Below are 144,179 nucleotides of genomic sequence, written 5' to 3'. Positions count from 1 at the left end.
ACAATGTGGAAATAAGATTCTAAGGCGAAATGGTGCGAAAATCAGAGAAGACGCCAAGAAATGCTGCAGCAGCAACAAATCAACGCCCATCATTACACGTTGCACGTATCATGCACAGTCAGTTGCAAAGTCAAAATAAGGCACAAGATGATGCAGGGACACAGGGTCAGGCAGGAACATGTAAGAGATTGTGCCAGTCTCCCGGTGCCCCTAACACAGCATAGTCACAATGCTCCCTAATGTATAAACTATGAAATATATTCTGTGAAAAAATATTCTTAAAAACTGTAATTAAATTAACGGGCAATATTGCTCAGCAGAGCACAGTGAACAGAAACAGACAGGCTCTGAATATGTGTGAAATACATGAAACAGGCACTTTGAATAATATTACATGTGGTTTTACGGGAACAGTTCAGTCTAAAAATGAAACTGGATGAAGTAGACAGACTGCTCAAAATAAAACATATTTTCAATATAGTTAGTTAGGCAAAAATGTAATCTATGAAGGCTGGAGTGGGCAGATGTCTAACGTAATAGCCAGGGCACTACTTTCTGCTTTCAGCTCTCTAACCTTTTAGTTAGTCAGTGAGTTAAGGGGGGGCACATGGGACATAACTGTCAGTTAGTTTGCATTTGAACCTGACCTGCGTGCTCACAAACTAACTGACAGTTATGTCCCATGTGCTCCCCCTAAAGTCACTGACTAGCTAAGAGGTTAGAGAGCTGAAAGCAGGAAGTAGTGTTCTGGCTATTACGTTAGACATCTGCCCACTCCAGCCTTTATAGATTACATTTTTGCCTAACTAACTATAATAGAAACATTTTTTTGTTTTGCGCAGTCTATTTGTTTTACCCAGTTTCATTTTCACACTGAACTTTAATTATACCTCAGCCCTTTCAATGCTGAAAGGAAAAGTCTGTCTGTTTAAGTGCATATCAGCCATTTGGCTGCTGGCAAAATATGTCTGTTTCAATGTGAATGAACCCTTTCATTGGTGAATTAAGGAAAATGGAATCATTAAAAGTGTTGTAAACCCAACCATAATGCTGTCTTAATGTGACCAATGAGAATGCTGATTCCCAGCACTGTGTCAGGCATCTCCCTGTTATCTTACGTATAGAGATAATTATGGCATTTTTCCCATCTGGGAAACTGTGCTTATTGCTCCCAACTCCAATTGCAGGAACAGAGAACAGGGAGCCGGATTTACTCACATCAGCTGGGATTCTCATTGGGGGATTTCTTGCATTTTAATGCAGCCGCTGGCCCTGGGGATTTGGGGGAAAGTTTTATTGTGCAATATTGCTTTAAGAATACAACCCTGATGTTGCTGGACTGCAGCTCCCAGCATGCCTCAACCTTCATAGGGGTGTTGGAGCCGTTTAAGGGCATGCTTGCACTCTAACCTGGGTGTAAAGTGAGGGAGAGGCTGGAGAGTCTAACCTTTATAGCCACACCCAATGTCATACAGAACCATATAGTACTCACCAGTCAGTGTATAAGGCTCCTCTCTCTGCGCCTCACTGTGCGTCTCTGCTTACACCTTCCCTTTGGTACCGTCAGAACAAAACTGAAAGCAACTTTCTGCACTTTAATCCTGTTTCTTTTTCCTGTTAATGTGGTAGTGCAAGAAATCTAGAGATTTAGTATCATACCGTGTATATATATATAGGTATTTTCAAAATAAGCCCCAGCTCTTACCCCTTTCACTGTGAGAGTCTCCCTCTGAGACCCTTGTATTTGTCTATACTTTGCTTTTCAGCATATCGGCAGTTCTATTCAGAATGAAAGTGAAAGCTGAAAACCAACCGCCATTTTTCTCTTTGAAACATAAGGGGTAGGTGGGGGTAGGTGCAGCCCACTGAGCATTAGTTAGGAAGTGTGAGAGAACTGAATAATTCTTGTTATATTCTCATTTTAATTGTGCCTATAGCTGTTTGTGACATTACAGATAATGGACAATATACAGATTCTGCGCCACAGATATCCTTGTCTAAAGCAAAAACAAAACTGAATGTGAAATTGCTGAGGGTGGCTTTTCTAAGCACTTTTGCCATTTACATGATTTTTTTTCATTTCAGAGTGCAATTTTCACTGTACAGTTACAGGGACCATTTATGAATATAAATTGCAAACATGCTTAGAAAAACAACCTGAGCAATTTTACATTCAGGTTTTTTTTAAGGTTTACTTATCCTTTATAAGATGTACAGCAGCCTCACAACGGTGTCTGAGCTGCACTGTTTCACAGCATCGACAGGAAGGCAAAAGTTTCCATGGGCTTGGGGAGGAAACCACATAAATACAAAGCAAGGTTAATTAAAAAAAAAAAGATGTATTGCTAAGAGGTACAACTGTCAGCCACTGCCCTTTTTTGGAGATGGTGGGGGGAGACTGTTGGGACTTATCAAGGTGGTTGGTACTTTGTCTGTCTGCCTCCCACCCTCCTATATGCCAATTCTTAGCACAGGGCACCATCCAGGCAGAATTAAAATATTGCTGGCATAACCACAAGCTTGGCGCGTTTCGTGGCAATCCGCCACTTTCTCAAATCTACCTCCCACTCTCCACTATTTGTGGGCAGACTGTGGGAGAGGGGGAGCCTGAAGGTAAAGGTCAGAAACCAGTGAAGACCTGACGTTGAAGAACTCGCTTCTCTTGTGAAGGAAGATGCCGTAGCCTGTGCAGTTCAGTTTGCATGAAGGAGTTATTATGGAAGTAATGGCTGAGAAGCTTCCTGCCAGCAGCCGCTAAACTGATCCACCTTGTTGATGATGTTGCATAATCATCTGCCAGTGCCAGATTTTAAATCTCTGAGCCCCTAGGCCAGGCTGCCCCTCACCGCCAACCACAACCCCACCAATAACTGCCACCATGACCTACCGACCAGCAAAGGAGCAGTGTCCCTTTTTTTAAGGACCCGCCCCAAACCAGACATGTACATTGCGCTGCAAGAAGAAAACATGGAGCTGGCTGAGGACTCTAACATGTAGTGTTGTTCCAGGTGCGGCTCCCTAGCAATACAGCAATCCGGCAGCATGCCACCCCTAAAAATTTGCAGCCCTAGGCCCAGGACATTGTGGCCTTTCCACAAATCCGGGCCTGGCCATTGCCTGGTATGTATCACTACATGTATTTTACATGTTATGGTATATGCTAGTGATCCCCAACCAGTGGCTCAGGGGCAACATGTTGCTAATCATCCCCTTTGAAGTAGGTGCCATTTTTACATTTCTGGCTTGGAGGCAAGTTTTGGAAGCACAGAGACAGTTGTACTCCAAGCAGAGCCTCCAACAGGCTAGCAGTCCACATGGGGCTACCAAATAGCCAATCACAGCCTTTATATGGCATCACCAAAGAACTTTTTTCATTTTTGTGTTGCTCCCCAACACTATTTACCTCTGAGTGTGGCTCACGGGTAAAAAACATATTTTCAATATAGTGAGTTAGGCAAAAATGTAATCTATAAAGGCTGGAGTGGGCAGATGTCTAACATAATGGCCAGGGCACTACTGTCAGTCAGTTTGCATTTGAACCTGACCTGCGTGCTCACAAACTAACTGACAGTTATGTCCCATGTGCCCCCCTTAAAGTCACTGACTAGCTAAGAGGTTAGAGAGCTGAAAGCAGGAAGTAGTGTTCTGGCTATTACGTTAGACATCTGCCCACTCCAGCCTTTATAGATTACATTTTTGCCTAACTAACTATAATAGAAACATTTTTTGTTTTGCGCAGTCTATTTGTTTTACCCAGTTTCATTTTCACACTGAACTTTAATTATACCTCAGCCCTTTCAATGCTGAAAGGAAAAGTCTGTCTGTTTAAGTGCATATCAGACATTTGACTGCTGGCAAAATATGTCTGTTTGAATGTGAATGAACCCTTTAAAGGGGACATATAGGATAAATGGGAAAACCCTAATATTGTAGGCAATTATGAATAATATCCGGTGCTGGTTTCCCTTTGGGCTAAACATTAATCCTCTCTGTAACAATGGCCCCTTTATTGGAGCTCCCTATAGATCCTATCACTTCTCTGTCCGAGTTTGAAATGGAGAGTGGGCGTGTCCTAACGGTCCCTGCCAGAAGCACAGTAGGAGGGGGAGAGCCAATCACAGCCCTGCACTCACACAAGCAAAGACAGGCTTCAGTTCCCTATCAGGTCAGCCTAGCTGCTTATTGGTTCCTATCCTACAGTGCAGTGTACGGAGTGCCGCCGGCTCCCCAGCTCATCCAGAGAATTCAGCCAGCAGGAAGTGGAACAGAGGGGCGGGGCTAGTGGGGTTTTTGTGGAATTTCAGTCCGAAACACAACTTTTTAAGCACAATCCTTCTATATCAAGAGGAGTATAATTCACTGGTACATTCATAATTTTTATAGGATATGTCTCCTTTAATTGGTGAATTAAGGAAAATGGAATCATTAAAGGTGTTGTAAACCCAACCATGATGCTGTCTTATTGTGACCAAAGAGAATGCTGATTCCCAGCACTGTGTCAGCCATCTCCCTGTTATCTTATATTATAGAGATAATGATGGCATTTTCCCGTCATTATATGGCACAGGAATCAGACATGGGGATAAAGGGACAGACTTGTTCAGTGCTGGGAAACTGTGCTTATTGCTCCCAACTCCAATTGCAGGAACAGAGAACAGGGAGCCGGATTTACTCACATCAGCTGGGATTCTCATTGGGGGATTTCTTGCATTTTAATGCAGCCGCTGGCCCTGGGGATTTGGGGGAAAGTTTTATTGTGCAATATTGCTTTAAGAATACAACCTTGATGTTGCTGGACTGCAGCTCCCAGCATGCCTCACCCTTCATAGGGGTGTTGGAGCCGTTTAAGGGCATGCCTGCACTCTATACTTTCTAACCTGGGTGTAAGGTGAGGGAGAGGCTGGAGAGTCTAACCTTTATAGCCACACCCGATGTCATACAGAACCATATAGTACTCACCAGTCAGTGTATAAGGCTCCTCTCTCTGCGCCTCACTGTGCGTCTCTGCTTATACCTTCCCTTTGGTACCGTCAGAACAAAACTGAAAGCAACTTTCTGCACTTTAATCCAGTTTCTTTTTCCTGTTAATCTGGTAGTGCAAGAAATCTAAAGATTTAGTATCATACCGTGTATATATATATATATATATATATATAGGTATTTTCAAAATAAGCCCCAGCTCTTACCCCTTTCACTGTGAGAATCTCCCTCTGAGACCCTTGTACTTGTCTATACTTTGCTTTTCAGCATATCGACAGTTCTATTCAGAATGAAAGTGAAAGCTGAAAACCAACCTCCATTTTTCTCTTTGAAACATAAGGGGTAGGTGGGGGTAGGTGCAGCCCACTGAGCATTAGTTAGGAAGTGTGAGAGAACTGAATAATTCTTGTTATATTCTCATTTTAATTGTGCCTATAGCTGTTTGTGACATTACAGATAATGGACAATATACAGATTCTGCGCCACATATATCCTTGTCTAAAGCAAAAACAAAACTGAATGTGAAATTGCTGAGGGTGGCTTTTCTAAGCACTTTTGCCATTTACATTATTTATTTTTTTCCATTTCAGAGTGCAATTTTCACTGTACAGTTACAGGGACCAGCAGGTGGCTCTGTTACAAAATGTATTATATTGGCAGTTAATAAAAAACGAATGGCTCTGAAACCGAAAAAAAAAAAATAATGAATATAAATTGCAAATGTGCTTAGAAAAACAACCTGAGCAATTTTACATTCAGGTTTTTTTTCAAGGTTTACTTATCCTTTCTAAGATGTACAGCAGCCGCACAACGGTGTCTGAGCTGCACTGTTTCACAGCATCGACAGGAAGGCAAAAGTGTCCATGGGCTTGGGGAGGCCTCGCTGTTACATAAAACTACATAAATACAAAGCAAGGTTAATTAAAAGAAAGATGTATTGCTAAGAGGTACAACTGTCGACCACTGCCCTTTTCTTGGAAATGGTGGGGGGAGACTGTTGGGACTTATCAAGGTGGTTGGTACTTTTGTCTGCCTGCCTCCTATATGTCAATTCTTAGCACAGCGCACCATCCAGGCAGAAAAATGGCCAGGCCGCCCCTCACTGCCCACCCACAACCACAACCCCACCAATAACTGCCACCATGACCTTCTGACCAGTAAAGGAGCAGTGTCCCTTTTTTTAGAACCCACCCCAAACCAGACATGTACATTGAAAACACACAGCCGCACTGAGGACTGAGGTAGTGTTGTTCCCAGTGCAGCTCCCTAGCAATACAGCAGTCCGGCAGCATGCCACCCCTAAAAATTTGCAGCCCTAGCCCCAGGACATTGTGGCCTTTCCACAAATCCGGGCCTGGCCATTGCCTGGTGTGTATCACATGTATCTTACATGTGTTAGCTTCTACATTTTACTACAAATCACACCCTAAATCACCCGGAATGAGACTTATTCCCTCAGGTGTGTGCCCTTGCTTAAATTGGAAGCTAGGTAGTTGTGTTACTGTACTACACTGATGAGCCCCAAGAAGGGCGAAACCGGTCTGTAGTTGGGAATCTGACCAGCTATTATGCTGGCTTTTGCATTGAAAACCCAGTGGGTCAGCATTAGTCTATAGGATAAACCCATGTAAATGGGACAAGCCCATGTAAATGGGACTTTTCTAAGAGCCTACAGGAATTTCTTCCCAGTATCCTGTTATGACTTATTTGTAACTCTCAAGAAATGGGCGCCAGTGGTTCTTAACGTTGAGCAATGTAGTAGCATCTCACAGGTCAGGCAGTACTCACGACAAATGGTCACAATGGGGCTCATTTATCAACACTGGGCAAATTTGCCCATGGGCAGTAACCCATAGCAACCAATCAGTGGTTGGCTTTTTTCAGCCAGCTGCATATAGAACAATGAATACAGCAATTTAATTGGTTGCCATTGGTAACTGCCCAAGGGCAAATTTGCCCAGTGTTGATAAATGACCCCCAATGACTCTCTCCCCTCAGGACACAATGGGTTACCCCCAGCTTTCAGGTTATGCACTTCCAGTGGAACCCAGGCGATCAATTATCTAGCCCTAGTCTGTACACTGGTAACCCTACTCTGGGCATGATTACACCCAGGATAATAATCCCTCTGCAAATCCTTGTAGGAGCTAGAAGCTGCGTATCTATCACACCTAGGGGCATATTTATCAAAATGTGAGTTTAGAGCTTAGTACATAAAAACTCACCCACGTTCTATTTATTCCTATGGGATTTTGAGAAGTGTATTTATCAAATGGTGAACTCTAACTTTCACCCATTGATAAATACACTTCTAAAAATCCCATAGGAATGAATAGAATGTGAGTTTTTATGTACTAAGCTCTAAACTCATATCTTGATAAATCTGCCCCCTAGTGTAATCTATTACAGGAGCTGCCTGACCTGTCTAGTTCAGGCAGAGAGCTTTCACCAAAACGGCTTCTAGCCTCATGGCTGCTTAGCATTTTATACTATGCCACAGTGCCACTTATGGCCAAACTGTGGAACTGCAAAGGTCATGCTATGACCCAGGAAATGGACTTACTTCCCATTACATTAAGGACCCTGTCCAAATAACTAGTGGACTGCCAGTGAGAGAGGGCACAATACACCAGTTCCCTACACATGTTATGGTACACACTGCTGGGCCAGCACTTTTACAGAAGTACTACAGAATGGTTCTAATAATTATCAGATGTCCTAGTTATCCTGATATTCCGTTATCTAGATTCTTGGAATTTCTGCTTCGGAATGTTTAGCTTAGTTAATCCATGGATGAAGTTGCACTGACAGACTTTTGCAGCTGTTGATTTTCACCTTCTGTAAGGGTAATGGCACACAGGGCAATCTGAGCATTTTACAGCTTTCAAATGGGTAAATTAGCAGCGTGTGGTTCATTAATGATGTATGTAAAGTAAAATCTATATTTTAGGCATATTAACAATGTATAGCTTTATAGGGTCCAGCTTATTAACAGCCCTATAGAGTGAACCCAGCAAGAGTTTAGGGGTTATTTACAACAAGGAAGACGTAAGCAAAACAACAATTGGCTCCTTTTCTGCCTTCCTCCATTGCTGAACTGCTGCAGGTCTCTATACTTTATTTAGGAATGCAGAGATCTGCAGCTACTCCCATTAACAGGGTTGGGCCCACTGAACATAAGTTAAACTTACTTTCAGGGCAGAGGGACCGGCGGTCAGCAGGGATCGGGTCTGGGCCAGTGTCCTGCCGGCCCAATCCGATCCTGCCCATGAATACAGCACTGCCTGCTCCAGCAGTTCTGTATTCACAAGGAGTTCCCCCCTTCCCACACCCCACTCATCCTCTAACTTATGCAGCATTCAGATGTACATCTTTGAGCCTGGCAGAGCAGGAAGAACAGGCATGGCTTGCGCAAAGCCAGACTTGAAGAAGACAAGCTGCCTGAATGAGCACTAACTGCTGGGCCAAATCAGACAAGTGCCAGGCAAAATGTGAGGTGCCCCCTTTCTCAATCACCCTTGACAATGGGGTAAAGAGGGGGGGCAAGACAGATTGATGTAGACTTGGGGTTGATTTGGAACAGGGAGGGGTTGATGAATGAGAGGTGTCATGTAAACTGGGAGTAGCCAGTCGGAACTAGGGTTGGGCAGGTAGCTCAGATACTTACCCCTAGTTCTGGTCAATTGGATCATAACAGAGGCCTATGTCCAAAAGATATCTGGCAAATAATGGACAATAAAGATATGCAAATGGTTCACTGGAGAATTTTCAGCTGTGACTTTTAATTAAAGTTAATTGGAATTACTATTACTATGGAACACTATGTTACTTTCCGGCATTTGTGTGATTCTGTTTGACACGAGTATGGCGCTCTTATTGTTTCACCCACAGCGGCCTGGGTCAATGGACGCACTGCACTTGCGCCTAAAGAACTCCTGATGCCAAGTGCCGCAAATAACCCCATCCTGCAATTGCATTGCATACACAGTACATGGGATTGACATGGGTGTCAGTATTTTTTAATTCCATTTTTTAATCAGCTTTACAAGTGTGTCAATGGGTATAACCTTGTGCATGAATATTGCTTGACCTAAAATGAAACCTTATTCAAGCTTGCAATGCATAGCTCTTAAAGGGGACCTGTCACCCAGACATAATAAGCTGTACAAATTACTTTTTTTTATTAACACATCCATACCCATTATAAAGGCATTTAAAAATCCCAGCTGTCAATCATATATTGCCTGCCCCGCCTCTATGCCTTAGGCAGACAATAACTTTCACTTTCCATTCAGCACTTCCTGGATGTCACTGCATTTCTCACTTTTCTCCTCCCTCCTCATCATCTAATTGTGTAGCCAGTGCTTTGGGTCCCCCATTCTGGCACATACACAATATTTAGACATGCTGAAAAGCTTCCCTTACTAACAAAATGGCGCCTTGCTGCTTGCTGGGACTGTGCAATTCCAAGACTGAAGGAAATAAGATTTAGATTATTTATATAGTGTAAGTGAAGTTTATTTTGTTCAACTACCATGATAGAAAATAATTTGGAATAATTTATTAGGGTGACCCCCCCTGTGATATGTGTCCCACTGTCATTATGGGATACCTGAGGGTAAGCCGCCACTCCCCTTTAAAAGAAAGATGCTGTTTTCCTGCCTAATCCCCACCCTCTTGTCAGTCCTTGGCAACCAGTCAGTTACACTTCTTATAATGTATAGCAACCAATCAGCAGGTAGCATTTTATTGTCACCTGTTTAATAATAAACATCTTATTGGTTGCTATGGGTTACTGCTCCTAAGCAAACTTTGTACCTTTTTTTTTACATTTGGGGGCTTATCTTTAATGTTCCTTCCCTTTAGTCTAAGTATTGTTTAGCCTTTAGATGGCATTTAGAGTTAGTCTAACTCAATTACATGCATGGTGGTTGGACTAGGCCTTAGTTGGGTGTGGAAAAAAGGGGGGTTCCTAAAACTCCATTGGCAGACCAAGTGGTGACCACCATGATGGAAGGTAGCAAAGCACAAGTGAAATGCCAACACCGAGGGGCTCTGTCCAGTCAAACTGGGGTATTTTCACAAACTGAGTTTGGGCCATATTTATTTTGTGTATGATCTTATGATTTTTATGGATTTTGCTTCCTTTTCACTGTTCCCTCTGGGTTTTTTTTTTACCTAAACATATGCACCTACTCTGAGTTGGTATAAACCTTTACAGCATAGAGTACTGTAGCAAGTTTTCTAGCATCCCATAATAATGTTCTTATAGTCTTTTATACTAAACATCTCACTCAGGAGAGAATACGTAAGCTCTATGTACAGTCAAGGCTTAGTGAGATGCGCCATACACATGGTGAATCTTCCTTCTTCAGGAATGTTCAGGAGAACATGGCAGGCCAATGAAGACATAGGTTTCAAGTCTTCTTTAAGTCCAAGTTTTTCAAGACTTCACTGCTATTATCCTAGTTTGGTTGAAAATGATTTGTTTTTCCACAAACCAAACCGAGGCTGAATAAAAGAACGAAGTAGCAATATTGTTAAATGTTTCAGACCAGTCCTGAGCCAGGAACCTGACACTTCAGAACCACCCCATTTTCAGCCACAAACCACAAAGTTCCGCTATCGTAAGTAGCATGGTTAATATACAGGGGGTAGTTCTGGACGTCCCATGTAGTTCCGGTCGGGTTATCACGAGAGATCCCATATCTGTAAAAGGGAAAATAATACATTATGTCGAGGTATAGATACAGAACCTGTTCTGCAGCATAAAGAAAACATTCTATGGTGGTGGTGAAACAGCACAGACATCAGCTGTTGTGATGTCACATTTGAAAACCACCAAGTTTTGGAACTGTAGACATTCCACCATTTTGCTTCTTATAAAACCAATTGTCAGCATGGAGTCAGTGAACATTTGGGCTAACAATTTGAAGATGAGCCAGCAAAATGGCTGCTTTCTTGTAAAACAACAGGTTAAAGACCTTTGTGGCTCCACCCTCATATATTTACCAGTTTAGACCGGATACTTAACCAAGCCTACAACCTGACTCACTCCCCAATATGAAATACAGAATTGATGCCATAATAAACATGCATAAGTGTAATCCCAAATCAGATAAAAGATTTTTTTAATAACCTATATTCAACTACCAGTTACCCAACCAATATCCACATTACTCGGCAGATACCCAACCTGTTGCAGGACTAAGGGCCCTATAAATCCCATAAAACAAGAAAGACTTATGACATGGTGCCACATTTCTGGAAGTGTAACAACTAGAGTTAAATTTGACAATGTAAATACAGCAGGGACAGTTTCCACTACTCATAACCCTTTTGCTATAGACAGGGATCAAGTACATGGTCAATGTCATGTCATAGTAGCCCAGATGCCTGTAATTGAGCCACTAGGGGCCTTCCTGAACTTACACTGCAGTACATTATGGTTAGTAGTGGAGCTTAAATTATGGATTCTTGGAGCCCCACATGCACATGAAAGATATATTTTATTATTAATAATGATGCTAGTTTTGATTGATAAAATCCATATCACAAAGGTCTACTGTGTATCATAGATATTTGTAATGTTCTCTCATATGGGGAGATTATTTTTTTATATGGTCTTGGTTTGGATCATATTCAATTCAAGTCTACAGAGATTGGGGGTGGGCTGCCTAAAGGTCCATTGGAGGGCATCTCCTTGGGAAAACTTTATCTAGACCTTTGGCTCAGGAGGCTCACCATGTCCCACCATGTTACTAGATAACTCTTACACATTTTTTTGTACTGAAATGAATGCTGGGATAGGATGTGAGCCATGGCAGTCAATATAAAGGTTGCTTCATTTGTACCCACCACACAGGTCGCTAAGGATGTTAGGGGGCAAGTGTCAAAAAAGAAACAAAATAATTCTGAGAAATGATCTGAATTTCATAATTGAGTTCATTTTATAATAATACATTCATTTTATCATTCTCGGGAGGGGGAAATTCAACAAACAAGCCAATAAATATCATGTGACAACCCTGAGTCCTTACCTTCTGTACAGGTAGCCCTCTGAGTCAACTGCAAAGACAGTTCCATCCGTCCCAACCTCAATCCTAGTCATGTTCCCATCGACCCGCACCCAGGAGCTGCCCTGGCAGGCCGTCTGATCGACATTCTCACGGTAGAACACATTGTTTATGGGGTCACTGCTCACTGCCCAGCAACCAAGGAGGCCACAACTATAGTAGATGAAGCTCCCCTCCATGGTTGAGAAGCTCACAGCCATACACCTGGATGTGGTGAAGCCATTGTTGAGGCAGACAGTCTTATTGTTGGTGTTTACCCCGACTAGAAATATTGCTCCTCCAGCGTCTGCTTGAATCAGAGTTCCCCCTGTTGAACATCAAAAGTGACAGAGTAGCAAAAACACAAATTCAAATCTATCTACAGATGGAGTAGGCTGTATCTCTCACCATTAATGCAACATGACAACAACATTTTCTTCCCCTTTGTAGATTCATAATATCCCAATAAGGTTTTCTCTATCTTTGTGCCAGTCTGCCTCAGGGTAATGCCACAGGTATAGCAGATCACTAGCGCAGGCTCAAATGATGGTCTAAACTTTTATTCTATGCAAGGCCACCTTCAGAAATCTTGGGGCCCCCCGTACAAGAAAATTATTTGGGCGCCCTAATGGTTAAAAACCAAAACACCAGTAACATTTTGTATTCTGAATTACTGGTGGGAACGTGTTGCCCCAGCCCTGTGTAAGTGACATGTGGGGTAGGAACAGAATAGCAAATGTGTATGTAGGGGAAAATGTTGGGTATGTGAGAGATAACTAGGTCCCCCCCCCCCCCAATTAGCAACATAAACACTTTTTTCCCATGGGGTTCATTTATTACTATCCCTGCAGAAAATGCCGGTGGACTTAGGACCCTTAATGCCAAACATACCTCCCCTTGCCTACACCTAATGAATACAGCACTGCCAAATGCAGAATTGATTGAATGTGGGTCTCTGGCTCTGAAACAGAATGCCGAGGCCTGTGGTAATTCTTCTCAGGGACCAAAGTGCAAAAATCATGGAGGAAAGAGGTTTTTTTTGCTCTTTGCACCCTGTCCCAAGTATGACAGTGAAACACATAGGTTACAGTGTGGGTAAGGTTGCTACCTGGCCAGTAGAAATGATGCCTGCTGCCAATGTTATTAATAGGTCAGAAAGATAAAAATATAGGAAAAAAGTATATTTTTCAGGAATGATGGAAAGCCTATGTGTAGGGGAAACAAAATTTGCATTAACGCTGTCCTTTAGGATGTTCTACAAGTGAATAAACAAAAGTGCTTTTCTGATGTATTTGCCCCACCCAGAGGCCACGTTGGGGCATTACAGCTCAATGTAACAAGATAACAGTTTCGAATTCCGGTAGAAATGATTACAATTAAGAAATTATATTCAGTGTCGGACTGGCCCAGCAGGATACCAGGAAAACTCCCGGTGGGCCCAGGTGTCAGTGGGCCCTCCTGCTCCTGACCATTTGGCCTATTTCATGGTCATTCCCTATTTATGAATGGAAACAAAGAGGAGAAATAGATGGAAGAATAGATGCTAGCATGTAATTAAAAATAATAGGAGAATAAAGAGGTTGGGTGAGGAAAGGAGGAAAAATATTTTGGAGAGTGGGCCTATGATATAAGATTTTCTGGTGGGCCCCTGGGGTTCCAGTCCGACACTGATTATATTGATTTGAAATATTACTTGCAATTGTGACACATTCAGTGAAAAGGGGGAATTCAGCCTGAGCCAGTAAGTGTCCAGTAAGCCAGTAAGTGGCCACCTACTATTCACCAGGACTCTGAAGTTAGCTCACAGTAATTAGTGTCATTGTTACAAATACAGACCCACCTTGAATTGATCTAATATACCGGTGGGAGTGAGCCAGGGGTGTAACGTTGGGGGCCTCCTCTGCGATATTGGGCCTGATTCACTAAAGTGCGATAAAAATTATCGCACGCTTTTTTGCGGTAAAAAAGACGCGATAATTTGTGCTCGATTCACCATAGTATTATCGAGTGCGAAAAATCGCCATTTTCATGGGGTATTTCTCGCGCTAGTTTTACCGCATGCGTTAATTTCCGCGCTGAAAAGAATACGATCGCATGATTCACTATAACTTTTGCACGCTAAATATCGCATTCGGCTATGCGAAAATTAACACCTACTACAGGCAGGCGAAAAATTATAGAAAAGTACAGTAAATGAGTTTTTTGCAATAAAATATGGACTTACAGTGTTATTTATTCAAGTCTGTGTTTCCCCCAGAGTGACGCAGCCGCCAGTTTGCAGCGAAATGTTCATTTTTAATGCAGTAATTTTCCGCAAGTATTGGCGTGTATGGCTAACATGGCGTGCGTTCATTTGCGCGACTATTTCTATTTGGCTACAAGTGATGAAATGTTTCGCCAGGCATGGATTCGCAGCGAATTTTTGGACGTGCGTTGAATTTTTTTTGCGGCGGATTTTTTCATGCGTTTCGCAAAACAATCCGCCAATGGCAAAATGCATGAAAAAATTCGCCACGCAAAAATTCACCGCACATCCAAAAATTTATACAAGCGTCAAAAAATAATAGTCACAGCAACAATTTTTTTGCCCGCACAACATTTTTGCCGTTTCGTGGATCTTTTGAAAGATTTGCTAATTTTTCAGTAAAGATAACCAGAACACATTTGCTCATCACTAGTGGCTACTATTTATAAGCATCTACTATTTATATGTGGCTAATATTTATAAGCATCTACTATTTATATGATACTATTTATATGCTACCATTTATATGCTACTATTTATATGTGGCTAATATTTATATACACCATTTATATGCGGCGACAATTTTTATACACTATTTCTATGCTACCATTCATATGCGGCACTATTCGAGTAATTTAGCGCATGTACCGGCAAATACCGCATTGAAATAGTATTCGCGAGTTAAATAACGCATGCAATATCGCGCGTAAAAAAGCGCAAGTATGCTTATAGTGAATCGTGCGAAAAATCGCCAAAATTAAGACGCGGTAAAAATGTTAGCGCACATTAAAAATAGCGCACGTTTTATCGCCCTTTAGTGAATCAGGCCCATTGTGTTTTATATTGTAAAGCCTCTGGCGTTTGGCACCGTGTCCCTTAAGCAATACCATCCCATACCTGTTATTGTTTTCCATTGGTTGCCCAGCAGTTTGTACACAACATTGTCTTTGCCCACTCCCCAAACGCCAGCAGGTCCAACGGTCACATGTGCCAGCTGCTGGCCGGGTACCAGGAGGAATTCATTTCCCGTCCAGTTAAACACATTTCCACTTTCTGAGACTCCAAACACCATCCCGCTGCCGGCATCCAACTGCATCAGGCTCGCAGGGAAAGAAGTACATGGGTGTCCTAGGCACGGACAGAAAGAGCGTCACACATAGGGACAAGGGCCCAAGCCATGATTCATCATTGAGAGTTCTACTGACCATTACAGATGCAAGAGAATTGACCAGTGAGAATGCTAATTTACAGCACTATCTCAGCCATCATGTTGTTATTGGGTCATTTTGGTTTTATTTTATTACACTTGAATCAAACATGGGGATAAAGGGCAGACTTGTTCAATGAGAGAGGGCAACAATAGATTGGTAAGTAATATAAGATACAAAATATAATTAGAGATAATCCAGGGTTCAGCCTGGTCCCAACAGGATTTAGATCCAATGGATCACCAGATCCAAATCTATACCCTCAGTCATGTGAGTTTATGCATTGGGCAGCTTATATATATATATATATATAAATAGGGGAACCCTGGAGCTACCATAACCTTCAGACCAGGCAGTAGCTCCACAGTCCCATTCGCGTTCAGAGTCAATAGGTGCAGCCCTTTTGTACCTAAAGACGCAGATATCACTCACATACAGAACACCGGAAATAATGCCCGACAGACTAAAAATATTGGACACAACTGAACCCGTTTTATAAATCGCAGGTGCAGTTGCATGCATTTTGGTGCCCCCAATGATGCTGGAATTCTGGGTAGAAAAAGTGGGGGAAAAAACATGGCGAAATTGCACTTTGCTCAGTGCAGTAAGTAAATGCGCCCTGGTGTAATACAGCAAGTGAGTGAGTTTAAAATAATGTTTAATAATTTTCATATCCTAAAGAATCCTATATCATTATAAGAACCCACAATAGCCATGGCTGTGGCAGCTGTACCTTAATCTGTAGTTATTTAGTGCCTATAACAGGGACATGGGATGTACTAGAGACTCATGGGCTGGGAGATGACCCCACAGAGTAGCAGGGACTTAATTAACTAGCAGTTAGGCTTCATTTGCACACAAAGGTTGGGCTGGAAGGACGAGTGTCTTTTTTCAAGCTGAATGACTATGTTACTATGTAATTACTGACAGCAGAACAACAACAACAGAGAGAGGAGCAGCGTTACCTGCAGAGACAATGGCACCCAGCAGGGACAGGCAGATGAAGCGCAGCATTTTCCCCCTTCAGGTTCAGACACACAATGATTTGGGATGTGACTCCCTCCCTATTTATAAGCTCCTCTGGCTCCTCCTACAGAGAGAGGGCAGACAGGTGACAGGTGTGGGACTCAGCACTGCTGCAATGGTATAGTTACACTATCCCGTGTCTTGTTCATAGGGTGCAGCCAGGACTTGGATAACTGTATATCATGCATCAGTGATAGCCTTCCTTCAGCTCCCCCGGATCTTACTGAACTACAAGTCAGCAGCTTTAGCTGTCTGGGGGATTACCTATTATATCTTATATGCCTATTACCTATTATACACTTCTTATATAAATACATAGAATATCAGCTACTGCACAGTTCAATGTAATGTATTCACACAAAATGATTCTTATGCACTCAAATCACTTCCGCTTCTTTGGAAGACCCTTAAGCTGGCCATAGATGGTAAGACCCGCTTACTTGGCAATGTCGCCACCTACCGGGGGTGATATTGGGCCAAACGATCGAATTAAAATGGCGGTATAGGCGCTGTTGGTTCGGGGACTGCATCAAGGAGCCAATGCAGTCCCGAATCTGACTGAAAAATCAAACCTGCCCAATAAGGATCTGTCAGATTTCAGGACAGATGTCGGTCAGGGAGGCCTGTCGTTCGTGCCCATACAGGCACAGATAAGCCAATATTGGCAGCTAGAATGGGCCCGTGTATGGCCACCTTAAGGAACACACATAGCACCAGTGACGTAACTTTGGGGCCCCCACTCCCTGACCTAATGCTTAAAAAAAAATCACACCTGCAACATGCAAAAATGTTTTGCCTGGGGGGGCACTTGCACAGTTTGGGAATCACTGCTCTGGGGTATTAGACTGTAGAGGTGATTTGCTTACCGAGATGTGGTGTGCAAAGTGCAACGTTTCACCTACAATGCAGTGTTTTTGCCAGAATTCCAAGGAGTTGCATTTGTGGTTTCGCTGTGGTCAGTGGATGTTATTATCCAAAAAAATGTGCTATAATAATACTCCATTGTTCCTGGAATTAATAGCACGGCTGCTTTATTGGAGGAAGGCAATCGCGCCCAAGTGGTGCCAACTGACCAATAAGCCGGGGCCCTGACTATGACAAACCAGTGCCCGCAACACAGCCCAGAATTCTCTGGGTATTAAGGGAAAAATGAAGCTCAGCTGAGGAACGACATCGGCTGCCAAAAGTAGGGCAACGCTTTGTGTCAGTTTTGTTCAGTAATTATATTTTATTACTTCCTTCTTCAGAATGTTTGAAATATTTCTCTGTAAATACTTTGCAAAACATATCTGTTTAATAACTGTTTGTGTGCTGTACTCTTAGTATGTCAGAGATGCAGGGATGGAACTAGGGGAAGGGAGAAGAGGCACCTACCTAGGGCGCAATGATGGAGGGGGGTGCTGGGCAGGTACTTATCCTGCCTACCCCTAGTCTGCGCCTCCTTGTCATTGCCTTGTCATTGCCTTGTCATTGCCTTGTCATTGCCTTGTCATTGCATGGGTGCAGGGGTTAGCTGGGTTGCCTAGGGCGTCCGGTTGACTTGGCCCATCCCTGCAGAGATGTACTTATTCTAGTCAGCATTCCCGAATGTCAGCACTATATGCATTTTTTTTTATATTTTTTGCATTACTAGTCTTTGTATTTTACCGATTTACAGTTTTGGGGTCACTGACCCTGCCAACAAAAAAGCAGAATGACTGAAGATTAAAGCTCCAGCTTTAATCTTATCCTTATTTTTTTATTACTTTTCATACTTTACAGATCTTTTTCCTCTTCACCGTCCATTCCTCAAATCTGAGGGTTACATACCAAAAACAAAGAACTCAAAAGCCCCCTATTTTTTTGACTGTAGGTATCAGTGACAATCATTTAAAAGCTGAAGAAAGGTATATAATTATAACTATAAAAATGAAGAACAATTAAAAGGTTGCAGAGAATAAGACATTTTAGAACATGTAAAGGTTAAAGGGGAACTATGCCTGTCACGCAAAGGACATCAAGGCTTTGAGGCTCGTTTATCAATGCTGGCCTAAGTTGCCCAAGGGCAGTAACCCATAGCAACCAATCAGTGATTGGCATTCTTTAGCCAGCTGCAGGAAGAACAATGAATGCAATCATGTGATTGGTTGCCATGGGTTACTGCGCATGGGAAAATTTGCCCGGTGTTGATAAATGAGCCCCACTGTCTTGCAATTAGCCACACCCACAGCTAGGCCGTTGAGCCATCTTATCTCTTTCTCTAGTCGGCCATGGTACATTTCATTGCTGTAACATAAAAAACCACATACATAAAAAAACCACAATGAATTGTGTAGCCATGTGTCCCACAGATCAACCCCGGTTCTTTTTGTCCTCGCTTGTCACGTAACTCACAGCTATAGCACATATAAGAAATCTAAGACTAAATTTTATAGGGAATTGTCCGGATGAACTGACTGTAACTCCAATAAACAGAATTCTGTGGTCCAAGGTCACGCAAGGATTATCCTGCATACCAAGATGTGGGGGTGTTTCTATTGTGTTTTTATAAGGAGCGATTCAATCTCTCTCTATCGAAATGGAAAAACCCAACATGACAGATTCCATTGTTGTGATCACATTTTTCTGTGCAATCCTCCCAGCAAGAACAATGATTTGTCATCCATCAGCGGCCACTGATATTGCCAGAAAGAATGTCACACAGCCAGAAGGTGCCAGTACTAGACACATAAGCAATGTTTATTAAGATGCACCAAACCTACTGGTAGGCTGGCCATCTGGACAGTATTTTACTGGCTTAGTTGGTTAATGTAAATCTCCTGTTGTTCCTTCCCAGCCCACCCCCAATTTCTGCTCGCAGGTCAGCCCTCTACTGTGACAATCTCTCTCTTCCCCCCGACTAACTAACCATATTTCTTTGGCAGAAGCCCACAGCCCCCTTCAGCATCACAACACTGCCTCTTGTGGATCTCCCATCATAACCCGCCCATTTTTTGTCAAGACCAATTCCCTAGCCAACCCGCAATGCCTTCTCCATCTCCTTACTGGTATTATTCCTAATAAAAGGTTGGAACCCTACTGCCTGGGCACTCACTGGTCAAGGGGCAAGCACCTCAACTGCCCAAATGTCCCACAGACTCACCAACATCAACACGGGAGTCAAATAGTTCTAGGTGTGGCCAACTGGCCCAATGAACTCCAGCTTCAACAGAATAAATACAACGTAATAAGTATAAAGGGAAGGACAAAAAGCAAATACTAAATGTAGCACTAGTGCTTCTGGGTTTATGTTCTTTTACAGGAAAACTATACTTGCAGAATGAATAATTAACCAACAGATAGTTTATATCATATTAAGTGGCCTATTAATCTTATCAAACTGGAATATATAAATCATAATATCATATTAAGTGGCCTATTAACCTTACCAAACTGGAATATATAAATGAGTAAATATTGCCCTTTTACATCTTTGTTCTTTGAGCCACCTTTTAGTGATGGTCTGTGTGCTCCCTGTAAAACAAAATAAATTGCTTTTATATCAAAAATAAAAGAAATGGCTATTATATAAGGGTGTGTTATATACCCGAGGTACATTCCTACCCCTAGTTCTAGCCCTGGTATTAATCCTTGATCTAGTATTTGGCTCATCTTAGCACATGCAGCAAGGGCATAATTTTTCAGGTATCCAATACCCATTCAATCTTATAAAACCCACTTACCAATAACACATACCCAATACTAGATAAAGCAATGCTCTAAATACCTCTTAATATGGTCAGGCCAATAACTAGTGTCGTCCCAGCACCACAAGTAGATTTGAGCTGTGGATTATATACTGTAGCTCAAGTACCCCAGTAGTAACCATTGTAACCTGGTTAATTGATGCTGATAGACTTAGAGAGTGTACAGTAAAATATTTTGATTATTAAAAAACCATCAAGCTAAGCCCTTGGGAAAGAAGAGAATGACTTTTACAAATATAGAAGACGCCTGGTGATTTGTAAAAAGAACAGCTACTCTATACCACTGTATACCTAACGATATCAGATACGGGACTGCATTGTGCTTATAATGTTTTGCCAGCAAGTCGCTCAGTAACACTCCCATAATATGAGCTTTGTTCCTGGGAGATACCACCCTAGGGATACAGTAGGTTCTGGATTTATATTCCGCAATAGCCAAGTGTTAGAAATGTTGCGTATGCCGCTTGTCAACCCCTACAGTATTCTTCTCCGTCAGGGGGAGTCAGATATCTCTTTAGTTAAGAAGGAAAGTTTCTTGGAAGGAAAGCCTTGGAGCAATCCTACAATGTCAAGGTCAGAAGATGTAGCTAAAGTATGGCTGAGAGTGGGGAATATTAGAGAAAAGAATAGCTTTGCAGGAAGCTAGTTAAAAAACTAGTCAACAATCATCCAGATAGCAGTATGGTCATATGAAAGAGGCAGGTCAGTATCAGAGGCTCTTTCACTTTTTAGTTCCCATGGAAGAGTTGCCTCTGCTACTCACTTTTAAGGAAGAGCCCATAGGGGTGGTAGCACTCCTTTTACTTGAAGTAACGGCTCTGCTCTCAGATGCTACTAACTACCAGGCTGAGAGGGGAACTCACCCTCCACTGGGCATCCCCCCTGCAGCCCATATACTGTACCCTAAGTCCATTTCTGTACTTCTAGGCCATCCAGCCATACAGGATATTCAGGGTATGTACAGCATGGTCAACCCATTCCCTCACTTGGCCAGTAGAGAGTTACATTTTGAATAAATAAAGTAATCATGGCTCAGAGCAGCTCTACAGTCTATATGAGAATATTGGAGCTGAGTTGAAAGCCTACTAACTAATAAAAAGCAGGCCAGGGTTCAAATCCCAGAATCAGAAAGAATGTATATTGCCCCAGTGTGATTATCTCCTCACACATGTCCTTCTTGTGTACATAGGGATTTTGGAGGGATTTTCTACAAGTCAGGTAAAAGCAGTAGATTCCAGTTTTTCAGGTTTCTGTGCTTCAGAATGCAATGACTTATCAATATGGACATTCCCTTCCTCATATACAGTTATTTTAACCTCATAGACTCTCTGTGTTTCATTTCTTTCATCGTTTTCTTTTTTTCTTCCATCTCTTTGCAGCAACGCAGAAATATTGTTGGGCAATAGTTTTTTTATTGTGATGTTAATTTAGTATCCATTGATCCATTAATGTTAATTCAGTATCCATTAATCCAGTGGTTCTCAAGCTTCCTAATGCCGCGACCCTTTAATACAGTTCCTCATATTGTGGTGACCCCCAACTATAACATTATCCCTAAGACCATCGGAAATATGTGTTTTCTGATGGTCTTAGGCGACCCCTGTGAAAGGGTCGTTCCACCCCCAAATGGGTCCCGACCCACAGGTTGAGAACTGCTGCATTAATTCATTCCCTTTATCAGTGTAGTTGCAGTCTCTGCACTCTCTCCAGCTCATTAATATCCTTCTTAAGGACTGGAGCCCAAAACTGCCCCCATACTCAAGGTGGACTTATATAGGGACCTATAAAGGGGCAAAATTATGTTCTCATCCCTTGAGTCAATGCCCTTTTTTATACAGACAGCACTTTATTTGCTTTAGTAGCCACAGAATGACACTGCCTGGAATTAGACAACTTGTTATCAACAAAAACCCCTAGATCCTTCTCCATTAAGGATCCCCCCAACACACTACCATTCAGTAGATAGTTTGCGTTTATATTATTTATACCAAAGGGCATAACTTTGCACTTCTCCACATTGAGCCTCATTTTCCAATTTGTTGCCCAGTTATTTGACCTCGTTTAAACTCTGCCTGAACTGACCTTTGTCTGTTATTCACCCATGTTTGAAATCTGCCTTACTGACCCCTGCTTAGTTTCTGCTACACCGGTTTTTCCTCCTGCCTTTCTACTTGCTACGATTTCGCCCCTTTGCTCTCCCAGAACTCTCATCCGGTTCCTCTGGCAATAAGACCTGGTGGCATCTAAGTAGCTGAGGGCTCCTCCTGAAGCCAAAGGCGGCTGCTATAGGCAGAACACTGAGCTGAGACCGGGATCTTAGTTACATAGTTACATAGTTACATAGTTACATAGGGTTGAAAAAAGACCATTGTCCATCAAGTTCAACCCATCCGAGTAAACCCAGCACACAACCTATACTAACCAATCTATACACTCACATACATAAACTATATATATACAACCAGTAATACTAACTGTAGATATTAGTATCACAATAGCCTTGGATATTCTGCTTGTTCAAAAACTCATCCAGGCCCCTCTTAAAGGCATTAACAGAGTCTGCCATTACCACATCACTAGGAAGGGCATTCCACAGCCTCACTGCCCTCACCGTGAAAAACCACCTACGCTGCTTCAAATGGAAGCTCTGTTCCTCTAATCTATAGGGGTGACCTCTGGTGCGCTGATTGTTTTTATGGGAAAAAAGAACATCCCCCAACTGCCTATAATCCCCTCTAATGTACTTGTACAGAGTAATCATGTCCCCTCGCAAGCGCCTCTTTTCCAGAGAAAACAACCCCAACCTCGACAGTCTAGCCTCATAGCTTAAATCTTCCATCCCCTTTACCAGTTTAGTTGCACGTCTCTGCACTTTCTCCAGCTCATTAATATCCTTCTTAAGGACTGGAGCCCAAAACTGCACTGCATACTCAAGGTGAGGCCTTACCAGGGACCTATAAAGCGGCAAAAATATGTTCTCATCCCTTGAGTCAATGCCCTTTTTTATACAAGACAGCACTTTATTTGCTTTAGTAGCCACAGAATGACACTGCCTGGAATTAGACAACTTGTGATCTACAAAAACCCCTAGATCCTTCTCCATTAAGGATGCCCCCAACACACTACCATTCAGTAGATAGTTTGCGTTTATATTATTCCTACCAAAGTGCATAACTTTGCACTTGTCAACATTGAACCTCATTTTCCAGTTTGCTGCCCAGTTTTCCAATTTTGTCAAATCGCTCTGCAAAGCGGCAGCATCCTGCATGGAACTTATAGTTTTGCACAATTTAGTGTCATCAGCAAAAATAGAAACAGTACTCTCTATGCCCCCCTCCAGGTCATTAATAAACAAGTTAAAAAGCAAAGGACCAAGGACTGACCCCTGCGGTACTCCACTAACCACACTGGCCCAATTAGAAAATGTTCCATTTACCACCACTCTTTGTACTCTATCCTTCAGCCAGTTTTCTATCCAATTACAAATATTATGTTCTAGGCCAATATTCCTTAATTTGATCATTAACCTTCTGTGCGGTACTGTATCAAACGCTTTATCTTGTATCTGTATCTTGACGTTAGTTCTGGGTTTAGGGTGCCAGTCGTGAACAGGAAAAATTCTAGTGGGCCTCAGCCCCGGTGGGCCTTCTGTGGGGCTTGCATTTTTTGACTTGCAGACTGTTACAAAAGACACACATAGTATATCCATCAGGTACAACCTTTTACTAACTTGAATCCAAACCAATTTGTGAATCAGAGAAATGAAAAACAAATCACCCCATTCTGTACATTCTGGCACAACAGCAGACAGAAGAATGTTTCCATAATTTCTGGTTTTGGTTTGGCCTTTGCAAGCAATCACCTGTAGAACAATAGCTAATAACCTCTGGCAACCAAGCAGCATCAATCATGGGAAGCTTGGCTGTCACCCTTGTGGAACAATGAATCCAAGCACTAATTACCTGCTTTGCTTTGGGGTGCTTGGTGGAGCAAAGCCCATAGTTACCATTAATAAACTATTGACTATTACTATTTTCAATGCAATTTACATCATGTAAATGTATGCAGTCTGATCAGTAGTAGCAACCATATTATGAAAGAAGAACATTTGTAGGCCTAGGTAGTTTGATCACAATATGTGATTTCTGTTTACACTTTGCCATTTTCTATGAAGAAATGCAACTTTTACTAGTGTTTTCCAATCAGCATCAGACTGTGTCTTTTTGGAAAACCCTATACTAGGGATTCACAATTATATACTGGCGGCAGTAGTCATCCCCAGGCCCGGGTGCAGAGCGTGCAGCTGGGCCCCCCATTTGGCCAGTGGACTGGGGTGTTCTAAATTGAATTATTGGCTGGCATGTTGGTCTGAGTTATGTTAATCTTTTCTTGTGAAGTTTTTAATAAAAAAACATAAAAACCCCACTCTGGATGCATTTTTTGCTCCGAATTCACTCCGGCGCAAGTATCCGGTGGGGCCCAAGGGGGTGCAGAGGGTGCGATCTGCCTGAGAATCTGCCAGAGATGCCACTGGGAAAAGGCGGCCTATCAAGACATCAGATTCTGCTCACTGCGCATTTTCAAGTCGCAAGAAAATCCCTTTCTCATGGCAAAAATGCTTGCTGTGCACCTAATTAGAACACTAAGGGGAAATTGTAAATAAAATGGGGGAATGGCCCATAGAAACAGGTGTGCAGGGTGAGTGCTAAAGATTTGGGTAACTCCAGTGAAATCTGGGAGCATTGACATCTCTAATCTGCTGTTGAACAAAATACACAGGGGAATTTGGAAATTATATAAGCAGTATATAACCACCTGGGAAGGGCCAAAGGCAGAGCAGGGATTACAATCAGACCCCTTATGCATGTAGGAATTCCCCAAAGTTGCTTCAGGGCTGTGCAGTAGACTATACTATACTGTACTTTACTTTAAAAAACACTAAGGTTGGGCACCAGTAGTAATCCCTCAAAACAATGTTCACTTACCCTTTACAAAGGCATCTTAATTAGATGGAAAGGGAAGCTTTTAAACTATAACCTAAATATAAACCTAAAAGAAATAAGGTTAAATCTCTAGCTCTTCCCTCAGGCTTGGACTGTAGTTCCACAAACCAGTATTTCCTAATCTCTCTCATAGGTTCCAGTGCAGGGGATTTGCTCCATTATGTTTGACGGCTGACAGTTATATGTAAAGTCTATCAGCTTTGCTGCATCAGTTTTTATGACAAATGTTACCTGCTTTACTGCTGTTTCCTGTTCCCTAAGCTTAGACTCCCAGCAGCCCAGAGCACACTGAGCATGTGCAGTGCCACTGACACACAAAAGATGACCAAACAGGGAATAATTCAGAAGGCATGGACCACTAGTGTTGTATGGCTGCTAAACCTCTAGCCTGGTATAGTCATTTCAGGATGTGAAATACAGAATGTCTAGCCAAATTCTCTTGTAGGCTTTTCTCTTGTAGGTATATAACCACCTGGGAAGGGCCAAAGGCAGAGCAGGGATTACAATCAAACCCCTTATGCATGTAGGAATTCCCCAAAGTTGCTTCAGGGCTGTGCAGTAGACTATACTATACTGTACTTTACTTTAAAAAACACTAAGGTTGGGCACCAGTAGTAATCCCTCAAAACAATGTTCACCCTTTAAAAAGGCATCTTAATTAGATGGAAAGGGAAGCTTTTAAACTATAACCTAAAATAAATAAGGTTAAATCTCTAGCTCTTCCCTTAGGCTCAGACTGTAAGTACACAAACCAGTATTTCTTAATCTCTCTCATATGTTCCAGTGCAGGGGATTTGCTCCATTATGTTTGACGGCTGACAGTTATATGTATATGCTTTGCTGCATCAGTTTTTATGAAAAATGGTACCTGCTTTACTGCTGTTTCCTGTTCCCTAAGCTTAGCCTCCCAGCAGCCCAGAGCACACTGAGCATGTGCAGTGCCACGGACACATAAAAGATTGCCTAACATGGTCAACAACTGGGAAGCTCCTGTGTATAATTCATAAGGCATAGACCCCATGTGTTGTATGGCTGCTAAACCTCTGGCCTGGAACAGTCATTTCAGGACCTGAAATACAGTATGTCTAGCCATATTCTCTTGTAGGCTTTGGCATTATCCACAGGGTGCAGCATGTTGCTAGCATTGGGGAGTGCTCTCTGGAAGTGTTTCTTGAAGGTTCCCATACATGTGCTGAGGCTGGAAGTCATCTTAGCAGCCCTTGATTAGGCCGGCAGCCTACGGGCCCTTGTATGGACCCAAAACATTTCCTGATTGGGTTTGCCCAGGTAACAGCTGATCTTACAGAAAACAGATAACACTAAGATAGACAGACAGTTATTTGAAACTGATGTTTTTGGAAGCACCAGCTGGTTTCTCCAAGTGGTTTTATATATTTATATATACTATAATTAAAGAGGATAACAACAGCATAATACTGAAACGAACGTAAAATATCTTAAATACCACCCATTTTATTTATTTAAACAGCAGCCTATTACATATAACTATATAGTTTAAGCGCACATAAAAAGATCTTTCCCTATGCAACCTTTTAAAGAAGGAGTGGTAATGGGTGTGGCAGTGGGCTGGATTTTAGCACTCTGTGGGCAGGGCTTAATTTTGTAGAACTTAGGGTTGCTCAAAACAGTCAATGGGGCAGCCTGAAGGGCAGTTAGTTTGAAAAAATGGATATAATATACTCATTTACTACCTTGGAAACTAAAGTAGAATTAACAAACGAGAGCCAAGCCCAAAAAGTTTGAAGATGTTTGTTAAACCCTGGAAAGTGTCATCATAAACCTGGGACCTATGGTACAACCCAGCTGGCACTTTAGTGTCAATGCAGTTAATTCTGTGTTTCCTGAAACATTAAGAAAGACATAGGTTCCAAGTCTTCTAAAATGACACTGCTATTACCCAAGTTTGGTTGCAAATATTTTGTTCCTTACACATAACAAACCCAGGCTGAATAAAATCATAAAACAGAGCACCAATATTAATTAGTATTTCAAACTAGTCCTGAGCCAGAAACTTGACACCTAAACACCACCCCATTTGGGGTGAGACACCACAAAGTGCCACTATCATAGGTAGCATGGCTTATATACAGGGGGTAGTTCAGGGGGTGCCATCTGGTTCCAGTTGGGTTATTACGAGAGATCCCGAGTCTGTAAAAGATAAAATAATTCATTATGTAGAGGGATAGATATATGTTATATACTGTAGATGAAAGAAAAACATAACTATAAATTCCAAAAAACAAGATTGTCTTGTGATGCATTGATGTTGCTACATTGCTATAAGTGGAACAACTAGAGTTGAATTTGATGGTGTTAAGACCACTTTTGCTATATCTGGGGGTAACGTTCAGGGTAGTAGCCCAGTTGACGGGAACTGAGCCACGTACTGATAGGAACTGATAGGGTTGGGTATTGAACTAGTTTGCCCCAATGCACATACAATACTTAAGGACAACCAACAGGCCATAAATGTTCATGAGCCTTTACCTTCTGTACAGGTTGCCCCCTGAGTCAACACCAAAGACAGAGCCATCTGTCCCAGCCTCGATCTTAGTCATAGTCATGTTCCCATTGACCTGTATCCAGGAATTGCCCTGGCAGTCCATCTCATCGACATTCTGGCGGTAGAACACATTGTTGTTGGAATCACTGCTCAATGCCCAGCAGCCAAGGAGGCCACAACTGTAGTAAATGAAGCTCCCGTCCATGGTAGAGAAGCTCACAGCTGTATACTTGGATGTGGTGAAGCCCCAGTTTAGGCAGACAGCATTATTTTTGGTGTTTACTCCAGATAGAAATGTATTTCCTCCAGCATCTGCTTGCTTCAGAGTTCCGCCTGTTAAATAAGGAAAGTGGAACGCATTAAATACTAGCAAAATGGGTCTTTTTCTGGTTTTGTTTATCTACAGATGGAATGGGCTTTTACTCTGTAAGAGGAGGTAAAGAGGGCCCTGCTCATCAGAGCTTCCAATCTAAAAGGAGATGGGGTATGAGACACATTTATGAAGGGCACTAAAGGGCAAGCAAAGAGCACCTCAGTCTGGTGTCTGTCTCTGCACCTCGTACCAGATGGTGTTGGAACCACCCAGATTGATCAGATCCTAGATGTGCGCCATAATTTTAATTTATAACCTCCTGCTTAGTGCCTATGAAATTAGATGAATCTTGGAGTTTTCCTACTGATAAATTAGGGTGAGATCTGATTTGCTAGATATTAGGGGCAGACTGGGCTGTGGGACACTGGAGAAAAAATGGTGAGCCCAAGCCTGACCCACCTCCCAGCAGGAACTTTGGGAGTTCCACCTGCACCCCAAATCTCAGACGCAAGGAGGAAGTGCATGGGTACATGGTACAAGCGGTGGAGGTTGGCAATGGTGGAGGAGTTGGCAACTTGAGTGGTGGTCTCTAGTGTTACAGCTCTGGTTGGCCCTGGACACCCCAGTCCAACACTCCAAGATATGGTTGGTACTGTATGAGCTAAAGGAGCCCGACAAAAGCGTGTTTGATCCAAGAAAAAAAACTCTACCAACCACAAAATTACCCACAACTGTTTCTCAGTGCAGTTTTGGCACCCTAAGCACCAGTGTCTCTTAGGCAATATATATATACCTCCATCCCATACCTGTTATTGTTTTCCATTGGTTCCCCAGCAGTTTGTACACAACATTGTCTTTGCCCACTCCCCAAATGCCAGCAGGTCCTACGGTCACATGTGCCAGCTGCTGTCCAGGTACCAGGAGGAAGTCATTTCCCGTCCAATTAAAAACATGTCCGCTTTCTGAGACACCAAGGACCATTCCATCACCAGCATCCAACTGCACAAGGCTCGCCAAGAAAGGCGTACATGAATGTCCTAGGCACAGACAGAAACAGAGTCACAGATAGGGGCAAGAGCTCAGTTCACGTTTCTAGAGCAGTGATGGCCAACCAGCATGTCGGCTGTGAGATGTTCTCATATGTTCCAATAGGAAGCTACTCCTGCTCGTATTAAATTAGGCACAATTATGCCTATAGACAGGGGAACTCTGGGGCTACCTCCTCCTTGAAAAGTGGTGGTAATTCTCCATACCAGCAGCTTTTGGCTAAAGAATATTGTGCAAATGTCCTTTTGAAAATTACAATTAGTTGTATACAATGTATAGTGCCCTCTGTACTTTTCTATAAAGGTTAGTAATTTAGCTTATTCTTCCCAGAGTTTTATTAAAAGTATTTGTATTTATTCTATTGTGCTTGGGAACAACTATACTGTTCCTCATCAGAGCAGGCAGTCACAACTTAGCCATAAAAGCCTGTGGCCAGACTGTCATTAGAGTACAGGTATAGGACCCATTATCCAGAATGCTCGGGACCAAGGGTATTCCGGATAAGGGGTCTTTCTGTAATTTGGATCTCCATACCTTAAGTCTACTAAAAAATCAATAAAATATTAATTAAACCCAATAGGATTGTTTTGCATAATAAGGATTATTTATATTTTAGTTGGGATCAATTACAAGGTACTGTTTTATTATTACAGAGAAAAGGGAATCATTTAACCATTAAATAAACCCAATAGGGCTGTTCTGCCCCCAATAAGGGGTAATTATATCTTAGTTGGGATCAAGTACAGGTACTGTTTTATTATTACAGAGAAAAGGGAATCATTTAACCATTAAATAAACCCAATAGGGCTGTTCTGCCCCAATAAGGGGTAATTATATCTTAGTTGGGATCAAGTACAGGTACTGTTTTATTATTACAGAGAAAAGGGAATCATTTAACCATTAAATAAACCCAATAGGGCTGTTCTGCCCCCAATAAGGGGTAATTATATCTTAGTTGGGATCAAGTACAGGTACTGTTTTATTATTACAGAGAAAAGGGAATCATTTAACCATTAAATAAACCCAATAGGGCTGTTCTGCCCCCAATAAGGGGTAATTATATCTTAGTTGGGATCAAGTACAGGTACTGTTTTATTATTACAGAGAAAAGGGAAATCAGTTTTAAAATTCTGAATTATTTGATTAAAATGGAGTCTATGGGAGATGGGTTTTTCAGTAATTCGGAGCTTTCTGCATAACGGGTTTCCGGATAAGGGATCCCATACCTGTACTAGAGTTACCAAGCAATTACATATGAATGCAACATGAGCAAAGTTTACAAAATGTATTCAAAGATAACACATATTGTAATATAGTAAGTGAGGCTGAAACAGTCCATTATGCTTAACAATGTTTTATAATTTCCATATTTTGATCAGTATCATGTCCCATTTATCTCTCATTCCCCTGAGAATTCATTATAAGAGCCCACAATAGCCATGGCTGTGGCAGTTGTACCTTAATCTGTAGTTATTTAGTGCCTATAACAGGGACATGGGATGTACTAGAGACTCATGGGCTGGGAGATGACCCCACAGAGTAGCAGGGAATGAATTAACTAGCAGTTAGGCTTCATTTGCACACAAAGGTTGGGCTGGAAGGACGAGTGTCTTTTTTCAAGCTGAATGACTATGTTACTATGTAATTACTGACAGCAGAACAACAACAACAGAGAGAGGAGCAGCATTACCTGCAGAGACAATGGCACCCAGCAGGGACAGGCAGATGAAGCGCAGCATTTTCCCCCTTCAGGTTCAGACACACAGTGATTTGGGATGTGACTCCCTCCCTATTTATAAGCTCCTCTGGCTCCTCCTACAGAGAGAGGGCAGACAGGTGACAGGTGTGGGACTCAGCACTGCTGCAATGGTATAGTTACACTATCCCGTGTCTTGTTCATAGGGTGCAACCAGGGCTTGGATAACTGTATATCATAAATCAGTGATAGCCTTCCTTCAGCTCCCCCCGATCCTACTGAACTACAAGTCAGCAGCTTTGGCTGTCTGGGGGATTACCTATTATATCTTATATACCTATTACCTATTATACACTTCTTATATAAATACATAGAATATCAGCTACTGCACAGTTCAATGTAATGTAATTCACACTAAACACTTTTCATGCCCCCCAAATTGTTTCCACTTCTTTGGGGGTTCCACAGTAAGACCCTTTGTAATACATATAGCACGGCTGTTAGAGGGGTCAGAATCCTAGGGGGGCAGCATATAAGAAAGTTGGGGTCATTTACTTACCACAGGCACAACGAGCAAAGTGCACTTCCAAATGCAAAGCGGTTTTTCAGTATTTTTTCCCCAGAATTCCAGTGGGTCACATGTGTGGTAGCATTGGGGTCAGTTGGTTGCATTGTGACATTGAATTTTCTGCCATTAGGTATATTATTATCCAAAATATGTGCTGAAATTATCAGATTCTTTCTAGAAATAATAGCAATGTGGCTGGATTGGAGGAGGGCCATTGCTCCCAAGTGGTGCCAACTGACCATGGAGCCACCATGCCCTGTCTACATGGGCACTATAACAAATACACCATAACAAATACAGCCCCGGGTACTCTGGTAACTTAAAGAATAAGGGTTGGCGTTATGTAGAGCAAGAAAAGGACTGGCATCAGCCAAAAATGCCCCATAAAATATTCATTATTACTTCCTTCTTAAGAAAGTCTGTAATATTTCTCAGGTTTTCAGTTTGCTCAAAAAACAAAAGTAGGTAAGAAAAGTGTAGGTGCCTAAAGGGCCTTAGGGTGGGGAAATACATGAGCAAATGAGAGGTTTCCCAGTCTTACAGTATTTCATTTGTGCATTTTCCAGTGAAATAGCTGCACGTAGCCATGGGTTTATATAGATATTTATTCTAGCAGATGATAGGGGTGCAATAGGGGTGCACAAATGGCAGACAGTTTTATTGGTAACCATAGAAGAATTTCTAGTCAGTTACAGAAGGACAGAATTGTTAAGCCAGAGGAAGAAATGGTAAATAACTGCATGTTTATAACTACAGCAAGAAGATGATAATTATAATAATACTATCCAAAACCTGGATTCATTTACCAGCAGAGTAGGGAGGTTATTAAGTGTTATTACAGTTTTGCTAATGAAGGTGAAATTGCCCTTTAAGCTGCGAGTCTCAGTTCCCCCAAGAGACCTGTTTAGCTTATAAGTGCAGGGAGGTGAGTATACTGGGCTCTGCCAAAAGCTACTTATCTAATTTAGTTTGAGAAACTTTGTATCTTTTTGGGGAAAGGGACTTTTCAATAAGAATCCGGGACTGAGGGCTGAGCTGTTGAAATTGGAACTGTCCTGTGAAAATCGGGGTACTTGGGAGGTATGGACTGTGGGCCCCAAAGCCCCCCTACTGGCCAGGATCTGTGGGCCGGAAGGGAATGTTATGTGAGAGGGGGGAGAGTTGGCAAAGGGGGTGAGGGTAATGGGCCCTTAAGTGGCAGCTGTTCTTCCTTGAATATACCCACTTAAAGTGGTAGTTCACCATTGAGTTAATTTTTGTTATAGAGTGGTCAGTTCTAAGCAGCTTTTCAGTTGGTCTTCATTATTTATTTGCTATTGTTTTTATAATTATTTGGCTTGTTTTTCTAACTCCCTGCAGCTTTCAAACGGGGGTCACTGGCAGTTTCAGTAAACATAGTTACCCCGTTAGCTGATAACTAGGTACTTAGAGTATGTACAATAAACTATTTTTTATAATGTTTAGAATACACAGGACCCTACCTGCCATGGCCCAACATGGCCGCCCGCTCCGGGAGCTCCCTCCTGTTACTGGGGGCATAGCGCTTATTGGGAGCATTTGAACAAAATGTTATTGTTTTCCCCCAACCAGAGTGCAGATTAGCCCACACTGGGGAAAACAATTTTCCACCCATAGGTGCCATTTAATGCTAGATAGACATCTAAGTGATAATTGACACCTAAATACTCATCATATACACATTTCTCTATCCTGACATGTTTGTCTGTGCTGCGAATGCAAACACACAGCCTGTCACTATACATTCCAGGCATCGTTCAATTGCTTTTATTGCTGTAGCTTCTATTTCAGCTCAATAGCTGTACTCTCTCACTCAGAATGGGCCTTCGCTAAGTGGGAGAGAAAGGTGAGGGTGTTGAAACTACAACTCTCTTATTGGTTCTGGGAACAATGTTCACTGGGATCCCTACAATACAGTCAATGTGGCCTGGGAGAGATACCTGCCTTTCCTATGTAGGAGCTCAGAACTGCTCTTTCTAGCCCAACCCTAACTGCCTTACACCCCTAAAGTGGTACTATACAGGGGCTCAGCCCTAACTGCCTTACACCCCTAGAGTGGTACTATACAGGGGCTCAGCCCTAACTGCCTTACACCCCTAGAGCGGTACTATACAGGGGCTCAGCCCTAACTGCCTTACACCCCTAGAGTGGTACTATACAGGGGCTCAGCCCTAACTGCCTTACACCCCTAGAGTGGTACTATACAGGGGCTCAGCCCTAACTGCCTTACACCCCTAGATCGGTACTATACAGGGGCTCAGCCCTAACTGCCTTACACCCCTAGAGTGGTACTATACAGGGGCTCAACCCTAACTGCCTTACACCCCTAGATCGGTACTATACAGGGGCTCAGCCCTAACTGCCTTACACCCCTAGAGTGGTACTATACAGGGGCTCAGCCCTAACTGCCTTACACCCCTAGAGTGGTACTATACAGGGGCTCAGCCCTAACTGCCTTACACCCCTAGAGTGGTACTATACAGGGGCTCAGCCCTAACTGCCTTACACCCCTAGAGTGGTACTATACAGGGGCTCAACCCTAACTGCCTTACACCCCTAGAGTGGTACTATACAGGGGCTCAGCCCTAACTGCCTTACACCCCTAGATCGGTACTATACAGGGGCTCAGCCCTAACTGCCTTACACCCCTAGAGTGGTACTATACAGGGGCTCAGCCCTAACTGCCTTACACCCCTAGAGTGGTACTATACAGGGGCTCAGCCCTAACTGCCTTACACCCCTAGAGTGGTACTATACAGGGGCTCAACCCTAACTGCCTTACACCCCTAGAGTGGTACTATACAGGGGCTCAGCCCTAACTGCCTTACACCCCTAGATCGGTACTATACAGGGGCTCAGCCCTAACTGCCTTACACCCCTAGAGTGGTACTATACAGGGGCTCAGCCCTAACTGCCTTACACCCCTAGAGTGGTACTATACAGGGGCTCAGCCCTAACTGCCTTACACCCCTAGAGTGGTACTATACAGGGGCTCAGCCCTAACTGCCTTACACCCCTAGAGTGGTACTATACAGGGGCTCAGCCCTAACTGCCTTACACCCCTAGAGTGGTACAATACAGGGGCTCAGCCCTAACTGCCTTACACCCCTAGAGTGGTACTATACAGGAGCTCAGCCCTAACTGCCTTACACCCCTAGAGTAGTACTATACAGGGGCTCAGCCCTAACTGCCTTACACCCCTAGAGCGGTACTATACAGGGGCTCAGCCCTAACTGCCTTACACCCCTAGAGTGGTACTATACAGGGGCTCAGCCCTAACTGCCTTACACCCCTAGAGCGGTACTATACAGGGGCTCAGCCCTAACTGCCTTACACCCCTAGAGTGGTACTATACAGGGGCTCAGCCCTAACTGCCTTACACCCCTAGAGTGGTACTATACAGGGGCTCAGCCCTAACTGCCTTACACCCCTAGATCGGTACTATACAGGGGCTCAGCCCTAACTGCCTTACACCCCTAGAGTGGTACTATACAGGGGCTCAGCCCTAACTGCCTTACACCCCTAGAGTGGTACTATACAGGGGCTCAGCCCTAACTGCCTTACACCCCTAGATCGGTACTATACAGGGGCTCAGCCCTAACTGCCTTACACCCCTAGAGTGGTACTATACAGGGGCTCAGCCCTAACTGCCTTACACCCCTAGAGTGGTACTATACAGGGGCTCAGCCCTAACTGCCTTACACCCCTAGAGTGGTACTATACAGGGGCTCAGCCCTAACTGCCTTACACCCCTAGAGTGGTACTATACAGGGGCTCAGCCCTAACTGCCTTACACCCCTAGAGTGGTACTATACAGGGGCTCAGCCCTAACTGCCTTACACCCCTAGAGTAGTACTATACAGGGGCTCAGCCCTAACTGCCTTACACCCCTAGAGTGGTACTATACAGGAGCTCAGCCCTAACTGCCTTACACCCCTAGAGTAGTACTATACAGGGGCTCAGCCCTAACTGCCTTACACCCCTAGAGCGGTACTATACAGGGGCTCAGCCCTAACTGCCTTACACCCCTAGAGTGGTACTATACAGGGGCTAAGCCCTAACTGCCTTACACCCCTAGAGCGGTACTATACAGGGGCTCAGCCCTAACTGCCTTACACCCCTAGAGTGGTACTATACAGGGGCTCAGCCCTAACTGCCTTACACCCCTAGAGTGGTACTATACAGGGGCTCAGCCCTAACTGCCTTACACCCCTAGATCGGTACTATACAGGGGCTCAGCCCTAACTGCCTTACACCCCTAGAGTAGTACTATACAGGGGCTCAGCCCTAACTGCCTTACACCCCTAGAGCGGTACTATACAGGGGCTCAGCCCTAACTGCCTTACACCCCTAGAGTGGTACTATACAGGGGCTCAGCCCTAACTGCCTTACACCCCTAGAATGGTACTATACAGGGGCTCAGCCCTAACTGCCTTACACCCCTAGAGTGGTACTATACAGGGGCTCAGCCCTAACTGCCTTACACCCCTAGAATGGTACTATACAGGGGCTCAGCCCTAACTGCCTTACACCCCTAGAATGGTACTATACAGGGGCTCAGCCCTAACTGCCTTACACCCCTAGAGTGGTACTATACAGGGGCTCAGCCCTAACTGCCTTACACCCCTAGAGTGGTACTATACAGGGGCTCAGCCCTAACTGCCTTACACCCCTAGATCGGTACTATACAGGGGCTCAGCCCTAACTGCCTTACACCCCTTGAGCGGTACTATACAGGGGCTCAGCCCTAACTGCCTTACACCCCTAGAGCGGTACTATACAGGGGCTCAGCCCTAACTGCCTTACACCCCTTGAGCGGTACTATACAGGGGCTCAGCCCTAACTGCCTTACACCCCTAGAGCGGTACTATACAGGGGCTCAGTCCTAACTGCCTTACACCCCTAGAGTGGTACTATACAGGGGCTCAGCCCTAACTGCCTTACACCCCTAGAGTGGTACTATACAGGGGCTCAGCCCTAACTGCCTTACACCCCTAGAGCGGTACTATACAGGGGCTCAGCCCTAACTGCCTTACACCCCTAGAGCGGTACTATACAGGGGCTCAGCCCTAACTGCCTTACACCCCTAGAGTGGTACTATACAGGGGCTCAGCCCTAACTGCCTTACACCCCTAGAGTGGTACTATACAGGGGCTCAGCCCTAACTGCCTTACACCCCTAGAGCGGTACTATACAGGGGCTCAGCCCTAACTGCCTTACACCCCTAGAGCGGTACTATACAGGGGCTCAGCCCTAACTGCCTTACACCCCTAGAGTGGTACTATACAGGGGCTCAGCCCTAACTGCCTTACACCCCTAGAGTAGTACTATACAGGGGCTCAGCCCTAACTGCCTTACACCCCTTGAGCGGTACTATACAGGGGCTCAGCCCTAACTGCCTTACACCCCTAGAGTGGTACTATACAGGGGCTCAGCCCTAACTGCCTTACACCCCTTGAGCGGTACTATACAGGGGCTCAGCCCTAACTGCCTTACACCCCTAGAGTGGTACTATACAGGGGCTCAGCCCTAACTGCCTTACACCCCTAGAGTGGTACTATACAGGGGCTCAGCCCTAACTGCCTTACACCCCTAGAGCGGTACTATACAGGGGCTCAGCCCTAACTGCCTTACACCCCTAGAGTGGTACAATACAGGGGCTCAGCCCTAACTGCCTTACACCCCTAGAGTGGTACTATACAGGGGCTCAGCCCTAACTGCCTTACACCCCTAGAGTAGTACTATACAGGGGCTCAGCCCTAACTGCCTTACACCCCTAGAGTAGTACTATACAGGGGCTCAGCCCTAACTGCCTTACACCCCTAGAGTGGTACTATACAGGGGCTCAGCCCTAACTGCCTTACACCCCTAGAGTAGTACTATACAGGGGCTCAGCCCTAACTGCCTTACACCCCTTGAGCGGTACTATACAGGGGCTCAGCCCTAACTGCCTTACACCCCTAGAGTGGTACTATACAGGGGCTCAGCCCTAACTGCCTTACACCCCTTGAGCGGTACTATACAGGGGCTCAGCCCTAACTGCCTTACACCCCTAGAGTGGTACTATACAGGGGCTCAGCCCTAACTGCCTTACACCCCTAGAGTGGTACTATACAGGGGCTCAGCCCTAACTGCCTTACACCCCTAGAGCGGTACTATACAGGGGCTCAGCCCTAACTGCCTTACACCCCTAGAGTGGTACAATACAGGGGCTCAGCCCTAACTGCCTTACACCCCTAGAGTGGTACTATACAGGGGCTCAGCCCTAACTGCCTTACACCCCTAGAGTAGTACTATACAGGGGCTCAGCCCTAACTGCCTTACACCCCTAGAGCGGTACTATACAGGGGCTCAGCCCTAACTGCCTTACACCCCTAGAGCGGTACTATACAGGGGCTCAGCCCTAACTGCCTTACACCCTAGAGTGGTACTATACAGGGGCTCAGCCCTAACTGCCTTACACCCCTAGAGTGGTACTATACAGGGGCTCAGCCCTAACTGCCTTACACCCCTAGATCGGTACTATACAGGGGCTCAGCCCTAACTGCCTTACACCCCTTGAGCGGTACTATACAGGGGCTCAGCCCTAACTGCCTTACACCCCTAGAGCGGTACTATACAGGGGCTCAGCCCTAACTGCCTTACACCCCTTGAGCGGTACTATACAGGGGCTCAGCCCTAACTGCCTTACACCCCTAGAGCGGTACTATACAGGGGCTCAGTCCTAACTGCCTTACACCCCTAGAGTGGTACTATACAGGGGCTCAGCCCTAACTGCCTTACACCCCTAGAGTGGTACTATACAGGGGCTCAGCCCTAACTGCCTTACACCCTAGAGTAGTACTATACAGGGGCTCAGCCCTAACTGCCTTACACCCCTAGAGTGGTACTATACAGGGGCTCAGCCCTAACTGCCTTACACCCCTAGAGTGGTACTATACAGGGGCTCAGCCCTAACTGCCTTACACCCCTAGATCGGTACTATACAGGGGCTCAGCCCTAACTGCCTTACACCCCTTGAGCGGTACTATACAGGGGCTCAGCCCTAACTGCCTTACACCCCTAGAGCGGTACTATACAGGGGCTCAGCCCTAACTGCCTTACACCCCTAGAGCGGTACTATACAGGGGCTCAGCCCTAACTGCCTTACACCCCTTGAGCGGTACTATACAGGGGCTCAGCCCTAACTGCCTTACACCCCTAGAGTGGTACTATACAGGGGCTCAGCCCTAACTGCCTTACACCCCTTGAGCGGTACTATACAGGGGCTCAGCCCTAACTGCCTTACACCCCTAGAGTGGTACTATACAGGGGCTCAGCCCTAACTGCCTTACACCCCTAGAGTAGTACTATACAGGGGTTCAGCCCTAACTGCCTTACACCCCTAGAGTGGTACTATACAGGGGCTCAGCCCTAACTGCCTTACACCCCTAGAGTGGTACAATACAGGGGCTCAGCCCTAACTGCCTTACACCCCTAGAGTGGTACTATACAGGAGCTCAGCCCTAACTGCCTTACACCCCTAGAGTAGTACTATACAGGGGCTCAGCCCTAACTGCCTTACACCCCTAGAGCGGTACTATACAGGGGCTCAGCCCTAACTGCCTTACACCCCTAGAGCGGTACTATACAGGGGCTCAGCCCTAACTGCCTTACACCCCTAGAGTGGTACTATACAGGGGCTCAGCCCTAACTGCCTTACACCCCTAGATCGGTACTATACAGGGGCTCAGCCCTAACTGCCTTACACCCCTAGAGCGGTACTATACAGGGGCTCAGCCCTAACTGCCTTACACCCCTAGAGCGGTACTATACAGGGGCTCAGCCCTAACTGCCTTACACCCCTAGAATGGTACTATACAGGGGCTCAGCCCTAACTGCCTTACACCCCTAGAGTGGTACTATACAGGGGCTCAGCCCTAACTGCCTTACACCCCTAGAGTGGTACTATACAGGGGCTCAGCCCTAACTGCCTTACACCCCTAGAGTGGTACTATACAGGGGCTCAGCCCTAACTGCCTTACACCCCTAGAATGGTACTATACAGGGGCTCAGCCCTAACTGCCTTACACCCCTAGAGTGGTACTATACAGGGGCTCAGCCCTAACTGCCTTACACCCCTAGAGTGGTACTATACAGGGGCTCAGCCCTAACTGCCTTACACCCCTAGAGTGGTACTATACAGGGGCTCAGCCCTAACTGCCTTACACCCCTAGAGCGGTACTATACAGGGGCTCAGCCCTAACTGCCTTACACCCCTAGAGCGGTACTATACAGGGGCTCAGCCCTAACTGCCTTACACCCCTAGAGCGGTACTATACAGGGGCTCAGCCCTAACTGCCTTACACCCCTAGAGCGGTACTATACAGGGGCTCAGCCCTTACTGCCTTACACCCCTTGAGCGGTACTATACAGGGGCTCAGCCCTAACTGCCTTACACCCCTAGAGCGGTACTATACAGGGGCTCAGCCCTAACTGCCTTACACCCCTAGAGTGGTACTATACAGGGGCTCAGCCCTAACTGCCTTACACCCCTAGAGTGGTACTATACAGGGGCTCAGCCCTAACTGCCTTACACCCCTAGAGCGGTACTATACAGGGGCTCAGCCCTAACTGCCTTACACCCCTAGAGCGGTACTATACAGGGGCTCAGCCCTAACTGCCTTACACCCCTAGAGCGGTACTATACAGGGGCTCAGCCCTAACTGCCTTACACCCCTAGAGCGGTACTATACAGGGGCTCAGCCCTAACTGCCTTACACCCCTAGAGCGGTACTATACAGGGGCTCAGCCCTAACTGCCTTACACCCCTAGAGCGGTACTATACAGGGGCTCAGCCCTAACTGCCTTACACCCCTAGAGTGGTACTATACAGGGGCTCAGCCCTAACTGCCTTACACCCCTTGAGCGGTACTATACAGGGGCTCAGCCCTAACTGCCTTACACCCCTTGAGTGGTACTATACAGGGGCTCAGCCCTAACTGCCTTACACCCCTAGAGTGGTACTATACAGGGGCTCAGCCCTAACTGCCTTACACCCCTAGAGTGGTACTATACAGGGGCTCAGCCCTAACTGCCTTACACCCCTAGAGTGGTACTATACAGGGGCTCAGCCCTAACTGCCTTACACCCCTTGAGTGGTACTATACAGGGGCTCAGCCCTAACTGCCTTACACCCCTAGAGTGGTACTATACAGGGGCTCAGCCCTAACTGCCTTACACCCCTAGAGTGGTACTATACAGGGGCTCAGCCCTAACTGCCTTACACCCCTAGAGTGGTACAATACAGGGGCTCAGCCCTAACTGCCTTACACCCCTAGAGCGGTACTATACAGGGGCTCAGCCCTAACTGCCTTACACCCCTTGAGCGGTACTATACAGGGGCTCAGCCCTAACTGCCTTACACCCCTAGAGCGGTACTATACAGGGGCTCAGCCCTAACTGCCTTACACCCCTTGAGCGGTACTATACAGGGGCTCAGCCCTAACTGCCTTACACCCCTAGAGTGGTACTATACAGGGGCTCAGCCCTAACTGCCTTACACCCCTAGAGTGGTACTATACAGGGGCTCAGCCCTAACTGCCTTACACCCCTAGAGTGGTACTATACAGGGGCTCAGCCCTAACTGCCTTACACCCCTTGAGCGGTACTATACAGGGGCTCAGCCCTAACTGCCTTACACCCCTAGATCGGTACTATACAGGGGCTCAGCCCTAACTGCCTTACACCCCTAGAGTAGTACTATACAGGGGCTCAGCCCTAACTGCCTTACACCCCTAGAGTGGTACTATACAGGGGCTCAGCCCTAACTGCCTTACACCCATAGAGTGGTACAATACAGGGGCTCAGCCCTAACTGCCTTACACCCCTTGAGCGGTACTATACAGGGGCTCAGCCCTAACTGCCTTACACCCCTAGAGTGGTACTATACAGGGGCTCAGTCCTAACTGCCTTACACCCCTAGAGTGGTACTATACAGGGGCTCAGCCCTAACTGCCTTACACCCTTAGAGTGGTACTATACAGGGGCTCAGCCCTAACTGCCTTACACCCCTAGAGCGGTACTATACAGGGGCTCAGCCCTAACTGCCTTACACCCCTAGATCGGTACTATACAGGGGCTCAGCCCTAACTGCCTTACACCCCTAGAGTGGTACTATACAGGGGCTCAGCCCTAACTGCCTTACACCCCTAGAGCGGTACTATACAGGGGCTCAGCCCTAACTGCCTTACACCCCTAGAGCGGTACTATACAGGGGCTCAGCCCTAACTGCCTTACACCCCTAGAGTGGTACTATACAGGGGCTCAGCCCTAACTGCCTTACACCCCTAGAGTGGTACTATACAGGGGCTCAGCCCTAACTGCCTTACACCCCTAGAGCGGTACTATACAGGGGCTCAGCCCTAACTGCCTTACACCCCTAGAGTGGTACTATACAGGGGCTCAGCCCTAACTGCCTTACACCCCTTGAGCGGTACTATACAGGGGCTCAGCCCTAACTGCCTTACACCCCTAGAGTGGTACTATACAGGGCTCAGCCCTAACTGCCTTACACCCCTTGAGCGGTACTATACAGGGGCTCAGCCCTAACTGCCTTACACCCCTAGAGTGGTACTATACAGGGGCTCAGCCCTAACTGCCTTACACCCCTAGAGTAGTACTATACAGGGGCTCAGCCCTAACTGCCTTACACCCCTAGAGCGGTACTATAAAGGGGCTCAGCCCTAACTGCCTTACACCCCTAGAGTGGTACTATACAGGGGCTCAGCCCTAACTGCCTTACACCCCTAGAGTGGTACTATACAGGGGCTCAGCCCTAACTGCCTTACACCCCTAGAGTGGTACTATACAGGGGCTCAGCCCTAACTGCCTTACACCCCTAGAGTGGTACTATACAGGGGCTCAGCCCTAACTGCCTTACACCCCTAGAATGGTACTATACAGGGGCTCAGCCCTAACTGCTTTACACCCCTAGAGTGGTACTATACAGGGGCTCAGCCCTAACTGCCTTACACCCCTAGAGTGGTACTATACAGGGGCTCAGCCCTAACTGCCTTACACCCCTAGAATGGTACTATACAGGGGCTCAGCCCTAACTGCCTTACACCCCTAGAGTGGTACTATACAGGGGCTCAGCCCTAACTGCCTTACACCCCTAGAGTGGTACTATACAGGGGCTCAGCCCTAACTGCCTTACACCCCTAGATTGGTACTATACAGGGGCTCAGCCCTAACTGCCTTACACCCCTAGAGTGGTACTATACAGGGGCTCAGCCCTAACTGCCTTACACCCCTTGAGCGGTACTATACAGGGGCTCAGCCCTAACTGCCTTACACCCCTAGATCGGTACTATACAGGGGCTCAGCCCTAACTGCCTTACACCCCTAGAGCGGTACTATACAGGGGCTCAGCCCTAACTGCCTTACACCCCTTGAGCGGTACTATACAGGGGCTCAGCCCTAACTGCCTTACACCCCTAGAGCGGTACTATACAGGGGCTCAGCCCTAACTGCCTTACACCCCTAGATCGGTACTATACAGGGGCTCAGCCCTAACTGCCTTACACCCCTAGAGCGGTACTATACAGGGGCTCAGCCCTAACTGCCTTACACCCTTGAGCGGTACTATACAGGGGCTCAGCCCTAACTGCCTTACACCCCTTGAGCGGTACTATACAGGGGCTCAGCCCTAACTGCCTTACACCCCTAGAGTGGTACTATACAGGGGCTCAGCCCTAACTGCCTTACACCCCTAGATTGGTACTATACAGGGGCTCAGCCCTAACTGCCTTACACCCCTTGAGCGGTACTATACAGGGGCTCAGCCCTAACTGCCTTACACCCCTAGATCGGTACTATACAGGGGCTCAGCCCTAACTGCCTTACACCCCTAGAGCGGTACTATACAGGGGCTCAGCCCTAACTGCTTTACACCCCTAGAGCGGTACTATACAGGGGCTCAGCCCTAACTGCCTTACACCCCTAGAGTGGTACTATACAGGGGCTCAACCCTAACTGCCTTACACCCCTAGAGCGGTACTATACAGGGGCTCAGCCCTAACTGCTTTACACCCCTAGAGCGGTACTATACAGGGGCTCAGCCCTAACTGCTTTACACCCCTAGAGCGGTACTATACAGGGGCTCAGCCCTAACTGCCTTACACCCCTAGAGCGGTACTATACAGGGGCTCAGCCCTAACTGCCTTACACCCCTAGAGTGGTACTATACAGGGGCTCAGCCCTAACTGCCTTACACCCCTAGAGCGGTACTATACAGGGGCTCAGCCCTAACTGCCTTACACCCCTAGAGTGGTACTATACAGGGGCTCAGCCCTAACTGCCTTACACCCCTAGAGTGGTACTATACAGGGGCTCAGCCCTAACTGCCTTACACCCCTAGAGAGGTACTATACAGGGGCTCAGCCCTAACTGCCTTACACCCCTAGAGTGGTACTATACAGGGGCTCAGCCCTAACTGCCTTACACCCCTAGAGTGGTACTATACAGGGGCTCAGCCCTAACTGCCTTACACCCCTAGAGTGGTACTATACAGGGGCTCAGCCCTAACTGCCTTACACCCCTAGAGTGGTACTATACAGGGGCTCAGCCCTAACTGCCTTACACCCCTAGAGTGGTACTATACAGGGGCTCAGCCCTAACTGCCTTACACCCCTAGAGTGGTACTATACAGAGAGCTACACCTGCCCCCATTTAATGCCTCATTCACAGGGCCCTGTTCCAAACAGGAAGATGCCACTCCCACTCCAGCACTATACCAAAGTGAGGCAGGAAGTGGTCACCATACCTTCTAACCAATAGCATCCATATGTACATGAACTTACTTAGGGGCATATTTATTATGCTGTGTAAAAAGCGGCGTAAAATCGGCGTCATTTTTTTAAGTGTTTTTTCTTCCGCCAGAACTTACGGAAAATAACAGCATAAAATCGGGTGTCTGGACAGCGATCTTCTCCGTTTATTTTACACAGCTTTTTACATTATTTTTTCAGCAAATTCGTTTTACAGAGCTTAATAAATATGCCCTTAGATACATTCCCTTCTGCCCAGCAACTAAGGGAACTGAACCTGTAGGGATTTAAAGCCATAGGGGCCATTTAACCCTATGGGTCCCTAGACATATACCAACAATATAGCCTTATGAGCTGTAGATGTTGCCGACATGCTGTATGGGCACTACAGGGCAATAAAGTTGACACTGTTACATTGGCTGTTACTGCCTTGGCTCTTTTTTTGTTTTGTTTTTACATTTCCATTTGTAGAACTGCGTCGACCAATAATGTTAAATGGCCAACTGGAAAAAATTGAGTTTTTTGGACTCCGAGAATATCTACATATTGTTGGGTGACTATGCCAACCACTTTGGATGTTGAATAGTAGGAGCTATATCAAGAAAGAACATTTGTGGATGTTTCTATATTTTACTATGTACTTCAACAACTCTGGGTTCTACAAATTTTTTTCAACCAGTGTTGCTCTGTGTCTGTGTGGACCCACTAGAGAACCTGACACCCTGGGCCTGCTCTTATACACTGATAGTGCCCAATGGAGTATAAAGGCCCACGGTAGAAACAAGGATAAGCTGATGGGATTTTTTCTAGGTTGGTGCCCACTAGGGCTTGATCCTGTTAGGCCAGTCTAGAGCCTTTTCCAACTTTTCAGTTTGGGAAACATCAGGGAGATCTATTGGTTGGCAATTATCTTGTAATGGAGGAAGTAGTGTTCTGGCTATAATGTTAGACATCTGCCCACTCCAGCCTTTATAGATTCAATTTTTGCCTAACTAATTATATTGAAAACATTTTTTATTTAGCGCAGTCTGTCTACTTTACCCAGTTTCAGTTTTACACTGAACTGTTCCTTTAAGACCTACAGTTAGTTTAGCATAGGTATTGGTATATTTATATTTCCATTTTTATCATAGCAAACTTACACTTTATTAATGTGTGTAGCACTTTTATTCATAAAAATCTTACACTGTTTCAAATGTATTGACAAAGAGTAATATAATCTCTTGCACACAGTGATTTTATGAACATATGAGTGACATCTAGTGGTGGTATTCTGAAATGTTGGACACAAATGGGATGTGAATAAACTTTTTTTTACTTATTCAGAGTGTGCTGGCCATACCATAACTGTATATATGCCTGTATATATATATAAATTTACACTAGTGTAACATAATCTGTAAGAAGAATGTGAAGCAGGGTGGACTGTGAGCTCTCTGGGTTTACAACAGACTTGGCAGTATAGACTCAGGATATGCACATTTAATGACGCTCCCATTCTCAGCAATAAGCCACAGGAATCCAGCGTCGTAGCTGACATGTTTGAAACTGTCATAAATATCCAGTCCTTCCCATGTGGTTCCAGTTGGATTCTTTGGGCTGATACCTTCTCTAGAAAGGAAAGAGATGATGATGATCGTAGAATCCATCAGAGGAACAACAGTAAGTTATCACCGTATCCCTTTATTAATAGACACGTTCTCCTATGCTGATTAGTGATCATGTAAAAAATGTGACCAACTGGGCCCACTAGAGAACCTTCCCCTACTCTGTCCCCTTTCCTGATTGCCTGGCCCCTTTTAGGAAAGCAATCTATTCCTCAGGGATTATGTTTCCAGATGTAGCGCCCTACATGGCAGAGGCCCAACTCGGTACCAGTTTCCATTCTCAATCCAAGCAGGTAAGAGAATCAGGGGTGCTCACCATACCAAATACCTCAAGGCCCCACCACATGCCTGTCTCAGACGGCAGGGTCGTTAAGGGATGCATATGGGTCAGTTAAAACTATCCTCTCCAGTAACAGGATTGGTCCAACAGAATGTCAATTAATGACATTTCTGAAACAATATGGCAAAACCCAGTATCTTTTGGACATTACAAAACAAGAAATGAATGTATGAATGCAATGTAAGAATGTATGTGCCAGAGGCCCTGGGGTGGAGATAGGCCTCAGTATCCAAGGGGAACCCTAAGGTAACCATTCATTATAGAAGCCAGTGTAACATGGACCCTGTGAACAAGGTTAGCAAGGAACAATCTAGCATCTTGTCATAGTACACCCCAGGGGTGTAAGAGCAGGTCTGTGCTCCACCAAGGAGAAGTAGTGAGGTTTGTGTTCCCCTGGCGAAACTTGTCAGAATAGGGACTTCAGTGTGGTAAGGCTCAGGGTTGAGTATAGTTCCTTGGATCAGCACTGAATATCTCAATATACACTGGGACTGAAACTTGTGGTGAGATTATGCCAATATAGGGTGTAGGCCTATAACAGGCCACCAAAATAACCACCATGCACCATTACCTTCTGAAAACCTTGCCTTGTGTGTTCACAGCAAACACCGACCCGTCTGTGCCCACCTCCACCATGGCAAGAGATCCTTGCAATCGCTGGGACCCTGTTCCCTGGCAGGATGTTTGGATCACGTTTTTCTGGTAATAGATCTCATAGACGTTGTTGACTCCCCAGCAGCCAAGGGGACCACAACTGTAATACATGAGCTTCCCATCAATTTGGTTGTATTTTAGGGCAGTCCCCTTTATGCTCTCCTGGTTTAGGCAGTAAATATTATCTGCAGCATTTACTCCAGCAAGGAACGTATCACCCCCAGCATCGATCTGCTTCAGGAGTCCTAGCGGGAGAAAAATCCAATAATATTTCCAAAACAATAGGGAAAAAAAGCTGAAAATCCTGGCTGCTAATGTCCTCCAGGCAGGCCCGGATTTGTGGAGAGGTCACAAAGGCCCGGGCCTAGGGCAGCACAAGTTTAGGGGCGGCATGCCGCCCCGCCGCAACAGAATTTTTAAATTTGGCTCCCATACGGAGCAGTCGGGACCTCTCCCCACTGCTCCGTATGGGAGTTTAAATGTGCGATTGCGCATGCGCATTGATCGCGCATGCGCACTCGGGGGGAGAGGGCGCATGCGCACTCGTGGGGGAGAGGGCGCCGCGCGATTGCGCATGCACACTTGTGGGGGGGCGGGGGCAGCCTCGGGGCGCCAAGAACTTAAATCCGGCCCTGCCTCCAGGGGGTCCAGGACCAACTCTGAAGCCACCATTTAAGGCTACTAGCTAGTGGTCCCCTTCAGCAGAAATGGTTAAGGGAGTAATCTACTAATCCTGATCCCTCCAGCACTGCAGTCCCATTACTATAGGCCAATATTGCCTAAGAGAGAGCTACCTCCAGCTATCTATCCTTTCATGGAGCACAAGGCTGCTCTTTCTAGCTTACCTTACTATCTTAGAATGTACTCCTGACACAGCTAGTCCTCTAATCTGACTAAACCTCATTCACAAGGTCGCAGTCCCTTTAGAGCAGAACTCTTTACTGGGACTTGTTGATCCCAGGCTCCCCAGACACATCTACCTAGATCAAAAGATAAAGGCCAAAGAGGAAGAACCACCACTTTCTAATCCCTAAATGAAGTGGAAATTAACCTATGGGCCAATAACACAGATATAAGATTACTTATATTGATGGTATTCTGCCTAGCAACTAGGGCAATAGCAGTTGCAGGGGATTTACATCCATAGGAACTCTTTAACCTATGGGTCCCTAATAAGCTTTGCACAGTAAGTCTATGAAGATTTTCATTCATCCAGGTCATGGTATATCTAATATAAATAAATGCTCGGATGAGTAGTGAAACGTCTTCAATGATTACCTAACAAGTCCAGTTGCTTTAGATTTATTTATACTAGATATACTTTGCACAGTAAGCTCTAAATGAGAATGCATATACAGGTCCTTTTCAAAAAATTAGCATATTGTGATAAAGTTCATTATTTTCTGTAATGTACTGATAAACATTAGACTTTCATATATTTTAGATTCATTACACACAACTGAAGTAGTTCAAGCCTTTTCTTGTTTTAATATTGATGATTGTGGCATACAGCTCATGAAAACCCAAAATTCCTATCTCAAAAAATTAGCATATTTCATCCGCCCAATAAAAAAAAAGTGTTTTTAATACAAAAAAAGTCAACCTTCAAATAATTATGTTCAGTTATGCACTCAATACTTGGTCGGGAATCCTTTTGCAGAAATGACTGCTTCAATGTGGCGTGGCATGGAGGCAATCAGCCTGTGGCACTGCTCAGGTGTTATGGAGGCCCAGGATGCTTCAATAGCGGCCTTAAGCTCATCCAGAGTGTTGGGTCTTGTGTCTCTCAACTTTCTCTTCACAATATCCCACAGATTCTCTATGGGGTTCAGGTCAGGAGAGTTGGCAGGCCAATTGAGCACAGTAATACCATGGTCAGTAAACCATTTACCAGTGGTTTTGGCACTGTGAGCAGGTGCCAGGTCGTGCTGAAAAATGAAATCTTCATCTCCATAAAGCTTTTCAGCAGATGGAAGCATGAAGTGCTCCAAAATCTCCTGATAGCTAGCTGCATTGACCCTGCCCTTGATAAAACACAGTGGACCAACACCAGCAGCTGACATGGTACCCCAGACCATCACTGACTGTGGGTACTTGACACTGGACTTCAGGCATTTTGGCATTTCCCTCTCCCCAGTCTTCCTCCAGACTCTGGCACCTTGATTTCCGAATGACATACTTTGGACCACTGAGCAACAGTCCAGTGCTGCTTCTCTGTAGCCCAGGTCAGGCGCTTCTGCCGCTGTTTCTGGTTCAAAAGTGGCTTGACCTGGGGAATGCAGCACCTGTAGCCCATTTCCTGCACGCGCCTGTACACGGTGGCTCTGGATGTTTCTACTCCAGACTCAGTCCACTGCTTCCGCAGGTCCCCCAAGGTCAGGAATCGGTCCTTCTCCACAATCTTCCTCAGGGCCCAGTCACCTCTTCTCGTTGTGCAGCATTTTCTGCCACACTTTTTCCTTCCCACAGACTTCCCACTGAGGTGCCTTGATACAGCACTCTGGGAACAGCCTATTTGTTCAGAAATTTCTTTCTGTGTCTTACCCTCTTGCTTGAGGGTGTCAATGATGGCCTTCTGGACAGCAGTCAGGTCGGCAGTCTTACCCATGATTGCGGTTTTGAGTAATGAACCAGGCTGGGAGTTTTTAAAAGCCTCAGGAATCTTTTGCAGGTTTTTAGAGTTAATTAGTTGATTCAGATGATTAGGTTAATAGCTCGTTTAGAGAACCTTTTCATGATATGCTAATTTTTTGAGATAGGAATTTTGGGTTTTCATGAGCTGTATGCCACAATCATCAATATTAAAACAAGAAAAGGCTTGAACTACTTCAGTTGTGTGTAATGAATCTAAAATATATGAAAGTCTAATGTTTATCAGTACATTACAGAAAATAATGAACTTTATCACAATATGCTAATTTTTTGAAAAGGACCTGTATATATATATTACAAATACGGAAGCAAGCAGCATGTAAGTAACTAAAATGTTATTGTTTGCATTAGGAGCCATTTTAAGCACCTAGCGCTGTACCCAAAGCCCTTGTTTTTAATGGCTACACAAGGAGTAAAGATGGGTGTAAAGAACATCAGTAAATTGCACTGTGCAGCATGCCCCTATCAGCTTCCAATGTTTTCTCTATATGACCAACACCTTAGGGGTACAAAATGGGGTGCAAATTAATGTGGGTGTGTTCTTTATTGCATATATATATATATACAGTATATGGGAAAGTGGTGCTGAATCCTTCTACTGTGAGCAGCGGTTAGTGAGTGCCTACAGGTTAGTGAGTGCCTACAGGTTAGTGAGTGCCCACAGGTTAGTGAGTGCCCACGGGTTAGTGAGTGCCCACGGGTTAGTGAGTGCCTACAGGTTAGTGAGTGCCCACAGGTTAGTGAGTGCCTACAGGTTAGTGAGTGCCCACAGGTTAGCGAGTGCCTACAGGTTAGCGAGTGCCTACAGGTTAGTGAGTGCCCACAGGTTAGTGAGTGCCTACAGGTTAGTGAGTGCCTACAGGTTAGTGAGTGCCTACAGGTTAGTGAGTGCCCACAGGTTAGTGAGTGCCTACAGGTTAGTGAGTGCCCACAGGTTAGTGAGTGCCTACAGGTTAGTGAGTGCCCACAGGTTAGTGAGTGCCCACGGGTTAGTGAGTGCCCACGGGTTAGTGAGTGCCTACGGGTTAGTGAGTGCCCACAGGTTAGCGAGTGCCTACAGGTTAGCGAGTGCCCACAGGTTAGTGAGTGCCTACAGGTTAGTGAGTGCCCACAGGTTAGTGAGTGCCTACAGGTTAGTGAGTGCCCACAGGTTAGTGAGTGCCCACAGGTTAGTGAGTGCCCACGGGTTAGTGCGTGCCCATGGGTTAGTGAGTGCCCATGGGTTAGTGAGTGCCCACAGGTTAGTGAGTGCCCACGGGTTAGTAAGTGCCCACGGGTTAGTGAGTGCACACGGGTTAGTGAGTGCCCACGGGTTAGTGAGTGCCCACGGGTTAGTGCGTGCCCACGAGTTAGTGAGAGCCCACGGGTTAGTGAGTGCCCATGGGTTAGTGAGTGCCCACGGGTTAGTGAGTGCCCATGGGTTAGTGAGTGCCCACGGGTTAGTGAGTGCCCACGGGTTAGTGAGTGCCCACGGGTTAGTGACTGCCCATGGGTTAGTGAGTGCCCACGTGTTAGTGAGTGCCCACGGGTTAGTGAGTACCCACTGGTTAGTGAGTGCCCACGGGTTAGTGAGTGCCCATGGGTTAGTGAGTACCCACTGGTTAGTGAGTGCCCACGGGTTAGTGAGTGCCCATGACCGCAAAGTACAGTGTCCCTGGCTCCGTTGAGGTTCCTTTGATTGTGACAGTATGAGCTGAAAGCTGGTTGTAACAGAAGGTCATTTTCCACTATTACAGACGCTAGCCATATGCATAAGACAAGCTCAAATCCTAACCTTTCCCCCAATTTGCTTGCCACAAAGGCACAAGACCCCCAGATATAACGTATTTTGTATGTCAGCACATACACTTGTATTCTAGTCGGAACCAGTATTAAATGTATGTTTACCAATGCAAGGAGTCTGACTGGTAAAATGGGAGAGCTGGAGGTACTGGCGTTGGAGCGGAAATATGATGTGATTGGTGTTGCTGAAACTTGGTTGAATGAGTCTCATGACTGGGCAGTTAATATTGGGGGGTATACATTGTTTCGGAGGGACAGGGGCAATAGAAAAGGAGGAGGAGTGTGTCTGTTCATTAAGCACGACTTAAAAGCAAATATTAAGGAGGAAGTTATGGGGGGAACAGAGGGAGCTGAATCCTTATGGGTTGAGCTTCTCACAGATAGTAAGGAATCTACCAAACTAATTGTAGGGGTATGCTATAGACCCCCTAATGTAAGCGAAGAGGAGGAGGCCCAGCTCCTGTTGCAAATAGAAAAGGCTGCTAGTTTGGGGCAAGTGATAATAATGGGGGATTTTAATTACCCTGATATTGACTGGGGCAATAGTACTGCCAGGACAGTAAATGGGAACAAGTTTATAAACTTGCTGCACAACAACTTTATGTCACAGGTTGTTGAGGAGCCAACCAGGAACCATGCTATACTAGATCTAGTGATCTCTAATGACCCAGAACGTATAGCAAATGTGCAAGTGGTTGAACCCCTGGGTAATAGTGACCATAATGTTATTTCATTTGATGTTTGGTGCAGGAAACAAATTTACACGGGGGCAACAAAGACACTGAATTTTAGGAAGGCAAATTTTAGCTCCTTAAGGGCAGCGCTTCAGGGCATAGATTGGGGCATTATGTTTTCTGATAAAAACACAGAGCAGAAATGGTTGTCATTTAAAATGATATTAAATCATTACTGTTCTCAATTTATTCCATTAATAAGAAAAAGTAGAAGTGTTAAGAATCACCCTATGTGGCTTAACTCTGAGGTAAAGAAGTTAATAGGGAGAAAAAGGAAAGCTTTTAAGAAATATAAGTCAGAGGGGACAGTAGCTGCGTTTAATGACTATAAACACTATAACAAGTGTTGTAAAACAGCAATCCGGAAGGCAAAGATAGAAAATGAGGAGCGCATCGCGGCCGAGGCCAAGACTAACCCCAAAAAGTTTTTTAAGTATATTAATAGTAAAAAGATGCAGGTTGAGGGTGTGGCCCCATTGAGTTATAATAACAATATGGTTACAGCGGATACAGAAAAGGCAGATGTGCTTAACCAGTTCTTTTCTTCTGTGTATACAGTAGAGGAGCCAGTGGGCCAAGTCCCACCCAATAGCTTCACTGTTGCCTCAGCTCCAACTACACAGTGGTTGGCACAGGATATGGTGCTTAAAGGGTTACACACGATAAATGTAAACAAGGCACCGGGGCCAGATGGAATACACCCTCGGGTACTGAGAGAGCTAGGGGCAGAATTGCAGTGGCCCTTGTTTCTGATATTCTCAGACTCGCTCTCATCAGGTATGGTACCTAGGGATTGGAAGAAGGCGAATGTCACTCCCATATTTAAAAAGGGAGTAAGATCTCAGCCTGGCAATTATAGGCCTGTAAGTTTGACATCCGTGGTGGGCAAGTTATTTGAAGGCTTGTTAAGGGATCACATTCAAAATTATGTAGTGGAGAATGGCATTATGAGCAGTAATCAGCATGGCTTTATGAAGGACAGGTCATGTCAGACCAATTTAATTGCTTTTTATGATGAGGTAAGTAAGAAGCTGGACAGTGGGGATGCAGTAGATATAATCTATTTGGATTTTGCCAAAGCATTTGATACCGTTCCCCACAAACGACTGCTTTCTAAGCTAAGGTCTATTGGTCTTAGTGAAGTCGTTTGCACATGGATAGAAAACTGGCTACAGGATCGGGTACAGAGGGGGGTTGTTAATGGCACATTCTCTACTTGGAATAAGGTCCTCAGTGGGGTCCCTCAGGGTTCTGTACTGGGTCCACTTTTGTTTAATTTGTTCATAAATGACTTAGGGGAGGGTATTATGAGTAATGTATCAGTGTTTGCAGATGACACAAAACTCTGCAGACCAGTCAATTCTATCCAGGATGTGACATCCCTGCAGCAGGATCTTGACCAACTGGCAATCTGGGCAGCTAAGTGGCAGATGAGATTTAATGTGGATAAATGTAAGGTCATGCACCTGGGATGTAAAAATATGCAAGCCCCGTATACCCTTAATGGGACTGCACTAGGCAAATCCATAATGGAGAAGGACCTTGGAGTCCTTGTAGATAATAAACTTGGCTGTAGCAAGCAATGCCAGGCAGCAGCTGCAAGGGCAAACAAGGTTTTGAGCTGTATTAAATGGGGTATAGATTCACGGGAGGAGGGGGTTATTCTTCCCCTTTACAGAGCACTGGTAAGGCCCCATCTAGAATATGCTGTTCAGTTTTGGTCTCCAGTGCTCAAACGGGACATTACTGAGTTAGAGAGGGTCCAGAGAAGGGCAACTAAGCTGGTAAAGGGTATGGAAAGTCTCAGTTATGAAGAAAGACTGGCCAAGTTGGGTCTGTTTACACTGGAGAAGAGGCGCTTAAGAGGTGACATGATAACTATGTATAAATATATAAAGGGATCATATAATAACCTCTCTAATGTTTTATTTACCAGTAGGTCCTTCCAACGGACACGAGGGCACCCACTCCGTTTAGAAGAAGGGAGGTTCCATTTAAATATTCGGAAAGGATTTTTTACAGTGAGAGCTGTGAAGTTGTGGAATTCCCTCCCCGAATCAGTCGTGCTGGCTGATACATTATATAGCTTTAAGAAGGGGCTGGATGGATTCTTAGCAAGTGAGGGAATACACGGTTATGGGAGATAGCTCTTAGTACAAGTGAGGAATACAGGGGTATGGGAGATAGCTCTCAGTACAAGTGAGGGAATACAGGGGTAGGGGAGATAGCTCTCAGTACAAGTGAGGGAATACAGGGGTATGGGGGATAGCTCTCAGTACAAGTGAGGGAATACAGGGGTAGGGGGGATAGCTCTCAGTACAAGTGAGGGAATACAGGGGTAGGGGGGATAGCTCTCAGTACAAGTGAGGGAATACAGGGGTAGGGGGGATAGCTCTCAGTACAAGTGAGGGAATACAGGGGTAGGGGGGATAGCTCTCAGTACAAGTGAGGGAATACAGGGGTAGGGGGGATAGCTCTCAGTACAAGTGAGGGAATACAGGGGTAGGGGAGATAGCTCTCAGTACAAGTGAGGGAATACAGGGGTAGGGGAGATAGCTCTCAGTACAAGTGAGGGAATACAGGGGTAGGGGAGATAGCTCTCAGTACAAGTGAGGGAATACAGGGGTAGGGGGGATAGCTCTCAGTACAAGTGAGGGAATACAGGGGTAGGGGGGATAGCTCTCAGTACAAGTGAGGGAATACAGGGGTAGGGGAGATAGCTCTCAGTACAAGTGAGGGAATACAGGGGTATGGGAGATAGCTCTCAGTACAAGTGAGGGAATACAGGGGTATGGGAGATAGCTCTCAGTACAAGTGAGGGAATACAGGGTTATGGGAAATAGCTCTTAGTACAAGTTGATCCAGGGACTGGTCCGATTGCCATCTTGGAGTCAGGAAGGAATTTTTTCCCCTCTGAGGCAAATTAGAGAGGTTTCAGATGGGGTTTTTTGCCTTCCTCTGGATCAACTTGTAGTTAGGCAGGTTAGGTATAGGCATTATGGTTGAACTTGATGGACGTATGTCTTTTTTCAACCCAACTTACTATGTTACTATGTTACTATGTTAGTCACCTGATACATGCATCCACGCAAAATCCTGCAGCCTGTAAACAAAGTTTTGCCTGTTGACCGCCCAAACGCCGGCTGGTCCCACAGTCACGTGTGAATAGTTCCCTGCAATCTGCGCCCACCGATTAGAATGCCAGAAGAATACTTTGTCATCGTCCGACACCCCATAGACTTCTCCACTCCCAGCATCCAGCTGTCTCAGCTTCCCGGGCACTGTCACGCAGGGCATTTCTGTGTATTGACAGAGAGAGTGTAAACTGTAAATGAAGTTTGGATCTTGAATAGAACCTGATGGAACCCCGAGCTTTGCTTCTAGAAGCTACTGGGGCGATAGTTACATATAGTTACACAGTTACATAGGACTGAAAAAAGACCAGGGTCCATCAAGTTCAACCCAGCACACACAACCTATACTTAGCAATCTATACTATCACATATATAAACTATTACAATAGTATATAGTATTACCCAACCCCCCCCTTTAGAACATTTTTGCTATTTCAGAAATGCCTATGCTATGTATGGCTATACAGTATAATATATATATATGGAAAACCAACCCCTGTTTTATTCAAAGGGGAGGGCATTTCTTGGTAACTTAATGCACAGAATGTCAGCATGTCTTTAGTATATTGATAATGGGTGAGTGCAGAGGATCTCTTTTGCCTTTTGCACCCCTGCCTAAAGGTTTAAAAAATTTAGTGGCTAAAACTATACACAATATATACACAAACTAAACACAACAATGTGTTCTATGTTCTATACACAATCCAGGTTATATCATACACATTAAAAGTTCTAATCACAGTGACTCAAATATATACCAATCTAGGATGGATAAATAATACCACTACCAGCTCAAACAAATACACGGAAGCCATGCTTGTAATTTAACCCTTATGGGTACATAATCTGTCCTCTGCTAGGGTTATATGACCAAATATATCAAATATTGTGTGCTATACATGTTCCAGGTTATGTAACATGCACATTTCAAGTAATAATCACACTAATGCAGGTTTATGGTCGTGGGGGGCAACAGACTCTAGAACTGAAACAAAATGCCTGATAGTCTCTGGTACTCGAGTGCACAATTTCTCATTCCAAGCAAAGTGGAAAATATAATGATGTGCAGAAATACACAACTAGAATAGGTTTAATTACCTGCTGCGGCTCCGGTGTAGAGAAGTTGTAGGAAGATGAGGAGCAGCATGTTGCCTTTTGGGTTGAGATAAAAGAATAATCAGGGCTATACATCCCTTCTCAGATATAAAGCTCATTGTACTCCTCCCTTCACAGACAGAGGGGCAGAGACTGGGGCAGAGCAGTGAGAGCAGTGACAGAGATGTAATACCTTTCTACCTTGGGAAACCCTATGCCTTTAGCCTTCCTTTTTCAGCTATGAAATCACTGATATCTTGTAGTTTGTATACAGTATAATGTTCCCTTGATTTTTTCTATTTGCCTTCTCTTTCCCACCCTGATGAACAACGTTCAGGACACAATCACACAGAATGTGCCAGGGAAAGGAGACCCCTTATTTGAAACCTATTATGGACTATAGAGCACAAGCAAAATTAGGCAATAGAGAAATACATACAAGGAACCACAATTACTCCAGGTTGATCTCCCCATGATGGAGTTAGTAAGTCCTCCTATCAGTGCCTGAGAAGGTCCTTCACCACAAAGTCTCGTAGAGCACTGGCACCTTCTATGCACATCATATCCAAGCGAGAAGGACTGAATTTTGATTGTTCTCATTGGATTTCATAGTAATCTGAGTTTTATTCACAGCACCCTGATAGATGAATTAATGATATAATTAAAATACAATTACACAACAAGTTCCATATGTACCTCAAGGCATATTATTGAGTTGCTGATTCAATGGCAGAACATGTACCTTGTTGCCTCTGGATCACCATTCCACCCCCACCTACCAACTTTTGAAAGTGATTATAATATTTTGCAAATATACCCCGCAAGCAAGGAAAACTGAACAGAAAAATATGCGTTGCTCAAATGTATGTGCGCAGATTGGCACCAATGAACTTGGATTTATCAATGACATGAGTGCAGGTTTGCTCTGCTGAGGACCATCCACACATAATAATGAAGATACTTTGGGTACAGTGTCAACTTTTTTTTTTTATTACAGCTTCTGGTCACTAAAGCAACTAAGCTGGTAAAGGGTATGGAAAGTCTCAGTTATGGGGAAAGACTGGCCAAGTTGGGTCTGTTTACACTGGAGAAGAGGCGCTTAAGGGGTGACATGATAACTATGTATAAATGAAGTGAAGTTGTGGGATTCCCTCCCCGAATCAGTCGTGCTTGCTGATACATTAGATCAGGGATCCCCAACCTTTCTTACTCGCCACAGTCAAATGGAAAAAGACTTGGAGAGCAACACAAACTTTGGGTAATCCTAAATAGAAAATTGCCATTTTAAAAATTAAGGGCCGCCTCCTGGGATCATAGGATTCACAGTGCACACAAACAAACCAAGGCACACATACATGCTAGGTCATATTAGATCAGCCAATGAATGGGCCGAGTTCTGCCTTTTACTCCCACACTACTTCCTGTTACAGTCAGAGCTGCATTATTTCCTGTCAGCTGATCTCTGAGGGAGCACACAGCCCATCACTAAATGGCGGCTCAAGGGAAAGGATGTAAAAGGGCAATATTTACTGATATATATATTCCAGTTTGGGGAGATTCTTAATAGGCCACTTAACATGATATAAACTGTCTGTTGGTTAAGCATTCATTCTGGGGGTGGTGGTTTAGTTTTCCTTTAAGGTGCCACTGATAGAGGACAATGTCCTATCAATAGGACAGAGTCTTAAAAGGAGATTATGGGGACAGGGTTCAGGTTTTGATCTTTAAGTGGTTCAAAGGCATTTCTGGCAGAGACAATTCCCTTTCCCTGAGATTTTATTGAATGCCCTTATTCTACAGTATCTTTAATTGTTGAATCTAAAACCCTATTTCTTTATACACAGGACTCATTGTTATTGTAATGGCACACAAGCAATGTATAGCTAGGGGGTACATGAGCGAGTATAATTCACAGAGCATTGCACAACATGTTCCAGTACCCAAGAGCAACTGAAACCATATTTGGTCTGAGTCTGAATCAGTCTCACTGACTATTTGAATTTTGCATGGAAATTGTATCTAGGCTGAAAGGTGGAGATTACTTAGTAACCAATGTGGGGCATTTGTACCTGGGCAACACCAAATCCTGAGTGTGTTTTGAATTACTCAGTATTCAGTATTACCTATATGGAAACAAAATATATTTGTTCTTAATTGCACACCTTATATTTATTAATGTATTTATTTACTGGATGATACATTTTGATTTATAGCACCTTATTGGTTGGTTTTCTGGTACAATATTAACTGCAGAAATGTCATACATACAATACTGGTGTATCAAGATAACACTGCTTGTATTGCTTATATTAAGATCACCATGGATTTGTGTGTATTGTTCCTGGTAAATTTAATGCATTTAAATAAATGATACCAACCTGCCAATAGAATGGGAAATATTTTACATTTAGGATATGTTACAGAGACAGGAGACAACCTGACAGACCAGGAACATAGTAGCTGACAGCAGAATAAACCTAATTATTTCACCCATGTATAGTTGACAGTAACAATGACAGTAAGGCTCAGGGTTGCTGCTAGATGCTATAGACAGTGACTATTTATTGGGCTTGTATGGGGCTGTTTGGGCCTCTCTGTACCTAAAATGCAGTGCCCATTTTGAATCCCAGTCTGGGCCTGTTGTTTATGGACTAATTGGCTGGGCTGAGGGGAAGGTCAGATTAGTAGAAGATGGGGTAGTAGCCCCCTCCTGATCCCTGTTTGTGGGGTATAGAAGGCTAAAGATGCAATGGAAGCAGGGAAGAAGAGGGTGAAGTAGAAACATAAAAAGACACAATGTTGAGTCATCTCCTGTGAGTCCTACCCGAAGGCATGGGCTCCGATGCTCATGTGTCCAAGGCTTTCGCCAATAAACAGCATGTGCGGGCAGATCCACCTTCGCCGAAGCTAGGGTGAGAACCACCAAGTCTTGGCCTGGGGTCAAGCCCAGAGGACTATGACACCTATGCAGGGTGCACAAATCAAACACAAAAAGGGTGCAGAAGTGTACAGGTGCAATGCCATTAATCGCCTTGGTAAGGCTCCAGCTGGCGGCTGGAAAGTAAAAAAAGGAAAATACCTCCCACCCGCCTAATGGCTGGGGCAAAGGAAGTGAAGCATGATTAGGCAGAAGGAGCATGTGCGAAGCCCCCACAAAAAATAAGCCAGCAGCTCTTCCCTAATGGGAACACAGCTCCTCCGCATTCATCAAGCTTCAGCTTCAGCACAATTAGCAATAATCGCGCCTTGGTTGGACCTTATTGGCTATGATACTGCCACTGCGCAAAGCTAAAAGACACATTGGGGTAGCTGAAAGTGGGGTACAGACCGACCTGCAATAGACTAGTATACTGAGGGCTTCAGAATGGAGGTTCAACAGCAAGATGAGGGTTCACATAAGGTGCGAGCTGACAGTGGAGAAGAATAGTAAAGCATGGAGGGATTGATGGCAGAGACAAGTGAGTGTTGGGTATGGAGAGTATATTTTCAGTTTGTGGGCAAAGTAGAGAGTTTTAAATGAACGTGAAAATGATGGAATGGATCTGATGGGTCACAGAGGTGGAAGAGGTGCCCGTTTTAAAGCAAAGTGAACAGCATGATGGGAGAGGGGCATTGGTAGGTAGAAAACACTGTGGGGCAATAAACCAGGGCTGACCAACTGGCGGCCCGCGACCCCCCTATGTGTGGCCCCCCACCTGTCTGGCTGCTTTGATGGCTTACTTTTGTGTATTACCTTTAAATGGTATCAGTACTGTGATTAACTGCCCCCCCTGCATGGTTCTCATCTCAGATTCAGGCTGTAATCCCTCTGTATTGTTTAATCATGTAAACCCCTGTACTGTTCACACCTTTTAATGCCTTCATTGTTTTCCCCCTGCAGTGTTCACACCTCAGGCTCAGACTGTAATCACCCCCATTGTTCCCCTGTTCACACCTCAGACATTCCTTCTGACACATCCAGCATTGTGTCACTGTATGCTGCCTGTGTGTGCAATAGGGCAGGCATAGTATGGCACACATAGGCAGGGGTGGGCAGGAATAGTATGGCACACATAGGCAGGGGGGGCAGGCATAGTATTGCACATGATAAAGGGTGTCACACTGCCCGAAACATGTTGTGTTTTTTGGTCTGAAATAAATAGCATTTTAGCAGAAATCTGCTTTATGGTGCTCTCCTCTATATTTGGATAGTATGGCACACATAGGCAGGGGTGGGCAGGAATAGTATGGCACACATAGGCAGGGGGGGCAGGCATAGTATTGCACATATAGGCAGGGGAGGGCAAGCATAGTATGGCACACATAGGCAGGGGAGGGCAAGCATAGTATGGCGCGCATAGACAGGGGAGGGCAAGCATAGTATGGCATACATAGACAGGGGAGGGCAAGCATAGTATGGCATACATAGGCAGGGGAGGGCAAGCATAGTATGGCATACATAGGCAGGGGAGGGCAAGCATAGTATGGCATACATAGGCAGGGGAGGGCAAGCATAGTATGGCGCGCATAGACAGGGGAGGGCAGGAATAGTATGGCACACATAGGCAGGGGAGGGCAAGCATAGTATGGCATACATAGGCAGGGGAGGGCAAGCATATTATGGCGCGCATAAACAGGGGAGGGCAGGAATAGTATGGCACACATAGGCAGGGGAGGGCAAGCATAGTATGGCACACATAGGCAGGGGAGGGCAAGCATAGTATGGCATACATAGGCAGGGGAGGGCAAGCATAGTATGGCGCGCATAGACAGGGGAGGGCAAGCATAGTATGGCATACATAGGCAGGGGAGGGCAAGCATAGTATGGCATACATAGGCAGGGGAGGGCAAGCATAGTATGGCGCGCATAGACAGGGGAGGGCAGGAATAGTATGGCACACATAGGCAGGGGTGGGCAGGAATAGTATGGCACACATAGGCAGGGGTGGCAGGCATAGTATGGCACACATAGGCAGGGGAGGGCAAGCATAGTATGGCACACATAGGAAGGGGAGGGCAAGCATAGTATGGCATACATAGGCAGGGGAGGGCAAGCATAGTATGGCACACATAGGAAGGGGAGGGCAAGCATAGTATGGCATACATAGGCAGGGGAGGGCAAGCATAGTATGGCATACATAGGCAGGGGAGGGCAAGCATAGTATGGCATACATAGGCAGGGGAGTGCAAGCATAGTATGGCATACATAGGCAGGGGAGGGCAAGCATAGTATGGCGCGCATAGACAGGGGAGGGCAAGCATAGTATGGCATACATAGGCAGGGGAGGGCAGGAATAGTATGGCACACATAGGCAGGGGTGGGCAGGAATAGTATGGCACACATAGGCAGGGGTGGCAGGCATAGTATGGCACACATAGGCAGGGGAGGGCAAGCATAGTATGGCACACATAGGCAGGGGAGGGCAAGCATAGTATGGCATACATAGGAAGGGGAGGGCAAGCATAGTATGGCACACATAGGCAGGGGAGGGCAAGCATAGTATGGCATACATAGGAAGGGGAGGGCAAGCATAGTATGGCACACATAGGCATGGGAGGGCAAGCATAGTATGGCACACATAGGCAGGGGAGGGCAAGCATAGTATGGCACACATAGGAAGGGGAGGGCAAGCATAGTATGGCACACATAGGCAGGGGAGGGCAAGCATAGTATGGCACACATAGGAAGGGGAGGGCAAGCATAGTATGGCACACATAGGCAGGGGAGGGCAGGCAGAGTATGGCACACACAGGAGGGGTAGGGCAAGCAGTACTCTGCCTGCTCTATGCCTCCCCTATGCTGCCTGTGTGTGCCATACTCTGCCTTCCCTATGCTGCCTGCGTGTGCCATACTCTCCCTGCCCTATGCTGTCTGCGTGTGCCATACTCTCCCTGCCCTATGCTGCCTGTGTGTGCCATACTCTCCCTGCCCTATGCTGCCTGTGGAAGGTGAACCTGGCAGGGGTTTGTTCCTGGAGTTTGGCATTTGGAAATAGTCATTATATGGTCCCCAAGGGGTGTAATTATATGCTGGGGGGTTGCTGTGCTATGCACAGGGGAGGAGGAGGCATATCGATTTAAGTGTATGACATAATATAATTCTTTCACATATGAATGAAGGGTGATATACCCGCAGTGAGCACCAACCATTGGGTTTTTGCTGTGTTGCCACCATTAATGTGGGGATGGTCTTAAAAGCTCTTGTGATAGCATGGGTGTAGTTTGAAGTGGGTGTGGTTTAAAAAAGGGGAGTGGTCAAAACTGGCTTACATTATCGGGCCTCCACCATGTAGGCCAGAAAAATTCCGGCCCTCGGTACCACAGAAGTTGGACAGCACTGCAATAGACTAACAGAGAGAAAATGGGAATGCAGTGGGTTCCAGAAGAGGCACAGGGAATAAGGGGGCATCAGATATTCAGTTGGGAGACCAAGGGGCAGAAACAGGGGTCGCTGTTGGGGAGGAATATAGGTAGGAATGGTACAGTGACAGGAATAGAGGGCACAATAAAAAAAGGGAGTCCGAGTACTGGGTCAGTGGCAAATAATGCAAATTCTAGTCCAACAAATAAAAGTAAACCAAATAGAAAACAATAATTACGTTAGACAGCTTTAATTTCATATTCCTCCATGGGCACTTTCATATTACTGTATCTTCTGAACTCCTCTTCTGATTAGAGTTAAACCGACATTAAACCCAGGGCTACACATTCCTGAAACACCAGCACATTATTATTTTCTAACTCCTCGGGATCATTATCTGGTTACACTGATGTTTTATTGTATTTACTCAGAATACTTGGGTGGCCCTCAGCATATGTTTCTTATCTCTGCTCTATTTATTAACTCTCTTGTGCTTGGCTGCCTTACTCCTTGGGGTGACCAACGTTTTTATAGGTTACCGGGGGGCAGAATGGACAATGTTGGAGATAAGGAACACAGTTGGTTGACAGAGGGTTGGGTGTGGGAAGCACAGGGGCACAGGGGAGAGTGAGGGAGGTAAGGGGCACAATAGCCTGAGCAAGGGGCACGTTGCAGAGAGGGTAGTACAGTTAGCATGGGGGTCAGTGAGTATTGTGGGATTATTATGGGACAGAATGCACAGGTGAAGATGCAGAGGGCACAGGGAATAGGACCATAGAGGGACAGAGGATGCACAATAAGGAGTAGAAGAGACACAGAGCACAGTAGGCAATGCAGAGGGGGCAGGGGCAATACGAGTGCCATAGTGCACTGGGAAGGTACTGAGAAGCTAGGGGGAGGCATAGGAGACAAAGAGGTGAAGTGGGCATAATGCAAAAACACAAAGGCAGAAGTGTGTCTGTGAGGGATGGGGGTTACTGAGAGAGATGTGGAACAAATGGGGACTTGAGAGCTAAGAGGAGCCTAAGGGAGACACAGAGGGGAAATGGGAGCAGGGAAGGAGGGAAATGTATTGTTACAAAGAGAGTGGAATAAAGGCAGAAAAGAGCACAGCTTATATGAGAGGGGAAAAAGCAGTAGAAGTAAAGAAGGTATAGGGGCGCACATTTGTAAAAAAAAAAAAAAAAATAGCATTATTCACCATGATTTTTACATGCAATGCAACCAATCAATACTGGTGTCATATATTGTATACTGAACTTATTGGCCCAGCCTAAAGTTTCCGAATCCCTATAACAGTAATGATCAAGGACTTCAACATGCCTAGGAGCTCATTATCATTATCAATGGCTTCTTTTTCCAATTGGAATTGGAGTTGTAAGTGTATGTAGGGAATCATAAATCATGAATGTGGAAGCTGTAAGGCCTGTGGGTTTTCAAAGGAAGTGGATAGATTTACTGAATTTATAACAGGGAAGTCATATAAAATTATGTAATTTATTTCTTGTTCAACTAAGAATCGTCCTTGTGAGAATCACACCTGGAACATGGAAATGGGATTTTTAATGCCCCCCAGGTTGATCAAGGCAAAATAAACATCTGACATATTTCCAACAACATTTTTGTAAGAGACAATTCTAGTAAAAATGAATTTCAAAGAAGTGAATGTAATTGATGATTTTTAATACATGGATTTATTAAGGGTTGAATAAACAATAGGCTTTTGGGTTTTATTTGGAGTATTATTAATAGTTTACTGTACTTCTAGATATACCTAGATTATATGCACGTCAGTGTGTGGCGATGAGCGAATCTGTCCCATTTGCGAAACGGTGAAAAATTTGCGAAACGCATTTGTCGCATGATTTTGTTGCCACCTGCGTTTCTTTTTTTTTTGTTGCCTGCACTTTTTTGAAGCGGCCATGCTCAATTTGACGTGCAACAAGATTTTTTTTACGTGCAGCGATTTTACATGCGGGGTTATTTCGCGAAAAACAATTCACCAATGCCGAAATGCAGAAATTTGCTGCAAATCCATGCCTGCTGAAAAAGTGTGCTCATCGACAGTGATGAGCGAATCTGTTCCGTTTCGCTTCGCCGAAAAATTCGGCGAAAAATTCGCGAAACGGCGAAAATGTCGTGCGACAAAAAAAATTGTCGCCCGCGGCTATTATTTTGTCGCGCGGCTATTGTTCCGTCTCCCGCGGCTATTATTTCGTCGCCCGCGGCTCTTGTTTCGTCGCCCGCTGCTATTGTTTTGTCGCGCGGCTATTGTTTTGTCGTGCGGCTATTGTTTCGTCGCGCGGCTATTGTTTCGTCGCCCGCGGCTATTGTTTTGTCGCGCGGCTATTATTTCATCGCCCGCAGCTATTATTTTGTCGCACGGCTATTGTTTCGTCGCGCGCGGCTCTTGTTTCGTCGCGCGGCTCTTGTTTCGTCGCGCGGCTCTTGTTTCGTCGCGCGGCTATTATTTTGTCGCGCGCTATTGTTTCGTCGCCCGCGGCTATTATTTTGCCGCCCGCGACTATTCTTTTTTGAAGCCGGCGACAATTTTTGGACGTGCGGCGAATTTTTCCGCAGCTTGTGTGCAATACCCATTGACCTCCCGAAGAAGCGATGTGTGAGTGCAAAACATGTTGAGATAGAAGGGGATATGAATTTACATTGTACTTCTAGTAAATTGTAAGTGTATTTAAAAATAAGTCAAATAAATAGTTTTTTAGTAATGTGCTCCTTTTTGTTGTTTCCTATTGGACGATTTAGGTGTGACACAGCAGTCAGCTGATCAAGTACAGTGGCTCCCTACCAGGAAGTGTGCAGAAGCCACACCGGAAGTATTCGGTGCACTGTTTGGAGCCCCCCATCTGGGCTTGTTTGCCTGAAAGATTAACCACCACCCCCAACCTAGTATCAATGATCCCCATTACAGTTCCCTAACAGCAAGCAGCCATTCCTTACCAGGGGCCAGTCTGACAAAGATTCTTTATTTTTATTTGGTTATATTGTGGGCTTAGTCACTATTACAATGAGCTTCAACATACAACCAAGAGTCAAGAGCACCTACATGCCCATAAAACTACTTTGATTTACTGCACTTTGTGGTTCCAGTGTTACATCTCCAAACTTTCCTATTTTTTACACAATATATAGCGAAGTGAGACACCTAAAAAGTCCAAACGTTCCATAACAGACACCACAGCTGAAGAAATACTCCTTGTGCCCAGGATGTCCTTTCTATATTTCTGAGAGTGAAGTCATAGTTTCTTCTCGCAAGACTTACGATGGGGGTGGCGGGAACGGGGACATTTGACTGGTTATCCAGGACTGTGCGGAGGGGTGGCAAAGCAGAAACGTTGAAGTTATACAGTAGCAGTGGGGGGGTGTATCAGGGCACTACCAAACCAAAAGATGCCCTCATCAGTAATGTTCAGTTTTATAACTGTTTTATAACATAATGTGTAAGGAGAATGTGAAGCAGGGTGGACTGTGAGCTCTCTGGGTTTACAACACACTTGGCAGTATAGACTCAGGATATGCACATTTAATGATGCTCCCATTCTCAGCAATAAGCCACAGGAATCCAGCGTCGTAGCTGACATGTTTGAAATTGTCATAAAGATCCAGTTCTTCCCATGTGGTTCCAGTTGGCTTCTTTGGGCTGATACCCTTTCTAGAAAGGAAAGAGATAATGATGATAAGATAATCGTAGAATCCATCAGTGGATCTTTCTAGAGCAACATCTTATGCCTTTATTTTTTTTATAACAATTGTATTTACTGAAAGTAATATTTGACATTAAGCCGTATACACGGGACCACGTAAGGCTGCTGTACCTAGAGACAATCTTTTTACTGGGAAAGAAGAGAACCAGACAATGGTTCAGGGTGTCTGTATTCCACCCAAGAACATATTATGGATATGGTGTTTGTGCTGCATCCATCACAGTCCATTCTACTTTTTGTCCAACAATAGTTCGACGCGCTGCTTAAAAAAATATTATTGGGTAATTTATACATGGAGCCAGTAGGTCATAAAACCTTATTATTACTGAATATTAATGGATTAGAGGGTAACACTTCCATTTAGTGTTTAATGTTCATATTTTATTAAATAAACTATATACATAATGTGCTCTTAATATTATTAATAGGTTGGGATATAATGTGCCTTGTACCCTGCATTGCTCAGTGTCCTACAGCAGGAAAAGAACAAATCACAGAACATGTTAACAGGCCACCAAAATGACCACCGCGCACCATTACCTTCTGTAAACCTTGCCATTTGGGTCCACAGCAAACACCGATCCGTCTGTGCCCACCTCCACCATGGCAAGAGATCCTTGCACTCGCATGGAGCCCACTCCCTGGCAGGATGTTTGGGTCACGTTTTTCTGGTAATAGGTCTCATAGGCATCGTTGACACCCCAGCAGCCAAGGGGACCACAACTGTAATACTTCAGCCTCCCTTCAACTTCCATGTAGCTTAGGGCAGTTCCCTTTACGCTTTCCTGGTTCAGGCAGTAAATACTTTCTTTAGAATCTACTCCAACTAGGAACATATCGCCCCCAGCATCGATCTGCTTCAAGCGCCCTGACGGGAAAATTGCACAGAAAGCTCTAAGTAAGAATGGGCCTATAAATATGGTACAAATACAGAAGCAAGCAGGTTAGTGAGTGGAATTTTAATGGTTGCAATCTGCGCCTATTTCAGCACCATTCATTTTTTATGGCTGAGCAAGAAGCAAAGCACAAAAAGGGGTGCAAAGCACATCAGTATATTGCACTGTACAACATGCCTCTATCAGCTTCCAATGTTTTCTCTATATAACCAGCTCCTTAAGTGTACAAAACAGGGAGCAAAGAAATGTGGGTGTTTTCTATAAGCAGTGCCGGCGGCACTGATATTACATATATGTATAGGTATATTGCCTACTTATTGCCTGCCTATGGCAAGTGTAGTTTTGTCTTATATAAAGTGGTAAAACTACAGTTGCCCCCTGAGGCCCCCTTGATTGTGACAGTAGGAACTGGCCACTGGTCGTGGCATTTTCCACTCTTAAAAAAAGCTAGCCCTATGCATTTGACAAGAGCAACTCCTACTTTGCTTGCCATGAAGACCAGCAGATATACCATATTTTGTGTCTGCACCAACACTTTTACTCTAGTCACCTGATAATTGCATCCACTCAAAATTCTGCAGCCTGTAAACCCTATTGAGATTGTTGACCGCCCAAACTCCAGCTGGTCCCACAGTCACATGTAAATAGTTTCCTTTAATCTGCTCCCACCGATTAGAATGCCAGAAGTATACACTGCGATCATCCGACACCCCATAGACTTCTCCACTCCCAGCATCCAGCTGTCTCAGCTTCCCGGGCACTGTCACGCAGGGCATTTCTGTGTATTGACAGAGAGAGTGTAAACTGTAAATAGAAAAAAGCTTGAATTTTGCATGAATAGAGCCTGACCGATATCTAAGAAGATATTTTTGTAGCTCTTCTATTAGCTTCTAGCAGCTATGGGGGTTATCCAGGTGTGATCTGATATGTCTATGATTTATATGTGTGTACATATGTGTATATATATATATATATATATATATATATATATATATATATATATATAAAGCGCAGGAAAGTCGGCACTCGCGATATTGTAAAGTAAATGGCCTGAGTGCAGTCTCAAAAATTATTTAGAGCCAAAGTATCCACGGAAAGAACCGCACTCACAGGGCTTAGGTGCAACAAAAACGGTTCTTTCCGTAGATACTTTGGCTATATATATATATATATATATATATATATATATATATAGTAAACTCTGTTTTCACCTTTAGATAAACATGCCCTTATATCCCATGCAAGTCAGTAGGGTGCTGGGGAGATCCTGGCCAGGGCTGTAGGGAATGCTGGAGTCATTTAATGCATATGCCAAGACCGACAGGCTCTTTTGCTCAATTTCTGTGCAAAGTGGAAAATATAATGATGTGCAGAAATACACAAATAGCAGAATAGGTTTAAGTACCTGCAGCGGCTCCGGTGTAGAGAAGTTGTAGGAAGATGAGGAGCAGCATGTTGCCTTTTGGGTTGAGATAAAAGAATAATAATGGCTATACAACCCTTCTCAGATATAAAGCTCATTGTACTCCTCCCTTCACAGACAGAGGGGCAGAGACTGGGGCAGAGCAGTGAGAGCAGTGACAGAGACAGTTATTGGCTTGAAGCTCATTAGATAGATTTCACATAGACAATAACTACTGGCTTAAAGGGGTTGTAAACCCAATCATAACCCTGTCCCACTGGGCCCCCTAGTTTTGCTATAGAAGTTGTTGAAAAATGTAATTATAGATACAAGAAAATTCACCACTGAGCATTCTACTGGCCAAAAAAAGAGAAGTGACCAATGAGAATGCTGATTCCCAGCACTGTGTCAGGCATCTCCCTGGTACCTTACATATAGAGATAATGATGGCATTTTCCCGTCATTATATGGCACAGGAATCAGACATGGGGATAAAGGGACAGACTTGTTCAGTGCTGGGAAACTGTGCTTATTGCTCCCAACTCCAATTGCAGGAACAGAGAACAGGGAGCCGGATTTACTCACATCAGCTGGGATTCTCATTGGGGGATTTCTTGCATTTTGGGGGGATTTGGGGGAAAGTTTTGGAAAAGTTTTATTGTGCAATATTGCTTTAAGAATACAACCCTGATGTTACTGGACTACAGCTCCCAGCATGCCTCAGTCTTCATTATGTCCAGGAACAGCTGAGTAATGTCTGATTGAGCAGTGCAGCAGGGTTTACATCCCCTGTAAGACTAGGGAATAATATGTATGAAATTCATGGTTCTACAGAACTGCTGTTTGTTAGACATTATACACCAGCCATTTGCATGGAAGCTAGCATACTATACTAATAATGCACCAACTAATACACTGTAATAACATATGGTAAGCTGATTGTCACCTTTCTACCTTGGGAGAGGCTATGCCTTTAGCTTTCGATTATGACTTTCTTGCATGAAGTATCAATCTGTTTTAGTTCGGATACAGTATTCTTTCCTTTCCCCGTCCTCTTTCCACTTTCCTTTTGCCTTTTCTTCCCCACCCTGATGAACAAAGATCAAAACTCCCTCACACAGAGCCGCACTGCCTCTGGGCTTCTGTAGTTAGACATTTGTATAGGGGTTTTTATACAGCTTAGTTCTACCTTAAATGGGTACAAGGCTCAGTAACCACTGATAATTCATTTTATGTGTTCAAACAGCAACCCTGGCTGTTGCTGTTTTCCTGTTATTTAATGGAAAATACATTTAATTGTAATTTTTCCTCTTTAAAGAAGGAAAGGTTCGATCACTGGTGGGTGCCAAAATGTTATGAACCCATCCAGTGATTGTACTCGCTTACCTAATACCCCAGGCCAGTGCTCCTGTTAGCAGAAAACTGCACCGGCCGGGGGTACCTGTGAGTGATCCTCTTCCGACTTCTGTCTTCGTGGCGCTTGTGTATGTGTCGTGCCCAGGATTGTGTAGAAAGAAGACAGGGGGAAGAGGATCGCTCGATCACAGTTACCCCCACCCAGTGCAGTTTTCTGCTAACAGGAGCACTGGCCATTTTTTTTTATTTATATCACCTTGTTGGTTTGTTAGTTTTCTGGTACAATATCCATGACATGTTACAGTGATGCTAGCCCAGAAACATATTAGTTGACAGCAGAATAAACCTATATATTTTACACCTGTGTAATTATGCTTGCAAGGTGCTCATCATTACACAACAGTTGGTTAAGGCTAATGCCACACGGGTGTATTCTCAGGAAGCCGAAAAACGCTTGCCGAGAATACGCCCCACTGCTGCCAATTCGGCCTACCTTGTGCCTGCGCCAGAATGAATAGAATACGCTCGGGTGCAGGCACATGTAGCCGATATCCGCCGAAGATATGAAGCCTCGCGTTTTTTGGCGAATATGGGCTACATGTGCCTGCACCTCAGCGTATTCCATTCATTCGGCTGCAGGCACAAGGTAGACCAAATTGACATTAGCGTGGTGTATTCTTGGCATGTGGTTTTCGGCTTGCCGAAAATACTCCCGTGTGGCTTTAGCCTATGGGTTAATTGACTGGGCTCGGGGGACAATGGGAAGCTTATAATCAGTTGAGAGGAAGGTGGGACAGATTAAGTGGATCTGATGGTTCACAGAAGTGGAAGAGGTGTCCGTTTTAAGGGCAAGCACCCACGGAGCAACGTACTCACCTGCATTAGATCTCAGCTATCGCAGGCGAGTACCCTCTCGGAAAAGGGTTTCCACTGGCAAGTCGCTTTGCATCTCTTCAGTTTCCAAAGTTGTGTAAAGTTGTCTGGGAAACTTTGTGCGACTTTGGAAACTGAAGCAATGTGCAGGGCTTTCCACTGGCAACTTCTATTGTTGCCAGTGGAAAACCCTTTTTGGAGCGGGTACTTCCCAGCGATAGCAGAGATCTATCCGTGGGTGCTTGCCCTAAAGCAAAGAGGACAGAGGGATGGGAGACAGCCTTTGGGATGTAGAAAGCACTGTGGGGTGCTGATATTTAGTTGTGAAATTAATGAAGAGAAGATGTAATGGGACAAGGTAGATAGTGGGAAAGCAGTGGGTACTGGAGAAGGCACAGGGGGGCATCACACATTCAGTTGGCAGACCATGGGGCAGGATCAGGGTCACAATGCAAACCAGTCAGTTGTGGTGCAGATTGTTTTGTCTTTTTTTGCACCAATTATGTTGCCTTTTTAATGCCTGGAAGTCAAGCTGTGGGCAAACAATGCACCAACAAATAAAAGCACATTTAATACAATATTCACATTAGCTGTAATTACATTTTTAAGACAGCTTTAATTACATATTTCTACATGGACACTTTCAGAATTATCTGGTTAACTCTTCTAATGTTCTAATTGCTGCTACAGCAGTTCTGAAGCTCATTTTTTTTTTTTCTGAAAATCTGAATTCAGCCCAAGTGAAAAGACTTAAACCCTAATTAAAACCCAGGGCTACACATTTCTGAAATACCAACACATCGGTATGTTTTAACTTCTCAAGATCAGGCATTATCTTGTATTACATTTACTATGAATACTTCTTTGATGGTCCACGTCATATCTTTATGGTCCCCGCTATCTTACTCCATCAACATTTTTATAGGTTACCATAGGGAGGCAGACTGGGCAATGCTGCCCGAAGAGTCAAGTCCAACATTTGCCCAATATTGCCCCTTAGTTCATAACAAGGCTACATAGCAAAAAAAAAGGAAAGTTGTGCTCAACCACTAAATTTTAAACCATTAGGCGGGGGTGCAATGAGGTTGTGACCACAAAATACATATAAACAACAACAAGAGCCCCTCTGCACTCCCCCATTATCAATATATATAGGACATTAACCCATTCTGTGCATTAAGCTACTAAGAAATGCCCTCCCGTTTAAGCAAAACACAGAGTTGTTTGTCCGTACATTGCAATATACTTCAAGCTGGCCAACTGCATCAAAGTCATCCCTTCTGGCCAGTCCTACACTGACCTATGCGATTCATTAAGAATTCTACTGCTTCAATATACATTTAACAAAGGGACTGAGTTTTACCTGCAACTTACTTGCTTTCAGGGTTAAAACCCCCATATGGCTGTCCTTTTATTGGCTCCACTAGAATCACCTGACTGTAGCTGGGAAGGGTGGGAGCTACAACATGGAGCGGCCACTGCTCCTGTATAAACTATAGCAAAAAAAGGAAAGTTGTGCTCAACCACTACATTTGAAACCATTAGGCGGGGAAGCAATGAGGCTGTGACCACAAAATACATACAAACAACAACAAGAGCCCCTCTGCACTCCCCCATTATCAATATGTATAGGACATTAAGACAACTTTCCTTTTTTTTGCTATAGTTTATACAGGAGCAGTGGCCGCTCCATGTTGTAGCTCCCACCCTTCCCAGCTACAGTCAGGTGATCCCAGTGGAGCCAATAAAAGGGCAACCATATGGGGGTTTTAACCTTGAAAGCAAGTAAGTTGCAGGTAAAACTCAGTTCCTTTGTTAAATGTATATTGAAGCAGTAGAATTCTTAATGAATCAGATAAGTGAGTGTAGGACTGGCCAGACCGGGGATAAAGTTGGCCAGCTTGAAGTATATTGCAATATATGGGCAAATAATCCCTGTTTTGCTTAAAGGGGAGGCATTTCTTAGTAGCTTAATGCACAGAATGTCTTAATGTCCTATATATATTGATAATGGCTGAGTGCAGAAGGTCTCTTGTTGTTGTTTGTACATAACAAGGCTACATATACAAGAAAACATCTCTATATCAGACTTTCATGCGTAGTTCCAAGAATATTTAGGGCAGCAACATTGTTCACTACCAGATCTTATTTTGACAGACAAGTAGGGATACCACCCAGCCGATATCTGACCGGCCTAGCCAGCAATCGCCAACTAGGGCCCGTGCCGGTATTACAAATTTACTGGTAATATAAATGCTGGTACATTTGTAAGGGAGGCAACCCTACCTATAATTTCTCCCTTCCCGCACTCTTTCCATGGCAGTGGACCCTCTTTTATATAGATACTAGTTTCTGCCCCACCCATTATGCCCATTCACACATCCATTTCCCTGTGCAATCTGCCCATTTCTCTGCCCCCAAGTGACGTCACTGCCTGCCTGCACACCATCTAAAGTCTGGTATTATTAGCAAAAAAAGGTGGCAACCCTACAGACAAGCTGGGTTGCTGGATAAATTGAGCAATGGTTTGGTCTGACGATTAAAAGAAAAAAGGGCAGAAAATGTTTATCATCATTTTATTGGTTTTACCACAACTAAAAAAATAATGTCAGTAATAATGTTTTCCAGTGTTCTTGGTATCCTCTTTATTTTTCTTGTTTCTGTAAAAGAAAGCAGTTTACAAGCATGAATACAATGCGCCGCTACTCCCATTGCACCCTATCTGTTCCAGCGATGATAGATAGTAGTAGTAGTATAATACTATTACAATAGGGTACAGTACTAGCAAGTTATATTTGGACTACATGCAGGGATGGATTAAAGGGAATATATTTACTGGCGCTCAGCCATGTTTGATCAAGTTTTCCTGCACTACGGATTCTAAATGAGGGCCCTATTTTTGCTAAGCTCTGTTGGCCCCATTGTTAATCTGCCCCTTGTTATATGTAAGGGCTGTGATTGGTTATTTGGTAGCCCATGTGGCCTGCCAAAGGCTCTGCTTGGAATAAAGCTGTGTCTCTGTGCTTCCAAACCTGCCTCCAAGCCAGAAATGTAAAACTGGGCACCTACTTTGAGGCCACTGGGAGCAACTTCAAAAGGGGTGGTGGGAAACATGTTGCTCAGAAGCCATTGGTTGGGGATCACTGCCCTGGAATAAGGTGACAACGGTATATCTGCAGACTTACTAATGTTTCTTTCCTTGTTCCTGACCATGTCCTGTTTTCTTTGCTTCACTTGAGCTGTTGTTGTGAGTAATGGCAGAATGTTCCGGTCTGGGAGGATGGCTTATTTCATTGCTGCCATTGTGGAATTTTTCTGTGGGATGAGGGACTCCAGTGGGGGCAGCATTCCCATGGTGAAGGTCTCTCCTATGCCTGCCGTGCTAGGGATAGAACAGTGTGTCAGTATTTAATATTACAGATGTAAAATAGCAAATAGATCCAACAGCCCTATTGGGTTTATTTAATGGTTAAATGATTCCCTTTTCTCTGTAATAATAAAACAGTACCTGTACTTGATCCCAACTAAGATATAATTACCCCTTATTGGGGCAGAACAGCCCTATTGGGTTTATTTAATGGTTAAATGATTCCCTTTTCTCTGTAATAATAAAACAGTACCTGTACTTGATCCCAACTAAGATATAATTACCCCTTATTGGGGGCAGGGCAGCCCTATTGGGTTTATTTAATGGTTAAATGATTCCCTTTTCTCTGTAATAATAAAACAGTACCTGTACTTGATCCCAACTAAGATATAATTACCCCTTATTGGGGGCAGAACAGCCCTATTGGGTTTATTTAATGGTTAAATGATTCCCTTTTCTCTGTAATAATAAAACAGTACCTGTACTTGATCCCAACTAAGATATAATTACCCCTTATTGGGGGCAGGGCAGCCCTATTGGGTTTATTTAATGGTTAAATGATTCCCTTTTCTCTGTAATAATAAAACAGTACCTGTACTTGATCCCAACTAAGATATAATGACCCCTTATTGGGGCAGAACAGCCCTATTGGGTTTATTTCATGGTTAAATGATTCCCTTTTCTCTGTAATAATAAAACAGTACCTGTACTTGATCCCAACTAAGATATAATTACCCCTTATTGGGGGCAGAACAGCCCTATTGGGTTTATTTCATGGTTAAATGATTCCCTTTTCTCTGTAATAATAAAACAGTACCTGTACTTGATCCCAACTAAGATATAATTACCCCTTATCGGGGGCAGAACAGTCGTATTGGGTTTATTTCATGGTTAAGTGATTCCCTGTAATACCTGTAATACCTGTAATATTATAACAAACAGGGGACCTATGATGCATTATAGGGTCTTCACAAACAGAAAGAGAGTGCTTGAAACCAACACACACAGTTAGTTATTGATGCTACAGTGCTCCGCTGTCTACTGCTTCCGCAGGTGGTCAGCATGCTAATTGCTTTGCTCACCTGGGGTTTTTTGGGTGGGATGGGAGCTCCAGTTCTGGACCCTTCTCCATGTGGCTTGGGGGAAGAACAGTTTGTGTGGTGTTGGACTTCTGTGTGATGAGGGACTCCAGTGGGGGCGACATTCCCATGGCGAAGATGTCTCTTAGCTCTGTAAATCTAGGGATGGAACAATGTGTTAGCTGCGTTAAAAGTAGTTATGCTTACAAATATAAAATAGTAAATAGATCCTACCCTCATATATTTTCTAGTACGGATAATATACAATGCATTCTTTCCAACAGATCACAAAGCAGTGCTAATTGACATATTATGCTGCTACTATAATTGCATTACTAAGAGTGCTGTACTGTGAGGTTGTAATCCTTTAGTGCTATCATAAGGCAAGACAACATGTCCCATGATGCACTGCAAGGGCTGTATTAACATCAGTGGAAAAAGTGGAAACTAGAATGTGCACTGAGCTTCAGTATATATCACATTACAATACTATTACAGGTATGGGATCCCTTATCAGGAAACCCGTTATCCAGAAAGCTCCGAATTACGGAAAGCCTGTCTCCCATAGACTCCATTTTAATCAAATAATTCAGAATTTTAAAACTGATTTCCTTTTCTCTGTAGAAATAAAACAGTACCTGTACTTGATCCCAACTAAGATATAATTACCCCTTATTGGGGCAGAACAGCCCTATTGGGTTTATTTAATGGTTAAATGATTCCCTTTTCTATGTAATAATAAAACAGTATCTGTACTTGATCCCAACTAAGATATAATTACCCCTTATTGGGGGCAGAACAGCCCTATTGGGTTTATTTAATGGTTAAATGATTCCCTTTTCTCTGTAATAATAAAACAGTACCTGTACTTGATCCCAACTAAGATATAATTACCCCTTATTGGGGGCAGAACAGTCCTATTGGGTTAAATTAATGTTTTATTGGTTTGTTAGTAGACTTAAGGTATGGAGATCCACATTACGGAAAGACCCCCTTATCCGGTATACCCTTGGTCCCAAGCATTCTGGATAATGGGTCCTATACCTGTATAACAAATGAGAATTTTACAATACATAAACAAGGAGGTTCATAGAAAGAAGAAAGAGAATTAGAGGGCCCATAGTTTGTTTCTGACATGTACAAAAAGGCTACAATTCCTATGATGCACCGGGAGGTCGTCACTTATAGGTAGTTTTACTACTTATTTGAGAAGACAACAAATCCCATAAATGCTGTATAAGTTGCTAACAAAAAGGCAACAGTAAAGCATTAACAGGTGCTGCGATCTATACTCGTAACTTATATACACATTATGCCTTATATCTGTCATAATACTGTCATGGAAAAACATGTGTTTTTTCAAAACCCATCAGTTAATAGAGCCTCTCCATTAGAATCCTGCATTGAAATCTATTTTTATATTTAATTTTGAAATTTCACATGGGGCTAGCCATATTCTTCATTTCCCAGGGTGCCACAGCCATGTGACCTGTGCTCTGATAAACTACACACACTTTACTGCTGCGCTGCAAGTTGGAGTGATATCCCCCCCCCTCCCAGCAGCCAATCAGCAGAACAATGGGAAGGGAGCAAGATAGCAGCTCCCAGTAGGTATCAGAATAGCACTCAATAGTAAGAAATCCAAGTCCGGCTTGAGACTCCTCCAGTTACATGGGAGTAGGAGAAACAATAGGTTAGCTGAAAGCAGTTCTAATGTGTAGCGCTGGCTGAAAGCTCAGACTCAGGCACAATGCACTGAGATGGCGCCTACACACCAATATTACAGCTAAAAATACATTTGTTGGTTCAAGAATTACATTTTAAATGGAGGGAATTAGGTAATTATTTGCTATGTAAACAATGTCATTTAAAAATAAAAAGTACCCCATAAAAATCATGACAGTTACCTTTAAACAACAATACCCAGCTGCCCACCTCTGCCATAATTGGTGGCACCAAGTCAAAATGCTAATTGCTAATCACCTCAGTTTTTTGGCTGAGGGTATTTAGAGACTAGGGGGTTCTGTTCCTTAACCCTTCAGCAGGATTTTTCTCCACTTGTCTTGTGTTGTCTGTATGATTTGGGACTTCTCCCGTACTATGTGTGACTTCTCCAGTGTGTGATGGGACTTCATTGGGGGTAGGTTTCCAACAAGGGTTACCTTGCCTTCAAAGTTCTTTGTAATAATAAATAGAGCCATAAAATGCAATTAACAACTCCTTGTTGCCCTGGGTTAGCCTCTTTTTTGGTGCACAAAGATTCGGGGGTAATGTAGTAAGTGCCAAGTTTGCCCCTGATCTGGTAACCGACAGCCACCAGTCACATACGTTCTTTGCTTCAGGTGACAAGTCAATGCTACCAGCTGATTAGTTACCAGTGGTACTGGACTGGGTGCCCACTTTGCTGTATGATGGTGTATGATGGGAGATCAAGTAATAAAAGTCACAACCTTTGCACCATATGTAGTAACTAATCAAATTATGTGTTGATTAATTACTATGGATACAAGTTTTTTTTGTTCTTGCTGGAGGCACTAGGGCTTCTTTTCTTGTTAATTTATTTTACACTTTCCACCCTGCCCACACTTAGGGGCAGCTTTACTAATCCATGAATCCGAATCTGAATCCCGAAAGGGAAAATATCGTATTGGAAACAAAAATTTTGCGACTTTTCGTCGCCGCCATGATTTTTCGTGACATTTTTGTCGCCGTTGCGACTTTATTGTATTTTGCGTGACTATTTCGTCGCCGTCGCGATTTTTTCGTATTGAGCGATTGTAAATGGTGGAAAAACCAATCAGATTTTTTCGTGACGGCGACGATAAAGTCGCGGAAAATATACGAAAAAGTCGCAATGGCGGCGAAAAAGTCAGGGAACATACGAAAAAGTCGCAAAAATACTGATCATTACGAAAAACTGCATTCGGATGCCTTCGGACCGTTCGTGGATAAGTAAATCTCCCCTTTAGTGTCCATAGGTGCACTCCAGAATGGAACACAAAGACATTTATCTCTCCAATGAATACAGTAGTGCTGGCATGCAGGGCTCAGAATCATTACTTCCATTTGGATGGCCCCTAAGTTGTGCGCCATTCAGACGTGCAAGTAAGGAAGCTCCAATGGCCAAGATGTCCTGTACCTACGGCTAAGTACAGGGCTGCACTTGGCTTTGCGCTACTAAGTGATCTAGCATTTGCAGTAGAAGATATGCTAAATGCCCCTACTGGGATAGTCAACAATGCTGTACATTAATGTTAGTCTTACAGACTGCTACTAAATGAAAAGACCAGAAATCTTATGAAGTGCTATAATAGTCTTATGTAAATGTAACAGTACAACTATTATGGGTGCTGCAACGTTATCATTCAAAATGAGCCTTTTATCATTCTTAGCGATGACCAAAAAATTTCACCATGGCCAGTTTTGTGGAAAAATTCCACCTTTCACCACAAGCAAAAAGTTCGCAAAACCACACAAAGAATTTGCCACACACAAAAAAAACAGGCGTCTTTTTGTTTTCTGATGCGGGGAGCCCACGAAAAAAAGTTGCACACGTCTTGTAATGATAAAGACCTGTAGGAGTTAATAAAGCAGGCCAAGGTATTCCAAAAAAACATTCTGCAAGTACCAGAAACAAATAATTAACAGGCCTCTGTTCACTAAGGTCTGGAATTACTGATGTGTAAGCCCATGTAGGGGTGGCCTAGAGTTACCCCTCAAATCATAGGTGATGTGGAGGCCACACTATAGCATAAAACTCACAAGCATTTACCACCTTAGAACCCATACTTGTTATAGCAGTGGTATCAAAAAATGTGGGTATAGGTCCAAACATGACTGGCTTTGGGTTTCTCGGATTATCAGATAGGAATATCTGGGCACAGGCAGGTCTATTTGTAGCCCGAAAGCAGGGATAAGGGTTCTGCAAAAAAATGCCCATAGACTCCATTGTAGTTTGTCAAAAAAGCCATGTGACAAAAAAAGTTGCGCAACAAAAAAGAAAGTCGCTAAAAAGACACCCATAGACTTTGCAGTTTCACTTATCACTATTAAATGTTATGAATAAAAACAATTAATAAACCTGCAATTTACAGAGGACCTTATATCACAAAGTAGTCACTGTCAACCTGGAAAGCCCCTTAGTGGCTTACCCAACCTTGTCATAAATGGTAACATAGAGTCAAAATGCAAATTGCTCACTTTGCTCACCTGAGGTAGAGTGGATGGGGGTAGGGTGGTTGCTACAGTCCTGATTTCTACAGGGTATGCTGATGACTTGGGCAGGGCATTGTTGACAGGTAGAGGAAGGCTCGTGCTTTTGGATGGAGGAAGGCTGGTGCCTTTAGGTGGAGGAAGGCTCGTGCTTTTGGATGGAGGAAGGCTGGTGCCTTTAGATGGAGGAAGGCTGGTGCCTTTGGATGGAGGAAGGCTGGTGCCTTTGGATGGAGGAAGGCTGGTGCCTTTGGGTGGAGGAAGGCTGGTGCCTTTAGGTGGAGGAAGGCTGGTGCCTTTGGATGGAGGAAGGCTGGTGCCTTTGGGTGGAGGAAGGCTGGTGCCTTTGGATGGAGGAAGGCTGGTGCCTTTGGATGGAGGAAGGCTGGTGCCTTTGGATGGAGGAAGGCTGGTGCCTTTAGATGGAGGAAGGCTGGTGCCTTTGGATGGAGGAAGGCTGGTGCTTTTAGGTGGAGGAAGGCTGGTGCCTTTGGATGGAGGAAGGCTGGTGACTTTAGGTGGAGGAAGACTGGTGCCTTTAGGTGGAGGAAGGCTGGTGCCTTTAGGTGGAGGAAGGCTGGTGCCTTTGGCTGGAGGAAGGCTGGTGCCTTTGGATGGAGGAAGGCTGGTGTCTTTAGAAGGTGGGAGGCTGGTGCCTTTGGATGGAGGAAGGCTGGTGTCTTTAGAAGGTGGGAGGCTGGTGTTGTTAGGTGGAGGAAGGCCAGTGCTTTTAGGTGGAGGAAGGCTGGTGTTGTTAGGTGGAAGAAGGCCATCACTTTTAGGTGGAGGAAGGCTGGTGTCTTTAGAAGGAGGAAGGCTGGTGTTGTTAGGTGGAGGAAGGCCAGTGATTTTAGGTGGAGGAAGGCTGGTGTCTTTATAAGGAGGAAGGCTGCTGTTGTTAGGTGGAGGAAGGCCAGTGCTTTTAGGTGAAGGAAGGCTGGTGTTGTTAGGTGGAAGAAGGCCATCGCTTTTAGGTGGAAGAAGGCTGGTGTCTTTAGAAGGAGGAAGGCTGGTGTTGTTAGGTGGAGGAAGGCCAGTGCTTTTAGGTGAAGGAAGGCTGGTGTTAGGTGGAAGAAGGCCGCTGCTTTGTGGTGGAGGAAGGCTGCTGTTGTTAGGTGGAGGAAGGCCGGTGCTTTTAGGTGGAGGAAGGCTGCTGTTGTTAGGTGGAGGAAGGCTGGTGCTTTGAGGTGGAGGAAGGCTGCTGTTGTTAGGTGGAGGAAGGCCGGTGCTTTTAGGTGGAAGAAGGCTGTTGTCTTTAGAAGGAGGAAGGCTGGTGTTGTTAGGTGGAGGAAGGCCGGTGCTTTGAGGTGGAGGAAGGCTGCTGTTGTTAGGTGGAGGAAGGCTGGTGTTTTTAGAAGGAGGAAGGCTGCTGTTGTTAGGTGGAGGAAGGCCGGTGCTTTGAGGTGGAAGAAGGCTGCTGTTGTTAAGTGGAGGAAGGCCGGTGCTTTGAGGTGGAAGAAGGCTGCTGTTGTTAGGTGGAGGAAGGCCGGTGCTTTGAGGTGGAGGAAGGCTGCTGTTGTTAGGTGGAGGAAGGCTGGTGTTTTTAGAAGGAGGAAGGCTGCTGTTGTTAGGTGGAGGAAGGCCGGTGCTTTTAGGTGGAAGAAGGCTGCTGTTGTTAGGTGGAGGAAGGCCGGTGCTTTGAGGTGGAGGAAGGCTGCTGTTGTTAGGTGGAGGAAGGCCGGTGCTTTGAGGTGGAGGAAGGCTGCTGTTGTTAGGTGGAGGAAGGCTGCTGTTGTTAGGTGGAGGAAGGCTGCTGTTGTTAGGTGGAGGAAGGCTGGTGTTTTTAGAAGGAGGAAGGCTGCTGTTGTTAGGTGGAGGAAGGCCGGTGCTTTTAGGTGGAAGAAGGCTGCTGTTGTTAGGTGGAGGAAGGCCGGTGCTTTGAGGTGGAGGAAGGCTGCTGTTAGGTGGAGGAAGGCCGGTGTTTTTAGAAGGAGGAAGGCTGCTGTTGTTAGGTGGAGGAAGGCCGGTGCTTTTAGGTGGAGGAAGGCTGCTGTTGTTAGTTGGTGGAAGGCTGGTGCTTTTAGTTGGAGTGGGGCTGGAGACTGTAGAAACACCTTCTTTATTGTGAGAAAAGAATAATGAATGATAATAAGGAATAAAGATACAAAAATAATGATAAAGTAACTAATAAAATTACTCTGGGTTCTTTTTTTCACTAAAATACTTTGTTTACTGGGATTGGCATATATATATATATATAAAATGTAGTTGTAATTATCATTCCATTTACATTTATTGTGCCTTTTTACCTTTTTACCTTTCAATATATATATACAGAACATGTGTCTAAATATATAAATTATAATCCCGGCCTGAAACATTTTATTAAATGAATTGGTTAGTAGAATAAGAAACTTCTATGTGAATATACAATGACTCGCCCCCACACACAGTTTAATATATGCCCCTTCAAAAAAAAAAAAAAAAAGCTTACACACCTTTATACCCCTTTTTAAAAAAAAAAAAAAAAAAAAAAGATTGTACACCCCTAGCATTTTAAAAGGTAGCCCATTGCCCAGCCTTTTTGGAACCTTTAAAAAATATAAGAAGCTACTTTGGAATACTAGATAAATACTAGATAAATGCATATTCTTTAGAAAGATCAGTGCTTACCCCTAAACCAATATGGTATGCCCCTTTATAACATAGACGCTCACCTGTCTTTACTGTAGGGAGGCTCCAGCTCTGGGCCACTAGGGCAAGCAGCAGAATGTAGCAGAGCATGGCCGGAAATCCCTTCTCTTACCCTTCACTTGGGATTGCTTTGTATGATGGGGCAGCCACAGCTGACTTTTAAAGCTCTCCATTGTCTACACCCCTTGTGATAATCCTTTGTGGCAGCCAATCAGATGGGAACATAAGTTGACAAAAATGATGTGACTGCAAACGAAAAAAAGGATGATAGGGTTACAGGTGTGGCATCTCCTCTCTAAACAAACTGAAAGAGCATTCGCACTTCAGGCAATTACGACGTAACCTCTTTGGTTGGACCCATTATTTAGTGATGCCTTTATGCTGCGTCGCCCATGTACAATTTTGTAAGTAAATATCCTGAGAACATTTACACCATGGAGACAAGTTTAACCCTTTCTGGCACTCCAGTTTAGCTCCCGTACCATAGATAAATAAGCCAAATGATCTAGTACTTACTGCCCCTTGGCCTAATCTTCCTTGTCTAACAAAGTATGGATTGGTGAAGGTTGGTCAGTTTTTATTTTTTAATTATATTTATATTATAAATGTACTGTTGAAAAAGATATGTTAAACAACCCCTCTGAGTAAAGGCTTTTGGTCATGAAGGTGCTGGGGTGTCTGGGGGTTGTTGCCTGGGGGACCCCAACCCAGTTGCAATGTCAAACCCCCTTTCTCCTTGTGGCGGTGATGGGGGGAAAACGTGCTGGCACTTGCAGTTAGTAGAGGGAGCAGGCCTGGGTAGGTGGACCGGCCCAGCCCAACCCTGGGAAAAATGATTATAACGCCTATAAATTGTCAAGGATCAGACCCTAAGGCCTCTATTCAATCTTCACATATTAATAACATCAAATACAGAGGAAGAGGAAGGGTTGCTTCTGTGAGCACATAAAGTGTGAAGGGAGAGCTGGTAATGGTAGTGGATTAGAAACAGCGCTGCCCACCCCCATTTGGAGGTTCAGAGAAGAGACAAGGGGATGATCTCCCACCCACAGTCAAAGGAGTTCTTGACATAGACTTTGGTACCTTTTGTGTTTAATGAGTTTTCCATCAACTGAGTACAGAGGAAGAGTATACATGGTGATTCTAAAGAAGCAATCTGGTGATTTACAATTAGAAGAATATTCTGACACAATATTCCAGATGGTGGGGGAATTATTGCACAGCAAACAATAACCCAAACAGTGACCAGTGGACTGTTTCACGTGAAGTTCAAGCATGTTCCGTTAGCAATGAATTCAAAAGTCTATTTATTCGGTTACCCTTGGGGGTGGTGTCAACAAATGTCCATCATCTTGATAGGCTTGTTGCATATATTGACCAGACTCTTGAATTATTGGAGTATTCAATAACAGTTGTGAGTTTACCAGGTATTTGATGGATTTCGGGGGATTTGGAGAGAATATCTCCTGACCTTCCTCGAAAAGTTTTGCATTATGGGACACAGCCAAAGACAGTGGATATGTTCAGCACTTGGTCTATGAGAACAGTTTGGTGGGATGGCCCAGCTTCACCAGATCACCAATGATGGCGGTAGCCTATTTTTAAAAAGTAGAGGGTGTCAACAGTAAATCCAGAAAATAAGCATTAAAGTCAATGGACATAGAGTATGTACACAGACACATATATAAATATTGTTTTGTTCTTTCAATATGAGCCACAAAGGGTGTATCCGTTTGAGGTTTTTTGCCTGCGGTAGGGACATTAGACTGTAACTTCCACCAGGGTCATTCTCTATAAACATCTGCTAATAATAGCTCATCTCATTGTTGAAAAACTGGTTCCCACCGCCATAACACCTACTGGTAATACCAGGAGCTAATTAGAATTATAGTGGTTTCTTAAATAATCCCGGGTTGTGAAATGGGAAATCAAAATGTTCCCTTTGTATAGACTGACAAGATAAATTTCCACTCCCTTGGTTGTGATTAGTGATGAGTGAATCTGTTCCGTTTCGCTTCGCCGAAAAATTCGCGAATCTTTCAAAAGATCCGCGAAACGGCGAAAGATCCGCGAAACGGCGAAAATGTTGTGCAACAAAAAAAAATTGTCGCCCGCGACTATTCTTTTTTGATGTCGGCGACAATTTTTGGACGTGCTGCGAATTTTTCCGCGGCGAAATTTTTTTACATGGGGTTACTCTGATGGATCTCACCCTTCACACATTGGTTGAGAAGATGTGTATGTTCTGTCACGAGATATAAAGGTTAAAATTTACCTTGGGCAGTATACATGGGCAAGGACTTTTTTAGTTTAGTTTTTAGTTTTCCAGTGTTTCTTTATATTCAATATTAAATGACAGTAATGTTGGGGGTCCCTTTAGCTTTTGTTCAGTGATGTGGTTTAAGAAAGAATTGCAACTAGAGGGTGTTGCTTATAAACAGGTAGAGGAACATAATTACTCCAAATACATGTCAGAAGTCACTGCTACTTATTTATAGAGCTTAAAAAGGACAACCTCCTCTTATGCATTAAATGACTTAAGATGCTACACCTAAGGGGAGTCCATAACTGTTTGGTTTGTCCAAACATAAATCATCCAGTTATTCTGGTTACAACTCTTTATGTGGAGGCAATTAAAATAAATACATAAATATACAACAGACTACAAAACACCTACTGGTTATACCAGCGGCTAATTAGAATGGTAGCAGTTTCTTACATCATCTCAGGTTGCTTAATGGGAATCAAAATGTTCCCTTTGTATAAACTGACAAGATAGGAACTTGATTTCCACTCCCTTGGTCGTGATGCCTCTTTTACTTTGACAGATTATCTACATGGGGTTACGCTGATGGATCTCACCCTTCACAGATATGTGACAGTATTGTTGGGGGTCTCTTTAGCTTTTGTTCAAATCAAAAAGACCAATGTGGTAGAGCTTAAAAAGGACAACCTCCTCTTATGCATTAAATGACTTCTGACTCAAGATGCTACGCCTAAGGGGAGGCCAAAACTATTTGGTTTGTCCCAACATAAATCATCCAATTGTTCTGGTTACGACTCTTTATGTGGAGGCTTTGAAAATAAATAAATAAATATACAACAGACTACAAAAATGGCTGCACCCCCCAAAACAATCGCCTGGGTGCTGGAAACAAATCCCATTTAGGAGAATGCAAAACTGCACTCAAAGGGCCTAATTAAAAAAGAGAACATGTTTATTTATTTATTGGGACATAGCAACTAGTGAACTGGAAAACAAAAACTAAAATAGTTTAAAAAAATACACAAAAATGGATAAATGAACATCAACTGCAATGTGTTTACAATAGCTATATCTATCAGCAGACATATCTATCAGTGCTGTACACCTCTTTCCATGCAGTGGGACAGTTAGCTGGAAAACTACATGTTTGTGGGACTAATTATATCAAATTTTTGATGTCATACACAGCAGTCTATGGAGCCCACAGGCAGGCTGAGGGCCATACAAATATCTTGGAGGGCCCCATCTGGCCCACGGCACACAGTTAGACAGTCCTGGTCTATATCATAGCAGAAGTTAAACTTGAGGTGAACTGCCCCTTTTATCGTTATGTTGGGTGGGTTTTCTTAATACTATAATGCTGTATTCTAGTTTTCTGGGAGTTCTAATTATCTTGCTAGTCATGTAGTTATGGCTGGGAATGGTTACTCTTTAGGTTTAGTGTATAACATGAACAGGGCCGGATTTCCAAATTGGCTGCCCCCGGTCGCACGCCCCCCCTCCCCTGAGTGCGCATGCGCGATACAGGGGGAGAGGGGTTTCCGTGCGCATGCGCAAACAGGGGAGGCGGGGCACCTTGTGCGCGCATGCGCAGTGGGCCAAACTTGGATACGGAGCAGTGGGGCGAAGTCCCCCCATTGCTCCGTATGGGTAGAAAACCCCCAGGTTTCTGCCGCCCTAGGCCCGGGCCTTTGTGGCCTCTCCACAAATCCGGGCCTGAACATGAAGTAGCTATAACACTTGGAAATGTGTATTATAGCATTTCACAGTTCATTCAGTTTATGAACAATAATATCCTATAGAATGCAAGTTCAGGTTTCCTGTTGAAACAGTTGAGGCTAATAATAGAATTCAATACATTCCGTGGGGTTGGACACTGGCTCCTCTTCCTTTCTGAGATTCAAATGTCATGAACATTAATACCATCAGTCACCTAAACACAAAATTCAGAGTAGGGATTGTGTCATTGGCGTATATATACAGGAATTACCACCATGTTCAGGGTTCTATAACATCAATGAGTATATTTGGATACAAGTACCTTTAATGAATAGCATGGCAATTGTGCACCACCATACTTGCTGCTGTGGTTATAAATAAACCCTATGTCACTTGTTGGTTGACCCTAGCACCAGCTGTAGCCATGGCTTCCTGATATTGCTGTTTTTAGAAGAATAAATTACAAACTGAGACAAATAAATTACAAACTGAGACAAGAATACTGCAGTCCTTATAACTAAACTAAATACCATGTATGGTTTAACTTATAGTATAGCTTGAATATTCTACACATATTTGTCAACACAGGACACATCTTCACAACATTCTTCACAGTTCTGTGGTCCCTACCTTGTGGAAACAGTTAAGGTCCCTTTTCTGGTTTAGCAAAATAATGGCCCCATACACAAAGCAAGGTTCATACAGAATTGGTTTGAAGACATTGGAACAACTTGACTGCACAAAGCCCTGGCCTCAACCCAGTGGGACACTTGTGAGATAATTTAGATCGCCAATGTGAGCCAGGCCTCATCCCCCAACATCGGCACCCAACTTCTTGTATGTATGTATAACTTTATTTATAAAGTGCCACAAGGGTACGCACCACTGTACAATCTTATAATATACACAATTACACACAGGGAGGACAAGTGTTATAATAAATACAATAAATAAGTATAAATACACAGGGAGTAAGTGCCATGTGGTATGAGACACAGTAGGAAGGAGGTCCCTGCCCCGTAGAGCTTAGAGACTAAGTTGTTGGGTAACATACAGGCACAAATTGGATGCAAATCCCACCACCAATGTTTCAATACACGTTGGAAAGTTTTTCCTGAAGGAGTAGAGGCAGTTTGAGCAGCAAAGAGAGGACAACCTTCATATTAATATGGTTTGGAATTGCGATGTTGGACAGGAAGGTGTCGGCATACTTTTGGCCACATAGAGTATGTGCTGTTGATCTTCTTTTAGACCCTAGTGAGCATAGAATATCTCGGTGAGAGTGATCTTACTTTATGACTATGCGGTGGAGGAGAGTAAGAGAGGTTCAACAGAGAGTGAGGTTCAAATATCTTGCAAAACATAAGATAAGGAGCCTACCAATAATTCATTTACCCTTTGTATTACTCCAGCCAGAATAGGAATATACAATATACACTTATTGCTTCAACACTACATTACTCCATATTTGTCTGAATATACATAAGTTCACTGAATAGACCATTGGGGGTTAAAGAACATGTAGATCTTTAGATATTGGGTACAAGAACATTTTCTTAGAAATAAACACTATCCAGTAACCACCTACATCCTGAGCATTGATCGTATTACTGCCATTTATGTGCCTGATTCTCGGGTTCCATGCTAGTCTTTCAGAAACCCTCCACGCCCCCTATACAATTTATAGCTATTGGGCTTCTCTCACTATTGAGAGTCAGTGCAGTTTTTAGCATTTCGTCCCTAAACAGGATTCTGCCTTTTCTGTTCTAATTTCTGTCCTCTGGTTGGCTCAAGTCTTTTCATTTGCACATGTAAGTCAGAGTCCCACTCTCCCTCACTGCCTCTGGTGTATTTGGTCTCACTTGGGTGGTAGGAATGCTTGCCAAGGAGATATGTCTTCTAAATGATCAGGGGGTCAACTCAGACACAGGGTCCCATAACACAGGTTATCTTTATGATTTTCTGTTTCTACTTGTGTGGGCAAGTAGAGCCCATGGCAGGTAGCCCATCTGTGTTGGGCAGAAAGCATTCCAAGAAAGGATGTCATGTTTAATAATTGTATGGAAAAGGAACTCTTTTATGACTTAATCAGTTTTACACTTACATTTTGTGACCTTGTTATATGTTGTGGCCATGTTGGGACTCAAGTTGGGACTTAGTTGGGAGCAAATATTGCATAGCGATCCCTACGAGCATTTCTCCCCCAAAATAGAATTGTTTCCCCAACCTTAGTGTGGCTTCTTCTAGTGGGAAAACAATTTTCCTCCAATAGGTGCCTGTTAATATATTTATAACTATATATAAATATACCAGGGTACCCTGTGCAGATGCAAGGGCAGTCAGACTGGTGGTACTGGCAGATATATTAGATAGCTTCAATTAATGGTCTAATGCCTTTTAGCAAGGGAGAAAATACAGGGTTACTGAAATAATGTAGCAAAAGCTCACTGATTAACAGACCTAGAGAAGTACTGACTACTGCTACATCGCTTCAGGAGTCAGAACCACAGAAGGGAAGCATATAACCATAAATACTTTCAACCAATAATTAGGAGTTTCGGCCACAGACTTATACAATTATGTGGTTGTGAAGACAGAAGCTGATATTTCAGCAATGCAGAATATGTTGGCGCTTTATAAGTAAATGTTAATAATAATAATAATAATATTTAAACCTTATGTGCCGGGTGAAGTAAATTGCAGCACAGGCGTTTTAACACTGGGGGGCCATTTACTAACCGTCAGAGATCATGTAGAAGTCAATGGCAGATGTCCCTTCCCTGGAGGATGCTTTGCTGGCTTTGAAACTTTAGAGGTTTTGGATTTTTGACGCTGTTTTTTTGTGCGACAATTCGAAAAAGTAGAAGCTTCGGTGGGACAATTCGAAAAAGTCCCAGTTTTGCCACTTTTTTGCATGGGGAGAAGACATAAAAAATAAACAAAGAAAAAAAGATACAATGTCATAAAGTCTATTAACCCCTAGATGAGCACTTACTTGACCCTAGCTCTGGTATAGGCAACCATGCACCTTCTGTATTAGAGGCAAGATTATGTAGGGCCCAATATAAGAGATCAAAACTGTCCGATAGTCTATAGTTGTCATGGGTGCTGATAGATGTACATCATTAGCTAAAGAGTATGGGTGCAAGGAATACTACAAAGTTTTACTCTTGCCTTTTTGTAATGTCTGTCCCTGCAATACATGGGCCGATTCTAGCTGTTGATATTGGTCCCTTATACCGATTCGGCAGCTAATCAGCCCGTGTATGGGCACTAACGACCGGCCTGCCCGACATCTGGCCAGAGATCGGGCAGATATCGATCGGGCAGGTTTAAAAATCAGTTGGCTCGGGGACCGCATCGGCTCGTTGATTCGGTCCCCAAACCGATCAAAGTCTATACTCGACGTTCTGAGCCGATCATTTGGCCCCAGGGCCAAACAACCGAATTAGCCCGATATTGTCCACCCATAGGTGGGGATATCAGGAGAAGATCCAAGTGGATCTTAGTGTGTAGGGTCACCTTTACTCCTTTACTCCTGTTATCCATCCAAAAAAAATACATTGGTCAAAATGCCTGAAATCTGCCATGCATTATTAAGGGTGCTGTTAAAGTGCTGCAGTATATGCCAGAATTACCAAAGGACCTCCCTACAGTACGTCTGAAGACATTACCCCCCCCCCCATGTGTTTGAGTGTATGACACTAATATGTATTGCTTCCTCATGGAATAGATTGTTTCAGATGCTCAAAATGGTCACAAATGTCAAATCAGCAGCAAATTGAGTTTATCGGAGTGGGGTTTGTGTCACTTCACTAAAGCACATGTTTGTATGCAAGTCACTTGTGTGCCTACTGATCCTGTTAAGGAGACCTTGGAGCTACCACCAGGTTCAAGGTGGTTCCAGGGTTCCACCGGTTCAATAGGCCCAGTTACATTTTTCATCAGAAGAGCCAAGATGGACACAATGGAAACTGAGCAGAGGTGCAGGAGCATGATTAGAAGCAAGTACTCAACTTTTTTGTCTTTAAGCTATCCTCAAGCCATCTCTCTTGTCTGCCTGTACAGGTATGAGAAAATCAAGGGAAAGAAACTCTGCTTAGCCTATAACATTTAAGTATATAAAAAAAAGAACATATAATGGCCCTTAGTGGTGCAATTTGATAAAATATTTGACATTAATTAATAAATTCTTACTTAGCTTGGTCAGTTATAACTTCTCATCCTCTCCCAAAATGGCAATCAAATACAATCAGAGATAAAAGACTGTCTTGATGACAATAAACATTTAAGATTAACAGACAAATAGGCATCTATTATGCATGCATGTCCGATATATACAACACATCAATGCCCTAGGCCCTGTTCTTAGCAAGCTGAGGTCTTCCCAATGGTCCAACACATTTAACAGTCCAAGCCAAGTTTGTTGTTTGTTTTACAAAACACAAACATAATGAAAAATTTCAGATTACCCATAGCCTAAAGTGTTACTTATAAGTTTATATTTCATGATATAATTTTTTCTTAAGAATGATGGAAAGAATTACATGTGTTAGCAAGAACATTTGAGTCCAGTCTTTGGGTTAGATCAGTCTAGACTGGAGGCATTTTGAGAGGTGAACCCCCCTGCAGTTCCCAAATAGTTACATAGTTATATAGTTACATAGTTACATAGGGTTGAAAAAAGACCAGTGTCCATCAAGTTCAACCCATCCAAGTTGTAATAAAAGCAGGCTTACCGGCGCGACGGGGACGCCCGCCGCGCCGCCATCGGCGGGGACGCCCGCCACGCTGCCCTTCCCTGGTGCCGGCTACTTCCTAGTGCGCGCCGCGCACGCACCGCAGTGTTTTATAGGCGCATTCGCGCTGACGTTATGACGTCAGCGCGCAATGGCGCGAAGTTTGAATATTTAAAGGGCTTCTGTTTACTTTTTCATTGCCCGTGATAGGATTTTGATCCTGGTGCTTTCCTGAGCCTTGTGCATTTCGTTCCTGTATCCTGCTTGTTGCCTTCCTGTGTTTTTGACCCGGCTTGCTCCTGACTATTCTTATAATCCATTTCTGACCTCGGCTTGTACTTTGACTCCGATTTCGTCTCGTCCTGCTGTTTTGATTATCCGGTTTGACCCTTGCCTGTCTGACGATCCTTCTTACTGCCTGCCCCGACCCAGCCTGCCTGACTACGAACTTGCCTCATCCTTTTGTACCGTGATCTTCGGCCTAATTGACTTTAACTACAGTCGTGCCCCTTTGCTTGCCAGAACTCCTGCCTTGTTTCTCTCGTTAAGTCCAGGTGGCATCTGAGTAGCTGAGGGCTCCTCCCGAAGCCAAAGGCGGTCACAATACTGGTGAAGCCGAGCCGAGACAAGGGAACTTGGCATCTGTTCTGGTTTAGGGTGCCGACCGTGACATTATCACGGGCCATGGAGGACCAAGATCACGTTGAGTCCGCTGCTGCTCCTCCCACTCCATCTACTACTACCGAAGCGCTTCTTACCGCCCTGCTACAGCGCTTGGAGGATCAGGAACAAAAGCAAAATTATCTCCTGCAGGGTTTTCACAACTTAACCCGCCAGCTGGAGACCCCGCAAGCTTCACAGCAGCAGCCAATTCCTAGTCCTTCCCCTCCTGTGGGTTCGTTCGTTTTGGGGGGTAATACTTGCAGGCCCCAAGAGCCCAAAATTGCATTTCCAGAGAAATTCTCTGGGGACAGGTCCAAATTTTTCGTCTTCAAAGAAGCATGTAAATTGTATCTTAGCTTTTTCCCTCATTCTTTCCCTTCTGGTGTGGAAAAAGTAAAATTTGTTATGACCCTCCTAGTGGGGGATCCCCAAGTTTGGGCTCTTAGACTGCCTCCCTCTGATCCTGCCCGTTTTTCCCTTGATGTATTCTTTGATACGATGGCAGTTCTTTACGATGACCCAGATCGTGCATCATCAGCCGATTCGGCGATTCGTAAACTGCGCCAAGGGAGACGGGAGGTAGAGGTATATTGCACAGAATTCCGCCGGTGGGCGGGAGAGACTGAGTGGAACGATGCGGCCCTGCGCAGTCAGTTCCGTGTCGGGCTATCTGACTCCATTAAAGATAGCCTGGTGAATTACCCCTTGTCGTCCAGTCTAGATGATCTCATGTCCCTAGTCATCCAGATTGATAGGAGACAGAGGGAGAGAAGGAGTGAGAGGGGTCATGCTAATTTTTCTGGGGTTACTCATGTGAAACCAGATTTTGGGGCCAATGCTAATTCGTCTGCTTCCTCTGTGTCTCCTTCTCAGGAAGAACCTATGCAACTGGGCTTATTCCATCTCTCTCCCGAGGAGAAGAGTCGCAGACGGTCCCTTGGGCTATGTATATATTGTGGAGATAAGGGTCATATTCTCAAACACTGCGCTAAGAGGCCGGGAAATGCCCCAGCCTAAATGAAGAGGGGGAGCTTCATTTGGGTGCAGGCGTATCCTCTCCCCAATTAGCCTCTAAAGTTTGTTACCAGTCAAACTGAACTGGCCTTCGGGCTCTATAAACTTGTCCGCTTTTGTGGATTCTGGGGCTGAGGGTAATTTTTTAGATGCCACATTCGCAGCCAGTCATGGCATCCCGGTGGTCCCTCTGGAGGTTCCCATGAGACTTTTAGCGGTGGACAAGAGGCCTCTAGGTTCTGGGGTGGTAAATAAGAAAACCATCTTCTTATCTTTATGTGTTAATGATTTTCATAGTGAGGAGGTAACCCTTTTTCTCATTGAAGGTGCCTCTTCTCCTCTCATTTTGGGGTTACCCTGGCTCCAGGCTCACAACCCCCTAATTAACTGGGTTACAGGGGAGGTCACTCAATGGGGTGATAATTGTAGGGGTGTTTGTATTCCTCCTGTTATTGCGACCACCTCACTTGAGGGTTTACCTGCAGCCTATTCGGTTTTTTCTGATGTTTTTTCCAAAAAAGCTGCCGAGACCTTACCTCCACACAGACAGTATGACTGTCCCATTGATCTGATTCCAGGTGCCTCTCTTCCTCGGGGTCGCACATATCCTCTTTCTCTACCTGAATCTCAGTCTATGAAGGAATATATCCAGGAAAACCTCGAAAGGGGTTTTATCCGGTCCTCTAGTTCTCCTGCAGGGGCGGGTTTTTTCTTTGTGGGTAAGAAGGATGGTAGTCTTCGTCCTTGTATTGATTACAGAGGTTTAAATAAGGTCACTGTAAAAAACCGATATCCCCTTCCTCTAATTTCCGAGTTGTTCGATCAGGTCAAGGGGGCCAAAGTCTATACCAAGCTCGATCTGAGAGGGGCATACAATCTCATTCGTATTAGAGAAGGGGATGAGTGGAAAACTGCATTTAACACCAGGGACGGTCACTACGAATATTTAGTAATGCCCTTTGGGCTCTGTAACGCTCCAGCAGTTTTTCAGGAATTTGTCAATGACATTTTCCGTGATTTACTGGGGGTATTCGTAGTAGTCTACCTTGACGATATCCTTATTTTCTCTTCTAATCTCAAGGAACACCGTAACCATGTTTGTGAAGTCTTAAATAAGGTTAAGGGACAATAACCTGTATGCAAAACTAGAAAAATGTACCTTTGAAGTCTCGTCGGTTCAGTTTTTGGGGTTTATTATTTCCAGTAAAGGTCTAGAAATGGACCCTGGTAAGGTAAAAGCGGTACTGGAGTGGGCACAACCTCTCTCATTACGTGCAATACAAAGGTTTCTTGGTTTTGCCAATTATTATCGTCAATTTATTAAGAATTTTTCTCTTATTGTAGCCCCCATCACGAATCTAACTAAGAAGGGCGCTGATCCCAGCATGTGGTCTCCTGAGGCGGTACAAGCTTTTGAAACCCTCAAAAGAAAATTCAGCTCTGCCTCTTTTCTTAAATACCCTGATTCTGCACTCCCCTTCATTGTAGAAGTAGACGCCTCTGAAGTAGGAACTGGGGCAGTTCTTTCTCAAAGACACCCGATAACCAACAAATTGCATCCCTGTGCCTTTTTTTCTAAAAAATTTTTGCCCGCAGAGGTAAATTACGATATAGGGAACAGGGAGTTGTTGGCCGTTAAGTTGGCCTTTGAGGAATGGCGCCACCTGCTAGAAGGTGCCAAGCATCCAGTGACGGTCTATACCGATCATAAAAATTTACTTTATGTTGAGTCTGCTAAACGCTTGAACCCAAGACAAGCCAGGTAGGCTTTATTCTTTTCAAGGTTCAATTTTTCCCTAACTTTCAGGCCGGGTTCAAAAAATATCAAGGCAGATGCACTCTCTAGGAGTTTCAATTCTGTTTCCTCTGACGCTAGTGAGTGTACTCCCATCATTCCCAGGGAAATTATTGTTGCAAGCCTGGGGTCCGATCTTTCCTCCTTATTGTCTCCCTTACAATCTTCTGCTCCTGTTGAAACCCCATCAGGTAAATGGTTTGTCCCTGAAGAACTTAGGGAACAAGTATTAAGAGAGGTTCATGATTCAAAAGCAGCAGGCCATCCAGGTGTTGCAAAAACCATTTCTTTGTTATCCCGTCATGTTTGGTGGCCATCATGTAAACAGGATGCTAAGATTTTTGTTAATTCTTGTCCAGTCTGCCAAAGGTCTAAGATGTCTCATCTGCGATCCCAGGGTCTGTTAAACCCCTTACCCATTCCGGAGAAACCATGGTCTCATATTTCCATGGACTTTATTGTGGAATTACCCCCTTCGCAGGGTAAAACGGTGATTTGGGTAGTGGTCGATAGGTTCAGTAAGATGGCTCATTTTATTGCTCTTCCACAACTCCCTTCTGCTAAAACACTAGCGGACCTGTTCATTACTCACATTTTTAAGTTTCATGGGTTTCCTGAAAACATTGTTTCTGACAGGGGGGTTCAGTTTATTTCAAAATTTTGGCGTGCTTTCTGTTCATTGGTTGGTACTGAATTGTCTTTTTCATCTGCCTATCACCCTCAAACTAACGGTCAAACTGAAAGGGTTAACCAGTCCCTTGAACAGTATCTCAGATGCTATGTATCCGATAACCAGTCCACTTGGTCTGAACTGCTTCCCTGGGCAGAATTTGCATATAATAATGCTACCCATTCCTCCTCAGGGAGGTCTCCGTTTTTTGTCGTTTATGGCTTGCACCCCAAAGCATTTTCTTTTTCCGGTTCTAATTCTCCTGTACCTTCTGCCAATTCCTCCGTCTTAAAATTTTCTGAGATATGGTCAATAGTTCATGACTCGTTGTCTGCAGCCTCTCTAGCCCAGAAAAAAGCCGCTGACAAATCCCGTAGGGAGGCTCCCCAGTACAAGGTGGGGGATTTAGTGTGGTTATCAACCAAGAACATTAAGTTGAAGGTTCCCTCTCCCAAACTGGGTCCCAGGTTCATTGGTCCATATCCCATCATTTCAATAATTAACCCATCTTCTGTCCGTCTTCAATTACCTCCTAATTTCAGGATTGCTAATACCTTTCATGTTTCTCTTTTAAAACCTGCTTCTAATACTCGTTGTCTGTCCGTTCCTCCCCCAGTGTTGGTTGAAGGTCAGCCCGAGTATGAAATCCAGGAGTTCCTCGACTCCCGCCTGGTGAGAGGTAAGTTGCAATATCTCACCAGGTGGAAAGGCTTTGGCCCTGAGGAGAACTCTTGGGTCTCAGTTGAGGACATCAAGGCTGATCGCCTCAGGAAACAGTTTCATTCAAGGTTTCCTGGGAAACCTGGGGGTCCAGTGGCCCCTCCTAGAGAGGGGGGTAATGTAATAAAAGCAGGCTTACCGGCGCGACGGGGACGCCCGCCGCGCCGCCATCGGCGGGGACGCCCGCCACGCTGCCCTTCCCTGGTGCCGGCTACTTCCTAGTGCGCGCCGCGCACGCACCGCAGTGTTTTATAGGCGCATTCGCGCTGACGTTATGACGTCAGCGCGCAATGGCGCGAAGTTGGAATATTTAAAGGGCTTCTGTTTACTTTTTCATTGCCCGTGATAGGATTTTGATCCTGGTGCTTTCCTGAGCCTTGTGCATTTCGTTCCTGTGTCCTGCTTGTTGCCTTCCTGTGTTTTTGACCCGGCTTGCTCCTGACTATTCTTATAATCCATTTCTGACCTCGGCTTGTACTTTGACTCCGATTTCGTCTCGTCCTGCTGTTTTGATTATCCGGTTTGACCCTTGCCTGTCTGACGATCCTTCTTACTGCCTGCCCCGACCCAGCCTGCCTGACTACGAACTTGCCTCATCCTTTTGTACCGTGATCTTCGGCCTAATTGACTTTAACTACAGTCGTGCCCCTTTGCTTGCCAGAACTCCTGCCTTGTTTCTCTCGTTAAGTCCAGGTGGCATCTGAGTAGCTGAGGGCTCCTCCCGAAGCCAAAGGCGGTCACAATACTGGTGAAGCCGAGCCGAGACAAGGGAACTTGGCATCTGTTCTGGTTTAGGGTGCCGACCGTGACACAAGTAAACCCAGCACACCTAACCCACACCTACCAATCTATACACTCACATACATAAACTATAAATACAACCACTAGTACTAACTGTAGATATTAGTATCACAATAGCCTTGGATATTCTGATTGATCAAGAACTCATCCAGGCCCCTCTTAAAGGCATTAACAGAATCTGCCATTACCCCATCACTAGGAAGGGCATTCCCCAACCTCACTGCCCTCACCGTGAGGAACCCCCTACGCTGCTTCAAATGGAAGCTCTGTTCCTCTAATCTAAAGGGGGGGCCTCTGGTGCGCTGATTGTTTTTATGGGAAAAAAGAACATCCCCCAACTGCCTATAATCCCCTCTAATGTACTTGTACAGAGTAATCATGTCCCCTCGCAAGCGCCTCTTTTCCAGAGAAAACAACCTCAACCTCGACAGTCTCACCTCATAGTTTAACCCTTCCATCCCCTTTACCAGTTTAGTTGCACGTCTCTGCACTTTCTCCAGCTCATTAATATCCCTCTTAAGGACTGGAGCCCAAAACTGCCCCCATACTCAAGGTGAGGCCTTACCAGGGACCTATAAAGGGGCAAAATTATGTTTTCATCCCTTGAGTCAATGCCCTTTTTTATACAAGACAGCACTTTATTTGCTGTAGTAGCCACAGAATGAGACTGCCTGGAATTAGACAACTTGTTATCAACAAAAACCCCTAGATCCTTCTCCATTAAGGAAACCCCCAACACACTCCCATTCAGTAGATAGTTTGCGTTTATATTATTTCTACCAAAATGCATAACTTTGCACTTATCAACATTGAACCTCATTTTCCAGTTTGCTGCCCAGTTTTCTAATTTTGTCAAATCGCTCTGCAAAGCGGCAGCATCCTGCATGGAACTTATAGTTTTGCACAATTTTGTGTCATCAGCAAAAATAGAGACAGAACTGTCTATGCCCACCTCCAGGTCATTAATAAACAAGTTAAAAAGCAAAGGCCCAAGGACTGACCCCTGCGGTACTCCACTAACCACACTGGTCCAATTAGAAAATGTTCCATTTACCACCACTCTGTGTAATCTATCCTTCAGCCAGTTCTCTATCCAATTACAAATATTATGTTCTAGGCCAATATTCCTTAATTAGATCATTAACCTTCTGTGAGGTACTGTATCAAACGCTTTAGCAAAGTCCAAGTAGATGACATCAACTGCCATTCCAGCATCAAGGTTCTTGCTCACCTCCACATAAAAGGCGACTAAATTAGTCTGGCAAGATCTGTTACGCATAAAACCATGCTGGCACAAACTAATAGTATAGTGAACTGCAATGTATTCAAGTACCCTATCCCTTATTACCCCTTCCAAAAGTTTTCCTACTACTGATGTCAGACTAACAGGCCTATAGTTTTCAGTCTGAGAACGGGATCCCTTTTTAAATAATGGCACCACATTAGCAATCCGCCAGTCTCTCGGCACCATGCCAGACCTCAATGAATCCTGAAAAATTAAGTGAAGAGGTTTGGCAATCACAGCGCTCAGATCATTTAATACCCTGGGATGAATCCCATCCGGTCCTGGACCTTTGTTTACCTTTACATGTTCAAGTCTCTTTTGAATTTCCTCCCGAGTGACCCATGCGTCAGTAGCTAAATTACTAGAACTGGGCATATTACAAGGGAAGCCTTCATTATCTGGCTCCTCAGATGTATAGACAGATGAAAAATAAGAGTTCAAAATTTCAGCTTTTTCCCCGTTCTCATCAACCAACGTACCCCCCCGTGATAATAAAGTTCCCACCCCTTCTTGCTTCATTTTTTTACTATTCACATAATTAAAAAATAATTTAGGATTCTTTTTACTCCTAGCTGCAATATCCCTTTCCATCTCTATTTTAGCTTGCCTGATAGCTTTTTTGCTGCTTTATTTGCTTCCTTGTACCTGATAAAAGTTTCCGCTGTCCCAGCTAACTTGAATGCCCTAAAAGCACGTTTTTTCTTACCAACCTCGACAATAACACTTTTATTCAGCCATAAAGGTTTTGCTTTGCGATGCCTCTCCTTGCTTACAAGGGGAATATACTGTTGTGTATACCTACAAAGCAATGTTTTAAAGATGTTCCATTTTCCTTCTGTGTCTAACCCCATGAAAAGCCTTTCCCAGTTGACACATTGCAGAGATGCCCTTATACTGGCAAAGTCTGCACATCTAAAATTAAGCGTATTAGTTACTCCCTTATAGCGCTGTCTCTGCAGCATTATCTCAAAGGAGACCATGTTGTGATCACTGTTCCCCAAATGCTCACCCACACAAATGTTAGAGATGAGTTCATTATTATTAGAAATCACCAGGTCCAAAATAGAGTCATTCCTAGTGGGTTCTTGAACCGCCTGAAATAAAAAGTTGTCATTTCGCATATTTACAAACCTACTAGCTTTTTCTGACTTAGCCACCCCATTACTCCAGTCAATGTCCGGATAATTAAAGTCCCCCATAATAACAACTTGACCCAGTTTTGAAGCCTCCTCCATTTGCAACAATAGCTGGGCCTCATCCCCCTCATCTATACGGGGTGGTTTATAGCATACACCAATGATCATTTTCTTTGTGACCTTCAGCCCTACTGAAATTTCTACCCAAAGAGATTCAACGTTTTCATTGGTAATGTCTATATTACATGGCTTTAAGTCTGACTTTACGTAAAGACAAACCCCTCCACCCTTTTTAATCTCTCTGTCCCTCCTAAAAAGTGTATAACCATTTAAATTCACAGCCCAGTCGCATTTATCATCCCACCAGGTCTCAGTGATACCTATTAAATCATAATTTTCAATACATGCAATAGCTTGCAGCTCCCCTAATTTACCCGACAAGCTACGCGCATTAGCCAGCATGCAGCGGAGATTATTACTTCTCCCTCTGATGTTTACATTAGCTAAGGGAGAATTAGAGCTAAGGCAAATATGAGACTGTTTTCTTTGCAACGGAAGCTCCTTATCTGATAAACTATATGCCCCCCTCACTCCTCCCCCACAACCCTTTGCTAGTCCCCCTACCCCGTCTACACTAATTTTCCCATAGAATTCTAGCTCACCCCCCCCCTTGTCTAGTTTAAACACTCCTCCAACCTCTTAACCATTCTCTCCCCTAGCACAGCAGACCCCCTTCCATTGAGGTGCAATCCGTCAGGGCTGTATAGATTGTACCCCAAGGAAAAGTCAGCCCAGTGCTCTAGGAACCCAAACCCTTCCTTCCTACACCAAGACTTTAGCCACGCATTTAGCTCCCTAAGCTCCCGCTGTCTCCCTAAACTTGCACGTGGCACCGGCAAAATTTCTGAAAAAATGATATTGGAGGACCTTTGCCTAATCTTAGAGCCTAGATCCCTGAACTCACTCTTTAAAGTCCCCCACCTACCGTTCATTTTGTCGTTAGTACCGATATGTACCAAGACAGCCGGGTCATGCCCAGCCCCTCCCAATAATGTGTCAACCCGATCAACCACATGCCGAACCCTGGCACCAAGAAGACAGCAAACTGTCCGGTTGAAGCGATCCGCTTGACAGATTACCCTGTCCACTTTCCTAATGATCGAATCCCCTATAACCACCATCTGTTTAGGCCTAGCTCTGCTCTCCTCCCCACCACTACTAGAGAAACTGGTCTCCCGGCTGTTAGAGAGATCAGCCTCACCTAGAACCGCCAATCCAGAGTTCACACTCCCATCTTCTTCACACAATCTGGCAAATCTGTTGGCATGCGCAAACCCTGGAGCAGCCTCCCTTTTCCTTTTCCCCACACTAGATTTTCTAACTGTCACCCAGCTTACTGCCCTATCATCCTTATGCTGCTCCCCTCCCCCCCTACTATCTGAATAGTGAAACCTCCTCTTCTAAACATGGGAGGAGTTAAACTATCAGACACCGCATCTGCCTAGAAATGTTGGTAGAACATGTATGAAGATGCGTATATAATGTACCCATTAGCGGAGCAGTGCAAACAAATGTTTCCTGGGTTTTGTTTTGGAGCTATGATATTTTAGGCACGTATGTTGTGAAAGCTTCCATTGTGGCACAGCTATCAAACACCTAGGCTGAAGGAACAAAATGTATGAAATATGTTTTTTTGCCAAGGCCTCCAGGCAAAGCATCATCTATTTCTAGAAAGTAGGTTGCGTTTTCCTTCCCTGATTTTTTGAAGAGTAAGCATTGTCTACGTTTCTATTTGCATTACTTATATATGGGCATCTCTCGTGGCTATTGGCTAGGGTTTCACAGCCCTCTGGAACATCCTACTTGCCTCATTATGGCAGTGCAAACACACCGTGCCTGATTTGTATCTCTGGGTACCTCCAAATGAAGGATTACACATACAGGGAGGGAATGCAATATTCTGTGCACCCCTTGCCTATTAAAATTAATTTTCCACTGTGTGCGGAATGTGGCAAAATTCATACATCTTTGTAAATAGCAAGAGCTTAGTGAAAAGAGTTATCAATATCCACTCCAACTGAAGTCTAATCAGTAAATTAAAGGAACAATTTCTTATTTACCTTGAGTTACTGTAGGGCAGTGATCCCCAACCAGTGGCTCAGGAGCAACATGTTGCTCCCCAACCCCTTGGGTGTTGCTCTCAGTGCCCCCAAACCAGGGAGTTATTTTTGAATTCCTGACATGGGAGAAAGTTTTGGTTGAATAAAAACAAGATTTCCTACCAAATAAAGCCCCTGTAAGCTGATAGGGTGCATAGAGGCTGCCTAATAGCCAATCAAAGCCCTTATTTGGCTCCTCCATGAACTTTTATGGTGCTTGTGTTGCTCCCCAAGTCTTTTTACATCTGACTGTGGCTCACGAGTAAGAAAGGTTGGGGACCCCTGCTGTAGGGCATAGAGATGGTGTATGCTTGTACATTCAGCATCTGTTTGCAAATAAAGCTAAATCATGAACCCCTGACCCTAATGCCCAAATTGACCTCTGTATCATATACAGCAATATGCCCTGGTCCATCAACACTGCTGCTGATTTTAGCAATTCTGTTTCCAATGTGGTCCTTTACAGTTATAAGGAAGGAGAGAGGCCATTATTGAAAAGAAAGCAAAGGTACCTTCATGTAGATATGCTTGTATGTTAGAGGGAGGACATACTTGTTCAGCCCCCAACCAGTGTCTCCTAAAGACCATGTTGCTCACCACCCCCTTTGATGTTGCTCCCAGTGGCCTCAAAGTAGGTGCCATTTTTACATTTCTGGCTTGGAGACAAGTTTTGAAAGCACAGAGACTCCAAGCAGAGCCTACTGCAGGCCAGCAGTCCAAATGGGGTAACAAATAGCCAATCACAGACTTATTTGGCATTCCCAAAGAACTTTTTGATGCCTGTGTGGCTCCCCAACACTTTTTACATCTATGTGTGGATAATGAATTAAAGAGGCTGGGAATCACTGTGCTAAGACCACTGAATACTCTTAAAGTCCCCATACACTGGCAGATCCAGTCGCTTGGCGATGTCGCCAAGTGAGCGGATTTTTTCCCGATTTCCCCCACCTATGGGTGGGCGATCTCGGGAGAATCCATGGTAATTTGATTGAATTATAATGACGGGTATAGGCAAAGTCGGTCCAGGGACCGCATCAATGAGCCGATGCGGTCCCCGATCCGACTAGATTTTCTAACCTGCCCGATCGAGATCTGCCCGATTTCAGGCCATATATTGGTTGGGCAGGCCCGTCAGGAGTGCCCATAAACGGGCCAATATCTGCTGAATCGGTCCAAGGGACCCATATCGGCAGCTACTATCGGCCCGTGTATGGGGACCTTTACTGTTATATTGTTATAAAGCTGATTGAAAGACAAGAATCAGGCAAAAAGGCTCATTTACAAATACAGTCAGTTGTGTCCAATGTTAGCTAACATCCATCTTCCCAATAGTGCACTATTAAATACAAGAGCAGGCTGGGCAGATGAATTGCTAAGGACATGTATGGGTACCACGCTGTATCCAAGGGCATGTTCCTAAAGCAACACCTTTCGGGGAAGGTTGTCCCTCGGGTGCTTATATATAAAAACAAAACCTTTTTGGACTCGGGGGTGTACGTCTGTCCTATGTTACTGTGCATATAGTAATCAGATAGGGGATAGGGCAGTCGGTGGGTCATGCCTTGGGCAGCACTGGATATAAATCTGGCACTGATGGATTCAATAACCTTTCTAAATAGCATTAGTTTTAGTCCATATTAGTTGCATTTAGTAAATGAACCCTGCTTTTCTAACACTAAAATATCAAGGGAAAAAAACAACAAGTGGTTGCAGTTGCCAATCCTTTTCTGCTGTAAGTAGGGCTGGTCAGTGCGTACGTGGCCCTGGGCATGATTTTACTGAGCCACACCAGCCCAATGACTAGGGATGCACCAAATCCAGGATTTGGTTCGGGATTCGGACTTTTTCCAGCAGGATTTGTATTCAGATGCTTTATTTCTAGCTATGTAGTTTGCCAAGCACCTATCCTACCTGTGTCCCAGTTCCATGGCCTAATTCCCACCCTGAACCCATTATTCCACAAGAACAAGATCAGCTATGACATCATGATACCGGACTTTCTTGTTAGACTTTGTGACATTAGTTATCACCCAAGAAAGCTCTTGCTTTGTCATGAGAAAATAGCATACAAGAGCAATTGTGTTTCTAAACAATGTAAATATGGCCTCAAACCACAAAGGGTTCATGTTGCACTGGGACAATGCTCTTTGCAAGCTCAGCTGAAGATTTTATTAACGCCCAGAATGAGAGCTGGTACAGTGCACACTGAATTAAATTAAAGAGGCATTTGATGACCTCCATCAATGTCCATTTTATTGTAAGGGTTTGTAGAATTTGAGATCATTGAAACATGTGTGTGGTGTTGCCAACATGCCAACATAAGGTGGGTGATATTGGGCTAATCAGATCCTTTGGCCCTAGGGATTGCAACAACTGGAATAGATGCTGTCTGAGCGAGGACCACATTAACAAGCTGATGCAGTCCTCGAAAATCAAACCTGCCCAATCAACATTTGCCCCACTTACAGCTAGATATTGGTCGGGGAGGCCCGTCAGTGGGTCCCATACACTGGCAGATCAACTGCATTCTCTTATTTAAGAAGTGTCACAGTGAGTTTCAGTCAGTGATTTATTGGAGAGGGCCGGAAGGGGTAGACATGTAGATGTCATTTAGATGGGCAGGTCAAGGAACCATAGAACCCCAGGGTGCAAGTGCTTGTTAAGTGATTTTGCGCCCCATAGTGCTCTAGCACTTGCACCCTGAAAAATGGCCTCTTCCCTCGTTACAAGTGGTTCTGTTGAGTGAATTCCTCAGGCTCTGTTGAGAACAGTTTTGGAAAAAATAGTCCAAAGTGCAAAAATTGGGCGCAAACTGGCAAGTTTTCAGCTCTTTTGCTGTTTTCATTTTACGTTATGCTTCAGAATGGAGCACAAAGGCCTATGCATCCCCTATGAATACATCCAGCAGCACTGTATTCATTATGGGCAAGCGAGGAGAGGAACCCACTGTAGGTGTAGTGCAAGGTGTTGGTGGGTGCCGGGTGCAAAGGAGTCATGTCCTTACTGCTTTACCTATGACTGGGGGTAAGAACAGGGTTGGCACCACCCCACATGGCCCAGTATTCATTTTATTTGTTACAGAAGAACCTGCTGTTCCCATGTTACTCAGCAGGAACTAGTGGGTAGGTAGAAGAGGCATGTGACTAGGGTGTAGTGGTCAGGGTCGGACTTGCCGGTGTTCCCCCTGCCCGACTGTTCCTCCCCTGACGCGTTAAATTTATGCGTGCTCGGGGAGGACGTCAGATGGGGGCTCTGCGGGGCAGTTAGGCGGACCCCTGGGGGGAGTTAGGGGACGTGGCCGGCGGGGGTACCTGCAGGGCCCCTGGGGCGGGAGCCCCGGTGGGCCCTGCACGCCCCAGTCTGACCCTGGTAGTGGTCCAGTTCCTTTGGCCCCCCCACCACTGGCCCCTTAACCCCACCCCGTTCTTCATTGGCCCCTTAACCCCAACCCGTTCGTCATGTCTGTGCTCAAGTACACATGCACACTTATACCGGGGGCGGCAGGGTTTGGCAAGGCACTGCTCCCCAAATCTCCTATTGGAAAGATATTTCATCAATGGGAGGTGGAGAAGCCTATACCATGTATACTGTTTATTGGCCCCGTATAAATGCAGTGTTGCAGTAGTCAATATACTTGCAGTTACAGATACACCTATATCCCCTACAACTTGCCTAGGGGTACTACATTTTTTCTTTTCCAAACAAATATCTAATTATGTGTATTTAGGGGGCCCTCTAAAGCCAAACCCCTTAACCCCTGTCACATTTGCAGATGTGCCCCTAATTTGAAAGGTCAGTGAGTGCCATTCAGGCCCAGTCTGTGGATTCTGGCAAATGCCAAATGTATTTTTCTCTATCCTACTGTACCTGCTCTTCTCACATGATTATATAGATAAGGGGGCCTGGTTGACATGGATTTGAGTTAGGGGGCAAAAAGGTATATTATATGCAAGTTTGTAGCTTGCTTAGGTTGGATTAAATCCCATAAAACTCATAATATATTATTTAATGATGTATAATCCTGTAATAAAGGCTAATGGGATGGAATCTAATGGAACGTCCAAGTGTCAAGCAGGATTTACTGCCCCTTCTCATGAGCTGAAAGCTTTTCCCCTTTAATTCTCAGCCTTTCTGCTCAGTACCCTCACCATTATGCTTTTCCACAATTCCCAAGTTCTCTCCCCTCATTCCCCTGTATCCGTATCATCAGTCCCAAATCCCCCTTTCCTGTCTCCCATTTTCTAACTGTATCTGACAATGAAAGGCAATAGCTGGATGTGTGCTCTGCTGCCACCTAGTGTAATATATGGATATTGCAAAATAAATGAGAGGTTGTGAGGAGGAACCCATAAAAGAAACCATTACCTCAGGTTTAGTAATGTAGATGGAACAACTTATAGGGATTATAAACCCAACCATGATGTTGTCCCACTGCGCCCCCTAGTTTTGCTATAGAAATTACTAAAAAACATAATTATAGACGCAAGAAAATTCACCAATGAGAATTCTACTGATAAAAAAATCTCATTATAAGTGCAAGAGAAGTGACCAATGAGAATGCTGATTCCCAGCACTGTGTCAGGCATCTCCCTGTTACCTTACATATAGAGATAATTATGTCATTTTTCCCGTCATTATATGGCACAGGAATCAGACATGGGGATAAAGGGACAGACTTGTTCAGTGCTGGGAAACTGTGCTTATTGCTCCCAACTCCAATTGCAGGAACAGAGAACAGGGAGCCGGATTTACTCACATCAGCTGGGATTCTCATTGGGGGATTTCTTGCATTTTAATGCAGCCGCTGCCCCTTGGATTTGGGGAAAGTTTTTGGAAAAGTTTTATTGTGCAATATTGCTTTAAGAATACAACCCTGGACTATAGCTCCCAGCATGCCTCAACCTTCATTATATGTTTATTATATGTATGCATTATTTTGATATGTGTATTCCAGCAACAACTGAGTAAAGTTTGGTTGAGCAGTGCCGACGCAGACCCTGCTTGAGGCTGCACAGTTGGGGCTATCAGTAAATCAGCTGTAACTGTACATGCTCAAGCAGGGTCCGTGTCGGTGGTGAGACCTGAAGCTTCTACAATTGAACAGTAGATGGCGGCCAGGCAGGGTCGGACTGGGGGATGCAGGGCCCACCGGGGGTCCCGCCCCAGGGGCCCTGCAAGTGCCCCAGGCGCATCCCCTAACCCCCCCCGCAGGGCCCCCGCCTGACGTCCTCCCCGAGCGCGTATAAATTGAACGCGTCGGGGAGGAACAGTCAGTAGGGGGAGCGCCGGCAAGGGTCGGACTGGGCCGCTGGGGCCCACTAGAGCCGGGGCCCACTGGGATTTTTCCCGGTGTCCCGGCGGCCCAGTCCGACCCTGCGCCCAGGTACGAAGCTGCGCTGCTCTGCATTTTTAGGTTGGGGTTTGCGATGGGGCAGTTTTTTAAAGGAACAGTAACACCAAAAAATTAAAGTTTTTTAAAGTAATTAAAATATAATGTACTGTTGCCCTGCACTGGTAAAAGTTGTGTGTTTGCTACAGTAACACTACTATAGTTTATATAAATAAGCTGCTGTGTAGCCATGGGGGCAGCCATTCAAGCTGGAAAAAAGGAGAAAAGGCACAGGTTACATAGCAGATAACAGATAAGTTCTGTAGAATACAGTAGTGTTTTATCTGTTATCTGCTATGTGCCTGTGCCTTTTCTCCTTTGAATGGCTGCCCCCGTGGCTAAACAGCAGCTTTTTTTATATAAATTTCTGAGGCAAACACACCAGTTGTACCAGTGCAGGGCAGCAGTATATTTTATTCTTTTTACTTTTATACACTTTCATTTTTTGGCGTTACTGTTCCTTTAAGTTACAGAGTATGAGATAAGGGAGAGGTGAGGGAGTCGAGACAGGCCCGTTAAGGGGGCTCTTACAGCTGGGGGGGGTATAGTTCTTTAAAACAAAGCAATAAGTCAGTCAATGAATGGATAAATGACAGCAAAACTCACTGGCAGGGCCCTATACCAGTAATTCAGCAGTTGACCCCAATTATCAGTCCCTGGGTCACCTGAACCCTGCCATCCAGCAGCCTAGCTCCCTAATATACCAACACCCAGGGGCTAAAAGATTGTGATAGAATAAGAGAGGCTGTGCTGTGAAGCCTTTGGCCCTCCAAATACTGATATTATAATTTTGCTGGAGCTGCCATACATCCAAACACAGTCTGTTGGGGAGGGAAGGAAGCAACATCAGTACCTTGTGATCCCAATGCCATTTTGCTTAGGGGATTGTCCTCTGGCATTCTATCCCTCACTGTGCTACTCATTTGTTTCTTAGAGCTACTGCCTTATCCTGTAACCCAATGACACTGTGTAGCTGTGCCCCCCAAAGGGTGTGGCTAAACAATATTTTTCTTCTTATTTGGCTTTAACCACTTACCTGCCATGTACCCATGTGTTTTTGAAGGGGTACCTGGACATGCCACTTTATACCACTGCCCAGAGACCTCTTGGGATCAACATCAATCCTCAGATAAAGGGTTAACAGAACTAAACCATAGGCGTCACAGTTGTTTTAAAACAATTTTTAAGTGGCTAATGTAATAAACTTGGAACAACAGCGCTACCTGATGTTCAGTTCAGGAGTCTTGTTATTAAAAAACTAAGGGTAAGTGAGCAGAGAAAATTCAGGTGGAATTCTCTGGCCAGTTCTAAGCAGAGCAAGACACAAGACTTTCCTTTTCTCAGAAAATTAATTTTCAGCCAACTATAGCCCACTGGCGAAGATGACCAGCAGGTGTCGCTATTGTTTCAAATTATAGTTATTTAAAAACTGCTAATTTTAAAAAAAAAAAAATCATAAATGGCAAAAAGTGCTTATAAGGGTTTATATTTTCTTTAAGATCAGTGTAGTTTGAGATTCAACATACTGTCGGCCAGTTATGGGGGGCAGGTTATTATGAATAGCCATACAACAGATCCTGGATAGGCAGTGGGTCATAAAATCTCTTGCAAGGCCTTACTGAGTCAACATTCATCCCAAGGGAAGAAAACAGGCCTCACTGGGCTAAGATGATAATGTATTAAAAGACCTACACCCCCAGAATAAATACCTAACCAGCAAATGGTTTATATCATATTAAGTGGCCAAACTGGAATATATATCAGTAAATATTGCCCTTTTACATCTTTTCCCTTGAGCCGCCATTTAGTGATGGGCTGTGTGCTCCCTCAGAGATCAGCTGACAGGAAGTAATGCAGCTCTGACTGTAACAGGAAGTAGTGTGGGAGCAAAAGGCAGAACTTTATTCATTACTTGGCCGATGTGACCTAATATGTGTGCCCTTGGCTTGCCCTTAGTAATTAAAATGGCACTTTTCTATTTAGGATTACCCAATGGCACATACTGTACTACTAAAAAATATATTTTTGTGAAAATGGTTTATTTAGATAAATATGAGCCGTATATGCAATATATATTTTATAGAGAGCTTTATGGTCCAGGAGACAACACCGTGACAAGTACAGGAATACGTGGCATCTCTATTGTGTGTGTTGGTGTGCCGGCTCCTTTAAGCAATGGCTGAAGGCCCGTGAGTGAGACAGTAGCAGGGAGAGGATACAGGAGCCGTCAGGTTGCAGCATCTCTGCATCTCCGCTGAGTGTGGGCTGATCAGCCCAGCTCCTCCTCCTCCTCCTCCACCACCGTGGGGAACTCCTGGGCATGTGACTGTGGCTGTTAAGATGGCAGCTTTGCCCGAGCCCCTAGGACTGGAGAGAGGTAAGATCATGCATGTTGCATTGCAGAGCTGGCAGGGAGCCCTCCTGCAGCAGGGAGAGCCAGCCAAAGGGAGGGAGGGGGGGGTGGCAATATTCTCTCTCTCCATTAGCTGCTTTATTCCTCTCACTATCATCAGACAAATCTGCAGCATATCCTTCCCTCTCTCCATCCATTCTAGCACATCTGTCTGCTCCTCCAGGGATCATTAGCCACCATGTCCCACTGAGCTCCATGCCTCCCTCTTGCACCTCCTGTCCTTATCATTTCAGCTTTCCCTTTTATTCACTGCCGGTCTCTTACATTTCCCCAGGTAGATTTCCTCACATGACTTCCTTCTCTCCTTTTTCTTTGTAGCACATGTTGCATTACGGCTCCTATTAGTAGTTCTTTTGTAGGATCAATTGACCTGCATTGGGCTAAGCCTGTGAGATAGGTAACGATCACATTGTCCTGCGTGTAGAAGCCGGGATACTGCAAAGGTGATTCCCAGTGGGATAATAGCCTCTGGGAAGGGACTGGGGCTGTGGGATAGCAGGTATAGTAGGGAGAGATGGTGCCTATAGTAGCAGTGGGATAATAGCCTCTGGGAAGGGACTGGGGCTGTGGGATAGCAGGTATAGTAGGGAGAGATGGTGCCTATAGTAGCAGTGGGGGGATAATAGCCTCTGGGAAGGGACTGGGGCTGTGGGATAGCAGGTATAGTAGGGAGAGATGGTGCCTATAGTAGCAGTGGGGGGATAATAGCCTCTGGGAAGGGATTGGGGCTGTGGGATAGCAGGTATAGTAGGGAGAGATGGTGCCTATAGTAGCAGTGGGGGGATAATAGCCTCTGGGAAGGGACTGGGGCTGTGGGATAGCAGGTATAGTAGGGAGAGATGGTGCCTATAGTAGCAGTGGGGGGATAATAGCCTCTGGGAAGGGACTGGGGCTGTGGGATAGCAGGTATAGTAGGGAGAGATGGTGCCTATAGTAGCAGTGGGGGGATAATAGCCTCTGGGAAGGGACTGGGGCTGTGGGATAGCAGGTATAGTAGGGAGAGATGGTGCCTATAGTAGCAGTGGGGGGATAATAGCCTCTGGGAAGGGACTGGGGCTGTGGGATAGCAGGTATAGTAGGGAGAGATGGTGCCTATAGTGGCAGTGGGGGGATAATAGCCTCTGGGAAGGGACTGGGGCTGTGGGATAGTAGGTATAGTAGGGAGAGATGGTGCCTATAGTAGCAGTGGGGGGGGGGGGATAATAGCCTCTGGGAAGGGACTGGGGCTGTGGGATAGTAGGTATAGTAGGGAGAGATGGTGCCTATAGTAGCAGTGGGGGGATAATAGCCTCTGGGAAGGGACTGGGGCTGTGGGATAGCAGGTATAGTAGGGAGAGATGGTGCCTATAGTAGCAGTGGGGGGATAATAGCCTCTGGGAAGGGACTGGGGCTGTGGGATAGCAGGTATAGTAGGGAGAGATGGTGCCTATAGTAGCAGTGGGGGGATAATAGCCTCTGGGAAGGGACTGGGGCTGTGGGATAGCAGGTATAGTAGGGAGAGATGGTGCCTATAGTAGCAGTGGGGGGATAATAGCCTCTGGGAAGGGATTGGGGCTGTGGGATAGCAGGTATAGTAGGGAGAGATGGTGCCTATAGTAGCAGTGGGGGGATAATAGCCTCTTGGAAGGGACTGGGGCTGTGGGATAGCAGGTATAGTAGGGAGAGATGGTGCCTATAGTAGCAGTGGGATAATAGCCTCTGGGAAGGGACTGGGGCTGTGGGATAGCAGGTATAGTAGGGAGAGATGGTGCCTATAGTAGCAGTGGGGGGATAATAGCCTCTGGGAAGGGACTGGGGCTGTGGGATAGCAGGTATAGTAGGGAGAGATGGTGCCTATAGTAGCAGTGGGGGGATAATAGCCTCTGGGAAGGGACTGGGGCTGTGGGATAGCAGGTATAGTAGGGAGAGATGGTGCCTATAGTAGCAGTGGGGGGATAATAGCCTCTGGGAAGGGACTGGGGCTGTGGGATAGCAGGTATAGTAGGGAGAGATGGTGCCTATAGTAGCAGTGGGGGGATAATAGCCTCTGGGAAGGGACTGGGGCTGTGGGATAGCAGGTATAGTAGGGAGAGATGGTGCCTATAGTAGCAGTGGGGGGATAATAGCCTCTGGGAAGGGACTGGGGCTGTGGGATGGCAGGTATAGTAGGGAGAGATGGTGCCTATAGTAGCAGTGGGGGGATGATAGCCTCTGGGAAGGGACTGGGGCTGTGGGATAGTAGGTATAGTAGGGAGAGATGGTGCCTATAGTAGCAGTGGGGGGATAATAGCCTCTGGGAAGGGACTGGGGCTGTGGGATAGCAGGTATAGTAGGGAGAGATGGTGCCTATAGTAGCAGTGGGGGGATAATAGCCTCTGGGAAGGGACTGGGGCTGTGGGATAGCAGGTATAGTAGGGAGAGATGGTGCCTATAGTAGCAGTGGGGGGATAATAGCCTCTGGGAAGGGACTGGGGCTGTGGGATGGCAGGTATAGTAGGGAGAGATGGTGCCTATAGTAGCAGTGGGGGGATAATAGCCTCTGGGAAGGGACTGGGGCTGTGGGATAGTAGGTATAGTAGGGAGAGATGGTGCCTATAGTAGCAGTGGGGGGATAATAGCCTCTGGGAAGGGACTGGGGCTGTGGGATAGCAGGTATAGTAGGGAGAGATGGTGCCTATAGTAGCAGTGGGGGGATAATAGCCTCTGGGAAGGGACTGGGGCTGTGGGATGGCAGGTATAGTAGGGAGAGATGGTGCCTATAGTAGCAGTGGGGGGATAATAGCCTCTGGGAAGGGACTGGGGCTGTGGGATAGTAGGTATAGTAGGGAGAGATGGTGCCTATAGTAGCAGTGGGGGGGGGGATAATAGCCTCTGGGAAGGGACTGGGGCTGTGGGATAGTAGGTATAGTAGGGAGAGATGGTGCCTATAGTAGCAGTGGGGGGATAATAGCCTCTGGGAAGGGACTGGGGCTGTGGGATAGCAGGTATAGTAGGGAGAGATGGTGCCTATAGTAGCAGTGGGGGGATAATAGCCTCTGGGAAGGGACTGGGGCTGTGGGATAGCAGGTATAGTAGGGAGAGATGGTGCCTATAGTAGCAGTGGGGGGATAATAGCCTCTGGGAAGGGACTGGGGCTGTGGGATAGCAGGTATAGTAGGGAGAGATGGTGCATTTATAGTTAGTATATATAAATTGCATCCCTCCCCTCCCTGTTGTTCTCTCCTCCCATCACCAAGACACATGCTGGAAATTGTAGTTCTAACAGCATGATGTTGGCAGACTTCTACACTTCTTTTCTATTTCATATAGAAAATGATTTATATGCATGCATGGCCCCTGTAGAAGTTATGATGGTTGAGAATAAGGTGAATATTGGCCTATAAGGCAACACACACAGGGCCACTAGCAATACCAAATTCACTTGTGATTATAACCGTGGAATCTAGAGGATTGTAACAATCTATATTTTAGCATAGTTACTAAATGACTGGCCTTATTGTCAAAAAACAGTATTTTATATAAAGATTCCCTTTCTGTGAGCAACTAGTGAGCAGCCCAGATTTTTCAGGCCACTAGATGGCGTTCCTTCCCAAAGCATGACGTTGGCCCCAGAGATTATACCTAATTCAGATTAGCCCTGGCCCCAATTTTATCAGGTGCCATTAACACTGTATGTCTTTGGGGTGAAGGAGGGACCCCACGCAGACATGGGGTGAGCATACATGGTGCCATATGTGGAATCGAACCTAGGACCCCAGCACTTTACTAAGGCACAATTCTAGGTAGTAGACCCTTAATCTTTCCTACAAATCCACATAAAGCAGCTATTAAAAGAAGATCAATAATCAATTTTCAGAAATAATTGAACATTTTATGGTTTTGTGCCCTGTAGATGTTTGCCGTGCCATTGAGCTGTTGGAGAGGCTACAGCGGAGCGGGGAGGTGCCGCCTCAGAAACTGCAGGCCTTACAGCGCGTCTTACAAAGCAAATTCTGCTCTGCCGTACGTGAGGTCAGTTACCCTTTAAAATTGATGTCCCCTCAGTGCCAGATATTAAAGAAAATCCTTCAAGAGAGTACAGGGCTGCAAAGTGGCATTGTTACTACAGGTATGGGATCCGTTATCCAGAAACCTATTATCAAATCCAAATTATGGAAAGCCTGTCTCCCATAGACTCCATTTTAATCAAATAATTAAAATTTTTAAAGCTGATTTCCTTTTTCTCTGTAATAATAAAACAGTACCTGTACTTGATCCCAACTAAGATATAATTACCCCTTATTGGGGCAGAACAGCCCTATTGGGTTTATTTAATGGTTAAATGATTCCCTTTTCTCTGTAATAATAAAACAGTACCTGTACTTGATCCCAACTAAGATATAATTACCCCTTATTGGGGCAGAACAGCCCTATTGGGTTTATTTAATGGTTAAATGATTCCCTTTTCTCTGTAATAATAAAACAGTACCTGTACTTGATCCCAACTAAGATATAATTACCCCTTATTGGGGGAAGAACAGCCCTATTGGGTTTATTTCATGGTTAAATGATTCCCTTTTCTCTGTAATAATAAAACAGTACCTGTACTTGATCCCAACTAAGATATAATTACCCCTTATTGGGGGCAGAACAGCCCTATTGGGATTATTTAATGGTTAAATGATTCCCTTTTCTCTGTAATAATAAAACAGTACCTGTACTTGATCCCAACTAAGATACAATTAACCCTTATTGGGGGCAGAACAGTCCTATTGGGTTTATTTAATGGTTAAATGATTCCCTTTTCTCTGTAATAATAAAACAGTACCTGTACTTGATCCCAACTAAGATATAATTACCCCTTATTGGGGGCAGAACAGCCCTATTGGGTTTATTTAATGGTTAAATGATTCCCTTTTCTCTGTAATAATAAAACAGTACCTGTACTTGATCCCAACTAAGATATAATTACCCCTTATTGGGGGAAGAACAGCCCTATTGGGTTTATTTCATGGTTAAATGATTCCCTTTTCTCTGTAATAATAAAACAGTACCTGTACTTGATCCCAACTAAGATATAATTACCCCTTATTGGGGGCAGAACAGCCCTATTGGGATTATTTAATGGTTAAATGATTCCCTTTTCTCTGTAATAATAAAACAGTACCTGTACTTGATCCCAACTAAGATACAATTAACCCTTATTGGGGGCAGAACAGTCCTATTGGGTTTATTTAATGGTTAAATGATTCCCTTTTCTCTGTAATAATAAAACAGTACCTGTACTTGATCCCAACTAAGATATAATTACCCCTTATTGGGGGCAGAACAGCCCTATTGAGTTTTTAATTCATGTTTAAATGATTCCCTTTTCTCTGTAATAATAAAACATTAACGTTACTTTAAGTTATGGAGATCCAAATTACTGAAGGACCCTTTATCTGGAATATTGAGCATTCTGGATAACAGGTCCTATACCTGTATTATGATATAGCAATTTCTGAAGTGAATCTGTTTTCCCACGGCCACAGAGAGGAGGGGCCCCGTGCCAATGCAGGATAGTTGGGAGTTGTAGTTTAACAAAGGCTTGCGGCCTGCTTGCTGAAAACCTTATGAAATAACTAGAAAAATCACCAGTGGTTACATATTAATGTCATTTGCAGTCTAGCCAAGGTTGGGGGCACAGGGATTGTTCTCTATCTGACACCCCCTAACACTAGCCTAGGCGGCATCTGTCTGTCAAATATGGCAACAGGCACAAAAATAGGGTTGGTGCAGAAAAGCAGTCACCCAATATCACCTCTCTGATTCTGCAGTTCCCTGAAATGCAACACTGGAAAATGTTCTGCTGTGAATCTAAATGGATCTACAGAACTGTCACAGTGTTCTAAAGATGGTATTAGGCCTTAACGGATGGCAGCCAGGTGCCCTTTGCTATGTGCCCAAGGTCAGATGCATAGTCTGCTTGGCTGCAAAGTCAGCACAGATCAGTGCTTCTTCCCATTCCATTAGCCGCTGCTGCTAATAGTGACTCAGTAGGGTTCCTACGGCCATGGAACGTCAGGCAATGCTTGTGTGCCCCCTCGGCCCTCACTTCAGTTATCTGTGTTAGCTCTAAAAAAGCCCTAACCTAACCAGTGGGCTTATCTGTCTATCGGCCCCAAAACATTGAATCACCATTGAGTTAACTTTTAGTATGATGTAGAGAGTGCTATTCTGAGACAATTTGTAATTGGTCTTCATTTTTTATTATTGGTAGTTTTTTCATTATTTTATTTTTTCGTTAGGCAGCTCTCCAGTTTGAAATTTCAGCAGTTTTCTGGTTGCTAGGGTGCAATTTACCTTAGTAACCAGGGAGTGGTTTGAGAGAGTGACTGATATATGAATAGCAGAGGGGCTGAAAAGAAAGATAAGTAATAAAAAGCAGCAATAACAACACAATTGTAGCCTTACAGAGCAAAAGCTTTTGGCTGCAGAGGGCAGTGATCCCCGTTTGAAAGCTGGAAAGAGGCAGAAGAAGAAGGCAAATCATTAAAAACTATAAACCAGGGATCCCCAACCTTTTTAGCACCACGGGCTGGTAGGAGGCAAAAAATTTCTTCTACGGACCAGAGGCAGAGGGGAGGGGGGCGGGGCACGTAATACATGCAACGCGCTGGGGGGGGGGGGGTTGCGGTGCGACCCACAGCCATGTCGTCCACAGCCCGGGAACTGGTCCAAAGCCCGGCGGTTGGGGACCCCTGCTATAAACGATTAACAAATAAACATATTAAAAGTTAAAGAGTGGAGCAGTTCTACATCTACTTCATCACGTAAGTCAAGTAAGATTTAAGTCCCATGGAACCCAAAGTACCCCCAAGAATCATTTTAGGCAACATTTCTAAGCACCAACACATCTGCTGGTACGGCCCTTCCATAAATGTGTAAGATCTGGTAACACTGCAGTGAGTGAGGGTGATTGTACCCTTTAGGCAAGATGGTTATCATAAGATGCAGAATACAATGTCAAAACCATGTAAATTGCGGGAAAAAGTTAAATCTGGGGAAAAACAATAACACAGGTCGCCTGAATGGGGCTGCAACAAAACAGCATCAATTCCGGGAAAACATAAAATCTGGGGGTGTAACATTGGGGTTCCACTGTAGTTGTTTCATTTCCTTGCAGGTGTATGAGCAGCTGTACGACACTCTGGATATCACCGGGAGTGCTGAAATAAGGGCACATGCCACTGCTAAGGTAAGAATGACATGTAACATGGTGCCATGTGATGAGGAACCCTATAGCTCAGTGATCCCCAACCAGTGGCTTGGGGGGGGGGAGCTTCTTGAATGTTGCTCCCACTGGCTCCAAAGCAAGTGCTTATTTTTGCATTTTTAGCTTGGAGTCAATTTTTGGTTGCATAAAAGCTAGGTGTACTGCCAAACAGAACCTCATGTAGGCTGCCAGTCTATATAGGGGCTACCAAATAGCCACTCACAGCCCTTATTGGCACCCCAGGAAAATGTTTTATGCTTGTGTTGCTCCCCAACTCTTTTTACATTTGAATGTGGCTCAGGTAAAAAAGGTTGGGGATCCCTGCTATAGTTCATAAACTAAGAACAGGGCTTAACACGCTCCAGCTAATGTTGATCTATGAATTCCCACATTCCCTTTTAACTTCCAACTGTTGGTGAATCCTGGCCATGCCAGATGCTTCTGGTGGGGCTCTTAGGGGAGTTCCTTGGCCCCTGCAGTACAGGAGTTGGGAGTTGCAAGGAGGGGAGGAATGGTCACAGTTTAGAGACCCTTGACTTGAGCTGCCATACATGGAGATTCTGCATATTTATCTGCTTTGTCATGTCAAGATAATGCATTGACACTAGGATTTTGCACTTTCCTTTGCATAATGCCCTTTCTTAATAATCCACGGCAGCACCTTAGCTTTGGATCCTTGTGCAAAATAAGCAACCTGAACACAATTAGCTCTATCATAGAGTTACTGAGGGCTCTTAAGTTTGCCATGGGCTACTGGGAACTGGACTTCCCAACTTGCATTTGTCCACATTCCAGGCCCCGTCAAACCAGTTACAGTCAGACATGCAGTTGATCAAGAGCAGGGCCATGTAGTATTTGCACCCAAGGCAATACTCCGCCAAATGCCCCCTCTCCCTATATTCCCCCAAGTAACCCCAGTGAGATACTTACTTGAGAACTCCCCACACACACTGGTCTTTCATGGAATAGCAGCACATCCCCTATTGCACCATAGACAGTTTCCTCTTGCCGATCCCTAGTTCTGGCCTTGCTCTGGTCTAGCGTCTGGGACTGTTCTCTTTAAATGTACACCATACAGCCAAAATCATGCAGATACTAGTAATGTTTGGGTCCAATTGCCCCTGCAATTGTTGTGGGTAGGTGTTGGGAACCACTTGCTTGTAGCATAGGGTCCTCAAGACTTCCCACTGCTCCCAACAGCCATGACAGCTTACAATGGCATTCTTGACAATTCTGTGCTTTGCCCTTTCCTGCATTATAATACCCCATGCACAAAGTAATGTCCATGCAGGGCTTTTTTAATAAAAGGGCAAAAGGGGCATTTGCCCAATGCCCACCAGGATAGGGGGCCCATTAGCCCACCTTTCATCTGGGATAACTTTTGGCAGAAGCATCCTGCAAAGATGGCATACTCCTCATTTTAATCATGAAACACAGAAAGATATCGACAGTGCTTGGTCTAACCCACATTCTAACCCAGACCATTTCTTCTTCCCAAATTTCTTGGGGTAATGGGGGCCCACCAATGAAATTTTGCCTGGGGCCTGCTGCTACCTTAAAGCAGCCCTGGTCCATACAGAACTGAACTGGTTAGCAGAGTGGAAGAACCTGACTGGCCTTCCCATATACCTGACCCCAACCCAACTGATCCCCTGTGGAATAAAATTTAACCCTGATTATGAGCCAGTCCTGATCCCCAATATCAGTGCCCAGCTAGTTATGTATAAATGGAAACAAATCCCATCAACAATCTTCCAACATCTAGAGGAAAAGCTGCGCTTAAGAATATAGGATAAAGTCTTAGAGCTCCAACTTCATATTCATTCTCTTGGTTTTGGAATGAGATGTTGGGCAGTCAAAAATACTTTTGATATTCTATGTTTTTTGTGCTTCTCATTTACCCAACTCATCATATTCAGTAGACTGAAGCTAAACTAAAAAGTACAGGTTTTCGCAGCACTCTGAACTGGACCCATGATATGATATAGGGAAATGATACAGAAGAACAGTCAGGATATTAAATGGTCTAGATGTACACTATATTTACATCCACCTATTGCAAAGTCAGTTTGAAATCTCCCAGAAAACAGGAGCAGCTGTCGCTGAACTAAACTTACTGCACTAACATATGATACTTGGATATATGTTTTCCTGAAATTCCTATCAATGAAATAAGATCTAGAAGCTTCTCAGGGAGGCCTTGCTGAGGGGGGTGATATAATAAACACGCTGACACTTTTGAAGGAGCCACCAAGCGTCAGCATGAAGCTGATTGATTCTATACTGACTAAAAAAACCTTTGCCACTGTTTCCTTTTATTCACGCTAAGCTACGCGGCACCAAGTTATATTGAGCAATTTCATATACAGTGGAAGAAATAATTATTTGACCCCTCACTGATTTTGTAAGTTTGTCCAATGACAAAGAAATGAAAAGTCTCAGAACAGTATCATTTCAATGGTAGGTTTATTTTAACAGTGGCAGATAGCACATCAAAAGGAAAATCGAAAAAATAACTTTAAATAAAAGATAGCAACTGATTTGCATTTCATTGAGTGAAATAAGTTTTTGAACCCCTACCAACCATTAAGAGTTCTGGCTCCCACAGAGTGGTTAGACACTTCTACTCAATTAGTCAACCTCATTAAGGACACCTGTCTTAACTAGTCACCTGTATAAAAGACACCTGTCCACAGAATCAATCAATCAAGCAGACTCCAAACTCTCCAACATGGGAAAGACCAAAGAGCTGTCCAAGGATGTCAGAGACAAAATTGTAGACCTGCACAAGGCTGGAATGGGCTACAAAACCATTAGCAAGAAGCTGGGAGAGAAGGTGACAACTGTTGGTGCGATTGTTCGAAAATGGAAGGAGCACAAAATGACCATCAATCGACCTCGCTCTGGGGCTCCACGCAAGATCTCACCTCGTGGGGTGTCAATGATTCTGAGAAAGGTGAAAAAGCATCCTAGAACTACACGGGAGGAGTTAGTTAATGACCTCAAATTAGCAGGGACCACAGTCACCAAGAAAACCATTGGAAACACATTACACCGCAATGGATTAAAATCCTGCAGGGCTCGCAAGGTCCCCCTGCTCAAGAAGGCACATGTGCAGGCCCGTCTGAAGTTTGCCAATGAACACCTGAATGATTCTGTGAGTGACTGGGAGAAGGTGCTGTGGTCTGATGAGACCAAAATAGAGCTCTTTGGCATTAACTCAACTCGCTGTGTTTGGAGGAAGAAAAATGCTGCCTATGACCCCCAAAACACCGTCCCCACCGTCAAGCATGGGGGTGGAAACATTTTGCTTTGGGGGTGTTTTTCTGCTAAGGGCACAGGACAACTTATTCGCATTAACGGGAAAATGGACGGAGCCATGTATCGTGAAATCCTGAACGACAACCTCCTTCCCTCTGCCAGGAAACTGAAAATGGGTTGTGGATGGGTGTTCCAGCACGACAATGACCCAAAACATACAGCAAAGGCAACAAAGGAGTGGCTCAAAAAGAAGCACATTAAGGTCATGGAGTGGCCTAGTCAGTCTCCGGACCTTAATCCAATAGAAAACCTATGGAGGGAGCTCAAGCTCAGAGTTGCACAGAGACAGAAACCTTAGGGATTTAGAGATGATCTGCAAAGAGGAGTGGACCAACATTCCTCCTAAAATGTGCGCAAACTTGGTCATCAATTACAAGAAACGTTTGACCTCTGTGCTTGCAAACAAGGGTTTTTCCACTAAGTATTAAGTCTTTTTTTGTTAGAGGGTTCAAAAACTTATTTCACTCAATGAAATGCAAATCAGTTGCTATCTTTTATTTAAAGTTATTTTTTCGATTTTCCTTTTGATGTGCTATCTGCCACTGTTAAAATAAACCTACCATTGAAATGATACTGTTCTGAGACTTTTCATTTCTTTGTCATTGGACAAACTTACAAAATCAGTGAGGGGTCAAATAATTATTTCCTCCACTGTATAGTTTAAAAACAGTTTCCTTTGTGAATCTAAAACTGCCCATACACTTTGATATGTGTCTGATTTTTGCCCGATTTGGCCACCCTTGCCTTTGGCCAATTCTGGCTGATCCGATCATTGACCCAGGTACCAATTATTAAATCAGACTACAAGACTACTGATAACATGTTGGATAATCGGTGAATTGATGCAGGCCTTGCCCAGCCAGATATTGATTGGAAAGGCAGTCGGGGGGCCCCATACAAAGGGCAATAAGCTGTTTACTCTTATGGAGTCCCTGGAGGCAGGGCCCAAAGTGCACAGGCAAGTGGAACAAGCAAAGTGGTATTGGCACCCAAGGCAGTACTGTTTGACATAGCACCCTGCCTGCTGGTTCACATGTCCCCTTACATCCTTCATGCCTGTGGTAGGTCCACAAAGCACTAACCAACCAGCCCACCGTGGCTCATTCGCTGTGGCCCCCTGCCACGTTTCACTCTCTTACCCTCTAATTGCACCCACCCTATTGTACCCAGGGCAAGTGCCTCCACTACCTACCATCAAAAAGTGTTGGTGAGTCACACAAGCATGAAAAATTTATTTGGGGATGCCAAATAAGGGCTGTGATTGGATATTTGGTAGCCCCATGTGACTGCTAGCATGCAGGAGGTTCTGCTGTTTGACCTACGCCCCCTTTCCCTCATAGCTTTAGGCATGTCACCCCTGAAAAGGTTATCCTCCCAACTTTCTTCTATATCACATTTGCAGTAAGGCACAACAAGGTTTTGTTTTCAAAGATTATTTCAATAATTTGCCCTTAGGGATTGAGTTTTCTTTAAATTCATATTATTTTCAGGCCACCGTGGCAGCTTTTGCGGCAAGTGAAGGACATGCCCACCCTAGAGTGGTTGAGCTCCCTAAAACTGATGAAGGTCTGGGATTTAACATCATGGGAGGAAAAGAGCAGAATTCCCCCATTTATATCTCTCGAATTATCCCTGGTGGGGTGGCAGATCGTCACGGAGGACTCAAACGTGGGGACCAGCTTCTTTCTGTTAACGGGGTGGTGAGTAATTTATGGACCTTTATGTTTCCAAACCTGTTGAAGACCATGATATAGCCTCAACCTATTGAATCTACTTTTTCCATTTGTTGCCACCACTTAGAAATTTTACATTGTGTTTACCTTTAATTTGCTTACGCAGATAGTAATTATAAAGGTAGAACATATTCTGTGCATAGAACCCTAGTTGCCTTGCAAAATCATTCCACAGAGCTCTCTAAACACAAAACTGATTGCCATCCTGCTGTTGATTGTCTCTCTTGTAGATATCAGGAAACCATTTTTTAGTAATTATTTAGGGATTTCTTCTCTGCAGAGCGTTGAAGGAGAGCAGCATGAAAAGGCAGTAGAGCTCCTGAAAGCTGCTCAGGGGACGGTGAAGCTGGTGGTTCGCTATACTCCAAAAGTTCTGGAGGAGATGGAGGCCAGGTTTGAGAAGATGAGGACAGCTCGGCGTCGCCAGCAACAGAACAGCTACACGTAAGGGAACGTTGCACTCTGTTATCTTTAATTGGCATGGTGGGATTAGGCTGGGTCCTGTGATGGAATAACTAAACCATTTAATAGCAGTGGGAATGAAAGAGGGCAATATGGGTTGGCCTTAACCATAGAGAGTAGGACAGAGGACTTGAAGTTTCAAAGCAGAAACTAAGGGAAAGCAAAACAAAGAATGAAAAAGAATCAGCTATTAACCTTGAGATTCAAACGTCTGGTCGGGAGCAGATCTCTTCTGAATTTGGCCACTAAGAGCTGGGTTAAATCAGGCAGATCCACTTGTCTCTGCTTGAGGGTCAATGATCAAATCATACTGCAGGTCAACAGGCCCATGAGGTGAGGAAACTATCAATGTGGTCTTCACCAAGTGAGATTTTCAGACCTGCCCAATAGATACCTTGGCCAATTTTAGACTTGACATCAGTTAGACAGGCCATTTGGTAACACCTATACACAGGCCAATAAACTAGCAGCTTATAACAACCCTTGTATGGCCAGTTTTTGATTGGTGGAGAGAAGCACAGTAGAGAGATGTTGTGGTATATCAGTAAATTGGGAATAAAGGAACTATAGGAGTTGGTTGAAGCACAGCAAAGAGGAGACATTAACTGAAAGAAAGACAACAGAGAGTAGTTATCCTTTAAAGCAGGGGTGGGCAAACTTTTGGGCTCACGGGCCACATTTACTTACCCCCGGGCCGGACCGGACCAGGGTGGGCAGGGCCAGGCCAGCGTTAAGCCTCCTTCGTCTCTTTAATTCCGGCCCGCCAATGTCACCAAGTCTCGCGTGATGAGACTTGGCGTCGTCGGCGGGCCGGATTAAAAAGGCCAAGGGGCCGGATGTGGCCCGCGGGCCGTAGTTTGCCCACCCCTGCTTTAAAGGCTCACTTTCCCAGTAGAATTCTGCCTACTATAGGGGAATACTATTGACATGGATTTATGGTATTTCTCTGTACTGATTATCTGGAGAGTACCATTTCTGGCCCACTTTGGCAGGGACTGGCAATCTGGAGATCCAGGCAAAAACGAGAGGGGCTGCTGAAAGATACTGTAGATAACCAATGTTTCTACGGCATGTCTGGGGTTGTTTGGGCATCTGTGTACTAGAAATGCCAGGGCCTGTTTTGAATCAGTCGGGACCTGCCCTTCAGCCTCATTGCCCTTCATGTTCATTGTAATTATTGTAATTTCTGTGTCTTGTTTGTGTTTTGCAGTTCCCTAGAATCTCGAGGTTGAGCACCGTGGGCCCTGGGATGGGTCACCTGGATGGAACCCTCCTCTTTGTATTTACTGACACGACTATACCTATCTCTGATCTGTGTACAGTATTTATTCCAGCCTTGTTCATACATAGGGCTGTCTTGGTGTGACTGCCAATATGTGAGCAGGTTTATAAGCACAGACCGATGTACATAAGCTTGGACGTGACTTTGTACTGTGTCCTATTTCGTGTGTCTCATCGGCTTTACAGAAGATATAATGTTGTTGGTGTTTATGCACAAAATAATCTAATGATGTTGTCGTTTTTTCATTATGGTATGGTACACAGGGTGTGGATGGGTGGCAAATCACTCAAAATTGCCCCCCCATTCATTCCTATGGGAACCGCCTGCAGGAGATTTCCATAGGAATGAATGTAGGGCGATTCCAAGCTATAGATTGCTCATAAATGCCCCATGTCCCATTACCATGATGAAAGCATATATATATATATATATACATATATAGATTTATATTTAGATTCATCCTAAAACTGAACATTGTTTGTGCCTTTCAATTCTGTGAAGTACATTTGTTTACATTGATTTTATGCTTTAATTCTGTCTTGGGATTCCCAATGGTAGAACTTATGGTGGCTGCTAAAGACAAGTGCTGTACATGATGGAGAAGCAATGAGCTCTGAAGGTAACTGTTGCCCCTTCCTAGAGGCTATTATCCCCCCACTGCTACTATAGGCACCATCTCTCCCTACTATACCTGCTATCCCACAGCCCCAGTCCCTTCCCAGAGGCTATTATCCCCCCACTGCTACTATAGGCACCATCTCTCCCTACTATACCTGCTATCCCACAGCCCCAGTCCCTTCCCAGAGGCTATTATCCCTCCACTGCTACTATAGGCACCATCTCTCCCTACTATACCTGCTATCCCACAGCCCCAGTCCCTTCCCAGAGGCTATTATCCCACTGCTACTATAGGCACCATCTCTCCCTACTATACCTGCTATCCCACAGCCCCAGTCCCTTCCCAGAGGCTATTATCCCACTGCTACTATAGGCACCATCTCTCCCTACTATACCTGCTATCCCACAGCCCCAGTCCCTTCCCAGAGGCTATTATCCCACTGCTACTATAGGCACCATCTCTCCCTACTATACCTGCTATCCCACAGCCCCAGTCCCTTCCCAGAGGCTATTATCCCACTGCTACTATAGGCACCATCTCTCCCTACTATACCTGCTATCCCACAGCCCCAGTCCCTTCCCAGAGGCTATTATCCCACTGCTACTATAGGCACCATCTCTCCCTACTATACCTGCTATCCCACAGCCCCAGTCCCTTCCCAGAGGCTATTATCCCCCCACTGCTACTATAGGCACCATCTCTCCCTACTATACCTGCTATCCCACAGCCCCAGTCCCTTCCCAGAGGCTATTATCCCACTGCTACTATAGGCACCATCTCTCCCTACTATACCTGCTATCCCACAGCCCCAGTCCCTTCCCAGAGGCTATTATCCCACTGCTACTATAGGCACCATCTCTCCCTACTATACCTGCTATCCCACAGCCCCAGTCCCTTCCCAGAGGCTATTATCCCCCCACTGCTACTATAGGCACCATCTCTCCCTACTATACCTGCTATCCCACAGCCCCAGTCCCTTCCCAGAGGCTATTATCCCCCCACTGCTACTATAGGCACCATCTCTCCCTACTATACCTGCTATCCCACAGCCCCAGTCCCTTCCCAGAGGCTATTATCCCCCCACTGCTACTATAGGCACCATCTCTCCCTACTATACCTGCTATCCCACAGCCCCAGTCCCTTCCCAGAGGCTATTATCCCCCCACTGCTACTATAGGCACCATCTCTCCCTACTATACCTGCTATCCCACAGCCCCAGTCCCTTCCCAGAGGCTATTATCCCACTGCTACTATAGGCACCATCTCTCCCTACTATACCTGCTATCCCACAGCCCCAGTCCCTTCCCAGAGGCTATTATCCCCCACTGCTACTATAGGCACCATCTCTCCCTACTATACCTGCTATCCCACAGCCCCAGTCCCTTCCCAGAGGCTATTATCCCACTGCTACTATAGGCACCATCTCTCCCTACTATACCTGCTATCCCACAGCCCCAGTCCCTTCCCAGAGGCTATTATCCCACTGCTACTATAGGCACCATCTCTCCCTACTATACCTGCTATCCCACAGCCCCAGTCCCTTCCCAGAGGCTATTATCCCCCCACTGCTACTATAGGCACCATCTCTCCCTACTATACCTGCTATCCCACAGCCCCAGTCCCTTCCCAGAGGCTATTATCCCCCCACTGCTACTATAGGCACCATCTCTCCCTACTATACCTGCTATCCCACAGCCCCAGTCCCTTCCCAGAGACTATTATCCCCCCACTGCTTCTATAGGCACCATCTCTCCCTACTATACCTGCTATCCCACAACCCCAGTCCCTTCCCAGAGACTATTATCCCCCCCACTGCTACTATAGGCACCATCTCTCCCTACTATACCTGCTATCCCACAGCCCCAGTCCCTTCCCAGAGGCTATTATCCCCCCACTGCTACTATAGGCACCATCTCTCCCTACTATACCTGCTATCCCACAGCCCCAGTCCCTTCCCAGAGGCTATTATCCCCCCACTGCTACTATAGGCACCATCTCTCCCTACTAAACCTGCTATCCCACAGCCCCAGTCCCTTCCCAGAGGCTATTATCCCCACTGCTACTATAGGCACCATCTCTCCCTACTATACCTGCTATCCCACAGCCCCAGTCCCTTCCCAGAGGCTATTATCCCCCCACTGCTACTATAGGCACCATCTCTCCCTACTATACCTGCTATCCCACAGCCCCAGTCCCTTCCCAGAGGCTATTATCCCCCCACTGCTACTATAGGCACCATCTCTCCCTACTATACCTGCTATCCCACAGCCCCAGTCCCTTCCCAGGGGCTATTATCCCACTGCTACTATAGGCACCATCTCTCCCTACTATACCTGCTATCCCACAGCCCCAGTCCCTTCCCAGAGACTATTATCCCCCTGCTACTATAGGCACCATCTCTCCCTACTATACCTGCTATCCCACAGCCCGTCCCTTCCCAGAGGCTATTATCCCACTGCTACTATAGGCACCATCTCTCCCTACTTTACCTGCTATAGGTATTGCTGTGCTATTACCTCCACTGCTGCTACAGATGCTGCCCTGCTGCTTGCACAGTAGAGATATAAATATGTGCATTTGACCACACTTTTTCCTTACACCTGCATCTTTGCAAGGCTCCATTATTTAACCAACACTTGATTATATTCCAATAGAGACATCCATTGCCATTGCTATTTTTTATGAATTCCCCATGACTGTAATAGAAAGCGCAGTGATGTGGAGTTAAATGCAGCTCATTGTGCTGCCAGTGCATAGTGAATGTATTACTGTGAATAGCAGATGCTTTTAAAGTGAAACTGACTCTGTACCTTCTCTGTGTGGGCCTTGATCCCTGCATTGTGTGTAATTATGAATAACATTAAGCTCCCTGCTTGGAGACGAGCAGATGTAATCAGTGGTGTCCTTGTCGCAAACAAAACAATCAGAGGATTTAAAGTGCATAATATGTCAAAGGACCCCCCGAGGCGCGTATTAACACACTCGCCGGATTTGTAGAAAGTAATTGGAATTCATCAGAAGACGCTCGGCGTGTCATTGGGGCCGCTAATAATGTCGCTTTGACAACAGGCTGGTGCAGCGAGGGCTACAGGCACATTTGCCCTTTATTCCTATTGGCACTTTGGTGTGAAAATTGCACTAGAGCTGTAAGGTGCCACCCGCGCCCACGTTTGATGCCAGTCTGTTGTGCCAGTCTTACTTCATATCTGCTGATTAAGGAGAATTAAAAGGGATGATTAATCCAATGTGACCTTTATTTGATTTCTGTCTGTTAAAGAGACACGGATAAGATCTGTCACAGTGAAGCGCAGCAAAGCAGAAAATGAATGCGGTTTTGGTCTCAGGGCGCGTAAGGTATATTTCAAGGGCAAGTGAAACACACACATAAGATAAAATTATTTTTGTTAGCGCGTATAAAAAATTCTTGATTGCATCAGATTGCATGGGGTTGGAGCAGAATCTGTTGCATGTACTGCTACTAAACACCCCATGCACATTCATGCAAACTTGCTCTTCTGAGCACTTTTCCAATTTTTTGTGAATTCATATTTTTTCTAGTTGAGAAGTTTTTACTCTTGGAACTGCAACAAGGCTGGAATTCTGGGGGAAAAACACTGCATTGTGGGTGGGGGGGGGGGGGGACATGTTGATTGCATTTGAAATTGCACTTTGCTCATTGCACTTGCAGTCCTAATGTCTGTCTGTCTGTACTTTCGTCTGTCTGATCTAAGGGGGTCGCTTCTGCCCCAAATCCATAATATTGAAAACTGCTGACATCATGAAAACTAGAAAAAAAGTTATGTAAACCCCAAAAGTACTCAGAAATGAGCAAATTTATGTTTATTTGTTTCAGGATATTTAGTTCCCCTTTAAGCTGGCCATACACTGACCAATATCAGCTGCCAGCTTGACTTATCTCAACTGAGTTGGTTACTTATTTGCCCATGACCAGAGAAAGTGGGGTAACTACTGCCGGCCGACTTGCACCCAGGCCGTCTGCTAGGCTCCCATCCACAATGGACTCCCAATGGTTTTGCAAATTGTCCATTGGTCAAAACAAACATATCACCCTGATGACCCAGCACATGGGTGGCCGAATATGGCAAAGATTTTGCTCAGTTGGCGGCCACATCCAATTCCTCTATTTCTATACATGTAGCTCTATGCATGTATGGGCAGCATGAGTTCCATTGTTTTTGATGGAGCTTTAGATAAAACACATGAATAATTTGGACAAGAAAAACTGATTAATGATAAATGGGCCCCACGGAAGGATTAGGTCCCTATTTCTCTCCCTACCAAGACTTGTGCTATTTATAAAGCAATGGCATCTTTTACTGAATACTCAGGCCCGGACTGGCAATCTGTGGGTTCTGGCAAATGCCAGAGGGGCTGCTGTAAGATGCCACAGACACTCACTATTTATTGGGCTGGGGGGCGGCTGTTTGGGCCTCTGGGTACTGGGAATGCCAGAGGGGCTGCTGTAAGGTGCCACAGACAGTCACTATTTATTGGGCTGGGGGGGGGGCTGTTTGGGCCTCTGGGTTCTGGCAAATGCCAGACGGGCTGCTGTAAGATGCCATAGACAGTCACTATTTATTGGGCTGGTGGGGGGGCTGTTTGGGCCTCTGGGTACTGGGAATGCCAGAGGGGCTGCTGTAAGATGCAATAGACACTCATTATTTATTGGGCTGGTGGGGGCAGCTGTTTGGGCCTCTGGGTACTGGGAATGCCAGAGGGGCTGCTGTAAGATGCCATAGACACTCATTATTTATTGGGCTGGGGGGGGGGGGGTGCTGTTTGGGCCTCTGGGTTCTGGCAAATGCCAGAGGGGCTGCTGTAAGATGCCATAGACAGTCACTATTTATTGGGCTAGGGGGGCTGTTTGGGCCTCTGGGTTCTGGCAAATGCCAGACGGGCTGCTGTAAGATGCCATAGACAGTCACTATTTATTGGGCTGGGGGGGGGGCTGTTTGTGCCTCTGGGTTCTGGCAAATGCCAGACGGGCTGCTGTAAGATGCCATAGACAGTCACTATTTATTGGGCTGGGGGGGGGGGCTGTTTGGGCCTCTGGGTACTGGAAATACCAGGGTCTTTTTTGAATCCCAGCCTGGGCCTGGAGGTACTGTTTATTGATTTACATTTGACTACAGTCCCCAGTGCTCTATATGTATATAAATAAATAGAAAAATGTACGTGCAATTGGTTCCTGCAGGGAAGGAAAACACCCTTCTGAATGGGATCCTGCAGTGTGAGAAATATCCTCAAGGGGGAGACTTTGCCTTTAGACTTAGCAAATCCTCACCCAACGGATTTCAGAACGATTATTTTTATTCTGTGAGTTTGAAGACATAAAAGTGTAATTTGATTAATGTGGTTTATATGTAGTGTATGGGGCTGTGCAATGGACTGGGGGGGGGGGCACAAAGCGATACACAATGTCAGGGAGCCCTGTCTGTGAGGCTACTGGGACACATGCAGGAAACCAATAAAAGGCAAATCTGCTTTGTGTTTAAATCTATTAAAAAAAGATACATGGCAAGGCACAGGATAGACCAGAGAGCCGGCTGCTGGCCTGCAAAGGGTTAATAACCTTTCAGGGTGCCCCATATAGATGCCTGGGAGCTTTTCATTTTAATGCACAATTTGCCGCTCCGGTGCCATTTTTTCATCTTGTCTATTGTTACACACTTTGTGCCCCGAGAACTTTCCGGTCATTAGACAAACACCATAAACATTCACTGCAGGGACCGACATGAAGGCTTAATGGGGAACGAGTCTTGGAAATTGACTTACAATTAAATGGGCCATAGAAAACAAAATGAGTAAAAAAAATGAGTAATTAGGACATAAAATAAAATATAAATGGCCAGCTGATCTGATGGCGGGGGCGTATGTGTTATTTATAGGTATAATAGGGCTTAGTGCTCCTGCACTCGTGCCTAGCCCCTAGTAAATTAACCCTTGCATCTCACTTATGATAGAGACCCCGTGATACAGACATTCCTGATGCTGTTATCTCTATATCCTCCTCCTGCTATGATTTCCTATGTGTGGAGGGTATGGATGATGGGGGTCATAAGGTGCAGCCGTTCTAGCCTACTGAAGGGGAAGGGATCCAAGACCCATGGTGTAACAGGACCTTAGGGGGATCTGGTGCCCCCTAAGGTCCTGTTACACCCCTGCTACTTACAGTGTAACCGGTTTTCACACTTTGCACCCTGACCTCTTCTTTGTCAAGGGGTTGTTCACCTTCAAATAAACTTTTAGTTTGACATAGCTTTTGATATTATGAGACAATTCTCAGTTGGCCTTCATTTTTAATTTTTTGTGGTTTTTCAGTTATTCAGCATTTTGTTCAGCAGCTATCCAGTTTAGAATGTCAGCAGCTATCTGGTTGCTGGGGCCTTGTTTACCTTAGCAATGAGCAATGGTTTGCACAAGAGGCTAGGATATGAATAGGAAAGGGACTAAATAGAAAGATAAGGAATAAAAAGTAACAATAACAATAAAATTGTAGCCTCACAGAGCAACAATTGTTTGGCTGCCAGGGTCAGTGACCCCTATTTGAAAGCTAAACTAAGCAGAAGAGAAAAGCAAATAGCTATAAAAAATAATGAAGACCAGTTGTAAAGTTGCTAGGATTAGGACATTCTATAACATACTAAAAGTTATTTTAAACACAAACTACTCCTTTAGTGTGGTCTATAGTATGCGGCAAAATATAGTAACGTTTCCCAAGATGGCCTGTAGAGGGAGGTAGTAACACAGTAATTGTACTGATGTAACAATCTTAGGCAAATACACCATACAGCACCCTGCAAAGTGAGGAAGGGAGTTCTATAACAGCAAAGAGTTGGAGCTTCCTAGAGGTGTTATAATAGCTAAGGCCCGGACTGGCAATCTGTGGGTTCAGGCAAATGCCAGAGGGGCTGCTGTAAGATGCCATAGACAGTCACTATTTATTGGGCTGGGGGGGGGCTGTTTGGGCCTCCGACTTGAAAAACCAGTCCGGACCTGTGCAGCTGCAGGGACATTTGGGACCCCCGGTGACATATTGACATATGTGGGACCCCCAGTGTATGATTACCACCTGTCTGGTTTTGCCCGACTGGTTTTCCCCATTTGGAAAACCGGGCAGGACAAGGTGTCAATTGCCGATTGCCACTTCATAGCCTGCCCCCCGATTTCCCATCCCCACCTCTGTGATATCACATCCCCGCCCCCTGATGTCACATCCCCACCCCCTGCCCGGATCTACGGCCACAGAAAGGTGACAACCCTACCCCAGTGACATATTGATTACTGTTAAATATTACTTTATTGGGGCAATGACCATTCCCCATGGTACAATATGAGCTTAATGGTAAAGGGGGCTCTTTCCATTTCCTTCCTTTTAGCAATTAATGATTTTACAGATTACTAGGATGCCCTTACAATATAGAAACCATTATTTTGATTAAAAAAATCTGATTTCAGGAGGCTTCACCAGTCTCTTTACAGCTACAAATTATTATTATGATACTTCAAACATAAACCAATTTGCACTGTTATGTAGGCCAGTAATCTGTCTGAATGGGTTGCCTCATCTCTACTTACAGCCCCCAGATATGTGGCATTGTTATTATAGGGATTAGCCAGGATTCTCTCCCCATTCATAGAGAGAGGCAGAAAAAATGGCTGGGGTGGAGACCGACTGTATAACAGCTAAACTGCTGACAGTCATCTGTTCTTTAGCCAACAAGCTAAAGTAGTAGCCAGATATCCCGGCACTTACGGAATCAATGCCTGTCTTTGTGTCCTAAGGAAAAACTGCTAGTAAGGGTGAAGACACACTGGGCTACTAGTAGCAGCTACTAAACGTCAGAAACTCCCCTGCCATAGACAATACTGAGAATTGCCTCTGCTAAAACACACGTAGAGACAATTATCAGTAAATGAGCAGCATCGTCTTTTTAGTATTATTATTATTATTATTAACATTTATTTATAAAGTGCCAACATATTCCGCAGTGCTGTACAATAAGTGGGTTTCATACATTGGACATACAGAGTAACATATAAAGCAATCAATAACCGATACAAGAGGTGAAGAGAGCCCTGCCCAAAAGAGCTTACAATCTACAAGGAGCCACAACAAGTAGCTGCTACTAGTAGCTCCGTGTGTCTTCACCCTAAGGGCTAAACTCCACAAGCATTTTTATCAGATTTTGTGGGGCAGATTAAATCTGATCCTCCATGCAACAATGCGTAGAACCATGCAACAGCACAAGATTTTGTAGTATCATGCAAAATCTGATCTCCCTAGGCTGTAATGTAAAGTCTGCAAAGTATGCAACAAGATCGCAGCGGACCCATTGCGCCATATGGACCATGATTTTTACATCAGTCTCGTTATCTAATTTGTTGCATGCATTTTATCAATTCGACGCCATATGAGAAAAACGCTTGAGGAGTTTAGCCCTAACAGGAGAGGACACGGTGCAGGCAAATAAAAGGCTGTTATGGGACTGTGCCATTAGGGGGGGCTGTAGGCACACAGCTCTTTATGGGATGCACTTCGTACTGTGTTTGGTACTTTCAAGTCTGAGCAATTGGCCTATTTTTTTCTATAAATACATTTTATTATATAGAGAATAATCTACCCCCTATTATACTATAGGATATTAGTATATTAGAAGTTGGCGAGGAGTGTAAATCTATAATAGATTCATATAATAATTGTTGCCAGTTGACACACCTGGCCATGGCCATAGGTCTTTGCAGCATTAATAACCCAGTAAAAATCATAAATGTATTCTCCTTCTTCAGTATAGCCAGTCCCTGATTGGTTTCTATGAGTTAGTGGACCAGGGCTGAGTATCATATTTTATTAGCTCACCCCCTAAATGCTAACTCCTGATTGGTTCCTATGAGTTAGTGGCCCAGGGCAGAGTACCATGTTATTAGCTCACCCCCAAAATGCTAACTCCTGATTGGTTCCTATGAGTTAGTGGCCCAGGGCAGAGTACCATGTTATTAGCTCACCCCCAAAATGCTAACTCTTGATTGGTTCCTATGAGTTAGTGGACCAGGGCAGAGTACTTTGTTATTAGCTCACCACCTTAATGCTAACTCCTGATTGGTTCCTATGAGTTAGTGGCCCAGAGAAGAGTACCATATGTTATCAGCTCACCCCCTAAATGCTAACTCCTGAGTGGTTCCTATGAGTTAGTGAACCAGGGAAGAGTACCATGTTATTAGCTTACCCCCAAAATGCTAAGTCCTGATTGGTTCCTATGAGTTAGTGGCCCAGGGCAGAGTACCATGTTATTAGCTCACCCCCAAAATGCTAACTCTTGATTGGTTCCTATGAGTTAGTGGACCAGGGCTGAGTACAGGTATGGGATCCCTTATCGGGAAACCCGTTATCCAGAAAGCTCCTAATTACGGAAAGCCCATCTCCCATACACTCCATTTTAATCAAATAATTCAGAATTTTAAAACTGATTTCCTTTTTCTTTGTTGTAATAAAACAGTACCTTGTAATCTATCCCAACTAAGTTATAAATAATCCTTATTGGATGCAAAACAATCCTATTGGGTTTAATTAATGTTTTATTGATTTTTTAAGGTATGGAGATCCAAATTACGGAAAGACCCCTTATCCGGAATACCCTTGGTCCCTTGCATTCTGAATAATGGATCCTATACCTGTACCATGTTATTTGCTCACCCCTCTTGATTGGTTCCTATGAGTTAGTGGACCAGGGCAAAGTATCATATGTTATTAGCTCACCCCCTAAATGCTAACTCCTGATTGGTTCCTATAAGTTAGTGGACCAGGGCAAAGTATCATATGTTATTAGCTCACCCCCTAAATGCTAACTCCTGATTGGTTCCTATGAGTTAGTGGACCAGGGCAAAGTATCATATGTTATTAGCTCACCCCCTAAATGCTAACTCCTGATTGGTTCCTATGAGTTAGTGGACCAGGGCAAAGTATCATATGTTATTAGCTCACCCCCTAAATGCTTACTCTTGACTGGTTCCTATGAGTTAGTGGCCCAGGGCAGGGTACTTTGTTATTAGGTCACCCCCTAAATGCTAACTCCTGATTGGTTCCTATGAGTTAGTGGCCCAGGGCCAAGTCCTATTTGTTATTATATAGCCCCTATGTGCCCAAGGGGGAAGAAATGATTTGCCAGTCCTCTGGGGGACCAGCTACAAATTGTATACATTAGATTATTATATATGAAAGTAATATTACTATATAAAGGACTATGTATTCTTTCAATGGGGCCTGAGTTCATTTTCTGTATCACCTTCTGCCAAATGTTTCCTTTCTGTACCTGTCTGTGCCCCCGGCACCACAACATGCTTGATTGTAAGCTCTGCGTGACAGAGACTCTCCAGGCGGATTGTTTCAATATTAACTGAGATAAAGTGAGGTTCTCACTGGGATAAAATGCACCGGGCCAGTATCCCAGGCGTGTTGCTTTCTGTACTCACCGGGCCCTTTGCCATATATTGTAAAAGAGGTGGAGGGACGTAGCGCTGAGCAGGCGAGAGAGGGAGGGAAGAGTCACAAACACAAACAGGTTTGTTTTGCTTTGAGAACTGGGAAAACCTGATGTCGGAGGGAGGATGCCTGAAATGTCAGTAGGAGTTCTTACGCATTCATTCTCATTTTCCCATTAGCTACTGCCTGAGAGACACGGGGGGGCCAAGTCACTCCCAAAATGTAGTCTGTCCCCCTTGTCTGCTTTCTGCCATAAGAAAGCTGCTATTTGTTTTAGGAAAATGTGATGGTGCTGGCGAACAGGAGGGATATACACAGTACAGACGGTTTGGGTGGGGGAGATGTGCCCAACTTATATACATGGTAGGAAAATGTAGGGTTTACATGTCCTTTAAATCTACAAAAAAATCATTTAAACATTAATTAAACCCAATAGGATAGTTTTGCCTCCAGTAAGAATTAATTATATCTTAGATCACGAACAAGCTTCTGTGTTATAATTACAGATGAAAAGGAAATCATTTTTAAAAATTACAATTATTTGCTGATAATGGAGCCTATGGGAGATGGCTTTCCTGTAGTTCGAAACTTTCTGGATAATGGGTTTCCGGGATAACGGATCCCATACCTGTATATGCACATCCCTCTGCTGGCTCCTAATATCTTTTTAAATGGAACTAAAATGTTTTAGATATGGCATTTGATTATTCCATTAAAATGGCCTTCCTGTAATGCAGGTCTTTCTGGATAATGGGTTTCCGGGATAACGGATCCCATACCTGTATATGCACATCCCTCTGCTGGCTCCTAATATCTTTTTAAATGAAACTAAAATGTTTTAGATATGGCATTTGATTATTCCATTAAAATGGTCTTCCTGTAATGCAGGTCTTTCTGGATAATGGGTTTCCGGATAACGGATCCAATACCTGTACTATAGCATAGTCAATGTCTGTAGGTAGAAAAGGCACAGGGTCAGTTGTGCAGGTAAGACTTGACCTCACTAGAGGTCCATTGGACCATTAGGTACATTGGACTCTCTTTCAAAGGATTGGCCTTCGCTTTGTAGAAGGGTATGTGTGGAGGGTGTTGTTGAACTACACCTCCGACTGCTATTTATAATAATGATGTAAAAGAAGGACGTCAGGAGTTCATTTGCAGCAAACTCAAACAGACTAGTTTATTGTCCAAGACAACTCAGTGCAGGGTAATAAATACTCACAAAGGCAGATGGAATGGCAGGTATGCAGATACACAAGAATGCAGCAGTATCAAATGATGCACCGCTATGGAGAACCCGCTGGGTTACGTAGGTTTATGCCCTTAGTAGTGCCGATTCCAGGGCCGCTTCCTCTCTCCCTCTCAGAGCTTAGAACTCTAGCACCGGAGCGGGTCCAGAGGGAGTGCATCTGTAGTGCAGAGAGCGCTATTGTAATCTCTGTACTAGCAGAGCTAAATCTTTATTTCAAAAAACAAAAAATTGGCTATTAAAGTTATCAGAGGCAGCTTTTTGCCACCCCTGGTAACTAGCCACTCCCTGCTGCCTGAGGCAAGGTTCTCCCCTTTAGAGATGTAGCGAACATCGGGCGTTCGCAAGTCCGCAAGTTCGCGAACTTTTCGCGTATGTTCGCAATTTGGGTTCGCGTGGCGTTTTTCCACTGCGTTTTTTCTCTGCCTAAAAACGCAGCACAAGCCACACATGGCGTTTTTCAGCAAATCCCGTTTCCATGGTGCTTAGCGCGAAATAGCAAAAAACGCTGCGTATTTCCGCTAGAATAGCTTGCGTTTGTGAATATTCGCGCTTTTTGGCGTAAGTTCGAGAACGCGTTCGCGAACTTTTTTTTTTGAGGTTCGCTACATCCCTACTCCCCTTCCCTCATGGCAGGAGCGGCCCTGGTGATTAGGGTTTCTACCTTAAGTGGTCCGGATCCCTACAGCCGACTTGAGAAGGGAGAAGACTATGCCTTAAAGGAGAAGGAAAGGTAAAAACTAAGTAAGCTGTAAATACAGCCATAAGCACTCACAGAAATGCTGCACTGAGTCCTCTATCAAAAGAAACACAGGATTTATTGTCTTTTTTTTTGTGCAAACACATTCTGCGGTATCAGACTTCCTCTCTCAGAAAAATCCTTCATTCCTGGGGGCCAGAGTCTGCACAGCTCTCTCCTCTCTCCCTTCTCCTGCTCCCCCTCCCATAAGAATTCCCTCCCATTAAAATGTGTGATCTGAGCTACCAGCCCCTACAGCTGTAGCAGGAAGCTACTGAGACCAAGCTAAAATGGCAGCTGCTATCTTAAACAGGTATGGTAAAGCTTTCTGCAGAATAAATATAGTGTTCTAGGTGGCACTAATGTGGCAAATCTATTGGCAGTAAAATGCCAAAATGCGTTTCCTTCTCCTTTAATTCCCTGTTGGTACTGCGGTCCCTTCACTAAGGCAGCAGAGCCTGTAAAAAAACAGTGTTCTGGTTGGAGCAAAGAGGCTGCTCTTGCAACTAAGACTAGAACTAAATTGCTTCACTTCACTAGAGGTACTGGTCCCTGTAGGGTAGAACACTTCTGGGGCCTTGTTGATCAAAGGCTCAGTGGAACATCCACCTGGTACAACAGATGCAGGAAGATCCTCCCCTGCTAAACACTATATTACAGTGTGAAGGAAGCTCAAGGCATAGTAGGACATTGCACAAACGGTAAGAAAAAAAACATACAAATATGAGATATGTCTTTTGAAAATGGTGCCCTCATTGGTGGCCCCTGGGGGATGCCCGCTGCTGGAGTATGGAAGATAGTACCTGCTATTATCCGAAGTATAATATGCTTTATACCCAGCCAGTGTGAGACAACGCCCCATGTTCATCGAGTGTCAGAGCAAATTACATCTCAGGGTGAATTAGACATTGTGTCACCGATTATATTTATGTGGGTTATTTAAAATTTCTATTGACAATGAGCACAGCCCAGAAGATAAATCAGCTCTTATAAAGTCAGCGCAAACATGATAAACAGATGAGCAATTTTCCAAATATCCTTGGAAACAAGTGAACATGCTGAGCCCTGACAAGACACATGGAGAGTGTGAAGATTTGAATGTGTCCAGAGTATCAGCAGCAAACAGACCAGACCACTTGGGCAAAGCAAGCTCCCTCCACAAAAAACTGTGAGAATCCAAGCAAGCACATTTACACATGCTTAGTGTAAGGCGTGTAAAATCTTGAGGAGGTAAAAGAACCACTCCAGCCAACATTAGATGCCACCATTTCCATGAAAACAGAACATTTTGTAGCACTAGGGTTGTTTCAGGGATAATGTTTTATTTATACAAAGTGGGTGTGCTACTGATCCTTGTTTGGGCACTCCATAATGTCTTGTGGTTGAACTCTCACTGGTCTGGAGAGAGCACATTCCCTAGTGGCATCCTGCATTGGTACTAGCTTAGTGTGTTCAGGAATACTGAGCCTATTGAAGTAAAATTTGATGTTACTTCATTGGGACACTGTTTTGTATTCAAAAGACATGGAGCATTGGTCATGGCTTTGATGAAACTGCTTTGTAGGACTTTTCACATATGGTTTCACAAATCCTGGTCAGAAACGCCACGCTAGACAGACATTTTGTTACGAGTGGGAGATGGGAAGGTGAGTCCTTCAGGCAGGGGCTGTTACATTATGGAGAGGGCGTAGACCAGACTGGACCAGACAGGACAGGATGGGACAGATGGGACAGAGCGGGCAGAGGCAAAGATCAGGAGTGGGAAGCAAGGAGCAAAGGAAGCAAGGAAACAAGGCTAAGGAGCAAAGGAGCAAGACAAAGGAGCAGAGGAGCAAAGGAAGCAAGGAAACAAGGCTAAGGAGCAAAGGAGCAAGACAAAGGAGCAGAGGAGCAAAGAAGCAAGACAAGGAGCCAGAACAGGAAACACAAACTAGGTACAGGCCACAGTGCATGTGCGTGTGAGAAGGACTGGGCTTAAATAGCCCTGATTGGCTGACCCCACCTAGCCAATAAGGCTGCTGGGGTGATGTTACCAAGCCCAGGACACAGGTGAAAGAAAACACAAGGCAATCACCTCTTGCCGGCTGCTCCCCTGGCTCAATGGTCCGGGAGAGCAGCCAACAACCAGGAGATCCTGGGATCAAACCCCAGCAGACCCTTACACATTTCTTCCTACGGTATGGCAAACCAAGCTCCTTCCACAATCAAATTAATATTCCCAAATTCTGTTTGTGTGAACCAAGAAAATATCATGTTTATTGCTTGAAAAAAGGCTTGTACAATCTCAGAGAGGTAAAAGGACCCTGCCAACCATCATTAGATGCCACCATTTCCATGAAAGCAGAACATTTTGTAGCACCAGAGTGTTTCAGGGATATTGTTTTATTTATACAAAGTGGGTGCACTACTGATCCTTGTTTGGGCTGAATTCTTACTAGTCAGGCACTGATCGGCACATTCCATAGTGGTGCCCTTCTGCATTGGCATTAAGTTAGAAAATTGAGCATATTGAAGTAGAAGTTGATGGTACTTCTTCAGGACACTGTTTTGTATACAAAAGACACAGGGGCATATTTATTAAAGAGTGAAATCACAGCTTACCACAGTACACCAGAGTAAAATTCTACCACTCTCTATTCCTGTAGCATTTTGAAAGGCATATTAATCAAAGGGAGAACTTTCACTTTCACCTATTAATAAATACTTTTTTAATGTAAAGCTTGATGAGAAGAAAATTCATTCTTCAGTAAACATGGCCTTATGTCTCTACAGAAAAGAGAAAATGATTCCCCTACTCTTATTATCAGTATTCCCCAACTGGTGGCTTCAGAGGAACATGTTGCTCACCAAGCTCCTAGTGTCCTAAAAGAAGGTGCTTATTTTTGAACTTCTGGCTTAGAGGTAAGTTTTGGTTGCATAAAAACCAGGTGCCTCCTGTAGGCTGCTAGTCAACAAAACCAAATAACCAATAACCGCCCCTATTTGGAACCCCCAGTACATTTTTCATGCTTTTGTTGCTCCCCCCCACCCTTTTTACATTTGACTGTGGCTCGCAGTTAAATAAAGTTGGGGATTCCTGTTCTATATAAATGCACAGTTATTCCTGTTGGACATCTTGCAAGGTTTAGGGTTTCCACTACTCTCCATTTCAAGTATAAAATCAATTTTCGGTTCTACAGCAAGCCATGGAGAAACTGATGCAAAAATGATCACCAGGCATGGTGCACATTTTTGGAATATAAGAAAGAATCCACCTTTTTTCAGTTGCAATACTTTGACTTTGCTTCAGGCACTTTGGGCTATGGGATATCAGCAACACTGAGTGTCTGCAGTTAAGACCTTTTTTTCCCAGTGTGGACTTTCCCAGCCTGGCGACTAGTTAGCAGGGGAGAATGCCCAATGGCTCAAAAAGATACTCCTTGAAGATCATCTTAAAGATATATAGGAACACTTATTCACTGGCCATGTTTTTGGAACTAATACAATGATATACAGTAGATGTACCTACTAAATGTACTAAAAGTCCCTCATATAAGGCAGAAGTACAAGCCTGAAGATACAGTAGCTCCATGTTTAATATTTGGGTCTTCTGGAACCTGCCACACCCTATCTCTAAATTGGCCCCTTGATGCTTGTCCTTGTGTTTTTGACATTCCATAACCACCAAGCAGGCCGAGACCAGAGATGAGGCTACGCAAGACACAAGGGTATTATGAGGAGAAAACTTCAAGGGGCTCTACAAGCACAACTGCTATAATTGCAAGTGAATATAGTGCCTCTATTACACTGTAAATACACTGTTCTAGTTTACTATGGACCACCTTGCTTAGACCAGGCCCATTTTTTAATTTTGGTGTTTAAGTGCCCACTCTGGGAAATATTTCTTCACCACCAGATTCACCATTCACCATTCACTATTGTCATGAACCTTTATAAACCAGAATTGATAAAACAGTAGTAACCTAACTCTGCCAAAGCTTCCCCCTGTGCTGGAGATGAGCAGAGACTATTAACATGTAAACAGAGCAATAAAGGTTGTTTGTATTAAACTGGAAATAATTCAGCTATAAATAACCCAAAGCTGTTTTTCCTTCTCGTTCCCCTCTTGCTCGTTCGTTTACCATTTCTCTTTTTATGCAATAAATCAGGGAATTTTTAGTGAGTTGTGCTACATTGTGACTCTGCATCTTGCTTCCACCTGGACCTGGGAGCTAGGAAGCTTTCTCAGGGGTTTGGAGGAGGTGACAAGTTGCAGCACGCACTCACGCCTGTATCAGAAGCCTCCCACGTAACCAAAAGCGAAGGCTGAGAGCATTAGGGAAAGGCCAATTTACTTACCCCATAACAGCTACACAGCACACATTCAACTATTCATTGGTTCTGGATATGGAAGAAACTATTGCAGGGATCATGGATCTCCATGTCGTCCATGGTTGGTTCCCTAAGAGCAGAAGTCTTTTTATGCCGTTAAAGCCACCCTTTGGGGTTCATCATTTATTCAACCTCCCCCCTTAGATCAATACATGGTTACCTGCAGTAATCAGTGATTCAGCAGCTACCATTCTTTGACAAAAAAAATCTTTATAGCAAATACTGCCCTAAATAACATTCAAACTGGGCTTCTATGGGTATCTAGGAAAGGTAGGAAAGTAAAAAAGAAAGGAAAAGACATGCTCCCCAAAATAAACCCACATTCTCCCCAAAATATTACTTAACTGGCCTTCATGGATGCCCCCCCCAGCCATTTCTATGGGTCCCCTTAAGTGAGACAGTCCCATTGTTCGAGAACCATTGACAGAATGATACTGGCACTTCCCTATATATCAATGCAAGGCCAAATCTAAGGGATGCCCTAGGCAAGCCCAGACCTCTGATTCACCACAGTGAGATGATGAGCAGGGAGGAATGGGTTGATAAAAGGGGTTAAAGAGCAGGAGCAGCTCCCCCACTCTTCAGCATCAGCATCAACACACTCGTAGCCAGCTAGGAGGCTGATAATATAGAAAGCTAAACCAGGGCTAGGCAGGTAGATAAGTAATACACCTTGCGGCCACCTTCTGTTGTGCAATAGGCACACATCACTTCTGCCTCCCCTAGTTCTGGCCCTGCTGTATACTGTATATATCATAAAAGGTATAAAGGTATGGACAACCTAATGTCTTGGGTAGGTAATTACTTTTTTAAGGCTACAGCCATGGCTGCTGCTTCAGGTATGTACCCATGGGTGGCTTACTCTGCAATGAAGTTTCCACCAGAAGTGTACACTAATGCTCAACATTTACAAAATTAATCAAGGCCAACTTTTTTTTGCGTTGGGTTTAGACATCCTCTCCCATGACTAGAGATCCGCCATACTTCTTGGTTACATTGGTGCGGAAGTAAAGAGCAGCAGTCAGAACTAAAATCCATTGTAGCAATTAATAAATAGGAACTATATACTAACAATGCCATTTTGCACCAATGGATGTTATTTGCTGGTCTGTGTACCCCAAGTCCATTGAAAAAGTCTACACTTTCATCTGAAGGCCAAAAAGGTTAACATTTATGGTGCCTATTTGCTGTTGTAACATGAAGATCTTTTAGACACCAAACATGGGCTTGGACCCAAAGACTCTTCAAAGAACTCCCCCCTCAAACACCCCGTGTAGTTATCATACAGCATTTGCAATGGCACCGGTATGCAGTGTAAATCATTATTATTTCCACTATTCCTGTACATAATATAGCTGCAATACTGATGTTTTATTATTGTACAACAGGGGTCTCCAACCCATCAGCAATGTTTAAATATATAAAAAGTTGGGGAGCAACTCAAGCATGGAAAAATGTCATAGGGGGTGCCTAAAAAGGGCTGTGATTGGTTATTTGGTAGCCCAATATGGACTGGCAGACTACAGAGGTTCTGTTTGGCAGTACATATGGTCTTCATGTCTGGAGTGTGTACCTATCGAGAAATTAAGTTATGAAGATCCAAATTACGGAAAGATCCCTTCTCCGGAAAACCCCAGGTCCTGAGCATTCTGGATAACAGGTCCCATTCCTGTACTAAACTAACATTTAAGAAGAGAACACCCTTTAAATATGGGGAGAGCAGTGGCGTAACTATAGTGGAAGCAGACCCCATAGTTGCTGGCGGGCCCCGGGGATGGAGGGCTGGGCCACGGGGGTTTGATTCATCTATAGGTCTAAGAAGTCCCCCCTCCCCAGCCATACTCCCCAGTATGATATAGAGCTTAATAACCTGACAGAATTTGCAATTGGTCTTCACTTTTTATTTTCCGTGCTTGCTGTAGGTTAACTTTTAATATGTTATAGAATTGCTAGCAATTTTGCAATTGGTCTTCATGATTTATTTTTTACAGTTTACAATGATTTACCTTCCTCTTCAACATCTTTCAAGCTTTCAAATGGGGGTCTCTGACAATTTTATTGTAATTTTTACTTTTTATTACTTATCTTTCTATGGAAGCAACATCCAAGGGGTTGGGGAGAAACATGTTGCCCCGGAGCCACTGGATGGGGATCACTGTTGTACAGCTAAGGAGATTTGCTTAGCTGTAATAAATACAGGGCCTAGGCCAGGTAGATGTTGGTGGTTAGAGTAACTAAAGAATTGTAAATTGTAAAGAATTGTAAAGTCTTAACCTATCAATGTTTTTCTTTTCTCTATTTTTACTCATTGTTTGCTTTGGCCTACTCAGCAACATGGCGGAGAGTTTTTTTTTTTTCACTGAGATTTCTTTCTTGACCTATAACGAACAGCCCCAAACTCTAAATAAGGAGGCACATTGTACAGGTGCTCACTATCCTATACATTGGCTCCAGGAGGGAGGGAACATCTGAAGAAACAAAAGGTGCTCCTCGCTGGTTAGGAGCCAAGTACGTTGATATTCTGTGGGTGCTGCACCTGTTATATTAAGGCAATCATTTTGTTTATTCTCAGCATAAATGTCTGCTGGCTGTGGGTTGAGGCTCCTGCTAAACAAGGGTGAATTGTCAAAGTGTAACCTTTACCATTTTCCTTGCATTTCAGTTTGAGTATAAGCAGAATAAGCCTTCCCCCCTACTCTTTAAAAGGATGCCGCCATCAAAATGCAAAAGGTGTATCTGTGACAGATAAGAGCATAGTAAGTAAAAGTGATGTCCTTGGCTAAATGGTTACACCTTTAAAATGAAATAATTACTTTTTGTGGTTGAATGGGGCCATATTTCCTTGTACTTGGGAAGGACCGTTACAAAACTGACCATGCATTAAAGGGGCGGTTCACCTTTCAGTTGACTTTTAGTATGTTATAGAATTGCTGATTTGTAGCAACTTTTTAAATGGTCTTCATTTTTTTAGTTTTTGAATTATTTGCCTTGTTATTCTATTGCCCTGTGATGTTACATTTTTATTGTTATTGTTACTTTATATTACTTATCATTTCATTTCGCCCCCTCACCGATTCATATTCCAATCTCTCATTCAAACCACTGCCTGGTTGCTGGGGTAAGTTGAACCCTAGAGACCAGATACCTGCTGAAATTCCAAAGTGGAGAGCTGCTGAACAAGCTATTGAATTTAAAAACCACAAAAAATAAAAGATAAAGACCAATTGCAAATTGTGTCAGAATATCAAGCTCTACATGATACTAAAAGTTAGCCCCTTTTAACCTAATTAATGATCAGGGTATGTTGGGCTAACAGCCATCCATGCGCACTGGCTTTGACTTTGTGTTGGTACAGAAGGCTTATTGACACTATAGAAAAAGAAAAAAGTATAGAAAATACTCCTTTAAACCTGCGGCAAGCACCAATGCATGCATAAGCCTGCACTAATTAATTACAGTTAATTAATTACAAGTGAGCAAATTAATACAAGGGAACCCCAACATTTCTGTTTCTTTATATAACAGGTTTTGCCTTGTCTTTAAAGCCCTGCACTGGAATAAACATCTTCTGCAAGACACATGAAGCATGAAGTTTTTGGGTCCAAGGGAGCCCTGAAATTAACACCTGTTACATGCATGCAGAAAGCAAAGGGGCTCACATACCCCTGCGGACCCCAGCTTCTGTCTCCGAGGTGCAGACTAGGGGACACCCATAGGTTGCCAAGGTCCCACCACTCCTGTGTGCAGTGCTGCATTGCATATTGTGAGATTCACAACTCCACTGGGCTAGGAGCAATGATTTTAGAAATCAAAGGGAACCCAGG

General features: G+C 44.5%; 7 protein-coding genes across 9 annotated transcripts in view; 1 reads left to right on the top strand and 6 right to left on the bottom strand.

Moving 5' to 3' along the window:
• gbp6 (guanylate binding protein family member 6) overlaps window positions 1-5,415 on the bottom strand; it is a 17,648-nt gene extending 12,233 nt beyond the window's left edge. The window contains exons 1-3 of one of the 3 annotated variants that reach the window (XM_031904833.1): window positions 5,187-5,415; window positions 4,960-5,089; window positions 1,493-1,614 (exon numbers count right to left, since the gene is read on the bottom strand). The gene's annotated coding sequence lies outside the window, so the exon portion shown is untranslated. 3 annotated transcript variants of the gene reach the window in all.
• A 3,562-nt stretch (window positions 5,416-8,977) lies between these two features.
• Window positions 8,978-16,530, bottom strand: LOC105945146 (fish-egg lectin). Its single transcript, XM_004916382.3, has 4 exons — window positions 16,454-16,530; window positions 15,178-15,408; window positions 12,021-12,363; window positions 8,978-10,689 (listed from the first exon to the last, which is right to left on the bottom strand). The coding sequence occupies exons 1-4, from the start codon at window positions 16,500-16,502 to the stop codon at window positions 10,530-10,532; spliced, it is 783 nt and encodes a 260-aa protein (XP_004916439.1). The 5' UTR covers window positions 16,503-16,530; the 3' UTR covers window positions 8,978-10,529.
• A 10,160-nt stretch (window positions 16,531-26,690) lies between these two features.
• LOC100492325 (fish-egg lectin-like) lies at window positions 26,691-30,898 on the bottom strand. The gene is made up of 4 exons (XM_002934633.3): window positions 30,817-30,898; window positions 28,886-29,116; window positions 27,751-28,099; window positions 26,691-27,411 (listed from the first exon to the last, which is right to left on the bottom strand). Exons 1-4 carry the CDS (start codon window positions 30,863-30,865, stop codon window positions 27,252-27,254), a joined length of 789 nt encoding a protein of 262 aa, XP_002934679.1. The 5' UTR covers window positions 30,866-30,898; the 3' UTR covers window positions 26,691-27,251.
• Window positions 30,899-45,365: 14,467 nt separating this feature from the next.
• Window positions 45,366-56,320, bottom strand: LOC100492000 (fish-egg lectin-like). Its single transcript, XM_002934631.4, has 4 exons — window positions 56,219-56,320; window positions 55,058-55,285; window positions 46,736-47,063; window positions 45,366-45,828 (listed from the first exon to the last, which is right to left on the bottom strand). The coding sequence occupies exons 1-4, from the start codon at window positions 56,265-56,267 to the stop codon at window positions 45,660-45,662; spliced, it is 774 nt and encodes a 257-aa protein (XP_002934677.1). The 5' UTR covers window positions 56,268-56,320; the 3' UTR covers window positions 45,366-45,659.
• Window positions 56,321-65,404: 9,084 nt separating this feature from the next.
• On the bottom strand, window positions 65,405-70,813 carry LOC100495013 (fish-egg lectin). The gene is made up of 5 exons (XM_002934648.5): window positions 70,808-70,813; window positions 68,579-68,663; window positions 67,724-67,951; window positions 66,818-67,145; window positions 65,405-66,225 (listed from the first exon to the last, which is right to left on the bottom strand). The coding sequence occupies exons 1-5, from the start codon at window positions 70,811-70,813 to the stop codon at window positions 66,057-66,059; spliced, it is 816 nt and encodes a 271-aa protein (XP_002934694.3). The 3' UTR covers window positions 65,405-66,056.
• Window positions 70,814-73,363: 2,550 nt separating this feature from the next.
• LOC101730794 (extensin-like) lies at window positions 73,364-82,289 on the bottom strand. Its single transcript, XM_031906445.1, has 5 exons — window positions 82,120-82,289; window positions 79,460-81,519; window positions 75,254-75,409; window positions 73,990-74,186; window positions 73,364-73,464 (listed from the first exon to the last, which is right to left on the bottom strand). Coding segments are annotated over exons 1-5 (2,481 nt in total). The 5' UTR covers window positions 82,187-82,289; the 3' UTR covers window positions 73,364-73,463.
• A 26,301-nt stretch (window positions 82,290-108,590) lies between these two features.
• lin7b (lin-7 homolog B) lies at window positions 108,591-123,097 on the top strand. Its single transcript, XM_002934630.5, has 6 exons — window positions 108,591-108,829; window positions 112,737-112,855; window positions 115,989-116,060; window positions 120,890-121,099; window positions 121,413-121,576; window positions 122,805-123,097. Exons 1-6 carry the CDS (start codon window positions 108,793-108,795, stop codon window positions 122,824-122,826), a joined length of 624 nt encoding a protein of 207 aa, XP_002934676.1. The 5' UTR covers window positions 108,591-108,792; the 3' UTR covers window positions 122,827-123,097.
• Window positions 123,098-144,179: the final 21,082 nt, after the last annotated feature.

This window comes from Xenopus tropicalis, chromosome 7 (assembly GCF_000004195.4).
Source record: "Xenopus tropicalis strain Nigerian chromosome 7, UCB_Xtro_10.0, whole genome shotgun sequence".
Taxonomy (NCBI): domain Eukaryota; kingdom Metazoa; phylum Chordata; class Amphibia; order Anura; family Pipidae; genus Xenopus; species Xenopus tropicalis.
This window is presented reverse-complemented; position numbering and strand designations above follow the sequence as displayed.

Excerpts from the sequence above, each read along its gene's own strand:
- LOC105945146 (XM_004916382.3), bottom strand. The coding sequence starts at position 16,502 with ATGCTGCGCTTCATCTGCCTGTCCCTGCTGGGTGCCATTGTCTCTGCA. Across the intron at positions 15,409-16,453 it reads GGGTGCCATTGTCTCTGCAG|GACACCCATGTACTTCTTTC; the intron begins GTAACGCTGCTC and ends GTCCGTGCCTAG. Across the intron at positions 10,690-12,020 it reads GAGGGCTACCTGTACAGAAG|ATATGGGATCTCTCGTGATA; the intron begins GTAAGGACTCAG and ends TCCCTTTTACAG.
- LOC100492325 (XM_002934633.3), bottom strand. The coding sequence starts at position 30,865 with ATGCTGCGCTTCATCTGCCTGTCCCTGCTGGGTGCCATTGTCTCTGCA. Across the intron at positions 29,117-30,816 it reads GGGTGCCATTGTCTCTGCAG|GACATTCATGTACGCCTTTC; the intron begins GTAATGCTGCTC and ends GTCTGTGCCTAG. Across the intron at positions 28,100-28,885 it reads CCAATGGAAAACAATAACAG|GCGGAACTCTGAAGCAAGCA; the intron begins GTATGGGATGGA and ends CTTATTTAACAG.
- LOC100492000 (XM_002934631.4), bottom strand. The coding sequence starts at position 56,267 with ATGCTGCTCCTCATCTTCCTACAACTTCTCTACACCGGAGCCGCAGCA. Across the intron at positions 55,286-56,218 it reads CTACACCGGAGCCGCAGCAG|AAATGCCCTGCGTGACAGTG; the intron begins GTAATTAAACCT and ends GTCAATACACAG. Across the intron at positions 45,829-46,735 it reads CAAGGCAAGGTTTTCAGAAG|AGAAGGTATCAGCCCAAAGA; the intron begins GTAATGGTGCAT and ends TTTCCTTTCTAG.
- LOC100495013 (XM_002934648.5), bottom strand. Across the intron at positions 67,146-67,723 it reads TGAGTGGATGCAATTATCAG|GGCGCTTGAAGCAGATCGAT; the intron begins GTGACTAGAGTA and ends TTTTCCCGTCAG. Across the intron at positions 66,226-66,817 it reads AATGGCAAGGTTTACAGAAG|AAAGGGTATCAGCCCAAAGA; the intron begins GTAATGGTGCGC and ends TTTCCTTTCTAG.
- LOC101730794 (XM_031906445.1), bottom strand. The coding sequence starts at position 82,186 with ATGCTCTGCTACATTCTGCTGCTTGCCCTAGTGGCCCAGAGCTGGAGC. Across the intron at positions 81,520-82,119 it reads CCTCCCTACAGTAAAGACAG|AAGGTGTTTCTACAGTCTCC; the intron begins GTGAGCGTCTAT and ends CTCACAATAAAG. Across the intron at positions 75,410-79,459 it reads CCCCATCCACTCTACCTCAG|ATTTACAGAGCTAAGAGACA; the intron begins GTGAGCAAAGTG and ends TTCCATCCCTAG.
- lin7b (XM_002934630.5), top strand. The coding sequence starts at position 108,793 with ATGGCAGCTTTGCCCGAGCCCCTAGGACTGGAGAGAG. Across the intron at positions 108,830-112,736 it reads GCCCCTAGGACTGGAGAGAG|ATGTTTGCCGTGCCATTGAG; the intron begins GTAAGATCATGC and ends TGTGCCCTGTAG. Across the intron at positions 121,577-122,804 it reads CAGCAACAGAACAGCTACAC|TTCCCTAGAATCTCGAGGTT; the intron begins GTAAGGGAACGT and ends TGTGTTTTGCAG.